Source organism: Megalops cyprinoides, chromosome 8 (genome assembly GCF_013368585.1).
Source record: "Megalops cyprinoides isolate fMegCyp1 chromosome 8, fMegCyp1.pri, whole genome shotgun sequence".
Lineage (NCBI taxonomy): Eukaryota > Metazoa > Chordata > Actinopteri > Elopiformes > Megalopidae > Megalops > Megalops cyprinoides.
Window position 1 is genome coordinate 11050629 of NC_050590.1, and position 122712 is coordinate 11173340.

The window sequence follows — 122712 nt, forward strand, 5'->3', positions numbered from 1 at the left end:
TTCCTTCGTGAGCAAACAGACGCAAGCTGTCCTTCCGTGACTTTCCAGAAGCAAAGATACACACCCTACACATAGATAAGTAAGTAAATATGGCAAGTTGTGTTTCAGGACACACGTGCCTTATTCTTTTCAACACAGGGCTAATCCATGATCTCCATCCCTGCAGACAAACCCACTTTGTAGAATTAAAATTCTTTATTGAGATTTAAAGTTCACAATAGAGGATGAAGCTTTAGAATGAGTTGCACCAGTTACCCACGCGGCACACACACATTTACACACACATGTACACCACACACAGCTCACACACACACACACACATCCTCAGCCATGTGTATGTGAGACACAAACATCCATTACAGGAAACACACTACTCCTGGTGGGTTCCAAACAGGCATAAATATTGGAAAATCTAATGACTTTGTGAACCTTCGATGGGTCTCGCCCACCCTCATCCCTCCCACCTCCTGCTAGGCATGTGTGTCTAATTCTCGCTCGGATTCCAGAAATCCAATTTGTAAAGTACTGAAATATTCATTTCAAACAGAGAAATAGATATTGACACTGGCGGCAGAAGGGAGGTTTCGGCAACCAGGATAGGTGCTGAGGCCTGACCTGCCTACGTCATCAACCTGCAATCGAGAAAGCACAGGCTCACTGGGAGGAAAGCAGGCCTCAGATTTGATTGAACAGTAGTCCTTCATACTGATAATTCAATTACTACATTATCAGCTTGGTGAATTGTAATTTCGGTTGAATTTTTTCTCTTTAACCTGATTGAAAGTCCCAGGTTTGACAAATATCTGTCTGACCAATGTGCATTTCATTGAAAAGTGTACCAATACAAAGAGAGTCAGAAAACTCATTTCCCCTCAAAATGACCCCCTCTCCCACAAAATGAAAAAAATGAATTGTGGTAATTTAGTGTCTGACATTGTCTCAGGAAGCCATGCTTCAGCACAGCACCAGGTTCATCATTGCACTTTGAACATTTATAAGGCACTCAAACACCAGGCTAGACAAGATTTAGTTCAGAAAATGATTTTCAAAATCCTTTTTATTAAAATATCATTGGCAATGATATTTTAAATTTTACATTGTTTATTGAGTCTACCATTCTAATTTTATTTCCTTCAGTGTTGTAAAAACACAAATCAGGAATTAAGAGAATGTAATACGACAGAGGTATGTTGACCAACTAAGTATCAGTGTAACAGATTTGCGCTTGTTATTTGGGCATGTTGTGTCTCTAAGGACCTTCATTCTAGCATTTTGCTTTTTTCTTTTTTTTTCAGAGAACATCTTTGTTTTCAAATGCATTTGATTTATTCAGCAGCCAGCAATTATTATTCCACTCAACGCTAGTGGCTGTGATTATTAGGCATAGGTGTGATACAACTACCTCCCAAATGTCCCCTCTCTTTATCAGAGTGTTAAGTACCCTTCACGGTTGCTCCCTAATTAATAACACCATTCCCAAACAATGAAACGGCTGTCACAGTGCTGTGGACCCCAGCAAGGTTAGCGCTGAGTGATTTGTCAGTTCCACATTGTGGAGGTGAATGACAATTTTCTCTTCTCTCTTCTGGTCTCCTTTCTGCTCTCATTCTCTCTCTCTTTTGCTCTTGCTCTCTCTCTCCCAAATATAGAGAGGAGCAAGGTTAATTAGACAGAAGGGCAGAGAGGTGGGCACTTGGTAATAGAAAGGAGGTAAGCATCAACCAATGGTCCAATTAATTTTAAGCAGAGCTTCAAGGTATCCACCGGACACTAGTCCTGATCCGCTCAAGGTTGGTGTAGGGGGAGGTGTTGCAGTTACATGCCAACTGAGGCAACTCCATTAAAATATTCTCCTTCAATAAAAAGTCTACAATTACAATAGATTGGAATGTTGACAGTGTATTTAATAGGAATGCCTGAAGAAAAAGTCTCAATGAAATCTGTCACTCCACATATCAAACAATGTCAAGGCTGTTTCTATTAGTCACGTATCTGGAGTGACTCTGACCTCTGTTGGGGAATTTGCCTTGAAGTGGACCCCTGACAGCCTGCCATTGAGAAGGCTACAAGAGACATGGAGGAGGACAATGAAAAAGGAAATGTGAGACAATGGCTGGAACTGGTGAGACCTGAAACAGACAGCTTGAACCACACAGAATTTGTAGTTTCTTGTGGCCTTTTATTATATATGCACTAATGCAACAAAGAGAATCCAGAAGCACACCAATGCTTAAGAGCAATCATCTCTACCATGCAAATGTAGACTTTAGAACTGGCTTCAAATTCTGTTGTTCTGTTGGCTTTTTACTTTGCTAACAGGAATGGAGTCAGACATTTTTCATGTAAAAAGTAAACTTATGTTAAAAAAATCAGAATATGAAATTAAGTAATTTGTGAATTAAATCTGAATTAACTCCTAATTGTTACCCCCACATGTACCTCTAATGCCACCAGAATATTTGCAGTGTGTTGCTTCAGTGGTACAAAGTATTAGCATCCGTGGCATTGTGCTACAGCTTCCTTTCCTTTTACGCCATACACTTGCCATCCAACAGGACACTCATTGGGACACCCCAGAAGAAAAACACCAGGAATATACAGCAGCACTACTCCTTATGCCTGTCTCTTCTGACAGACCAGTGATATTTAGCATCAGCAGTATGTACAGATGTGTTCCTCTATCTTTTTTTCATTAGTATAGCTCAAGAAGGACAGGTCAATCACCCCAGCACAGTGATAAACTATTAGAATCTGAAGCATGTGTGTACAGTGAGATGTGAATTTAGATTTGTTTCTCAGTGCTGAGACTGGATGTTTAGTGTATGATAAACTTTGCTCTTGTATTATAGATACGAATCCCGGTTGCACCTACTTACATATATTTGAAAATTCTCTTTATTTTCTTTTTCAGACTTCCCAGATTACAAGAGGCCAATATCTGCATAGCCAAGGCAAAATCACCACTAAATATAAGGCAAACTCAGATATTAAATGCACTTTTATTAGAACCTGACCATAATATAGAACTCCAGAAAAGAAAATAAGTAAAAATACTCATTTCACAAAGTTCACACATCAGAATAATAAAAACTTACCACAAATCAAAATTCATTTTCTTGCTCTACCTCCAGTATACTCTATGGAAGCCAACGTGTGTGAAAGAACAGATTGTGTTGAACTAGATGTGTGGGCTCTTGGTGAAGCAAGGCTGTCCGTGACTCATCATCGCTTCAAACAACACATGGTTGAGCCTGCTGAGTTTCCAGTGAAACAAAAATAGGCTAAAATATTAGCGGAATTTTAACAGAATGTTGCCATAAAAATGCATGGACATTATGTTAAGTAAAAACAGCTTTGTTTTACTTTGCCTAAAGCTGCCATCAATCAGAGTTTAGCTCACTGGCTGTGTCACTATACAACAATACCTAATAGGTGATCACAAGGAAAGCTGAGAGTGTATTCAACCTATAAAGTATGTCCTTGAATTTGAACAACACATTTATGCAAGTCTTACATTTTTCATAGTTCTCCCATATAGGGGTTCAGCAGTTATTATCAGTTACTCAGAAGCAAGGATAAAGCACCAGTGAGGTTAAAGTGACTGCTACACAGATTCACCTCCCTTTGAGCAGTTGACATTGAGAATGTAATCATATAAAATTGATGTACAGTATTTTTGCAGAGGCGTTAATGAAGACTGAGTGAGTGAGTGTGGATACCAGTGACCTAGTGGGATGTGCCTCCAGCACAGGCCTGGAGTACTGCAGGAGTAGCAGAGTGCATGCAGCCTGGCTGCCTTCACCTGATGCCCAGCTTCACAGCCTTGCTGGAAGAAGTACGACTACGCAGGACATCCGCTGACCTCACCTGGCTGCCGCTTCTAGCAGAGACTATAGGAGACTGGAATTAATTTATAATTCTCGTGACTGAATCAATTATACAGATTGTAATGTAATGAGAAAGAGATCATTAATATCCCACATATTAAAGACCATTACTGGAATACTTAAAAAAGGAAAGGAATGCCTTGGTAACAGGACTGGTGAAAAGGGTGGGAAAAAAATAAAATCTGTCATAAACAAATGAATTTAAATAAATACATAAATAAAAACTAACATGTATATAGAGTTTCACAATTTCATCTGCTTAGTGACTCCTTGGCCATAGCACCATATCAAACATGTCTTGTCTTCATTGGTTACTTTACTTTTTTTAGTAAAAAAATCTGCAGAAGCAAATACTCCGTGATGCAAACAAATCACCCTGAGCAAATAAAAACATAACATGTTAATAATAAAAAAGAGAGCAGAATGTATATACCAATCTCTATTTTAATGAGTTCAATGTAAATTTGTGGATTTGCTTGGCAAGTACTGTCACATACATGCATACATACATATGTATGTATGTATGCGAAAACCTACATTTACCCACACATATGTGGGGGTGGTGGGAGGGGGTGCAAGTCTAAAAAGATTCTTAGAGGTTTCAGCTGACACATCAAAATTCTCTCATTTGTCAGCTGTTTATCCATGTTTACTGTGAGCTCTTTTTGGGAAACAAATGCGATGGTTCTTATTCATTGAAACCACAGAAGACTTCATAGAATTGTCCTTCATCAGAAGTGATTGTATAGATAGATAGATAGATAGATAGATAGAAGGACATGCAATATGTGCTTGTGGTTGACAGAAATCAGCACAGAAGGTTGACAGAAATCAGCACCATGGTCAGCAACACACAGCAGCAACAACCTGCAGCAGCGTGATTGTGCCCAATCGAAATGCAGCTGAACTCGAAGGGATATCTTCTCAGATTAAATTCCTGAAACATCGACGTGTATTGCATATTTGAGTGTGTACTTTTATAGAAAGACGGTAAATTTCTCCCCTTATCTCTTAGAAGTCAAAAACGTACATGCGACTTTAAATGTTCTCGCATCTTGTACGTCGCTCTGGATAAGAGCGCCTTTAAAAATGACAAAATGCAATGTTATGTAATGTATATTTAAACGTACTTGAGCTTACTACGGGGATTATTTTTATTGTTCTTCCTAAATTTTGAAGACAGAGTAAATTCGTGCAGGTGCAGTAGTACCAGATACAAAGACATTGAATTTTGCTGTCCGTGAACCAGAGCATTTTCTCCCAGATTCCAAAATGCTCCACGCTCTCCCTTTACACAATGTTTTGGTTCACACTCCGCCCCTTGAACCTCAGATCGTCGTGTTGTCTGATTGGTTAAGCTACGCTTATTATGCAAATCGGCTGTGGGGTCTAGTCGGGAGCCCATGGGCCTACGTCATAACACAGAGTGGCAGCTGACACAGGAAGAAACATTGAGAAAGGAAAGAGTAATGAAAACACATAAACGATAAATAAGGCATAAACAAAACAAGGGACAGCGAAAGGGAGGGAGGGAGCGAGCAACACATAAAGACTGATAGCGTCAGAGAGACTAGAACGAAGAGGTAGAGAGAACGAGGAAGCGGAGTGTGCTTGATGCTTCAGATTTAAGGAGAAAGGAGAGAGAGTGAGTGAGTGAGTGAGTGAGAGAGAGGGTGGGAAGGAGGGAGAGAGAGAAAGCAGCCGGCCAAGTGAAGAAAGATGGCTACAGTCACGGCGAACGGAGTGCAGCAAGAGAATGGATTCAGCACCACGAACAGCGCCGGCAGGATGAACGGACTCACTCTCGGACAGAACACCATTCCCATGAAAGACCACGACGCCATCAAGCTGTTTATCGGACAGATACCTAGAAATCTGGAGGAGAAGGACCTGAAACCCTTGTTTGAGGAATTCGGGAAGATATACGAACTCACAGTGCTAAAAGACAGGTTTACGGGAATGCATAAAGGTTGGTATAGTTACTGAATTACTATTTTCCTTCCATGTAATCTGTTACAAAATCTGTTCTATAGAAATAATTTAAAGTGAAGCTTTTCTTCATTAAGCTTAGGGTGGGGGTTGGGACAAGAGGGGACCCTCCAAAAAAAGCACTGTCACTCAAGTACAATCAAATGAAATTGTATACAGTCAACGATTCTCTTCTCTCTTCTTTCTCTCTCTCTCTCTCTCGCTCTTCTGTATGTTGTGTCCTTGTGCGCGCGGGTGTGGGCGTGCGATTTTGTCTTAAAGCACAGCATTTATTTGTTTACACAGGTTTTACCAATTACGTTCCAAGACCTGACTAGAGATGCGCGGTGATCAATAAACAATAATCTGCGAGCGCTATAAGTAGACCATGGACGAAGTGCATCACTTATTTGCTTTGCTGAACCCCTTTGTCTAAAAAGTGGAATTCTCGAGTCATGCTTTCCGGTGCTTTTAAGTTGTTCACTGGTTGAAGTAGGAGAACCAGTACACATGAAGTTCAGTATTGGACAATAGTGATTAATGATAAAGTCAGTTTGACAGTGGTGATTTACAGTGGAGAGTAGTCCAATACAAGCGTTTTAACAATTTACTAAGATGTTAAAATAGCTATTTTCGTTACCACGTAAACTATTTACCATGGCCTTATGAATCGGAAGATATTAAATTAAGAGAGGTTTTCACGCTCCTCACCATGAGTACGTGTCTAACCTACACCCTCAAAGAACAAGTCAAGCAGACGCGCTTATTTCGTTCAAGTTAGCGCGAAATAAAATACAAACGTAATAAATGACCTTGACAGAATTGTGTAATTAATTATGACGTTATTTCAACTGAACTCATCGTGTATATGTGCTAAAGTTTTGCATGCAACCTGAGGAATCAAAAAGTAGATTGCTTTCACTTAAAGAGAGAGATCAACCGGTGTACATCCCTGTTATTATAAAATGAGATTACGGATAATTTTACATCTGTTAATGGCATTTTAACAGGTCTGATGTTCTAAACACAAATGCTTTTCATAATAACGATTAAATTGACGGTATCCCATAGCAAAGGTTCATTCAGAAAATGTTTCTAAGGGACAAAACAGACGATGTTCATTTTTAACAATTAAACAGACGGATCTGATTGAAGTTATGCATGACAACACTGTGTTTAAGAGCCAGTACATGTACTGCTAAACAGTAGGATGGTGACAATGGAAACTGATCTTTCTTATCCAAGTAACTGCATCCCCTCCCATCGTCAAATGCCACATACACGTTGGTAGGCATAAAAGGGTGACTTACTTTAAGAGCAGTCGGCAGCAATGAAGGTAGAAGGTGAGTTGTTATATTCGAGAATTAGCAGTATGTGAACCGCGAAAACACGACGAACTAAGTAACTAAATAAAACTGAGACAAAGGTATTTTGACTTCACTGGGCCTTTAAGGTCTTGCATAAAAAAATAACTTACAGCTACTTGTACAAACTTCTCTCTGTGCTTTGTGTAATGCAAATTAATTTTCACCGGAGCTGCGTTTGATATTTAAGTGTTAAGTATTATTTGGACTAACAACATCTGCTCATTCACTTATCTAAAGCATTTCTTCGAACCTTGTTCATTTGGCACACTCTATATAGAATTGTATAGAATACATTGACATATTCGTTATTTTAGTGAACATTTACGTATCTTTTAGTGTGAATATAGCTAGCTAATTCTTGGCATATGCTACATTATTGAGGGAAACTTCCCGGTAATTATATAGAATTTAGAAATAACAGTGCCCGTTATGATCAATACACACATGCGTTTAGTTTCGTCATGCGACAGTAAGCTTAGCGTGCCCGAAATATTTCGTATTTCACAATAACACATCTTGTTCTTCTGACAGACACTTCTGTCTTTTGACTGGTGGGTGGAACATTTCCGCTGTCAGAATGCTCCAGCTTGCGATCCCTCTGCATCCTTTAAGTTTACGGCTAGATGGGACCAGCTACATACAGGCATCGCAATCGGTATTTTGTAGGATCACTAACAACAGGTTTTTTTTCCTTCAGAGTTCAAATGCAAATAATTTGAAGATAAAAAATTAATATTTGGAAGAACAGCTATATTGCCTTACATGTTGTATTTGGACATACCAACATTTTAAGTCGCGTAAGAGCTGTTACTTCAGCGAGCCCGAGGTCCATTTCCAGTCCCTCTGCTTCAATGGATTTGATTGTGTGAACTGTGAAACCGTGGTAACACCAAATTGGTTTGAGGTCAGAAAGAGTTTGATTTTAAATTAATGTAAAGATGGATTATTACATTAACCAATCCTCTTGACATGACACGGATGCATTGAAGGGTACATTGACCACTTTTATTAATGTATTTAATCATATCACTAATGACAATACAATATTTGAAATGTGACGTGTGTAATGAGGAAATAGTCTTTTCAGCACCTCCAATATTTGATACATAGGTTAATGTTGATTATTTAGGTGAGATATAAAAGTGATGTTTAATTTGAATTACCAGGTGAAGAAACTTCTGTAACATAAACGCTATGAACGCATATTACACTGAGATTTCAGTGTGTAATACCGGTCTTACTTTTCTAACCAGTCCGGCATCACATAGCCTATTTCCTGCATGACAAACCAAACCACACAATTTATACAGGCGCTTCACCTGCCCAGAATCAGCAAATTCCAACCGGCTTCCACCGTAAATCAGCAACCTTTTCCCGTTGCAACTGACAATAAATGCCAATCCACCGCGAAATACGTCGTAGGAGTCGAAGGCTTCCTTACAGTGGTACAGTGGTTACGGTTAGCTCACGGATACAGGTTGCAGAAACGACATGTCCGGCTTGCTGACTGATTTAATGCAGAGATTAAAGCAGTTGGCTTTCATTAATGACTTCAGCTAGTCTGTGTGGGACCGAAGGCAGAAGTCATCATGACACGGAGTCGCAGGATTAGGGTGTCCAGGTCATTGCGCTACAGAGCATCGTGACCTCACCTGGAGGTGTGAGCGTGCAGCCTGTTTTGAGCATTACATCCGAAATTGTTCTAACAGACCTGTTTCTTTTACGACTGTTAAATGTTGTTGTTATGCTTCTTTTAAGTCTATTGGAGACATTCCCGACAATCCTTGAACTCCGGTGTCCTGACTGATGTTTATTTCTAGGTGACTCCTTTTCCACAGTTTCCAAAAAGAAGACCTGCTACTTTTCTGCTGTGTGGATGCATAACAAATGATTTCATACCTCTCCTCTACCTGACTTTTACTATATGATCGATGTGTGTGTGTGTGTGAGAGAGAGAGAGAGAGAGAGAAAGAGAGAGAGTTGAAACAGAAATATATGCTGAGATTAAATAAACTGCAGTTTGTGTCAGAGGCAAGTCAGTATTTGAAATGCTTTATTCAAATTTTTATAGTAAGAGTTTATCCTTTTAAATGTTTTATTGATTCCCGGTGCTATACAGTACGTAGGTCTACATCCAGATACACATGCACAGTAAAAATGTAATAAATCCTAATGTTATGATTACAGTCTCTGATTTATAAGGTAACTCTAACCAAAATTTCATAAATAAATTATCATCCAGATATCAATTGCGTAATGACGGAAGTGCCGTAATTACAGTTTAATTCGATATCGCTCTTATTTTAGCGTAAATTTTGGGTATAGTGTATTACCAGATTTCTGGACCCGCCGTTTTTTGTATTCATTCATTTGTTTTTACCATTCATAAGATTACAGAGAGCGTTTCATGCTTAGAATTAATCCGCTAGGCACATTTATTAGTTTGTAGCATAGGCCGAATCAGATGCTCGGTTTACGGCCTGAGGCCACCCGGCAACATGTGCTCTGATGATCAGTGTTTACGCCTCTACGGACGCTGCAGGATCAAGCGAGTGCATCAATCACCCCAAGTAAGGTAGTAAGTGAAATGACGGTGAATTTCAGCAACCGTAACTGCTGTTTTCACTGCTGATCATGGTTTATCTTTGGTTTTCCATGGTTTCTGATGTGAGTTTCCACAGGTCCGTACTGGGAGGGAAAAACAACAAAGGTTGACTAACTGCAATTAATGGTTATAGGTTACTGTCCTACGTTTATGTGCTTACGCCGCCCTGTTCAAAAAACTAAAACGTAAATGTTCAGCGGTCAGTAACAACAAAAAGTCCATACCCCTTTCCGCTGTTTGTCACACCGTCTGCGTCCTCCAGGAAAAAGTGGCCTCTATACACCACGTTTTTACATATCATTTGCACGATACGCAAACCCTGCCAATGTGCCCCATTTTTATTTACAATTAAGAGATTGATCAATTAAGAAATGTATATTTTCATGACATTATAATTTTGCTTTTTTTTTGCCTTTGCGATGGACAGAATTGCACCGTGAATTCACAGATGTCAAGTGTTTCGTCAGTGGATTGAGAATGTAATTTCTTTTTTAAAGTTTTTATATTTACGATTTTCTTTTATAATTTCCAAAATTTGCCATACGAATACGCACCACCTTTCCCCCTGTACGTACTTAACGTTCAGTTTCCCCCGGAGGAAACATTTTGGTGTTACACCATCATGACGAAACAAGTCGTAGCTGAACTTAAAGATAATTACAGACAGATGACTATTTCCTCTCAAAGCTGTTTTTGTAAACTTCCACTCACACTTACTTAGGTAGGAAATACATAGGAAAGTGAGGGAAGAACGGAGTAAAGGGGCAAAGGCCGCACTGCTCTGGGTTCAGGGGGTGGCTGGAGGCAAGGATGTCAGCCAGCCTTAGTCTTAATTATTTCCATGTGCGCTATATTTGCATAATCATGCCAGACGTCATCTTGGAAAAACAGAAGCGGTGTAGACACGCTGGCTGTCAGCAGGAGTCAGAGTCAGATCTGTTGGGTGGAGGAGTATTTCGGACAGTTACTGGTCATTCCTTCACCTTCAGAAAGGTAGGCCTAGACCTGTGTGAACTCCTCTTGACACACTTGACATGAGACAATACATTCTCTGATAAGATACATTTCGCAAAATGGAATTCACTGTAGGAACTTTTTACGAAACGATATTCCCCCGAGAATTAATATTGATAAGAAAATACGCATGTAACATTCATGAACAAGTTTTCCATTCTTTATCTTTCTTTTCCAAAGATATCAAACCCCTAGCCATGCCAATATTCATGGCGTGCTGTATGGCTTTCATAAAACGAATCCAACTGGCTGTCTTAGAGCCCACATAAAAGAGAGATGAAATTGTTACATGAAACCGTCAGTGAAAGTAGTTCTTAGCTTGTTGCGATATTTATACAGTAGTAACATCACTAATATTAGATTGGTGCTGCTGAATTCGCTAACTAGCCTGCGGACCAGCTAGCTGACAAGCTATCTCTTGAGGCGTCTTTATTCCACAGAAACACTAACGTTAGGCCTATCCTGCAGGATTTACCTGTCAACAAAAACTCCCTGTTTCTTAACGGAGATGGTAAATGCTTCCACTTACAGTAGCTTAACTCAGTACCTTGTGTTGTGGAATGGATACATTTAAATATTTACGTTTGCCAATAGCAATGATACTATATCGATGCAAGAAAATGTACACGTGGTAAATCGGTGAATGATGTCACATCTGAAATGTAGACTGACCAATAGGAACAATGGATTGGGACTGACTAATCGTTTTACAAAGTACTTCTCTGACAGCGCTCCTGAAGACTAATGAACAGAGTAAAGTAAGTAAGAATTTCACTGCCACGATATTTTGGTGAAAAAGAGTAAATTGCATGTTATCATGGCCACAAAACATTTAGACGATTTCGCCAGATTAAAAATGACTGTACTGTTTCATTCCTAACGCACCCATTTGCAGGCACACGTAAACACACCTTTGTATGTATCTTCCTACAGCAAGCAAAGACAAACTGATCAACAACATTACAGGATACAAGCCAGGTTTTAAGACAAACATTACCAATGACATTGTTTTTAGGGATGGTAAATTTAGCATTTCCCAGCATGTTCAATGCTCTGGGTCACATGGCTGAGAGGTGGGGCTCAGGAAAAAGTGACAGTGATTGGCCGGTATCTGTCTCAGTTAGAAAGCAACAGGTGGTGGCTGACCTCTGCTCCTTAGCCCAAGAGACAGTGTTTGAGAGAGGCTGCCTTCTGTCCTAAGTTATAGTGCCTGAAAACCACTGGTGCCACTGTCCCTCTCTCTCTTAATGATTGTAAATATGAAACCGGGAGGGAAAAAATATCCTCGGATCTAATTTCGCTTATTTGTGATGACCCAAGTTCCTGAAATCCATTTTGGTTTGTTTCAGCAAAATAGTCAAATATGACAAGCCATGTTGTCACAATTACTAAGGTAAAGCCTGATGAGGGAACTGTAGAAAAAAAAATGCAATGATTGGAAGAGGAAATGTGAATTTGAATGTTATGTTTAAGCATGTCTGGTTGCCTGGCTCTTTGGTAACAATGACTTAAACAGCTCTTAATTAAATGTCATTAAAAATCTTTTTACTGCTGCCTTCTGAAAAGCATCATCAATAGCCCAGCTGTCAATGGCACTGTTCACTGTCTCTCCCACTGAATGATTTCATGTGTGAATGCAGCCTCTTGGATATGAAAGCATGCATAAAGCCTTTTAACGGTCCTGTGAGTGGGCTTACTGTCCTCTTTCCCAGGCTTGACACTCCTGTGTAGTTTGGCCACTTTGGACCCTTTCAGGTCAGCGAAATTGTAATGGTGCTGTGTGCCACATTCACATGCACTTTTACAATGCTACTATAAAGCACATCGATTTATGCAGAATTGTTGCACTGTAATTAATGTCAGAATGATGGAATTTTATTCTCAGCTAACAACAACTTTGCAGTCCAAGTAAAACATTCCAATAATGGGGCTTGTACAATAAAATCATTTTATAGGCATCCCTTGCACTGATTTTGCTCATATTAGTTTGGTTAGAGGACACAAGCAAAAAAAAAAAAAAGTCTAGATCCATTTTATTGAAGACATGATCTCTGTGTTCTCGTCTCCAAAACCATGTTTTTGATCTGTCTTGCTAAGACGATTTACAGGGGTTACGGAGGTGATTGAAGGTTAGTAAAGATGCTCTGTTGGCAGAGTGTGTGTGCAGGTCTTGGGCAAATGGGTGCTGTGTATGTGCACTTCCTATCCCATCAGGGAAGGTTTGGCAGCAGGTGTGACAGGCAGTAATTGGAAAGTATGCCACAAATTGGGGGAAAAAAAAACTCTCATGAGAGGGGTCCTCTCTGTCAACTTGCCCAAGCGTGTAACAGAAAAGCCACCCAGGGTTTTAATGAAAGCTGTCATAATGTTGCTAGCGCCAGAATTTGCAATGTGTATTCCCATGAAGTTGTGATTTCTTAGAATGGTCTTATGAGACATGAAATGTCATGCTTAGGGAGCCCATCACTACATATTCAGCATTGTAGGCTCACAAATGTGCACAGACTTTTGCAGTTAAAACAGACTCTTTAGAAATAGGCTCAGGCTGATTTGTGTACACACACATATATTTAGTGCTCTGTAGCCCCTCCCTGTGAGTATTGCAATGAAGTAAAGCCTCTCTCCATCTGTCCTCTGTGTGCTTGCCTGCCTTCGCAGGATGTGCCTTTCTAACATACTGTGCCAGAGAGTCAGCACTGAAGGCCCAGAGTGCCCTGCACGAACAGAAGACACTGCCGGGGGTAAGTGCCCCTTTCCTCTCATCGCTTTCGGCCCCCTGCTGGGGGTAAGTGCCCACTTTGTTGCAACACTTTCACCCCCCCCCCCCCCCCCCCCCCCCCCGCGAGGGAGAGAGTGCCTGCTTTCCCCTCCCTGCTGTCACTTTGTGGGCACCCTCGGTAGAGCTAATGCACGTTCCTCTGCTTATCCTGACAAATCCTGAACGAGAATGAGAGAGACAGACTGTATGTGCGTACGTGTGTGTGTTGGGGGGAACTATTGTGGGTTAATCAGCTATTTGCAGTGCAGTAGATCCCCTGGGTAATTTATTGTACATCACACACAAGACTGTATTGCGCTGATATAGTATCTCCAAGGTTCTGTCTCATGATTTCCACAGTAGTGTTACTACGTACAGTAGTAATTGTCAAGAGCATTCAGTTGTCGTCTTGCATTTGCAGAAGACATTTTCATTTCTTTCACTGGTTTCTATTAAAAAGCAGGATAATGTAATTTATGCTTCCTGCAAGAATATCCCTGGCTGTATCACAAAGTAAGGGGCTGTGATATTGAAACCAGCCCACCTTATCAGCAGCAACATTGAGCAAAGCTCACGTGCTTCATTCAATACAGGTGTATCTTTCAGGCCCTGCACTTAGATAAGGCTATGACTGGGAAACCAAAATTAATTCTTGTCCCTTGCATGTTGTGTGTGTGTGTGTGTGTGTGTTTAAACAACCTTACAGATTCTGTACATTCTCAGCACATTGTCCTAGATATTCTAAATTATTCTAAATAAATATGCATGACATGCCATGATTTGCAGACATTATATCATGCACAGTATAGTGTATAGTGTAGCCTGGGCTTCTGTCACTGTCTTTTATATGCAACCTTGTTTTGGAATTGCCAGTTGTATGCTAGGCTCATCTCACCATGACAGCCTCTGCACTTGTGCAGCAGCCTTAAGCAAGACAGTTGTGATCCTCCAATGCACCTGCAGGCACCCAACTGCCATTTTTCACACTATAAGTCACACAGTGCAGTGGAGTGGGTGCTGACTGGCACTGATCCACTGACATCACCCAGACAAACTCACAGGCCTCCTGAATACAGGGCTGCCTAAGAGCAATGAGTCGAGAAAGTCCTTGCCGACCTTTGGCCCTGGCTGTGTTAAAACGAAGTATACCCTGCATATGTGCTCATAATACAACCATGTAGTGTTTTCCTGTCAAGTGGCTCAGTCACTAAATGAGCTAGCCCAGGTTAGTACTCAGTTGAGAGACCTCCTTGGAGAACTAGTTTTCTGCTGGTAGCAGAATTTATAGTCAGTATTCCTTCTGACTGAAGAAGAAAACCGAATCACAGTGTTGTGATGGGGACATTGCGCTATAGGAGACCCAGTCTTTTTGATGAGTTATCAAACTGAGATTTTGGCTGTCATAAAAGATCCCATGGCCCTTAAAGAGTAGTGGATCTACTGTTGCCCTAGTTCAATTCTTAGGCTCTTTAAATCTGCCCATAAGTAGTTATTAATTGGCTAAATAAATTCCTGCTTATCCTTATTAGCTGGTCCTCCCCATCACCCTTTGAAAACAAGAGGTTGTATTTCAAGAGCCTTTTTCTGAAAGGCAATTGTGTAATGTGTATAGAAAAACAGACAGGCCAGGTGCTGTGTGGGCACAGCAACTTTGAACAGGTCCTGGATCTTTTATAAAGGGAATTACTGAGGGTGCTGGAAGAACGATGAAAGCTACCCAGTTCTTTGTCTTTTTCAAAGCAAAATGTTTCCATCTTTGGAGAGAGCATGCTCCTAAAGGAGTGGAGCTAATTTGAGAGAGGAAACTTCGTGAAGAGAACTCATGTACTGATCTAGAAGCCTACTGATGGAAAAGCCCATTTCATGCCCAGTCTTCTTTCACTTCTGAATTGATTTATTATTCCCACCTATATCTTGAATTTTATTTGCTTCCCATTACCACCATGCACACACATTTCCAAGGGGCAATGCCGCTTGATATCCTGTTTTAGGATTTCTAAAAAAGTGATAGACTACATGATGAAAATTTACATTCACTATCATTTGCTCTCCCATTTGTTTAAACTGAAAGGTACACAATGATACTTTACAATAATTCACTCTGCCAGTTATTTTAAGATACTGTAATGTATTTCCTGTGCGGTCTGGACAGTAAATCTTAATGTAATCTGAAACTGTGCCTCCTTTTATGAAGTACTTAAAATGCTTACTCTTAGTGTTTACCTTCAGCACATTACAAATAACAGCAGGAATTCTGTTTCCAAGGAAGGGAATATGTGAGGTTAAGACATTCCTTTCACAGTTTTCACAATCGGTCTCATTAATGCAATCTCTGAATATCTTTCAAGACCTTCACTTCTGTGTTTGCCACATTGACAAAATGGTAGTTTGAAGCTCGGTCTCATCTTTGAATAAAAACTCCTCTCTTTCACTGAATACAGAAAATCATGTGCTACTCTGGCCACTTAGTTTCTTGGGTGAGAATGTAAGTGACTTGCTAATTGGTGCTGCACAAACCCAAAAGCCAATTAAGGTCCTAAAAAAGCCAAACATGTCTCTCAGTCTTTCTCTGTCTCTTTTCCCCCTCACTGGGATTCACAGTCTCTCCCCTTTTCCTCTTTCTCACTCACACTCAGAGTTTCTTCTTGCTGATGCCTGTGTTGAGGTGCTGCCACAGCCTCACACTTGTCATTTCATCAGCAGTGTGTGGTGTCTGAGGAGAGATGGAGATTTTTTTTTTTTTTTTTACATCCGTCTGAGTTGTTTCAGTAGCACCTGGCCACTTTATTAATAATGAGTCAGCCAAGCAGAGCCATCAGCATTAACTGGCAAAGAAAAAGTTCCTGACACCCGAGTTTTGCAACTTTTTCCAGAACTCTTTTGCTTTTTCGTGCAGCCAATCTTTTGTGTGCAAGTCTGAAGTTAATGTACTATGCAGTGTGTTATACAAACATGGAGCAATGTTATGTTGTTCAATGACAGTTCTTCACAAAATTGACACATTCTCCGTTTCTTTGGATTGAGAATGTTTCTGATACGGGAGCTCATTTTTGGGGATGTTGCTGAGGAGTGAGACAGCCTTCAGGTTTTCACTTTCCCTGTTTATGTGGTTTGTGAAAGCCTGGGCAACCCACTGTAAGTATAAAATCACCTTGAAGAGTGAGGTTTTCTCCTCCTGTATTTTCTCTTGTTTGGTTTCCATCATCATCATCATCATCATTTTATTTTAATCTCATTGTATAATTTTCTCCTTCTTCTTTTTCTTTGTTGTTTTCTTTTTCTTTGTACTGTAGTTGTTGCAAAGAAAATGTTTAATTGATATTTAGTCCTTGGAAAGAGCTGGCCCCAGTCCTCATTTGGATTCTGGGCCTGGAGTTTGCAGCCGTGCATCGCAGCACCTTATCAATGAGGGCTCAAGGAGCCCCCATCTGCGAGGGCCACTCAATGAGAGCGACCGCCAGGCTTAAACTAATTACTGAAACAATACAGGGCCATGCAATTCTTTAAAGGAGAAATTACATTCTGTTGCTGGTCAATTTGTCCTCCACGCAAGATTTGTCAAACTTCAGTGCCCACGAGCAATTCTTATTATGAGAAAGGAGGCCAGAGTCAGGATGCAGGGAGTTCTTATGGCTCTTATTTCTGCTCACCACCATAAATTACATCTTTATCATTCTCCTTTTCTGTGTTTTAAAAAGGGAAAAATAACTCTTATTCTTTCTTATTCTTTGAAATCGTCACAATTTCATCAGACACTGCAGAACAGGGTCATGTGTGCTCATTAATTAAATAACAGTAAGGGACGTACTTTATGTCCTGGGATTGTTCTGCTGTGTACCTGTGACTTACTTTGTTGTAAATTGCATAATGGAAGGTATTTAAGTTGTTTAAGTGTTTCATTATTGCTTTTCCACTGAGACATGCATTCCCTGGCTGTTGGTGGATTGAAAGAATCCTCCAACACGGGCAGCGATCTCTTTGAAAACGTGGCCCCAAAGGGAGGGCTTTATCTGCTCAGACAGGTCACCCTTCATACACCCGGTGCATCAAGCTACAGAATCCAGACAAGGCTTTGCACCGCCCAAAGGCAAATGTGAGACAGAAGAGCATATTGCCTTGATGGCACAATGGACTGTATCTGTGAGTGGTTGTGACCAAGCTTCAACTTCCTGCACACTGTCAGTGTGGAGCTCAAGGAGCACTAGTGTGTGTGTGTGTGTGTGTGTGTGTGTGTGTGTGTGTGTGTGTGTGTGTGTGTGTGTGCATGCACATGAGTGTTTGGGTGTGTGGTTGTGGTACATGCTGAAGCTGTATCCCACAACAGTTACCATCTGTCTGTGCCACGCTATACCTCACTCCCACCTAAACCCCCTTTGAGCAGGTACTTGCAAAACACTTGAAAAATGCAATCTCAATGAAAGATCCCTAAGTGCTGATTTTCCTTTATTCATTTAAATTAACACAGCTTGGTGTCTGACACAGAGCATATTTTGGAAGTGAAGAGGAAATTAAACGAAGGTGCTGAAGTGAGAATGAAAACTTGATGTTGCTACTACTGGTGTAGTCTTCCTCTTTCTATGTGGTGAAGGTAGAGGTGGTGGTGGTGGTCAGGAGGGGAGTAGTTCAGTTTTGATGACCTTGTGTTGGGGGTCACGTTAAGAGAGGGCTCTCTATCCTTCCCTGTATTGCTCACCCTTTTTGTGTTTGTCAGGTGGAACCTAAGACAGTTGTTGAATGGATCCTTGGCCTAATCTACCTGTCTATCTGCCTGTAATGGGCCAGAACTGGTAAATGTGACAACAGGATTTGCAGCATTGCTGCCTCAGTGGAATGGCTGAAGATGGCACATCGGGACAGTGACCTTGGAGGTAAATGTGTCAGGGATGGGTGCAACAACCCCCCCCACTCAAGAGCCCTGACAGAGAATCACTGTGTTTCCTGTTTCTCTCTGGGGTGCTAGAATCTGCTTCCTCCTGTGTCACTCAGGGTTGTTAAAGTCTGCTTCTGATTCTCAGCACACTCAATCACCAAAGATATCAAGCCAATCTGTCTGTATTTGTTCAAAGGAGAAGAAAAAGAAAACATGACACAGCTGACACTGCGTGAGTGCTGCAACCCACTACAGAGCAGAGCACCCAGACTCTCCAAACAGGCCAGCTAATCACATACAGACAGGTGTAAACTCCTTCCCAATTCTGAAATAATCTCTGCACACTGCGCCACCCCCCATCTCTCTTTCTGTCACTCTCTGGGAACTGGGGATATTTTGGGGTTCAATGGAACCAATATTTCAAGCAGGATTCATTTGAAGGTCTTCAACTATAACAGACAGAGAGTGGTTGGCACATTAAATTTAGAAGAGGCCTAAATGAATGAGTCATCATAGATGGCTGTGATGTGATTGACTGTGGAGTTTTATATCTAAAATGACCAGGACAACCAGTGCCCAAACCTTTATCCTGCATCTCTTATCATAAATCAAGTTGTGTTTTGAAAGGGTGATCATGCAGTTGCTTAGCCTGGGCTTTTAAATGGATCACAGATGAGAATCAGTAGAGGTGGAATTTCAGAAGTCCCTCCACTGAAGAAGACCCGCAGCTGGCAGGGGTATAAGGTGTTCTCAGAGCTAGAGCAGGCCTGACAGCACTGTTTGTGTGTGTGTGTGATTGGCGCGGGAATTGTGTCATTGTCAAGAGCAGGAGCTCTTGTTCGCTCTAAGCTAAAACAGCGGGAAGCCACGAGACCTATGTACACCTGTATTTACCTGATTTGCTGTCTCCTCTGAAGCTCCTTGCTGCATTTCAATCAGGCTGGAACCATCCCTTCCACTGGCTATGGAAGTTTTTTTTTTTTATCCACACAGACCAGCATGGAAGCACCCTGTCATTTTCCTCTGTTCCCACACTAAGACCGGGCTGCTGCACCTTTCCCTGTGTTTAGAGATTTAACGGGAATGTGAGCTACTGTTGCCATCACATTTCCCTGGCATTGTTTCATGAAATATGCAAAGTCATGACAGTCCCATTTGCCTCAGGAGTTTAGAGGGCATGTACGTGTACGGCAGAGAGACAGGGGAGGCATGCAGTGTACTTTTTCAAGCAAACCTTGCATATTCTGGTGACAGTCTTGCTTTCTTAGGTGTGATGTCCTCAGGGGGGGGTGTTGGATAAATGTGTATTTGTTTGTTCATGAACGTGTGTCTGCTTGTGTGTGTGTGTGTGTGTGTGTGTGTGTGTGAGAGAGAGAGGGAGAGAGAGAGAGCATGTGAGCACCTGTGCACATGAGTGTGTGTCTCTGTGTGTGTGTGTGTGTGTGTGTGTGTGGTGTTCAGTGGAGCCTAAGTATGTGTAGGGGACATGTGGGATAGGGCACCTTCCACAGCTGCATCGCTACTGCGGCCCCACAAACACATCCCCCCCCCCCCCCCCAAAGCCTCCAGCCTCCCCCACCCTCACTGCTAATGAGATAGAGTGGAGCAGAGAGCAGGCTCCTGTCACCCACCAAGAGGAGCGTTAAAAGGAGAGGGAGGAGGAAAGGAGGCGGGAGAGAGGGCAGAGGGCAGACAGACTTTGGCATAGGCTGTTCTGCAGTGCATTTCCATGATCTGGCCACCGCACTGGCATGACAGCAAGGTGACAGAAATAGCACCACAGTGAGGGCTTCATTTCCTGCTTATATCTGCATCCCTCACATTGTCTGATTTTGACTGAAGTTGACTCTGTTTATATATAGTACATCACCAAAATTAAATGTTATTTTAAAGACTCATCTCTATTCAGCATGTGTAATAGATGAACACGTCTCTCTTATGCTATCATCTTGACGATTGTGCAGTCTGCACTCATTTTTACTGATAAAGTGCTGTATGTCTGTATAAACACCGTATTTAAGGTAGTATCATGAAGGTATACGCTCCCTTACTCTCACCGCCAGCCCAAGAGCAGTGGAGGGAGTGGGGAACAGTGCAGAGCCATTGGTGAATAAAGTTTGTGTCAGCTCTCATATTTAAACACTTATTAAATCAGGCAAAAAGGAAAGAAACTGCCCCTCCATACCCTATAAAGTGCCCCTGGCTGGCTGGGTAAAGCAGGCCATATTGCACAGCCAGCCTTGTGGAAACTAACACCATACCGTACTGTTTTTGCTGGCTGAAGAAGGAGCTAATATACAGCCCTTCAGAGCTCCTCCGAAGTTTGTTTGTTTATTTATTTATTTGAAACAATAAAAGTTTTTTTGCTTATTTCTTCTTTTAAAGGCAGGGGTATTCTTTTCTGCTTTTTTCCCTCTAATTCCATTTCCCATTCTTCTTCTCACATGTAAAATCACCCTCAATTCACTTTTTATTTTTCTTCACCTTGCCCATTGCATTACCCAGGCTATGCTGATCTCTCCTTTATACTCAAATACCTTATTTTTCAGGGATGCTCTTGTCAGTCCTACTTTAAGCTCTTTTATAAAAGAATGCAGTTTACTTTAGAAAAACCTCTCAAGGTATCATGCTGTTCGTTCTTGGATGTACCTCATTAAATTATTCTGTTTCACCCACGTATCCATGTCTGTCTTTATTTTTTTCTCTCTCCTTTAGCTATGCCTCTTTAATGTGTTCCCTTTATTTTTCTTTTCATCTTATTTTTTTTTTACTTTTCTCATTTTGCTCTCTTGCTTTCAAAGACAGCCACTCTTTTCTTCCCTTAGAATCATGCCATTTTCTCTTTCTCAGTCTCCTGTGACTCCCCCTTCTCCCCACTCATTCCTCATCAATCCTTTATTGGGCTTCCTTTTTTTCCTGTCAGAGAAAAGAGGGATTTTTTTTGCTTTAATTGCACACACCTTCCCCTGTAAATAAAAGCCTTTTTGTTCTCATTATATGTCCCTTTGAAATCAAACAAATTTACTACAGTTTTTCGGGTTCCACAGCCTAGATAAAATGAGCCCTCTTGACCCCCCAAGCCCATACCTCCCCTCTCCCCCCTTTCCTCTGTTCCCACCTTTCTGCAGGTTCAGTGTGTCTCCCTCAGTAAATCCAAACCCAAATCCTACTTAAACCCACATCAGCAGCTGTCCTTCAAACTCCATTATCTACAATTACTTCAACATTGGAGATTCAGGGAGCACCTGCCCTCACATAAAAGCCCTATCGCCAAAAACATTAAACCTACCCGATGGGATTTTTTTTTTTTTTTTTTACTCTTGCAGCAGTCTATGCACCTGCCCTCTCAGGTGGGTTCGTGAACTGAATGTTGGCAGTGTGGCGTAGCGAGGACGATTAGAGTTGCCACTACGCTCAGCTGCCTGCTCATGTTGGCGGAGGGTAGTGTATTTTTGGGGATGGGGACAGAGCTATTTGCTAGGTTGATGTTAAGGTAGCGTCACTTTCCTGTCCCAGATTATTACTCTGGCAGCAGAATTTCTGCTTTAAGCTATGATGCTCACAAGAGCGAGTAGAAAATTGAACAGCCAAATGTTCTGTGTCACATCTTCAAGCTGTGCTTCTTGAGGTAGTGGAAAAACTAGGAAGTTTGTTCTAGTAAGTTGGATTTTGAAAGCTTGTAACAACTTTAAGGTGACAGTGGGACATTAAGTCAGAAATACAAAGTGCAGAGCAGTTTTGTCATGGACACAGCGGGGAAACTCAGATATTTTTAGATAAGTAAGATAACCCACCAGGGAACCCTTGTAACTGACACTGCATATTTTTGTGTGTGTGTGTGTTTTAGTAACGTTTTTTCCTTCTTTTGGAGTCACCAATTATGCTACATTAAGCTTGCCTTTCCGCAACACCCATGCTCGTGCAGGAGCACCGGAGTGCAACAAATGCAGTCCTCCAGTACGCTGGCATACTGCCAGTGGCTTTTTTTTCAGACACACAGTTCCTCAGTGCTCCATAGTGGGTAAAACGGCAACTGGAGGCATCTCCACTTATGTCATTCAAGCCCCTCTAAGATGCCTCATGAAGTGCTAGAGGGTGATATGGCAGTGAGACCAGCATAGCCCAGCCTAACCCAGTGGGACTGAAGCCGTTTGTGAGCTCTAGGGCTCGGCTTGTGCTAAGAACCAGTGCCTTTGCTGAGTGAACCAATCTTCACTGAGCCTTTGCGTACAGGGTTAAATGGTAAATGGTAAATGGACTGCATTTTATATAGCGCTTTTCTACTCATTTGAGTACTCAAAGCGCTTTACAGTTATATGCCTCACATCTACCTACCAGTGGCAGAGGCTGCTATACAGGCTTACCACCTGGCCACTGGGAGCTGTTGGGGGTTCAGTGTCTTGCTCAAGGACACTTCGACACTCTGCCAGGATGAGCCAGATTCGAACCAGGGACCTTTGAATCCCCAGGCGGCTGCTCTATCTCCTGAGCCAGGGTTGAATCCTTTTGTTCATTTGACTTTCCTATACTTTATTATTGCAGTCACTTCATATATTGTGTGTTGTGGCTTGGTGCAGCCTCTCTCGAGAGGAGCAGTTAGGGACCTGTGAAATCCGACACCTTTGTTTGCCCAAGTGCCACGTGCCCGTGTGTGGAGCAGTGTGACCCTGCTGTGCCACTGCCCGTACCCACAGGGCTGGGTACGGCAGAGCGAACAGGTGAGCCAGAGTGACGGGTGTGGTGGTGGCTGATCTGTGCTGATTGACAAGGTTGGGAGATAAGGAAGTGTGGAGGGGGAATGTGAGCAGAGCTGCAGAGAGAGATAAGACCGAGATTAGTGTCCCTCAAAGAGAGCTGAAGAAAGGTTTAGGGAGGAGAATGAGAGAGAATGAGAGAGATTTTAGTTAGACAACAAATTACTCTGAATTTTCTCAAATTACTCTTTATGTCTGTCTTGTAGTTTGTTTCTCAAAGTTTCCATTAGTCAAGCGCAGAACAGACACCATAATATTTCTGTAATTTCAGTTAATCAAGTTGAAGGAGGAAGGGAAAAGGAAAGAGAAGAAAAGAAACAGGGAAGGAAAGGACAGAGGGAATTATATATGGGTGGGTGTGTTTGCCTTTTAGCAGAAACTCTTAACCTGGAGTGAGTCAATGTATATACTGAGGCAGATGAAAATTATTATAGATAGAGAAATCATGCACAACACAACTGTAACAGTGCTTTTTGTACACACTGTTATACGCACAAGGGGCATAATGAAAGGGATGACATATGATGAGCCAAATACTAAAGTACCACTGTGTAACAGCCAACATAAATTGTACCGGTAATCAGGACCCTGATGTGTGAAGGATGTGAATGCTGGGTGAGAGGAGAGGGATGGACGCAGGGGTGTAGTCTGAAGAGGTAGGTACCTTTTCAGTCTGTAGTGGAAGATGGTGTTACTGGGACCAACTTGGGATGGATGAAGGAACTTAGATGAGCTGTGATTGGGATGTGCCTCTTCGCAGTGAAGGAGCAGCTAAGAAAGAGGTTTCAAGTGCAAGAGTTCTGATGAGGGTGTAGGGTTTGATAATAGTCTGTGAGCAAATGGGAACCAGCTCTCTTGCTGCCTGTAGGCCCACACCAGAGTTTTGAATTTTTCAAGCCATGACAGGTAGCCCATGGAACAAAGTGAACAGTGGTGAAATATGTTGTTTTCATAAATATTGTTATAAGTTATAGATATGTAGAGACACAATTTTCCAGCATTCTATTCATTTGTGGAGAGTATTTGTAGAATGGCACTTTATAGGAGGTATATGTGTTGGCCAACTCTGGAAAAAATTTTAACTGACTTTACACCACTAAAGAAGCACATTAGTAAATAATGTGGTCTAATGTGCACCAGCTGTATGTTAAAGAGTGTGACTGTGTGTCTAACAATGTGGCTGAGAGTACGTATGCTGGTATCTATTCCATCAATGCTTGGGGCAAAATTTCCTGTGAGCAGTGCGTGTGTGCAGTGTATGTACATGAGATAGATTGTATGTGACTGTATGTGTATGTTTGTGCTTTCAGATGAGTAGCAGTATGAGTGTATACTGTTTGTATGTGTGAGTTTATTTGTGTATACACATGTGTTATTTTTTGTTTTTATGTGTGTGTACATGTTAATGTGTGTTTGTCAGTGCGTGTTGGCATGTTAGTATCTCATTGTGTGGGGCTGGGAGGACCGCCGATCAGCGTGACTGCCCAAGCAGCCATGGTTTCCACGGTAACCACGCAGCACTTGCTGCGGGGGGGTGGGGGGGGGCATATTTACACAGCCCTGATAGAGGCTCTGATGATAATGGTGCAGGGAGATGATTAGGTCTTCAGGGCCCGTGGCCACTGTCCTGGCCTTTCCCAGCCAGAATCCATAGCCACTGTCACTGAGCCTTGTTAGAGAAGGGGGATTGGGGGGAGGGGGGTTATCAAGAAGCATGGAACATGAGCAGGCACTAGTTTCATTACCGCAATTGGGGTCTGCTTTCAGCTGCCTGAATTCTCCTGCTTATGAGAAACTTCAAAGCCGGGGTGCTTTTCCTGAAATCGAGCAAACAAGCCACAAGCTGTTGGTGTTCTGACAGGGGGCTGTCCCAGTAGACTGAGCCTTTTCTCACTGCATTTCCCTTTAATGGGAAAGAAAACCCAAAGCCGGCGAGCTAGCAGGGAGGAATACCACAGCGAGCAGCTCACACTGAGGCAGATAAGCTCTTAAAGGGTTTCTAAAAGAGTTTTCAGGACTTCTTTGCCATTCATCTGTAGTTATACCTGTTCATCCTAAATTTTGAAGGCTTTGCAGGAATACAGGAACAGGGATGCTGGGATCCAACAGACACTGGAAATTGCATTTTCAGTTTTAATTGGAGAGGTGGGAAATGAATAAATATTATTCTGCTTTTTGCTACTTGGTGCTCCTTAAAATGACTTCATGTCAGTGAGATCAATGTCACATCAATCCAACCACAATGTCTGGAATTCTATAGTGCTGAGGTTTTCAACCTTTTTGGGGCTAAGGCACATCAAAGGTCAAACCAGAACGTCAAGGCACACAAACTTAAAGCTGGTTATCGATTATGAAGAATGTCACACACATAACACGCTGGGCTCCTCAAAATTCCACGGCACACTTCACTTTGTCTCACAGCACACCAGTGTGCCGTTGAGAGCCACTGCCGTAGTGTATCCACTGTACTGACCCACTCCTTGAGACTATGCTAATGGCATAAGGCCATTAAGTCTGCCAACACACAATGCTTAAATGAAGTGGGGGAAAAAACGTCGAAAAAAACATTGAAACCACAAAATGTGAGTGATTTGTCTTTGTCCTCCTTCATCGACGTTGTCACAGCAATTTTTTTATTCAAACTCAGCCCATGGATTGCTGATTCTAACCCATGCCATTGTTTTCCAGCTGTGTGTAAACAATGTTTACTGTCATAAGATTGATTATGACAACAGCTCTTCCTGTTTTCATTAACATTAAAAAGCAACTAACTCACCTGCTTTATGAAAAAAATTGCTTGCTCTAAGGCAAGAAGAAATGGAGAAGCTCCTAGCTCCCATGATGCAGATGATGTGTAATAAGGTTTGTGACCCGAGTAGGTGAGGTCACCAGCTCAGACTCATTATAGTTAAATGAGGTGCTACACAATGATGACAGCATTTCTGAATAATCTCCCACATATCTCCATGTCTGTGATGCATATATACAGGTATATACACACACAGGGTGTGTCCCAAATCAAACATTGGCATACGAAGTAGTATGCTTATGTTTGCACTGCCGTCTAAAATGTTCCCACCTGATAGTATGGATAGTGTAGTGTGCTCGAAATTATAAGGATGCCATGTTGGAATCGCTGCAAAAAGAAGTGTGCATTGGCTGTGCACCATCCAGGAAGTGTTTCACAATTCCCATCCCAAAATTCATTGCAAAGCAAAAGGCCACACATGCACGCTCACACGTGCAACTCAGACACACACATGCATACAGACAGACACATACATGCATTCACACAAGCATGTGCATGTACTCATATACACACACACTCACACACACGCACATACACACATACTCACAGAAGGACTGATGAGTCACACTGTTGGGGTTTGGCCAGTGATCTCCAGGAAGGATGTGTCATAAGGAAATTAAACTTTAATAGATGAAAGGAGGGCTGCATAACTAACTCTAGATGCATGATTGCTTCCTTTAAAGTCAATAGAGTGAAGGTCCATTGGATATATCTGTGTGTGTAAATACAATAATAAAACTAAATGTATTGTTCAGTCAATATTGTTATCCTGCTGAAAAAAATATAGTTGAGGTAATTCTCCTTTGATCAAATAAAAAAAGGAATAATAAAAATTTCATTTAGAATGTTATATAACTATGATAAGGAGTCATTATTTGATAAGAATAAACTGCCTGGGGTGTTTGCTGAAGCTACACAGAGTAAATATTTTAGTCAGAAACTAGAAATACGCTGTTTAAAAGGTGAAGATTTATTGTGCTGTGAATGATGACCTACTGTATCTATTCTATTCAATATGCAAAAAATTACATTTGGCTGTATTATGTTAACATTGTATTTTAGGTTGTATTTTAGAGTGCCACTGAATATTGATTAAGCTTTGATATCATGCTTGCATGGTCTTTGTCTATGGTGTGTGTGTGTGTGTGCTTGTCTGTGTGTGTCTGTGTGTGCGAGTGTGTGTGCGTGTTCAGGACAGACTGTATGTTTTCATAGCTGTTCTTCCAGGGGTCATTCAGGGCCGAAGGGGAGGTTGATGTCATAATACCTGTTAAGCACAATGCATGCGGATGCTCAGCCCAGAGACGGCAGGACGAGACTAACGAGGATGTATGGCTCCTTCAGGATCCATCGGCAGACATTTTTCACCTTTTTCCCTCTGTGCCCTCTCTCGCCACACCCCTCCTCCCCTGGTGTCTCAGAAAGCTGAGCTTCTTCAAAGCATTGCCATTACATCTCTATTATTGTGTTCTCTGAAGCTGACAGATTACCACCACCGTGTAGTGAATCCTAACTATTCTTCCCCTTACCATCTGTAACTGGAGTGAAGCCTTTATATGGATTTTCAGCGCATCATAAGCAATCTCTCACTATCTCTAGGTTATTCATACCCACCATGGCTCCAATTGCTTAAGAATGATACACACATTAGTATAATTATGTTTCTTTCCATTGTTGATTAATTAAGAGATACTTGCATAGCGTTTTGTCACGTTCTTGACCCTTGTTTGACCCAATCTTAATAAAGATTTTCAGGAACAAGCAGGCTGGCAAATTACTGTAGGAGCAAACTGATGGAATAACATATTATCTGGGGATTTTGAACATGTAATCAGAGTTTCATGAAATTTAAAACTCGATATAGATAATTAAAGGCACAGATCCAACAGCATCCTGCTTTAAGGCCAATATCAGGAGTGTTTGAATTTACCAGAATTTTAAAGCATTGCGTTTCTTAACATTTCAAACACTTGCTTCATTTTTGACATTATGTGTTGTTTCTGGAGAAGATTCAGTCAAGCATCAAAGTCCATCAGCACCTACCTATTGGTACTTAGTCTTAATACAGAATCCATTTTCCAAGTAAACCTAACTATCTTTGCAGACTGACCTGTGAATTAGCTTTGTCTGTTTTCTGCCCCCTTATACTCTCAGTGCTGACTATGGAGCCTGTCTGAGTATGACTATGTGTGTGTTGTGTGTGTGTGTGTTTATTCTGTGCTTGCTTGTCTGTGGCTGGACTGCATTATTAGTGAATGACATTAATTTTGAGAGGTCAGGTGAGAGGGTCTTGCAGTGCAGATTGGTGCTGCAGGAACCAGAGAGGTAGAGAGGACTGTGTGGAAGCAAAAGTGACCCCATGGCTGAGCTGCTCAGTCATGGACTTGGTGATACTGACAGTAAAGTAGACGGCAGGGGTCAGAGATCAACATGTTGCATTATTTTTGTGTGTATTCACTGATGTTATGTTTGAATTTAATTTCTGAATCAAATTTTCCCCTTTGAAATCTCTTCATTAAGCATGTTAAAGGAAATTAATTAATGAATTGAGTATAATGATCTGTCTACAGTACCACTACCACTGTCTGTTGCTAAGGACCATAATACACTGCCATTAAAAATGTGAAAAACTAATTAATCCTCATGTCAGCAAGACTGTATCAGGCCTCAGGGCCTTTCACAGGAGATCTCCTTAACCTTATATCCATGTTTTGACCAGGCACTCAGGAAGGGAAGCCACTGAAAGGCAGCACTGGTGATCTACCGGCCCATACAGACTGATAGTGGTGGGGCTTCATTCATATCGGGGCTTTATTCACCACACAGAAAAACAAAACCATGACAGAACACAGCCTGTGGAGTGGTGTGGTATTTAGTCTTTTGTGTCTGCTCTGTGGATCGAAGCCACCAGTGCGTAAATGTATTGATTATCCATCGACATGGCAGTGCCTGAGGTGTGAAAACAATTTACTGTAATCCTTTTTTTAATTTTTTTTAAAGAAAAACAATTTCTTTATTTAAATCCATTTTTTTTTTACTCTTCCAATTCTCACCGGAGTGAATTTTACCGGTGTTAGAGGAAAGAGCTCTGCCCTTGAGCTACATGGAGGCTGGTGCCCTCGAGGTCTGATCGTAATTAAAGGGCAACAGAGAAATTAAACAAGCACTGAAGGGGTGAGCCTTGAAACAGCAGCGTGAGTGCACGCTGTTCATGTCTGTGCTGCGAAGCAGCGTTCGCTGTGCCGCCACAGCGAGGCCTGCTTCTTTGGATAGCCCTGACCCGGACCATCCACAATAAGAGGCCCTCAGCACACAGCCTCCCCCTAAGGGTGAGGAATGCCATATCTCTCCGCTCATCCAGACCTGCCACTGCAACACCATTGCGCATGCATGTGAATGATGGGGATCTGGCTCCTCTGACACCTGTCACTTTGCTCACTACAGAACCCAAATGAGAACAATGAAAAGGAATGGATGCTCTAATACAACACCCTCAGTCCCAGGCTCCAGAGTGGTTTGGTCAGCAAGGCACTCATCTTGAATGCAGACTGAGTCGCGTGGTGTGGGTTTTAAACCAGCCCTGTCGTCTGCTGACGATTACCAGAAGCCCACATGGACAGATAAAATTGTCTCCATTCCTTTGAGGATAGGGGTCTGTAGATTGTACATCTATACTTTTCCATACAGGGTTGCATAAACAGGGAAAGCTTAAAAACGCCCATTGTGACTTTTTGTTAAGGTTATTTGAAGTTGCATGTTTTGAACTGTGGATGTATATAAGCAAGGCTACATACCTCACTGTAGGACATGAGGTTGTGTGTCAGAATCCTGCACAATGCTCCATCCACTGCAGGGGTCGAGGTCTGGTAGCAGATTAGAGAAATCCTAAAATATATCCATTCAACAGAATTACAACTTAATCCACAGGCAACAGTTTTCATAAATGCTGATATTTCCCACCATCTGAAACATTACAGCAAACCTTCAGACAAGACACCAGAAAGGAGCTTAGAAATGTTCTTTCAGCCCTATGATGTGCCCATCCCCCTGAGTGCCAGGGGCATCAGAGAGATGAGCTTGGAGCGGGCAGACATGGGGGGATACCCAGCAGAACGGGTCTGTGTTGTGCAACAGGGAGATGAAGTGAAGCTGTCGGGGGTGGCTGGAGACCAGAGTGTGATGCATGTCTGGAGCCTAACTCTCCCATCCCCCTACACCTCTGGCAGGGCTTTCTCCCCTCCCTGCCCCTCATTCCTACTGACAGTAATTTGACAGCCCTGCGGTTGACGGATTTGAAGGCGACAGAGTGAGAGATCGTTGGGCTGGGGACGACGGGCAGCTGCTGGCTGGCTTTGAGGCCAGCAGCGTGGCCAAGGAGTAATGACTCGGACGGGGGTGGACAGGGAGATAGAGGTGGCTGTCAGTACCCCTTTGGGAACGGACATGGTTTTAGAACCTCGGGTGCTGTGTGTCTACAGGTCTGTGATTGTCACCCTGCCCTGTCACATGGGTTACAAGGCTCTTATTAATGCACCGTGGCCTTTGTACCCGCAGTGGGTGATCACAGTGGCAGGAGATAGACAGCACTATGCATCATTTCATTGGATAAAAAGTTACCTTTAAATACATCCCAGTATCAAAACCAAAAAAGGGCAACATATTTGCGTTCCTCTGACTTGTGAATTGTCGACAGAATCAGAGATAGTGTCGAAAGACTAGACTAGTTTATTTACAAACATGGAAGTAGGAGCAGCTTGCTGGATCAGGGTTTCGGGGCTCCACACAAGAGTTTCAGACAGGCTTATGTAAGCAGCAGACACAGTAAGGTGGCCTCTTGCTGGCACCTGATTGGTCTCTCAGCATGGATTCTAGATATCAGGACACACATCTACACTGCAGGCTCCCTGAGATTCTCTCCTCATCTCACAAGCACTGCACACAGGACGGGGGTGTTATTGACAATTCAGAGAAAGAGGCTTAGGTTGGGTTTTGTACATTTAAATGGGTTTTATTCAAATGAAGCCTAGTGTCTACTGGGTAGTGCCCACCTCCTCCTCCTCACGAAGGAGGGAGCCGGGTTCTCATGCTCTTCTCAGGCCAGCGGTGGTGGGAACACCACTGTGCTGGAGGAGATCACAGCAGGGTTTATGTGAAATCTATTCCCAGTTGCACCCTTGTGGGATGACCATGGTGCAAGCCTCAGTGCCCCTTTAAGCTGGAACACTTGCAGCTCCAGGTTAGACTGGAAAAACGTGCTTTATCCAGGGACTGGGTGATCCCCGGAGAGAGCCTGCTGTGTGTCCAAGCTCGCATCTGCTCCCATTTCCTCTGGTGTCTCCTGATGAACAGCAGAGTGTCAGCTGAGGTTAACTCGGAGTAATTGGGGTGCTGGTGCGAGGTGAACATTTCCCTGAGAATCCACCCATGTGGAATTACTCCAGCCTTCCTCAATGTGTTCTGGCAGCCAATAGGTTTGGAGCAGAGGACAGGTGGATGGCATGATCCTGTAATCACAGAGTCCTTTCACAATTCTTGCTCTCTGTTCAGTATGGAATCAGGGAGTGTTCAGTGATAAACCCTTAATGAGGCGTATGCCCTTGCAGCTGCATAGTGCAAATTCTGCTGAGTCACACACCTCTCCAACTAAACTGCAGCTGAGGTGTGCAAATTCAACAGATTCACACACCTGTTCAGCTGAACCCCAGCTGCACTGTGCAAATTCTGCTGATTCACACACCTCTCCAGCTGAACTCTAGCTGAACTCCAACTGAACTCCAGCTCAGCTGTGCAAATTCTGCTGATTCACACACATCTCCAGCTAAACTCCAGCTGAACTGTGCAAATTCAGCAGATCACATACCTCTCTAGCTAAAGTGCAACTGCATAGTGCAAAGTCTGCTGATTCACGCACCTCCCCAGCTGAACTGCACAGCATTACTCCTCCATTCATAAATTTTCATCCCCCTGTAATGTAATAATAAGAAAAAAAATCATATTTGGAGAGAGAAGAAAATGTTGAATCACACATTGAGTTTTATTCTTTGGAGGGAAACAAGCAGGTATGCTGACATTCTTTCTCAGGACTTTGCAGTTCCCCAAGATATGTGAAGTACATCAAAGGGAAGAGAACTAGGAACCTGTGGCAGTTTCCTTTCTGTGTTTTCTCATGGCAGAGAGAGAACCCACAGAGTTCAGGACCCTGCCACGAGGGTAAGCTGCTCCTGAAACCTTTGCATTGAGAAAGAGGGATACGTTTAACTGCCAGACAGTCAATGAAAGTGTGTGACCTTTAAATGGCTAGATGTGGGTCTGACTCCTAAGTCTGTAGGTGCAACAGCAAAAAAACAGATACGGGCTAAGATAGAAGGACAGATGTGCAGAATGACAGAGACAGAAAGAACAGGAGAGAAATGCAGGGTGCCTGTGGGAGACAGCAAGAAAAAGAGAACACTCTGTCGCTTGCTACACCACTCTCTTTGATGAGGCTCTGATCTGTTATTTGAGTCGGGGAGCCAAAGGCCATGTTGCAGGCTGTTAGTATTTCTCTTCTCCAAGAGCCAGGAGTACCAGCAGTGTCCCTTCACCTTGCAGAAAAATGCCTCTGACCTCACTGCCACTCTCAAAGCTGTGCCTTCTGCCCAATACTTGGGTAACTCGGTCCATTATCCCTTAGAGGTTTGGGATAACATCTTTATTGAGCCCATTTCTGAGGGAATGAGTTGCAGTCATTATTGCACACCAGTTCTCAAGATTAACACTTCTGCCCCTATCAGAGGTAAAATGTGCATCATTTTGTCACCAAAAGAGTTGAATGTGTTCCTCATTCAAGAAAAATTAACAAATTAGCCAGCAGATTAAGTCAGTTAGTTTTTTTCTGTCTTTTTCTGTGACTAATGCCTTTTATAAATAGTAGCCATTTGTTTTATTTCATTCTGTAACATGAAACATGTGAAATACTGGTTAGAGGACTGAACTTAGGTATTACGTATTAAGACTATTTCAGGTTCCAAGTGTGGTCCACTGCTATTGCTGTTGTATGCTTTTCTATCCTTAATCAAGGTACCTTACTAGAATTGTAATCCAACTGTGTTCATGTGTAGCCAATGCTGTATATAAGTGGATAAATTTGTTTTGTTACCTCAGTCTAGACTTCCTGGAGAAGAGGCAACGTTCAGACAGAACTCTTCTTCTGAGTAGCCTTTGAAGCTATGATTGGGAGGGGTCATGGGAACATTTAACAGATGTAGGTCAGGTGGTCAAATGGACTCTGTGCATGAGTCTCATTAGGACTGTCTTTTAATCTGTAGAAATAATTCATTCCTCTGCCCTGTCCTCTTTCAACAAAATAGATTTCATGTAATATGAAAGCACTTCATTTTTAGTGCATTTTATTTCTGTGTGGGGTGCTTCAGCAGTGAGAGGAGGCATGGCTCAAAAAAGGACATTTTAAAAGGGACAGTAAATTGGTACAGTATTTGAGCTTGTGTGTGCATGCACGCATGAACGTGTGCGGATGGAAATGAAGGTTTGAGGTTCTCATATCACAGCAGATCCCCCCGTGTGTTTTCCCCTCTTTTCTAAAAGGCATAACTCATATCTGTTGTGGGTTTCATTTCCACATAATTGAATTCTGGCCCTTCCCCATCTGTGGGGGGGGGGGGGGGGGGGGGGATTTGGTTAAGCTGAAAGCCCTCCTTGACTGCCGCTCCTTCTGCGCAGATTGGGTTACAGCTGCTGTTGAGGTAAAAAAAGAGCCTGGGCCAGTCTCCGTGGATATCTACTCTAATTACCGTGTTTATTGGAAATTAAATGTATACCATCTAATGAAACCCGGCAAATATTACCTCCAATGCAATGTCATTAATTCTGGCCCATCTCGCATCTCCCGTGCGAGGGAGAGAGAGGGGAAAGAGGATCCGCACATTAGCATAAATATGAATTTTAGTCATCTGGAAAGCACTTGAATGAAGAAGAAAATAATGAAAAATTTGTCTTTTCATTTCTGGATTGCAATAGATAAAATTGTGGTGCAGGATGGAGAGAGAAAAGGAGAGAGAGGGAGGGGGGGATTGGCATGGTGAGGGGGATTTGTGGCACCCCTTAATAACAGGGTGGGGGACAGCAAGATGATTCAGATGGTTTTGTTGTGTTGTCATGTGCAAGGCTTGAGAGAGCACCCTGAACATAGAGTTGGCCCCACTGGTCCAGGCAGGATGACACTCACATGTCGTAATTACCCAGAATTTTGCTGGAAGTTAGCAGGGCCAGTAGAACCAGCGCTCAGCTGTTGGTTCCAGTCCTTTTCACTCACATATAAAAAGCACTCAATGCGCTTTGTTTTGCTTGTGATTTTCATTTTTTTTTATACCTGTAAAGAACACATTTTCTGAAGTATCCTTGATGTGGTCGTGTTTGTATTGATGCAGAAAGATAATCATCCGCCCAGTGCGTGGACTACTGAACCTTATGGTGTGTCATTATCCTACGCAGTGAGTAAGACTCCTTTTGTGTAGAGAGGGAGATAAAAGGAACTATATAATGACATGTCGTGTTCTTAACACTGTTGTGTTTTTTTTTCTCTCTCTCCCTTGGCAATATGAATTCCAAACAAAACAAAAGTGCTTTTAGCACTCACCCATATCCATTTGCAGTAATGATCTTTCTTGTCCAAGTGTTCCTCACCCTCCACGCAATCTGAGATAATACCAGCAGAATCTCAAAGCAGATCGCATTAGCAAGCTACGCCACTTATCCCTCTTGAGTTCAGCTCCTTGTTTGAAAATGCCCGTGTTCCAGATTTTTTTCCCCTTTGTTTTCTGTACTCCTTTTTTTTGCAAGGGGCCATGTTTTTGAATATGTCTCTGAGACACAATGGAGAACAAATGAGAAAGGAAATAAAAACACAGTGAAGGAGCATCGTTTTGCTCCACACCCCATCTCCCCAGTGGAGAGCCCCCTTGGGGGCCTACCAAGCACCCCAGCACTCTGCTGCCAGTGGACACATAAACTCAGGAGACTTCACAGCTGTGCTAAAATCTGGAGGGACTTGTGAAGAGTATCATTATAAACCAGGCAGATCCTCTGCAAATTCCTTTTTTTTGTTTGGATAGTAAGAGGTGGTATTGTTTAAAGCAGACTCCACAAAATTACATACAGGGGTTGAATAGCATAGACTGTTGTTTCAGCTTTGACTTTAAGAGCTGGTGTGTCTTTTTTCCTGCTGTGAACTTATTCTCAGCATCTTGCTAATTAATAACACTCTAATTTACATGAAAGTTAGTTACAGTGTGGACCCTGTTCCTGAGTGTGTGGGTACAATTTGGACTGTGTACAGCTGCAGTTCTGAATGAAAACACATTTATCAACAGTTCCACAATTAGACTCAACATATTACATGGTTGTGGCAGTCAGTTTGAAGTAATAATTGGGTTCACAAGACATGGGATGCAGGATCATTTATGAGACTGGGATTTACAGTATTGTGAATATGTAAATTATATGTATATGTTTGAAAACTGAAATTTGTACAACATCTCAAAACACATTTCTTAGAAAGTGGTGAAGCCACCACATTCAAGTCTCACATACAAGTCTGCCTGTCTCCAGGGGAATGATTTGACACTGATTTGTTCTGTTTGATGAAATCATCTTCTGATTGATAGTTGTGGCACAGGGAATTCTTAAAAAGGAGCATTAGAATGCCGTGGGGCAAAAAGGCATCCCGATTAATTCACTGTAGCATGTTTCCTGTCAGTCCCGAGTGAAAGCTCAGCTAATAAGCAAAGTAAGCTTTGTGTTATGGTAGATCTGGCAAGGGTGACAAGAGGCGTGTCACGGAGTGGTCCATGATCCTGAAATGCCTCTGCCGCTCAGTTCATCTCTTTTGTCTGGACCCAACCTGACAGATCATATCTGGTGTGGGCAGAGTTTGCATGACTGAAGACACAAATTGTTTTTTTGGAGGCCTTGGGTGATTAAATTTGTTATTGATGCCCACCACCCATCTCAAGTAAAGTGTCATTTGACAGTATGCCCTGGCCCCCATCTAGCTGACCTTGAATCCTGCTTTCATAGATGCATAGTCATCCCCTCTTACTAGTCCTTTAAGGCCCTCTGTATTACTTATTCCTGTGCCATCAAACAGCATCATTCCCTGTGGTGTGTTTTGCTATTTTGCCAGTCCACAAGACTGTGTGTCATTTCACAATTTCCTGTCACCAGGAGCCCCGTAAAACAGAGGCCTGGCAACTCCTAAAATATGAATGAACTATACCTTTCCGTCTCTCTTCCAAAACTGGTATAAACATCCTACTCTTGGATTTGATTTCAGGCCTGTGATAGTGGTTTTATTGAGGCTGTTTTTTTTTTTTATTGTGGTGGTTGGCGAGGGGAGGGGGACTGAGGAAACCCTGTGTGTAGAGCTTGATCACAGACTCGCAGGTGACCTTTTCCAAAACGATTACATAAACCTCTGCCTTTTCACAGTAGGGCACTCCCAACCCACTGAGGGAAATGGCACTCTGTATTTTCCCTATGCAGTTAGACCCCCCCCCCCCCCCCCCCCCCCCCAACACACACACACACCCAGCTGCTGAGGACATCAGTGGATGTGTTTTCTGTGTCTCCATTATGCCTCCTCCCATCCCCACCAGGGCAGTGGAAGGTGTGCATTAAGGGGCACAGTTGTGAGATTTGATGCTCTTCTCTGAGCTCCTCGGCTATAAATCGTGGCTCCATTGACTATCCGCAGTATAAGATCACGGGGGGTGAACTGACACTTTGAAACAGGCGCAGCTGGCTGCCTCTGAGTGAGTCACTGATAGGGGTTTTATTTCAGCTTCCATTTCACTCACTGCCGGATTTACATCACTCCTGTAAAATCATCTACCATCATGGCTGCATTAGTATAACATGCAAGGTTAAGGCTAATGAAGTAATCCACTATTCGGTGTGAACTGCCAGGTGGCCCAGACCCACGAAAGGCTGTTGATATTGAGTAAGGAATGGAATTCAACATTTCTTTTCAAATTATATTTGTTGTTTCGTATGCTAAACTTATTAAATAAATGAGCAGTAGTGTTGCACAGTAAGGACTAGGACTTGTAACTGAAAGGTTGCTGGTTCGATTTCCCTGCTGGGGCACTGCTGTTGTAACCTTGGGCATGGTACTTCACCCACAATTGCCTCATTGAATATCCAGCTGTATAAATGGGTAACATGTAAAAAATGTGACCTATGTAGGTCACTCTGGATGAGAGCATCTGCTAAATGCCAGTAATGTAAGGTAAATAGAACTGTGTCTACATTGCATGAGAGAATCCCCCTAATTCTAAAAAGACTAATTGAGAGTGCCATCAGACATTCTGCATTTCCCTTTGAATGCCAGATCTTTCCTTCTGTGTCAAACTTTGGGAAATAAAAATTCATTAGAAACCTGTTAGTCTCTAGTTTTGCTCCTGCAAGTTCATTTGACAACATTGTAGTACATTATTTATGTCATCCTCAGTGTTGAGTATTTGATGGGAAAAATCTGATCAAGCAATCAATAGGTATTTATATATTGTCATACTTCGATATTAGTTAGGGGCAGATGTGCCACATTTTAGTTAACCAAGCACACCAGGAACAAACTTTTGTGTAAAGGTCATGTAAAGGCAAAGTTGTCACAAACAACCCTATTACAGTGCGTTAAGTGACAGCACATTGCCCATGAGCGAAGCAGCTATGACGTGGAAGTCCTTGATGTGCTGCAGTGTCTGACATTCTAAATCGTTTTTTATGTTACTTCAGTGAGCATCAGAGCCTCCCAGGTTCATTACAGCATGGCATTCTACAACATTTTGTTTGTGGAGTTAAAGTAAGGACTGTGTTGCATGTGAATCTTTTGTGAGAGAAATGTGTGTAGTTTTCCTTGGGGCACCATCACTAGTCTGCAATCCACTGTACTCCCAGCTGTGAGAAAAGCACACTCTTTACACACGGGTTACAATAATATGCCAGTGTTGCAGATAGCTCTTGAGTGACTAGGCTTGGGTATCGTTTGGGTTTTTTCCGATACCAGTGCTAAAGCGATACTTTTAATACTGTACCGGTGCCTAAATGGTGCCTGAACCGATACTTAAAAAAAAGCACAAAACAACAGTCAATGACATTAAAGAACAGCTTTTTTATTGCTAAGGCAAATTTGAACTTGAAATTGAACATTATATTAACCCTTTCACATGTAACTTATTTTTATGCTAAGTATTGCGCGTGTTACATTACATGGTTCATTATGTTTTCATTACCGTTATTAAGCTTCTCATAGTTTTCAGGTAGTATTTGCTATATTTTTAAACCTTAAATCACTGTTTCCTCAAAGCTAAAATTAGCTAGAATTTTTCCAATCTAGTGTTCTGATCGCACCGGTTTTAGCATATGTGCTAAATGGCTAATCACACTGGTGTGACCGTACGCACGAAAGGGTTAACTGTTAGCAGTTTAAAGTATACTTAAATATATAAATATAAATAAATACAAAACGCAAAAAATTTACATAACAAATTCACATAATAAATAAAACCTTACCCAACTACAATAATTTAGCACTAAATAACAGTTACAGTACTGTAACGTCCGTTTCGGAACACCAGAGGGCAAATATTTCAATCGACAACTCAGGGCAGGCATTTAAGTGGCACCAAAATGAGGGACTGAAATCTAAGTTGATATTTGGTCCGGTAGATACCGGTCGTAAAGGTACCGGGTTCCGGTACCCAACCCTGGCTAAGCTAGCCTGGAGACTACTCCTTTAAGACCTCACTAGATGAAAGTAAATGTGATTTTCTTTAAGTCTTTTTCTTCAGTGACTTTCACAGGCAGTTTAAGTGGCCTGCTGGCATCAAAACAGGTTCGACTTTAAAGGTCAATTCAGCCAGATGGCCAAAATGAATGAATAAATTGTTGAAGAATTCAGGGAAATATAATTGCCCATAACCATAATGTGCAGCATCCATCAAACAAGCTGAACAGCAGTGACAAAGAACAACATTTGTACACCCTTATTAACCCTGCAGAGGGACTCAGAGGGATACTTAAGCACCTGCTTTAGAGTCAGTTAAATACAGCCCTGGAAGAGATGAATCAATGGCATCTTAATGGTTTAGCAATCAGCTGCCATTTAGGTTAATAGGCTTTCTGGAGAGCAGAGCCAGCTAATGTGTGATTTGGAAGACCAGGCTCCAGCTTTGAACCAGCACAGTCATGTGCAACCTGTTCAGTCAAGGGCTGTGAAGTCTTTGGAGTTTTTTTTTTTTTTTCTTCATTGTGTTTGTTGTTGCATAGTATTTTAACTTATCTTTTTGTGTAAAGCTCCCAGCTCCTGGACAACCTCATGGAAGTCTAGGGTGAGAACCCTCTTGTGAGGATGCTGTTATTTCTATAAAGCCATCTTAAAAAGTGAATGCTGCTGTTCAGAAATGTGTTGGTTGGTACAAATCAGTCAGGAGAGCTGTTAGTTTAGAGAAGACAAAAGCTGTCCCAGCATGTGTTACTGTGCTTAAATGGGCTCTGGTGTGCCTCAGTGCCAGGTGGGACACTCTCATATCCCTAAGCAAAGTGTTTTACATCATTTCGTCTAGGAAGAATCCAACTTTATAATTACATTAAAAAATCTTTAAAAAAATGTCCCCCTGGTTAAGAATGTCTGCTCACTGTACAGATGACAATTATAGACTTGATTTATATGTAAATCACTGCTTATCTTGCTTGTTAGATTTAGAGCCGTATACCTGTCCACCTTCCCTTTTATCCCTTTCCAGACATGCCTCTTATTTCTTTTACCGCTCTCCTTTTCTCTCTGTCCACGAGACAACACTCAACACTCTCAGGCTGTGACATTTCCGTTTCCCTGGAGATGGAGTGTGCCTGGCTGTTGCCATGGAAACTCCCGCACTTTAAGGCGCACAGTGTGCCGCCCCCCCCCCCCCCCCCCCACCCCCCACCTCCTCCCGTTAAAGCCCACGAGCTGCTGGGAAGATAGGTGGGGGGAGGAGGACTAGACGATAGGGACTGAGGAGGGCAAGCACACCTGCTGGCTTTCTGTTAATTGCTTATTTCTCACTAACTCTTTTGCCCCCATATTTGGGGGAACTTTAAGTTCCTTTACTTACTCTCCTCTCTCTCTGCCTCTTTTTCTCTGCCTCTCCAAAGTGTTTTCAGAATGATAGTCTGTCACTGTCAATGACAATGACAGGTATCTTTGTTTTAACAATCTCAGGTTGTTTCCTACCTCTCTACTCTGCCATCTGAAATCAGAGATGTTGAAGTATGTCTTGTTTTATTTTATTCTTAAATGGAGGTACCACAGTCTCCTTATGATTTGATGAGGCACAATATTTTGGGTGCTTCTGCAAGCGTTCATCTCAGTGCTGTCTCCAAGCTTCATTTTTAAGTATTTGGATCATTCTAACTACAAAATAAGTTAATAAACTCAGCGTGTTTTGTATTTAGCCAAATATAAAAAGTAACACTTGCAGATGTGCTACACATTATTAGGTAAAAACTGAAGATTAATTCATGCCCTATGTTTCACCTTGCACTTTTTTATGCTTCTTTCATTTATCCCCATTCCCAAAGACTTGTTGTTGAAATGACTGTATGCTTTCTCTTCAATTAGTCATCCCTCAGGGACTGACTCTTATTTCTGTCTGGGAAAGAGCCATCTTGCACCTCAGGGTTAGCCCAGATACCCTGGATAGAGCTAGTGCACATATTATGATACTTGGAAGTTGCTTGTGAGTGAACTATGAGTTGACAGGACACATTTTATGATGGGGTAACTGTAACATTTGAAATTGTGAAATCATACTGTTTTTCACCACCTTGGGACTTTACAGTGATTTCAGAGCTATATGGTGGTGCCCACTGTTCACTGATGGAGCCCTATACAGTATATCATATACTACTTATTTCTTCTCATCTTGAATCTGTTTTTCATTGTGGTAGCTTGTGTGGATGGGTTAAAAAAACCCTCATACAGTTAATTTCAAAAATTGTTTTCTAAGTATATGTTTTGCTCCTCACATTTACTAGCAGAGGATTTCCACAATGTGTTAAAATAAGTTCATTTGAAATTCATTTGTGGTTGTGTAAACAACTGCACAGCAATCACAATCTCATACAAACACAAGAACGCACGTTGCCTTTGGTCTCTTTGGACTGAAAAACCTTATGGTACATGTAGTGTACTGGAGGCTCTGTGATTTGCTAAAAATCTAAAGGAATTAAAACATCCCTGTAAAAATGTAGCCACATAGCTTATTTTTAACATCACCACCTACACTTGCTATGAGGGCTCATATCAATATGTTAAAATGACCAGATTATAGCCTGGAGTCTAAAATCACATATGCACTCACTTCTATTTAATTCCCTAGACAGGAGAAATGTGCAATATATCAGTTTGGTGATTTGATCATCCTATAAATTGTAGGTCAAGAAAGAACTTGACTAATACATTTGTTTTACCATTTCCTGTTGCTTTAACACATTTCTCCCCTAAATCTAAATGTACATTTTTTCACTACTTTGCGCTGTGGTTCTGTAGAAAACATCAAGGGCTTACAGAAAGTGGCTTTTTTTTGTTATTCTTTTTTTAGGGGGAGGGACACATATTCTGTAATTGTTGAAGAATTATCTTTAATTTTGTCTTGGCAGTCTCTTACTGCACCTGAAGTTCTGCTGTAAAAAGGAACTGGAAAAATATCAAGTCTACCTGATATTCAGTTGCAGCTCAGGGGGTGCACAGTAGAGTGATTATCATCACTCTTAGGCTATGACACTCCACACATATTCCAAATAGTAAATAGAGGTATTAATTCAGCATTTAAGAACCAGAGTTCTCTCCTAGAATTGCGATTACGCCTTTGACTTATTGACAATTTCGTCTGTGTTCTGAGCACTCAAATTATCTGTTATCTTAACCATTGAGGAAAGACAATATGTCCATCATTGCAATCTTTCAGAAAGCTTGAAAGTCCTGACCGAGCCATCAATACTTTAACCACTGTCTATATTGTAAGTCACTTTGTTCAGACAACTCACTGAAATAATACAAAATGACCACCAGCCGGCTGAATAGAATTCTGTATTTAATATACCAATACTATGCATTTGGGCAATACGGCTGTTTTTCTTTGCCCATATAGTGTTATTCTGCAGACATTTAAAGGCTGCAGAATAACAACAGCTATCAGATCACGACCACCAGCAAACCAGCAAGTTAAAAAAAAACAACAACAGATTTATTGGCCTAAGTTGGCTTTTTAGAAATGTACAGGGCAGTTTATCGATACCAGATCCATTCTGACCTGAACAAACATCATGTCTGAACAACTTGTTCCAAAGCACCACACAGACACTAGACTCTAAAAAAAGGTTGTTCAACACACAGACACACACACGCACACACACCCTGGCCCCCATGCCTCCCTGCCTCCGTGCCTTCTAACTGAACCTGAAGTAATCCTTCTGAGTAGCATCGTCAGGCTGTTTCTGGATTTGAAATGTGCAACTCGGAGCTAAACAATGTGGCCCATGCTTGGAGCTGAGGAGATTGAGTTCTTTTCACCACCGAATATGACATACCTCTCGCTGTGGGAATTATTCTGACTACGCCCCCTCTTTGATCTCTCTCCAGAGAAGCGGACGACTTTTTTTTCTGCTACAGTAGTACTATTTCCATATTGTAAATGCAGAGGCACTACTCTGTGTTCAGTGAGTGTCAAACTCATTTCAAATTGAACTTAGCCCTGAATCACTTATCCCTGGGGGTGAAAGTTGAAGATTTCGGCCCATTTGGAAGTTGGAGGGAAGCTCTTATGAAGATAACAGCCTTATCATCTTTGCAGAAAGTGAGGGGAAACATTTAAATGGATCCTCCTGAGGTTATCATGACATTGATTAATAATAACTGAATATCTTCAAACTGTATGAGCAAAGATCTCAAAAGTAAGAATCAAAGTGAATAAAAGGTTTTCTATATTAACGATAGAAATGTATTTTGTGTAAATTCTAATTAAGAGCATTGCTAAAGGGTAGAGTGATGGAAAATGGAAATAAAACCAGAAATCTTCATGTTACCAGTTCCTCAATAATTGTGTCGTACAGCTGCCCCAGTTATGGTATATAGTGTGAAAGCATGTACTTCTACTGACTTCATGGGCAAAATTCCCAATGATCGATAGCCAGCATGATAAATGGCAGCAATGCAAGGTGAATGGACATGGACTGTTTGAAGAAGATAAACCATTGTTCAAGGCAGAAAACAGTCCCACCTGTCTCAGTTAACAGAGCGAGCATGTACGTGTTTACCATTATGAGAATGATGTGCTTCTCATCTTGTTGCAGTTCGCTTCATAGTGAATAGTGTTTCAAAGCCATGTAACACAGGAAAATGTCTATTCATGAGCACTGAATGGTCTGTCAACCATCTCCCTCCTCTACAACACTCCAGCCCACCTGTCAGATGTCCATGGCGGCTAAATTACTCCAGGTCCCATGGACATCAGCATTGCCACTGCACCACTGCACCTTGATGTAGTTTAGCCTGCCTGCCCCATACTTCTCCTCAGATCAGTCTGCTGTGACTTTTGTCATCGCAAGAGTGATCGTGGGTGTCCGGGTGACAGATGCGACCTCATCCCTTCTTTATCCACCTCCAGCATCCGCCCCCTACCCCCCCACCCGCCTGATTCTTCCCCTTCTTATCCTTGCCAGGTCTGCCCCCCCCGGCGCACGCCTGACTGTCCTGTTCAGGTGCTGTGACGGATGAAATGGAATGATTCACTGGGGGGATGATTTTTCGCAGGTTCCATTGAGTGCAGCGCTCGGGAAATACCGACAGCATTCCTGCCATGCCCTTTAATACACACTGATGGGTCTCTCAGACGCCACTCCCACACACAACACAACACAGCTCCATTGGAGATGCAAATGCGTACCATTTCCTACTGTATACGCGTATTTGCATTACAATATTCACATTCCTCACTTTGTTCAGCATAGTTACATCTCTCCCATTGTCCCTCTACTGCTCTGGAGACATCTTCAGTCCGCATCTTTCCTCTTTTTAGTTTATTTGCAGATACCTCGCCTAATTAGAGCTTGTTTGTATGGACCCCATCACAAACAGTAACATTAACCTTAATGTTAATGAGTGAAGTAATGGCTCGATGATTTCATTTCATATTCTGCTGTTATTACTTCATTAGTATCTCAGTGGATGCATGACCTTTCCGTGGCTTTAGATGCTGAAGCGTAAAGGTTTGTCTGCTATTCTGTTCTTGCAGCCTCAGAAATAGGACGCACACAGAGGTCTGGGGTCTGACAGCCCAATCAGACCGACCGCACGCTGCAGTGAGCCATGGGAGTCAACACATTCATCCATGCTTTACCAATATTTCATAGCAGGGATTACACCCCTGCCTCCTCTCCCCTCCCCTCGGATTCTTTTTTTTTTTAAAAAGACACGCGGCAGAGAGAGAGCAAGAAGCCATCAGCACCTGTCAGCAGCGCTCCTTAGATTCACTTTCGATGTCATGCTGCCCATCAGCCTAATTGTCCCCCAATTTATATATTTATTTGGCCTTATTTTGACAATAATAGCACTCATCAGTTACCATAATGCACCTGGCATGCCTCAGAGGTCCTGGGAGGGCGCGGGGTGGGGAGGGGGGCAGGGGGGTCTGGAGAAATAGCTGCACTCCAATTAGTTGTCATCATGTAGCAGCGGCCGCAGGAGGGAGCTGGGCCCGCACACAGCGTGAGCCGTGTCATCTGCCTAATGGCTCGTGTCCCCGGTGAGGGATGTGGCCAGGGTCAGCTGACGGACGGCAGCAGAGGCACAAGCTCCTACCGTCACGCCTGCCTCCTCACTGACGAATCCCGCCCTGGCATCTGGGTGCATCTTAATACACAGAGCATTTTCCCCCTCCTGCCGCCCTCTGTCACCCCGTAAGCAGACTTTCATCCTAGCAGTGGGCGTCTCTGAGGATGACAGACATCTATGGATTGTTTCCCATAGAGAGTATGGTGTGAGCAAGATTGGTCTCTTTAGATTGGCATATTGGTGCTGTGTACACTGGTGTTGAGACAGGACATGAAAATCCAACTGTCAATAATAAAGTTACTGGAATACCACTGATAATTGCACGACTCCTAATAAGAGTATATGCGAAACGCACGCGTTTTGCAGGTCTGATGCAAGACAGTGCAACAGTGGCCACAGCTCAATACCTGCCAGCTGTTTTTATGCCTCTGCAGTAAAACTGTAGGCACAAGTTTAAAGAACTCCTGAAACAATTCACAGGGAGGTTTCATTGTTGGGTTTTCAAATTTTCCCTCGGTGAACACTCCGAACAGCTGTTGTACTCCATCATAAATGAAATCGTGTAGTCTGCGCTAGAAGTTCCCCCACCACCCAGCTCTTTCGAACCCAAACTTTTTTTTTTTTTTTTATTGCCTGGATTTCTCCTTGGGTTGATTTAAAATGTTTCTGAGAACAAATTTAAAGACTCCACAGGTTACAATTGTGAGTGGTATTTATTTATTTTATCTATCTGAAGGATCGAGAAAATCCATCTGTGAATTAAAAATTGAATCCCCCCCTGAACAGAGGTGATATGATGGGAGTGTGCTCTGTATACCCAGGCCTAAGCTGTGACTGCGGATCCTTGTGTTTGGCTGTAACACCGTGCTTATTGTCACAGTGCCGTTCTGATCAGTCACAAGGATGGAAAGTAATGTACTGCTTTCGAAAAAGATTCGTACAAGACTGGGCATGGGGGACAGGACCAGGATATCTTGGTCCAGCTCACAGTCCCATTGTGAAAGGAAGGACATGCTGGGTAAGTTGTTTACCCAGAGTGTGCCACGCTTCATGTGTGTTTGACAAAACCATGTGTGTCTATGTATATGAGAGTGTAACAGTAACCATGCATCTAGCTATGTTTGTGAATATGAGACTGTTTGAAGAGTATACGGGATGGCACCTCCAACAAATGTGCCACATGACATCAGTGTGAATGACATTGGCAGTTGGCCGATCCATATTTGTAGCATGACACTCCTGTCTGCGTTGAAGGGTGGGGACATTTGGCAGACTAAAGAGGGCCTGAATTGGCCCTGATGTGACAGCAGGCCCAGGGCTCAGGGAGCCAATGACATCCCCTCTATCAATCTCCCAGGGTGAGGCAGAAAGCCCCACCATGAAGGAAACTGACCTTTAGGTTATTTAATTAGGACAATTGGATTATATAATGGCCTGCAGCACACAATGAAACGCTGGCAATAATCTCCCATGAACAAGTTTTCTGGTGCTGATGACCATGTCTGACAGTCCTCCTAATGCTCAGCTTGTGTTGTACTGCCTATACTTGCATATTATGGCATGTACTAACCAGGATTTTTTTTATAATTTAGCATATGGTAAATTGCACTGCTGATTGGGAGAATGATCGTGTTTGAGCTGAATAGTTATTGCAGTCACCAATAAAATAAATCTTACTGTGCGGGCCAGTCTGCTCCAGATGCTGAGTGGCCTGATCAGGTTGAGAGGAGAGGGAACATGGATCGTACATGACGTGGAGAAAGGTGTATCCCTTTTCCACTATGGAGCTGGAACCTGGCTGGTTATGGTTTTAATTAAGCCTCCTGGTGGCTTTCCATTATCGTTTTTGTGGTCCTGACCCATGTTAGCTCTGTTAGCTCTGCCACGGGTGTTACCGCTGCTGGCCTACTTACAGGTGGGCTGTAGGCGGACCTGGCAAGCTGTAGAACTACACTGCTTCTGTCAGAAATGGTGATACAAACTGAAGAGATAAACACAGAAGGTAGAAAGGAGCACAGTGCCATCACAGATCACAGAAAACATCAGCAGTAGGCGAGAGAAATCAGGTGTATTAATTTAGTTGTCTTGGGTTGTAGATGTTGCTCAGGCAGTCATCTCAATCTGAGCAGATGCCAGCATGTGGTGTAGCACTTCTTGCAGGTGATGCTATGGAAATGTCATCATGCCATACCAGGTCAGCTGGAATCCAGCTCATACTAGTCTGTTTCCAGTGCTTGAGTGGAAAACTGTTACTCTGTTCCACTGTTGGGTTTGTATTTTTATTTGCTGTGTATTGAACTCCCCCCCCCCCCCCCCCCCCCACCCACACACACACACACACACACACACACACACACACACACACACACACACGTACACACACACACGCACACACACTCACTCACACCCCCCCCCTTCCTCTCTCTCTCTCTCTCTCTCTCTCTCTCTCACCTTGTCATGTTTGCCTGTTCCTGTCTCCTTCACATCCTCCTCTGCCTCCTCATTTGCTCTGCCTAGGGAATAATTATATCAATGTATGCCTCTTTGGAAGCAAGGTCGACAACACATAGAAATACATACACGGTCATGCATACACACATTCACACACCTACTCTCTGTCTCTGTCTCTCACATTTGCTCTCTCTCTCTCCCTCTCTCTCTCTCTCTCTCTCTCTCTCTCTCTCTCTCTCTCTCTCCCGCACTCTCTCTCTCTCTCTCTCTCTCTCTCTCTCTCTCTCTCTCTCTCTCTCTCTCTCTCACGTACACACACAAACAAAGATGTTCCAGTGGTCAAGTGCTGTTTGAGTAGAGGCCAGATCTCCACTTTGAATTACTTGTTAATATATTAAGTAGGGCATGAGAGCAGGCCATGTTCTGATGTGTTGTAACACTGACGCGTTTAAGTGCTGATTAAAGAGACTCCAGAGACAGTAAGTAAATAAATATATTCTGCATGTTGTAGAGAGACCCGTCAGACCCTTTCCTGGAGTAAGCTGCTGGTGCATTAGTGATTGCTTGGTTTTCAGCTCATTTAGATGAAGATTAACTTTACAGCATATTCATTAACAGAAGGTGTTTAGCAATCTGGACTATGAAAAAAGAATTACAATTTTGTCATGTCTTTGTGGAAACTAATTTGCATTTCTAAGCAAAGACAAAACTGCTTAAAAGTGAACTCACATGTAATTATAGTTTAAGAGTCAGCCTGTGAGTTTTTGGTGAAGGGTAATCTGTTTTTATTAAGTCTTAATAGTAGTCTTATTAAGACTTCAGTAAAAAACATGCCAAGCTATGACAGCAGGTTGAGAGGTCAACTATGGTACTGGCTGATGGTGCAAAGGAAAGAGGGCATTAATGCATATAATTACAACTGGAATTTAAGATCACTCCAGGCCCAGTGGTTCTGGGGGAATAGGAGTAGGGTCTACTAACTGTCTAGTGAATGCTTTTTGCATCTCTCCTGACCTTTTATTCCTTGTTTAAAAATGCGTTACATTAAGGTCCTCACTGGTGAACAGACAAGCGCAGGACCACATTTAGAAGTGTGATAAAACATGCAGACCAGTCAGAACATACATATGGAGTGTGTGTGCAGTTTATAACCCACCTTAAAGCAAAGAGCCTACTTACTTCAAGGGTACAAACTGCTCAGCTCTGAGGCCAACATGGCAGTGTCCTGACTCTGTCCCTGTTCTTGGCACACCCACTGTGTTCCCAGCAGGGCTTTCGGCAAGAGTGCAGGGTGAAGGCTGAGAGAGGAAAGTCACGATGCTAAAGTAAAAAGCAGAATTTTTAAAAGTGATGAAGACGATGATAAATGTCCCTCAGACACACACACACACACACACACACACACACTCACAGCAAGATAAAGAGGAGAACTGGCAATTAAGACTCCAGTTCATGGTTTCCTCCTTATGACAAACTTTGCTTTTCATTGTTGTGTTTGTATTTTTGCTTGTTTGTTTTTACAGTTCTCAGAAATTCATAGAAGCAGGCCCATTAAAATGTTCTGTTTGCCACCAATTTGCATTTCATTGAACCCTTTATCTGAAGGTCAAAACGGCCCATCATTTTCCGTAACTGAAAACAACTGCAACATTGGATTGGGGTGACCTTTGGGGAGGGAACTGGATTTCTCTTGTTACACTGTGTGCGTCAAAACCACCTTCCCCTTGTCTTGTTCCATGCTAGTTTGCCTTTGCTGGAATATATTCCAGGGACATGCTCATGGTGGATTAAGTGTTAATTAGCCTCGGTGTGTGCAAGCTCGTTCCATCTGGCTCAGACAGAAGTTCTGGTGGATGACTAAACCCTAATCTGAGCCACCACCAGTCTTTCAGCAACTCCATACTGGAAAAGAAATGGTGCTGCTTTTGGCTGACCTGAGACACGCACAGTGTGTTATGCTGAATTCAGGAGAACTCCTGAAGGCACACAGTGGTAACATACACTTCTGCAGGGAATGGGAGAGGGGAGAGTTAAAATGATGATACCCTTAGGGCAGTAATACAGAGGGATGTTGTGGTATGAATTTTACTGGCTGTGGAAGCTAGTGGCCTGAAGGCTCATCATCCAGATATTCCAAAATACATAGGCCATTCAGAAACAGTATGTATTACAAGCCTATACACGTACTTGCTTTCACAGAAATGCATTGCTGGAAGGTGGTATACAGTGGGCCAGTTATTTTAGTAGTGGTGTATCTTGCCTGTTCAGTCTGCTCTACCATTATGATTCTTTCTCTAGTTTTCCTCTGGTCTTACTCTGAGTGTTCTCGTTTTCACAGCTGGCTTTCCTCCAGAATCATTGGCCTGGTACACAAGGGTCCACGGTTTCCTTTTCGTTTGACCTGTTCTTTGTTCTCCACACTGATAAGACGTCAGAGTCTCTGCCCCCACTGTTTTTGTTCGATGGGCACAAAGGGTGAGCGATACACCACATGGTGTGACTGAAGGGAATGCAAAGAGACTTTAGATTTTAGTGGTCCTCCACCTGAATGGGAGTGGAGCTGAAAAGAACATCAGTGCCAGTCAGAGGAGCACAGCATTCAGGAGGTCGAAGAGCTCTGTTCCACAGGAATGCAAACACAGCAGAATCCCAAGGGGAGGGGGAGGCGGGGGCTCCCCAGCACATATACTGTTGGTTTATATTTCCATCAACCTACTCCCTGTGGCCCTTAGCTTAGCTTTGACTGGCCTGTCTCGCTTATCTGGCATAGATATTTTACTGCAACAGCTGAAGTACAGCACTCTGTTTGAAGCATACAGAAGTCGCATCCCAAAAGTCTAGTGTCCCAAAAACCGAAACATACTGTTGTCCTGTCCTCACCCCAGAAGTGTGTTTGGTGAAGCTGTGTTATAGGGAACATGTAGTCACTATGCGTTCTCTCACTTCTCACATGTAAAAGAATGTCTCGCAAACACCACTCAGACACATTCCATGGCAAACATTATCTCTTATTTTCAATGGATTCATACACACCACATTTTCAATTCGAGCTTTCCTCTCTTTGTTGAGGATTTCTGTAATTCATGTTTCTCTGTCATCAGTATTAGTATTTCAATTCTGGAATTTATTTGGAGGCAGGGTATAAAAAGTTATGCAAAAAGTAAGTAGTGGATTTTTTTTTCCAGTAATGTTTATCCTTTTATATAACTGTGAGCCATTTCTATTCAGAGCACTACTGCATCTCAGATGTGCATTTCCATACCACTAAGGTCAACTCCACTCATTTAAAAAAACAGAATGTATACAGAGCGCCGGGTCCGCGGATCGGCCCACCCCACACTGCCAGCGCAGAGGCGTGATTTATTGTCTCCTCTTCGTTACCAGAAAACTCTGACCCTGTCCTGCCGGCGGGGCATCTGCGGCAGGGAGATACTTAATCTCAGCGGACAGCTGCTGTATGAATGCATTTGCACAGCGCGGGTAGAGGGAGCCGCTGTCCTGTGTGGGCCTGCACCACCGCAGCCCGCACCAGCCGCTAACAGCTACGCTTATGCAAACGCTCTCTCAAACAGGCCAATTTGTGGAAGATTCTATAAGGTACCTAGGTGTCCTGTGGGGCTCTTTGGAAAGGGTTGGAGGTTACAATCTAAGTAGCAAACACCTCCATCGTGATTCCATAACTGACTCCAGAGAGAGAACAGTGGTGTTTGTTCAAGGATGAGGCCCATTACAATGATAAAAGCACATTTTTTTATTATATTAAATGCTGAGTGTTATGCCTAGGGAAACCGTATTGTAATAGTGCATGAGCGAAATGTATTGATTCTCTTGAGTAAATGTGTAGGTTTTAGGGTGTTTTGACTTGACAATATCAACTGTCTACTCTGGCCTAATCCTGGTTTTGAGGTGACACCCCCTTAAGGTCCTGTTGCACCGCTTGATAAGATTACATTGGTCAAGCAAGAATCCTTCAGACAGACAAAGTGGGCACTCACTTCTGTTAGTTCATTGGAGGTTTATAAGTGAAAATATCTGCTGTCTGTGTGATTACCATGACCCTCATTTCTTCAGTAAAGGTTAAAAAGTTATTATATTTGCAAGGCTCATCTTTGGGGATGGTTTGATTGCCAAGTCAGATGACATGATTAAACAATTTACAGTTGAAAAACCCCCATATGCAGATGCAGGACAATTTTAAATCAAACTGAACATGTATTCTCAAATTTTATTCATGTATTCTTTGTCCCCATTGTCCCAGCAGTCAAAGCCGCAGTCGTCTCCAGATGACATGTGAAACCGATTCGTAATGGAATTAGAGACAAACCAATGAAGCAGGTCATTCCCAGCCATTGCCAAACCCACATTACAGCCTGAGGCCTTAGGGGGAGGATTGCATGTGTTTGCTTTATTCATTTTTTTTTTTTTTTTGGTTGAGGTTACAGAGAGCATATACCGCTTCTCTTCCACAGCATGACTTGAGATCTTTATCTTGACTATAATCTTTCAGATGTTTTCAACTGGAAAAAAACTGATCCGAATTGCAAGGCGTATGCTACAAGTGATCACTGGGTTTTTTTTTTTTTTCGGAGAGTTTTTCCTCTGAAAGCAGGAGCTGTCATGTTCAGGAGCCCCATAGTCAGAGAATGACTAAGAACAGAGTAGGTTAACGTCACACAGTGGCACAGCCCATATGACAAGAGGCCTGAGGGCTGCGCTGTTAACCTAATGGTCACCGAGTGTCCTCTGTGACACTGGGTAACACGAAGTTCACAAGGTAAAAAGAAAACTCTTACTTCATTCAAAATTTAAACTGGATAACACAGTTAAGGTATATTACTGTATATACTGATGTGCAGCCACCCTACTCCAGGGTGATCTAAATTGGTTACATTTGATCCATTTGTATAGCTTGATATTTACTTTTATATGCTATATATATGTATTTATACACTCAAGGAAATGACAGCAGAGCCCCTTTCAGAATTTGAACACAAGATCCTACATTAGTAAGTAAGTATGTCCCAAATCACCTTAGTGCTGCAAGAAGGATCTTACCCATACCAAACTACAAAAATCAGACATGTAAAAAATGAGATACAAAGTATGTGAATAATAGAGTTGATCTGTCATCACAGCAAATACTGGGCTGAGGTGGTGGTGGCAGTTTGGCTCCCATCACGGAGGGAGTTTGGCTATCCATAACTGCTGGAACACACAAGAATATTCATATGTATATAAGAATATATAAATGTAATTTTGTTAAACAACTTTACATGCACTGCGGTAAATGTATGTTAATAGAAAGAACAAAAAAAGAAAAAAAAAACAGAACAAAAAAAGCAGCATTTGCTGTGTACCGCAGAAAGAAATAAAATCATCCTGGGAGCTTTGTGTAATCCTTATCTCTGTATAAATATCTAGTGTTAACTGCAGGGCTTTAGTTTGTTTTCCCATTCTAAAAGCAAGCAGGGACAAAGCCATGTATTATTCATCCAGGTTGTGTATTCGTGGAATGGGTTAGTAGAGCAGATGTGGAGATTTATTAACTCTTACGAGGATGTGCTTCATGTGAGATTGGAAAGCAGAGGTGGGGAAGAGGTAATAATATGGTCTTCCCATCTGTGTGGATGAGTGAGATGGATTCATTTTGAGGTAGACTCGCAGATCTCACACAGGCTAAGGTTTAAGCCTTGTCTCACACAGGCTAAGGTTTAAGCCTGGTTAGATCCCATCTAACCAGTATGGATGTTGTGCCTTTGTCCTTAACGTTTCACACTGTGATTAAGTATTATTTTATTATGATAAGCCAACTACAACAAGTTGTCAACCTCTCATGTTCATATACTTTGTGAGTATTAACATTCATATATCTTAAATTCACACATAAAATGAATGCAAAAGGAGATGAAAACCAATTTTCAGAGGCAGAGCTTAGTATATTCCAGTTCTTTCAGATTCAGGGTATTTTAAACCTGTACAGATCAACAAAGGGAAATGCTCATATATTGACCATCTATCCCTATAATAAGTATTTAAAAATATGTTCAGATACATTTTCACATCTGTAGCCTTTAAAGTCTTTTGTGAAATTATTTTTTCCCAATTCAGTGATCATTTCCATGTTCTTAGAAATGATTTGACGCCATTAGCCTGGTTTGTTGTGTTTGGAGCAGGGCTGCAGTATCTCACTCAGTAGGCAAGTAGTGGGCAATCTATAAGATTGTGGAGGCCAAAAGCATTTATTCTCATTTATTATTAGTTGTGGTAGTAGTAGCGGTAGCAGCAGTAATTCGGAGACAGGGTTGCATTTGAAGGTACTTTGCAAGAAAAAAACTTCACCTATATTCAAACAAAAATGTTTATATTTTATATGATTAGAAGGATAATTTATATGATAAGGATAATTCATGCATCTGTCATTATTAACAAGTACTCAGTGAAGCAACCTCTACTTTACTCACTGATTTGTAAAAAAAAAAAAAGAACACAGAGCAATGTCACCCAGCTACCCATTTGCCTTTACAAAGCATATAGAGTATATTGTAGATGAGGGATTGGCAAACTTAATCTCATTTGAATGAGGTTTTAGAAAGTCACTAATGTCCCCAGTTCTAACAAATGACAGATTGCTCTAGATTCTACAATGTATTGTTTGGAGGTTCAGAACACCTTTTGACAAGAGGTTGCTGACAGACATCCTATTGGTGATGGTCTTTGATTTGTGCTCCCAATTTTCAATGTAGTACAGCCAAGCAGTAGCATGCTAGCTTTGCTAGATAGCCAAGTTCCTGATTTGTACTGTCACAAAGCTGGAGCACACAAATAGAAAAGACAGGGATTGTGCTTGGTGTTACTGTACCTTTGACATTTCAGACCAAAGCTAAAAAATAAATCATTGTGCACTCTAAGTTGCTGCTAGCCATGCCACCATCAAGCAAGTGCACTAGGAAGGTTTACTGGAGACCAGGCACCACAAGAGAATCTGTCGGGAGATAATGCACATATTGCATTCTGTTTCAAGTGACACAAATCTCTTGTAATAATACCATAATGGATGTATTATTTATTTTTCTCACAATTTGGTAAAAAGTCTAGTACACATAGTGTTCCAGAATACACGCTGTTGTTGAGTGAAGTTGTGCTTTTACAAAAATGAAAAAGAAGGTCAGTTGGTTCAGTCTCTGGTGTGCTGGAGATCCTCAAACAAGGACAGATAGTTGTTGGCATTGAAATATCGAGTGCAGTAGTTGAATTGAGGAGACTTTTCAACAATAAAGCTTTTTTAGGTGGGCAGGGGGTGGGGGGGTGCAGTAAATGATCATGTGTTTTCCTTTTGAACAAGAATTCTGTTAGTCCCCAGGTGTGACTGAAAATAAGCTCTGGAAGTGTTTGTTCCAGTTTCCATTAAATGGATTTTTGTAAAAGACTGCCAGCAAAGCCTTTTCCCCTCTGTTGCCCAGCAGGGAGGTGGGTAGCCCTGAGGTGTAATTGCACCTTAAACATACTACATCCGGCTCTAGCCTGCATTGGGGAAACGCAACACATTTGGCTCACCAGAGGGAGGGAGCTTGGTGAAATGAGACATCAGAAGCATTTTGCACCCAGGCAAGTGCTGATAGGCAGACAGGTATAAAAATATGTTAAATTAAATTGTTTCTTTATAATAAGTCTGTTGGAATGGCAGATACAGTTAGAACGAAAAAGAGAAGGGAATATAGGCTGATTGCATGTTGTAAAGCACACTAGTTGTCTTTGTCAGGTGTCGGTTTGGATGCAAGGTGGTATGTTTAATTACTCCTAGAATAATTAACAAAATGAGAATTTGCACAGTGCTGTCTACCTTGTATCACACACACATACTGTACACACACACATGCATACACATACACACACTTTCCCCAGGGTCCATTTTCCTGTATTTGTCTAGGGAATAAAAAAAAAATCCAGCCAACAAATGACTGTCACTGAATTATTGTGGCAGCCCCGTTTTCAGGAATTTATGTTTACATTATGAAGATGTGCTGCTGCACAATGCTCCAATAAATAGCTGTCACGGAATTACCATGACATTACCATTTTCAGGAATTTATGTTTACATTATGAAGAGATGCAACAGCACAATGCACCACAGCAACAAATAGCATTTACATTTGCTTTGGGTGGTGAGGGTAGGAAAGATTTTTCATCATTTGTCTGCCCCCTGTAGTGTCGGGGGGCTCTGACCTGCGGTAGTGCCCTGTCAGTTTGTTAATGGGAACTCTGTTCTCAGCCGTCTGAATGAACCATCTGCCTCAGATCAATGGGATGCCCGCAAACATCCCAAAAAAAATAAGCACAAACCATAATCAGACACACAGAATGAGGAGGCATCAAAAACATGTACAGAAGACAGTGGTGATTTTGTAATAATGTCCTACTCGCCTTGTAACAGTGGGGAAAATTAAGATTTAACATGTATGCAGTTAGATTTTAGATTCTAAGGCCATCCCATCCCGATCTGCGTCTAGTGGCGCTGTGTGCTCCAGACATAAGCATATTGTATGTGGAGAAGCGGCAGTGCTAAACTTCAGAGAAACACCCAGAGCCAACAGTCCATCCACAGCACACATAGAACTGCAACTGCCAATCAAAGCTGCCTCAGGCTCTGCCACTGACTTGCATGCATAAATTAGCATTCATTTGCATAAAAAGCCCACTGGCTTTACATCCTTACTTGGCTCCCCCACTGAATGACATTTCCTCTCTCTGTCTATGTTGTTCTCTCTCTCTAAGAGCTGATAAGAATTGAAGAATAAGGGGGTCTGCTCTTCATGTGCAAGGTGCTTCTTGTTAGAAGGAGGGTCACATGAGGTAGATGTAGTGCAGGTGTAATTAAATAAATAAAATGTAAATTAAAGATCTATACTTTCAGCATGATCCAAAGGCAGACATAGGGGACTGTGTTGCATATAGATGTGCTTTGGTACCCATATAATGTATAGATCACTATACACCACATATATAACAAAACCAACCAATGATGCAAACCAAGCCTAAATCATTCAGCATAGTGTAACTGATATTTTATTATTTTCCATTTGGTTTTGAAAATTGAATGTATTTGTTTGATTACTGTTCCGTCTCCTTCCTGAATGTCTCCACTGTTTGACATAACAGCAGTTAGAGCTATACTTGAGCATGAATTTTCTTTTTGGTCATGACTAAACGATGGTAAACTAAGAAATCACACTGTCCTTCCATGGCCTACTCACTCATCTGGCTTTCACACACTATAATAACCACAGTAATTGATTGCACTTCCATTTGCACTCTGTGTATGAATCCTGGGGGCTCAAATGAAACCTGAGAAACTCAGAGGCATTCAATTGCTAGACCCCCCCCCCCTCAAGGAAGTGGAGTTGCAATCAAATTCTATAGTGAATATGGTCTGGGCAGGAGGTGTCAATGTTACATTTGCAACCCTGTGAGAAAGCCATCAAAAAGACACCAAAGCCTCTGGTCTGACTACATATAGCAAAATTAGAGCCAGCAAGGAAAGACAAGGCAATGGCCAAGTACTGCAGTAAACCCAAGGATACAAAGCTCACCAGGGTGGCACTCCTTGGAGTAATACGGCAATCTCTCCTTGTTATTAATATGGGGGAGAGAAAAGTAATTGACAATGCGTTGTCAACAAGCAGGCATTGTGAAGAAGTGAAGTGATTTAATTAAGGCGTGAGAGGAATGTCAGAGGAAACCTTCTGTATGTATTTGTATGTAGGGCAGCAAATAAATTGCTTTTATCCAGTGTGAAACCAAATAAAATTCTTCCAGTTTCACAGCAAAATAATACATCAGAAGGCTGAAGGCCAACAGTTCAATGCCAAATGTGAAAAAGCGTTCATTCACTCACACACTTGTTTGAACTCCACCAAGGCAATGACTGCCTTTGTTTTACTACTGATGTAGGAATAAATGTTCTGTGCCCTCTTTTGTTATGTGCTATTGGTATACAAAAATATGTATGTATGTATTTATTTAATTATTTACACCTGGGAACCATTGGAGTTCCAGTACATTACAGAACTGGAACTCCAATAGTTCCCAGGTATGCTGTCAGTTAATACGCTGTGTCAGGGCTTTAATAATGTAGCCTTATTATTTTGATGTCCACACTGCAAGTTGATTGGCAGAGTGAGTCAGGTGTCTGCTTAGAATACCTGGTAAATCACTTTTCAAGAAGACAGTGTTAGAAATGCAGCATAGCTGCCAAATCTCTGAATAGAGTTCATTCAAGGGCAGCCAATGATTCAAGGTCAAACAACCCACTTTTTCAAAATATTAGCTTTCCAGGTACTAAGGAAAATAAATTGAAATATGTTTCTTGTGGAAGCCCTTTAAAATGATATGCCACCGTAATGCATTGCTTTGAAAGTATGCAACCGCACTGCTTATTGGGAGCAGAGTAGAATCTGTTCAATAGATAGTTTGCATTACAGCATCTGCCATTCTGTCAAAAAAAAAAACAGTCAACAGTTAGTATGTGAGCAGTAGGGTTTTGGGGAACAGTTAATATTATTTTTTTTCTGTGTAAAACATCAATATGAAGAGGGCAACTTCCCTCAAGCTTCCAGGGAAGACAAAAAAGAACACAGGATCAGGAGACCCTCTGGCCCCAGTGTGAGTTTGGGGAGGCAGTAATTGGAAAGCCTCTTGTCCTCAGACTCTTTTACAAGCAGGGCATGCACGCCTAATGAAGATTTGTGTGGCTTTCTTCTTTTTTTACTTTTTTTCATGTTACACAATTCTACTAATACATTATTGAAGCTGCACCTTTGTCTCAAAAGCAGGACTTGCCTGCTGATGAGTTCCAGGTTAGTTGCAGTGCCTGGGCACACAGGTAGCAGGATACCGGGGGATAATGAACTGGAGATGGGAGGGGGCGGCATTACTGGGGCCTGGAGATTCATTGAACTCTAATTAGCATTTGCATTTCCATTCTTTTTTAGGGATGTGTGTGTGTGTGTTTGTGTGTGTTTGCACGCACGTGTGTGTGTGTGTGTGTGTGTGTGTGTGCGTGTGTGCGCTTTAATCTTCTCCTCCCAGCATGCATTGTCCTTGCAAGTAGATTGTCAGTGGATGTGTAGCACGGCAGTCTAATCCAGCATAGTGATGGAGGAGCTCAGCATTCCCTGTCTCGCCTCTGGTAAAGATGTTTGACCTTACATCCGTAGAGCTATGCCACTAGGCCACAATAGGGGCTTCGGGGAAGGGTCCATTTTCTCTCCCTGACAGTGATTAACCCACTCTACTGGTCTGAGTGGCTGGCAGAGTGCTATGTCCCCAATGCCGCTCTCATGGAGAGATGCTACCCAGTTCTACAGAGTTGCAGGAGTTTTAGGTCATATCCTGGCCCTGCTTGTTCCAGCTGTCCAATGGGAACAGCCATTTTGGCTCATTTTAAGTCTTTTCTGTTGGAGTTTTTCAAATAATGTATAGTAGAAAGCTAGGCGGTATTCAGAGAGCGGTATTGTAACCACATTAGCCCTCAAAGTGGGTAGAGGGTGTGTGGGTTTTGTAATACAGGTTAAGAAAAAGCCATGTGTGTGAAATAAAGAAAATGTACTGTCTTATTTTTTGCTGATGAAAGATTAAATCCAATGCTGCAGCCATTGAGAAAGAACGGGGGGGTTCTTCTGAGGTCAGGGTAGAGCTCATTATGAGAATTAATTATGCCAGCGGTGGGCTATTGTTGTTGACTAGTCTAAATGAAAGATTAATGAAAGTGTATGCGCGTAATTGATGGACAGGGAATATTTTAATGAAGCAGAGCAGGGAGGTGGGTCGGGGGGTTGGGGCTGTGGGCAGAGCCGTGGAGCCCTTAGCGTCACCATGCTGCCCCCAGAGGGGATGAGTGGCAGCACGCCCAGGAGCACCTTATCACCGTGCCACACTCAGCAAGCCTCCCCCCGCCAGTCCTAATTAACTGTCACTCCAGGTAGGCTGAGTCGCTGCAGCACCAAACTGCCTTTTCAATTACACCCTGCATCCCCTCAACATGTTCACCGGACACAGGTCGTCTCTCACTGACCGTTCCTGCTGACTGTCACTCATGCGAGCGGGTTGGGTAGAGTGAATTCCTATCTCCGGTTGGCGGGAACACAACACCAAAATATGTAGAGAAATACAAAAAACTTATCTTATACTCTTGTGCAAAAGCAGCTTACACCTCCTGCAGTTTGGGAGTAAAATGATTTCAGAACTACGCGTTTTCTCGTTTATTATGTTAGGTTGGAACCTCTTGCATCTGTGCAAGTCTGACACCGCCTTCTCTCCTGTCCTTAAGGAGGTGTCTAAATCCCTGCTGTCTTCCCTGGCTGAAAGTGATTTCTCCCACTTGCTGAAAGGCCCCAGTGATCACCCATTAATGCCCTAATCTAGGCATGAACCAGGTCTGCCTGAGCCCCAGCTCAGAGAACAGACCAGACAAGGCCTGACCTCTGCCCTACTGATTCTTCTTTCTGGTTCAGGGGGGAGAGAGACAATGTCATGTGAGAAGAGAGAGGTTACCTTGACGTAAGGATGAGCTGGCATTACTCCAGAGTAATGGCTTTTTTGTCAGCCTTCCATAGTATTATATAGTATTTTGGCAGCATTTTACATGCTTTTTCCTTCTATACTGGTCTCCAACTTGAGTCCTGGTGAGCTCCCACCCAGTTTGTTTTACATGCTACCCAAAATTGCCTGTTTGTGGATGAGCGGGGCCATTTGTTATCTATGTACAATTATACCAGTCAGTTTTTGAGGGTGATTGGCGTTGCATTGGTATTGAGGCGTTGCTCTCCAAATTAGGGTGTGTTGCTTTCCCCGACACACAGTGTGTATTTATCTAAGATTGGCCTAGATACATAAAAAAATAATGCTACACTGGTAAGTGGAAGTGGTTCACTGTATGAAGTTTATTTTGGGCATAGCAAGGATAAAACATTAAGTACCCTCATTGACTTATCTTTTATTCTGAGGAATTTAATGTGCACTGAATTAGCTTGGTAAATCACAATATCTTGTTGACCGAAACCATAAGAGACCAGACACTCATTTTTTTACTGAAATGATTTGCCAAGGTTGTGATGTAGGTGGTGAGACAGATGTGGTGAGATTTGTATTATTCACAGTTTGCAGCAATTAAAAAAAGAATAAAACTAATTACATTTTAATTGAGAATCAGTAAACAGCAAATAGGGCAGCTATTTATGAAAATGTTCATCAGGATTTAATGGAATATCTTCAGAATCTATTAATGTAAATGCAACAATATCTATACAATCAATATTTGGAGGATTTTTTTTTACTTGAAAGGCTAAATTGAATCTTATGGTGTGTTTTTGAAATTTTCATTCCCACCTCTAATATTTACTCTTATTGTTGATGTGAATTAAATTCTCCTCATTCTTCTGGCATGCTGATTGATAATGGAGAGTTCTGTTCCAGTGCTGTAAGCTCCTGTCCATTATTAAGAAGTTCACTCATTCATCTTCCTAAATCATAGTATTTTACCAATTTTAGCAAAATTTATATTGCTGTATATTTATCAGTCAGACTGATGTGATCATTTATAGAAATATAGCTCAAGCATTAACAGCTAGAACCTCAACACTGAGAAAATTTTGCACATTTCCAAGGAGATGGACCACAATGGCTAAAAAAAAAACCCTCTAGCTCTTTATTCATTGCAGTGTGCACCTTAATTAAAAGCTGAAGGACAATTAAACAATGTCAATTAGCACTTGAAAAAAAGGAGAGTAGACACTGTGCTTAGCAACGTAGCTTAGATAAAACACGATACTGTAAATTTGTATGTGCGTATGTTATCTTCACACACTTTTTAGTTTAATGAGCTATTATGCCTGGTTTCTTGCAATTTAAAAGGAATATTTGTGTGCGGGCTCTGAGAATATATTTGATGTCATTTTAATACCTTTGATGTCCGCTAAGCCATTCAGGCCAAAGTTGCAGTCATGTCTCTTCAGAGCAGACTGTACTGTGTCGCTGGCACCAATTTCTAACACAGCAGAAGGTGTCAGGGCAAGTCCATGTCATGTCTCCCCAGCTGTGGACCACACACTACCCACAGTTCCTGAACCAAACCTGCCTTATCTGTGTGGCTCACTTGCCCTCACGTCTCATGTTCATTTTCTCAGTTGTTGTTCGAAAGTGACCAAAGTCATCATCAGCGTGAACGTGGGCTGGGCAGTAACTCAGTCATTTGCTGCGGCTGGAAGGAGGAATTTTCTTTCATTATCCCTCATTCTTCTAATTGTGCTTTCATCTGGTTGGTTTTCAGCTTGTTCTCGGAGATATTTGTTTGTGTTCTTTGAGTATAATAGATGCCCTGGGTGTTACGGCTAATTTGATCATTAACAAAATAGCTCTATGCAATTGCCAAGTCCCAAGTTCTCATTTAGCACTCACATCCATAGCTGAAAGGCACCATGACTCCCTGAGGCAAACAGCAACAGTCACCCGCAGAACTTTTATAGCCAATAGACATTTTGAAATTATGGCGCACTGTGGGTCCTTTTTGTAAATGGAACAGTGAAAGAAGGGAAGTTTAACATCTGTAGTGCTCTTTCACAAGCACATGATGTCCTGTGCTTTTTGACCTCTTTCTTCCTCCCTGAATACTCGAATACCTGTCATGCCCTGCATTGGCCCAGGAAACGGCACTTCACAGAATGACTAATTTGTTAGTTCCGTTGCTGTGTCTCGATTATTAACACCCACACCACCTACACCGCCCCCAGCCCCATTACACCCCCCCCCCCCCCACCCCCCAAAGTCCCCTCTTCTGTAGGAACAAATGTGGCCATAAACTTAATGTAGTGCAGCGGCCACTCGCTGCAGTGATCTATATGACGATCTGTCTGCAGCTGGGGGAGAGCGAGCAGAGGCTTTATGGAGCAGAAGATAACAGGACGACAAGATTCTTCATCCGCCCTTGCTGTCCGACTTTCTCCCTGCCTTCTTCCCCCGCCCCCTGCCTGCCACAGATGGAGACCTGCTGGGCAGCCTGTAAAAATAGGAGCGAGGAGGCATTGCGAGTACACACCGACGCAACTCGGCTCAGCTGTTAGGCCTGCCCTCCAGAGGGCCGCCGAACCAACGGCAGTTTACAAGGAAAAATAAGTGTGAAAAACTTTGTTCACAAGGGAATCTATCGCTAGGTAATTATGGCATGAGAGACAGTATAGATAGGCAAAGACCTAAAATGTACACAAAAATAAAGTTCGGCTTCTTGTTAGCAGTTTAAGGGAAGTGCTGTACGATGTGTTTTATTTTTCTTTTGTAATCTTTTCATAGGATGCACTTTTCATAGGAAATGCAGCTAAAAATATTCTGCTCCCCTCCCCTGCCAAGCGGGCTGGTAGTGCCCCACTCATTCCCAAGGCAGAGTCCTGCAGCAACAGATAGACGTGATCTCTTTAGTCCGTGCAACACCAAGAGAAGACGGGGGTGGTCACTCCGAGTCTCACTGCAGCAGCTGTAGAATGGTTAATGAATACGTATGAAAATTTGTGACACCTCCTGTTAAACTGTATTCAGAACTGTAGAACAAAAAAATAGATTTAAAATTGCTCTGTGTGGCTTGTGGGTTGTTCTAGCTTTCCCATGTGTGTGGAACCCTGCCCAGATGATGCTGCAAAGTGGAGCCCTCATACCTTGAGCTGCGGTGATAACTGCAAGACGAGGACAGCGTTAATTGAGCTTAATAGCCTTTAAATAGCATCAATAACCTGTGCAATTTTCTTGATGGACGAGAAGGATTTGGCATGCTTTTTGCAGTGTTTTGTGTGTCTGACCTGGAGCCTTGTTTTGAAAAATGAATTTTTAACCTGTATTTATCCATTGTCTTTTTTTGTAAAACTAACTCTGTTGAATGTATTTGACCTGTGCACAGTGTCATTAACTATAGTCAGGCTGCTGATCTTTTTTTTTTAATAAAAAATGAATAACAACTTAAAAACCATGAAAAAGCTATTAGCTGGAAGACAATACACTCCTCTTCAGTACAGTGGTGCCCATCTGTGGGTGACCCCTAATAAAACAGTCTTACTTAAAGACTTAAATTTTTTGCAGGCGAAGTTTGACTAGAACAAAAAGTTGTTCATAGAAATGAGAGCATTTTGTTCTTGAGAAAATTTCATATGAAAATTGTCGCTACAGAATAAAATCATTTTTCAGCATGTCATCCCTGTCTCTTACAGTATAGACAGATTCACAATTGCAATTTGGAATGTATGTTGATTATAATCCAAATAATAAGTTTATTTGTGTTATATCTTATATGTTTGTTAATTTAAAATTGAGTAATGTGTTTATGTATTTGCGAGGGTCATTTTGTTCACATACAAATTTGACGGTTGTGCAATTTTGTAATAATGGCAAAAAAACACATGCTTGCATCTGGGATATGTGTGGTCTTGAGCAGTCGAGAAATTTGTTTGTACGTAAGAATAAATTAGTGGATTTCATCAATTTGTTCTTATTTGTATGTTCATCCAGTTGATAGTACACGTGTTGTAGGCACAAAATTGTTTGTACGCATGAACAGTGAGCTGTCTGGAGGCCAGAACTGTGCTTGTTTCCTTGTTCCCAAACGGTTGTGATTAATATGCTCGTTGGCAGAGGTACAGGCCTTTTCCACAGTGCAGTGTTTCTCATTTTCTGTGACCAGACTGAAGGTATCTTACAGCATAAAAAAAGAGTTAAAAATGTAGATTGACACTTAATTTATTGGCATTTTAGGAGAAACAGCAAAATCTACACAAATAACTGAAAGCAGAGGGGAGAGTATCAGTGAGACTGGTCAGAACTTCTTTTTTTATCATGGATGCCTTGGCTGACAGGCTAGTTTGTCAGAATTGACCAACTCTTTCAGATGTTATGGTGGGGCTGGGTTTGGAAGCCAAGAGGTGAGAAACAGATGTAGCAAGGGAATCATTTCAGCCTGAGGTCGTGTGAATCTACAGAGTGGTTAGACTCCGCTCTGTTGCTGAATCTGTAGCTGCCTCTGCACAATGAAATGCCTACCTGTGGCTGGAAAGGCCTGTCTGCCAGTCAGTTTCACTGCGTCTCTCAGCCCATGGGGGGGGGTGCAGCTCTGTCGCTCCCGGCCTCTGTGATTAATTCATATAATTAACTTTGTCTCGATCTGCTGGCTAATCTCACGCTCAGTGAAGGAGGATTCAAATGTCACTTGAAGCCACCTGATGTTTGCGTCTCTGTGTGCATGTGTGTGTTTTTATATGTGTATGTGAGTGAGTATGTGTTTCTGTGTGAGGTGGGAGCTTGGGGAAGTAATTGTGTGGCCTAAATTTGCACATGTGAATGAACATTAGGTCTTAAAAGAAAAGCTTCACATTTCTTACATCCTTCATTTTTTATTATATATATATATATATATATATATATATATATATATGTTTCTTTGCAGAATGTTTTCATGCATGGAGAGAAATAAAATCTTCAAAAGCGAATGAAGAAAACAAAACATCTAATACAAGCAGTGAGGATGGTGAACAACCTGTCCTGGGGACAGGGCCAGGGCAGTCCAGGGGACAGTGACAGGACAGTCCAGGGAGTGAGATCTACCCAGGTGTGGACAAGGCCAGGGAGCATCATGCCACAGCCATTGTCAAATTGTGAAGACAGTAGACAGTAGGGAGAAGGAGAGGAATGGTTAAAATCAGTATGGCTTCTCATTTTAAAACCTCAGAAAGAAAGAATGTGCCCGTTTATTTGATAATGGCCCATAGGCTAACAGACTGTCTACATGGGAGCTGCCCTCATTGACTTGGTTGCCTGGCAACTGCCGGTGTATTAAGCAGTCTCTAATGAGTCCTGTTGTTGCACCAGCTTGTAGGCCACTGAAGGGCTGCGATTCCTTGTGAAAAATCACTGGTCATTACAACCAGAGGTTCTGGACTGTCCAGTCACAGGACAAGAACACTTTGACCCCATCCCAAATCTCATCAAACATACCTCTTAAAACTTTCCAAATGACCAGCTCCCACTATTCGTCTAGGAACAATATTCCACTCCACAGCCACCATGGCCAATGTATCTACACTCCTTGGTATCCTAAATGTTCATTTTTCCCATCAAAAGCCAAGCAAAAACTGAACTCCTTCAGCTCAGTTTTTCCCATTGCTCAGACACTCCTCAGGCATTCCTGTTTAAAACTCAATCAGTCGATCTTATTTTGACAAAGGAATTGTGACAAAGAGCTGGACAGATTTAAAAGCATAATAGTACTAACAGGGAATGGCAGGATCAATGCTGTCAGTTGTGTTGCAGAACATATGCATAAAACTCAAATACTGTTGTGTTATGAAAATAATGCAAATGGAGAGGATTTGTTTTCCCATTCAGAAGAATAGCAACTTTACCTCACATGAACCTGTGTGCCAACAGTAAAATTGTTTTTTTTTTTTTTTGTTTTTTTTTCACTCAGCTCCCTGAAGGCCTACGATATATTTGTCTCTCTGCCTCATGGGCTGTTTGCATACAAGTGTCAGATGGGATCAGGGTGTCAGCTTATGTCACACTGTGTAGCTCCCTTGCCCGTGTCACAGTGTTCCTTGGCGGACCATGTGTTCCATTCCGTGCATGCATGTCTACATGTCCATCTTGTGTCTATATTTATCCTTGGTTTGGACCATTGTCAGCTGCTGTCCGGAGACAGAGGGATGCAGTAGAAAATTAACAAAGGGGAAACAGAGGAAGCTAAATTGATCTCAGTGCATCTTGAAACACTCACGGCACCTTTCTCAAAGGACAGAAAGTGAAATTTGTCAGTGCTTTGTCAGTGCTTAATGGCTGTGTCTTCAGTGGAGGTCATTTTTAATTAATGGATTTAAAAGGTTATTAAGGTTATGCTAAGATGAATTTAAACCCGGGGAAATGTTTTGAGTGGGCACATGAAGCTTTTATAGATCCTCTTTGCAAGGGGCATCAAGTGGTTTGTATGTAGCACATCCAACTTACAAGGTTTTCATTTAAATTTTTTTTCTGACTTAAAATTAATGTCAGCTTCTATTTAGATACGCATGAACAGCTTTGGGTGCTGTTTGATATCTAGCTCTCTCTCTATTTCAACATATGAAAAAGATGTTGTGAATCCTTGCCTCTCTTGGATGATAGGGAAAAAAATATCTGTCTGCTACCCAATCAGTGAATCAGTCCTGATATTTGGTGTTGCTTCACTGAAAACTGGAGTTACGGCTTTATTAATTGCATTAAGTGACTCGAGTATGGATGTTTATTTGTGTATTTTATACTCATAGTCTCAGCCCACAAGCTCAGAAATCATTAAACGAACTGTCAATCAGCATGTTCAGGAAAGTGCACTACTTCATGGGTGTTCAAGATCAAGTATTAACATGAGTTTTCTCCCCTTCCCTTAGATGAATCGGCCAATCCAGGTGAAGCCAGCTGACAGTGAAGGGCGAGGAGGTAATTAACTTTCATTCTGGTCTCTTTAATTCACACCCACTTCAATATCCCAGCCTCAGAAGGAGACACAAAAGGAGTGTATAGAGGGACTAAGGATGCACAGTGGCTCATGACATTGGTCACTTCTTTTCATTTGAGCCCAGTCCCCCCTGTGCAAGGACAGAGTTTAATTCACTTTCACTTTGACACAAGGAAGAAAAAAGTAAGACACATTGACCCCACCTCCGCTGTCATCTTTTTACAGAAGTGAAAGTGGACATCTCTCACCCCAATTCCCAAAAGACCCTGTAATTAAATGTCCACACATTTCAAAAATGCTTCCAATATGAAGAAAAGGGGATGTTGTTGGACATTGTGTTAATGCACATATGTCTTCCATGCTCCAGAAGAGTGTGGGAGATACAAGTACACAGGTGGTAAAAGCCTGTGTCAGAATTAAGTGGAGCGTGGAAAATACGATGGAGGCTAAAGTTAAAATTGAAGGATGTAGTCTGGATCTCTCCTGCGATGCAACCATCCTCCCTTCTCCTCTCCCCTCCTCCACGAAAGTGTTGCCCTGTGGTGATTTACACCAACAGGTTAGGTTCTGCCGGCCCACTTTCTCACCACACAAATCCCATTTAGATCCTATTTTTGTCACGGCGCCGCTTTAATTAATGGCCATCTAAAAACAGGCAAAGTCTGACCGACAAGGCTTGGGCGGGAGCCAGTCTGCGTTCTATGGAGACAAATTGGACTGAGGGCTTTAGAGAGAAGGATGGATGGGCTCCGCTATCAATTACTACTCCTTCTCTGGAGGAGTGTTGGGGGGGGATGAAATACAGACTGCTCTTGGCTCAATGCAGGGCTTTGCTGCCTGGGTCTGCTTGAGGGAGAAACTTTCTACTTTGGACTATGGTGCAAAAAAAAAAAAAATGGCAGGGGTGCTGAATGAAATAAGACCATGCAAGACGAGGCCTGAGCAGAGATATCGAGCATTAATAGCGACAGGCAGTCAGAGGCTGGATGGGGAGATAAAGCAATGCTGTTGCTGATAACTGGAAATGAGATTTAGCAGGACGTCCTCAGGTTGAAATAAAACTGGCAATCGGTACACCAGATCTGTCGCCCTCAGGATTGCGAAGGATTTGTCCGCAAGCATCTCAACTGACAGGGCCTCAGAGAGGGGGCCGGGTGCCGAGGCGATGATTCCCAACACATCTTAATGCCGGCCACTTCCAAATGGTGCGTGCTGGATCCACTGGGAATGGCAGCTGAGGGGAGCCTCAGTGGGGCGGTGGCCATTTGCGCCTCTGCAGTTGGGGCACGTTCATCAAATCAGAGACATCAGCAATTGCCTGTCACAGGGATTCACAGGGGCGTCTCGTTTACATGCCATTGTGGGACATTAGTGGCCATTATCAAGTTTCAGCGGAGCTCACCACTCGATCTTCCACGGAGAGTTGTCTTTCTCTTACAGAATGGAAATACTGTGTATCAGCTGCAAAAACAGACTGCTTCACACAGCAATGCTGTCACTGTCATGTAATCTATCAGTACTGGAAAGCACCCTTTTTAAGACGACTGTTTTCATTTTTTTCTGGACTGTCCAAAGTATCCGATGGATTGGTGCAGTGTAGGATAGTGGTAAGGAGCAGGACTCATAACAGAAAGGTTGTTGGTTGGTTTCCACGCTGGGGCACTGCTGCTGTACCCTTGGGCAAGGTACTTAACCCACAATTGCCTCAGTAAGTATCCAGCTGTATAAATGGATAACATAAAAAATGAAAATAATAAAAAAGAAAAAAAGTAACCAATGTAAGTAAGAGCTTCTGCTAAATGCCAGTAATGTAATGTAATGAGTAGATTCCTAATACTTGTGTCATTTCATTAGCCCTGCTGTCTGTGCAAGTCTGAGTTTCTCCTCTTTGGTATTTCTCACTGTGTGGACTGCGAAGCCTTTCCTACTGTCTGTCAAGATTCCAATTCCTGATTCTGATGACAAGACATTTAGTAACTCTCTGGATGACCTGTAACTGAGAACTGCAGTTAAAACTCAGCATTTGCCTTAATCCAGGATTTGTCTGAGTAAGAGCTGTCCCTTTGGTTGACTTCTTGCCTGTAACCCATCTGAAAAAGAAAGAGGAAGACAGAGAAAGGGAAAGAGAAGTAGATAGAGGATCTGGATCTAAGAGTTAACAGAGTGGCTTTTGAAGGACCTGAGGGAATCTCAGCGATAAAGGGGAACAGAGATTCCGTCTTCTCCACCTGCCAAGATGCTTCACCTCTGACCTTGTCCGCCATGCCTCTGCCAAGAAAAGATCACACCTGATAATCAGTGATTGTGCTGAGATAACAGCCATCTCCAATCTGTTTGTGTACCCCTTCCTGGATCCTCTCACTGGAGCCTGTGCAAAGTATGGAATACATCCAATTACTCAGAAGGTAAGAAGAGATGCCAGGTGGGTCGCGGACCCCGTTCTCTTTCATTAGCTGTGACAACAAAGGTTCTCTTGCATCCAAAGCCTGGAGATTCTGCTTGGGGCTTCAGAACCCCTGCAGGAGTATCTCTTGTTTTTTTTTTTTCTCTGTGCCCAAGTTCATCCTTTCTGCATTCATAAGGATCTGAATGGAATGGGGTGGGGGGAGGAGCGGTGGTAGTGAAAGGTTAGACTGACAGGGCTTCACACTCTTTTGTGTGCTGCTGTTACGCCTAACCCAGCAGGTAGGAACAGTGAAGTCCGCTGGGTGCTTCTGGACTCAAAGGCCGTGGGAGGCGTTTCTGTCAGCATCTGGCACATGCAGAACACCGCAGGCCACTGAACATGCAAATTAACAAAAAGGAGCTCTCTCTGCCTCCAGTCAGGAACATGCATAACTTTTAAAACCGACCAATGTCTTCATCTACAGAGTCGCAGTCTCTATAGAAAACTGCACTGTGTGAACTAAAACTAGACAGTAATAGCCCCAGTGTTCTTGGGAAGATTAAACTACCCGGCAAAAATTTAGTGTAATTGCACTGTGTTACAATAAAAAGAGAATATGCCCAAAATGTAAAATAGTGGACTTTAAATGACAAGAAACAGTTTGACCCAGTTTTCAGTTTACAGTACAGTCTTTTGCTGTCATGCAGCAAGGCTGTATGCTTTCTGTTGAATCAAAGGGAATATATGACACATCACACTGTATGAGTAATTCATTGAAAACAGTGAATCTGAATCTCATTATCTGAAGTGATAGTGTCAGTTTGGTATTTTTATTTGCTTTTAATTATTTATTTATTGCTCAATTAGCAAGAATGGTTGGAAGATGTTTGGCAGGTTTAAAATATAACCCATTAGAAATGAATTTTAAATACAACTGGTGAGTGCTGTGTCTAAATCAGTATTCTCAAGGCAGAGTACAAATTTATGTGAGGAATGATATTCTTAAAGTTTTGTCCCAGCTTGAATAGTTATTCAATACCACAACCTTGATGTGGTGCTTTGAAAGCAAAATGATGTTTGAATTGATAGATATATACGGTCAATGAAGACACATACTAATCAAGTGTTGGACTTGAAACAGATTGTTGGGAGAGCTGTCGGTTGCAATCAAAAATAAACATACGAAAGCAAACATACGAAAGAAAAATTGATTGGAAAAAAATATAATTTAAAGAAAAAAAATTAATGACATGTGGGGGGAGGGGATTGGAATCATTACAAGAATAAGTTATGGTCCAGCTCCAATTCAGTTTGGACGTAGCTAGAGACTGACACTGGCTTATTTCCCAGACAGCTTCTCCTGTCTCCTGTCAGAAAATAAATACTGTCATCTTGCAGGTGCAGGTATCTGAGGCAGGGAGAACTGGGGTGGAGGGGAATATTGTCTGTGTTATGAGACAGATACCTCTTTCTCACTCTCATAGACTTATTCTTCATGTAAAACTGTTGTGTCAGATATACGATACTGGGGAAAATACATTGACTAGATAGGCTGGTGTTGAGTTAAATTTTGTGACTATGAGCAAAAAGTCACAATTTTGTTAAAATAAGGAGTAGTAGGTCAATTTTAAAAGGATGAGAAAGTCATCGTTTTTTATTCTTGTCTTGACTGAGGTCATTGGGTTAGCTAGGTAGTCACAGCCTATTTAATTTAAGTGTGTAATGGGAATGCCCAGGTAGTCCCACCTCCTTGATGTGAAGGTGTGATTCTGTTTTAACTCAGTATTCATTGATGTAAAAGAACTCTCACTCTGCTCAGGGCTAAAGATCTCTTTATTCACAGTGTGCATTAGAGGTCATTTATTCATATTCAAAAATGTACTTTAAAGTGTATGAATGGCAGAGTGAGGGGCCGATTGTCAAGAGGAGAAAATTCATAAATTCAATAACCACTACTCCCAAGAAAGGGGCCAAATAGGCAAATTAAGTGCCACACGTATTCTGGCAAATATTTACAGGTGTAAAGGGGTTGCTATGGACACAAATGTGCTAATTTCAGACCTGAGGTCAGATGATGAAATGATAACGTTTACAGTTTCAGTTATGACTGACCCAGAAAAATGTTGAAAAGGGCATTTTTCAATTCCTTTTTGGTCTTGCCTATATGCTGTGTATTTTGTCTGGAAATGCATTGAAAGCTTCCACACTCATAGCTGGCTAATTGTGCCACACAGAGCAACCGCTATGGCTCATAATATATACTGTGAGGTAGATGTCTCTTTATCAAAACTAGAATCGAAACATACCAAAGGGCATAACAGCCGCTATATACATGTAGGAGGATTCGTTTCAGCTTGTCACCGTGATGGCACCAGAAATGGCATGTTTTCTTGAGTTTTACAGGTATGAGTCATTGAATAAAAATGCAATGTACTACTTAGAATGGAAAATTAATAATCAAAGAGTTTTATGTAATAATATTTGTGGTGGGGATTCCCAACACCATCATTACGAGGATGAAAGGACACTTGCACAAAACCGCCTGAGAAAAAAAAAATACAATATTCCACAGGTGCAGTTGCAGCAACATACCACACCACTATACAAGCATGGTTATAAGAGAAAATTAGATGTAAAGTAAAAGTGAGAAAAACAAATCAAACGAAGTACATGTGAGTTTAGAAAAGGGAGTCGGAAAGCATTCTGCAGTTTTGCTCTTGAGTGGGAGGCTATCACACAGTGTGGGTGTGTAGCGTGCAGTGGCTCTGTCACCTACCCAATGCAGACAAGGAAGAGGAGCAGTCAGCAAGCCAGGATCACAGAGCTGTAAGGAGCAGCAGGGCGTTATCTTGTTACCAGCAAAAGAAAATTACAGCATCCATGGTAGTGTGAAGCCGGAGAATTATGGTTTCTGTCTTAGTCTGCTGCAAATGAGAGGAAAAACCATACACACCAGTCCAAGAAAAAAAAACTGAGAAACCAGGCAAATACATCACCTATTTAATTAACAGGAACTGACATTTGGGTCGTTAGTCATTATCATGGTTTTTTTCTGCTTTCCCTTATTTGACCTCAGTTTTACTGCTTCCTGTCACTCATTGACAGTTCGTGTCGATACTGCAGATGACCCAGTGCTACAGCAGGTGTTAGGTTGTGTGCACGCAGACACCTGGCCTACACAGTTAGGTGGGACCCCCACCACAGACCTCGACTTGGGTGACAGCAGCATCTCATTCATTGAACACCCTGGGCCTTGCGGTCTCTTGTGACAAGAGAAGATAAACACTAATGAACAAGATGAAAAATAGCCTCATTTGCAACACTGACACATGAAGCGTGACTAAATGGCCATCAAGGAGGTAAAAAATCTTTTAAGCAAAGAGTACCTGCCTCAGCTGCACAGTCAGTCATTCAGGAATGTGGGCACTAATGTTGAGATTTGTATGGGTGGTCAGTTGTGTTGAAGGGGAGGGTTGGTATGGACCTTATATTTGGAACCTTTCTGAAAGAGAACAGGGTGGGCCTCTTGCACAGCCCGGGAAGGAGGCCCTGGTTTTATTTTTAGTGTGTAACAGGAGACAAGTGGAACAGCTGCATGTAATGGGTTTGGCAGGTACAGGAGGTGTCACATCTGTTGAGACCCAGGTGATGCTCTCCCTCCCACTCTCCCTGCTCTATTCCCCCTCTCACAGTCAAATGACTCACAGCAAAGATCTGCGATGTCATTTCTAATAAACTCTTCTTCCCCTTCTTGCCACGTTACATCAATTCTGGAGGAAGGTTCATGCTGGTAGTCATTTTATTCCACAACTGTCTTGAATGGGGAATAAATAATGTAGGAGGAGAGGACAGATGTTGAAATTAATGAGAAAATTCCTTGCTCCTGACTAAGGAGATGGTTGGGTTTGTCAGCACACGAGTCCAGTCACCCTTGCCCCCCTTGACCTGATCAGATTGCCTGTTTTAGATGATCGACGAGGAGTTCCCAGGTGCTCATCACAGTAATCCCACCAGTGACCACAGTGCTTGTTTGTGCTGTTCTTTCTGCCCTTTTCTCTCTAGAAGACAGGAAGCTGTTTGTGGGGATGCTGGGAAAGCAGCAGAGCGAGGAGGACGTGCGGCGGCTGTTCGAGACCTTCGGCCAGATCGAGGAGTGCACCATCCTGAGAGGGCCTGATGGGGCCAGTAAGGGTCAGCGCCAACACCCACGCCTCCATCCTTTCCTCCCTCTCCCTATCACTCCGTCCTCTCCTCCATCTTTACCTTGCAACCATCCAGCCCATCTAACTCCATCCATTTTCTTTCCCTCAATCCCTCCCTCCAAGGACCTCTCTCCAAATCCTGCACTCCCTAATCTGCTTGCCCCTTCGCTGGGTTTCTCCCCAGACAAAACACAGGGAGCACAAACTCTGTGGTGTGAATCACCAGCACTGTAGAAATTAATCACGTGTTTCCCCACTGCTGGTCCTCCCACTCTCCTTTCATCCTCTCTTAGATTGTCAGGATGGCCGAGTGGTCTAAGGCGCCAGACTCAAGGTTTCATACCTTCCTCTAAATCCACAATTTCGTTGCACCCCCACCGTGCAATGACAATAAAGTCTATTCTGATTCTGAAAGGCATGTGAAATTACATTGATCCTCCAAAATTTCAATTCTCCTGCATATTTTTACATAAGAACATTTGGATTATTTACATTGCAACTATGATGGTGGTATACTGATCATGCATAGGACCTGGGAAGAGTTTGCCTGGGAATGTGGTCGGTATAAAATTAGTGTATGGACTCTGGCTGTTAGGGTTTGTTGTTTTATTTTAGAGAGTACTCCATGTACCCTGCCCAGCCGATTCTATGTTCTCACATAGGCACATTTAGTCTTATTTTTCATGATTTAATTTCTAGAGTTAAATGTGTGTTTGCATCTGAGCGAGTGATGCGTGGGATGGTGGGGGAGGTGTGGTAACACATACTTCCACAAATATGTGCTAAAAAAAGAAAGAAAATCGGCAAACACAGAGAATGTACTGAGCAGAGCCACGTGCCTAGCATGTGTACATCTCTTTTATTTTTGATTCGTGTCTCTGTTATTGCTTTGCACTGCCTGCAGCGTTACTCCTGCTCCCAGGCTTGGTCCTGTGGTCAGGCACTGATGGACTGATGATAAAATGAAATAAGCTAAATACTGTTGTGTCAAATGGAAGCATTCTCTCTCTCTCTCTCTCTCTCTCTCTCTCTCTCTCTCTCTCTCTCTCTCTCTCTCTCTCTCTCTCTGTCTCTCCCTCAGTTTCTCACTGACACTCTGCCATTCACCGTGACCCCTCCACACTGAACCACATCACACAAACAGTGATACTCTGCTACCATTATATTTGTGGCAACATTTGTTGATGTGTTTCTATAATTCTGTTATCCACAGAGTCAACAGTTGTTTCACATTGTGGGTTACAAAAGGTCAGGCAGTGGCTCATAGCCAATTAAACAATGCTATTACATCATTTCACTTTGTTCATTCAAGATATGGATTGTTTATGAACAATGTTATTGACATTAGTGAGGTAATTCAGTTCATTCCTTCAATACTGGTAATTCATAAAAATTCAAGATTAAACTGGTTTTATTTATGTCATAAATTGTACTTGTCCATCCATGTCTTACTTCTGTTCTTTTGTGTTGGAAGTCACTGTGAGTAAGAGTGTCTGCCAAATCAATGTAATGTCATGTCTCTGAACCCTTTCAAGTTTCTTCCAATCATTGTACTGCATGAAGGCAATCTTCATTTATTCTCCCCCAAGTCTGCATCACTAAGTGCAACACTTTCAGCTCAAGCTGTACTGAGTGATGAACCTTTAAGAATGATAGAGAGATGGGTTTTTATTCCAATAATAAAGTTGTGTTCAGTAGTAAATGTCATGCTTTCAGTCAGCTGGGGTTCATATGAAGTCCATTCATGGGAATTCAAAGAGGCAGTACAGAGCCTCCGGGTTAAAAGTAATATGTAACCCTGCACAATAATGTATGATTCTCCTGCACATACTGGTGTTGTTAGAGCACCTATCCAGAGTCCCTGAACTTTTCCTTTTTTTTAGGTCAAACTAAGACAGTATTACATAAAACTGTCTTTTTGGAAGGACATTTTCAGAGCAAAACTGCCTTTACAGTAGGTTTGTGGCTAGGGGGATCAATGGTTAATCACTATGAATCTTGTTAGATATTTCATTCTTAAGTAGCAAGTTTTGACAAAGTTCAGGCTAGGAGAGGCAGGACGTCAAGCTTCAGAACTGACTTCCCTTTGCTATTTCACACTATTTCATCTACAGAGGTTAAACTGCGTTTTGCTTTCAAGCAGAGATGTGCATTACAATGGCAGGCCGACGCCAGCTGCTTCTCAGCTGGAGGAAAACTGACTGTTTGCTTCTGAGCAGTGGGTAGCACACGATAAATGAATGAAAGTAAGGAGAAAAGGGGAAATCAAACATCTGTGTGCACCTTATTTTCTCCTTCGTCAACATTCTCTAGAGCCCTAACAGCAGACCAGATAGCAAACATTCCATGGAATCTTTTCTTCTCAGACCAAGGCTTCTTTGTTTTCGGTTTTCTGCACTTTTATTATAATTGCCATTCCAGGGTTTTCTTTAAATAAGAGACATTACTCAGGGGAAGGCAGGGGAGATTACAAAATTTGATGTGTAAAAAAGTCATCAAAACAGTACTGTCTGGACCTTCATCTTTTGGAAGAAAATACATTTTGATCAATTTTTGGGGGGGGTTGGTGTTCCAAAAGCTCGATCAACACTAAGAAGTGTTGAAGCAGCCTTTGGATGTCCCGTTAGCTATTAAAATTAAGTTGATTCAACATTTTGGTATGTTCTGGAAGTGAATGATATTTAAATGAAAACGAACGTATAGCTAGTTGATGGCTTTCACAGACCATCAGTCTACAGAGCTCAGTGAATAATTTTCGAAGAACCCCATATCCCCATATACACTTGCCCTGTTTTAGAGCATCATGCTGTGCAGATTCTGTGCGATTTCACTGGTCTGTAAATCATTTGGATGGCTCATCCCATTCACTGTGCCCACTATATCAGCTGATCCACATTTCTTAAAGCTCAGTGAATCTGTGCTCTATCTGCACAGCATGTTCACAGCGTGAGGCTTATTGCCCCTAGTCCTTAAATAGTTCTCAATGATAAAATAAATGTCAGGTCTTCTCTTACACTTGTTTAAACAAATGTGTGACTGAAAAAGGGCTTTTTTTTTCAACACTGTGACATCAGAGAATAATATTCATTTTTGAGTGATACATACAAATATATATATATATATATATATATATATTTGGCCAGTAAGCATGTGAAGTCAACCCTGTAAATTAAAATATTTTAAATATGCTTCTGGGGAACTCATAGAACACCTTTAATGTAAGTGCTTTTGAACAAAAGAATTTATACATTTTTAGAGGATTAATATGAGTAGTTATATAAAAAAAAATTATATATAATTTGGTGAAGCTTCAGACCTAGTGACTCCATTTTAATGCATAATGAATGAAGAACTTTGCATATTATGAGTATAATTTCAGACACATAATATGTGTGGATTTACATATGGAGACACATTTTATCATTCTATATTTGCTATGCATTATTAAATATTTGGTGCCAAGACTTTGTTCCAGTATCATACTGTGTGAATAGTAAGCAGATTAATAATCACTGAAAAGGCTGAAAGTGAATGCTTTGGGTTATATTCCCTGAAGTTGGAAGGGTTAGCAGATGAACAAAAGGCAGTACGCGTGGCACGCTTAATGCATTCAGTACAATTACAGTGATTTATTCACAGTTGCTGCACTCAAAACAGAAATGTCAGAATTAATTACCAAAATGGACTAAATTAAAACAGTGGTAATGAATGTTTCTTCCTTTTTCAAGGCTAGATCCCTGATTGCTGGTCTCTCCTTCTCTTTTTTGTTTTTTTTTGTGTTGTGTGCAGGATGTGCTTTTGTCAAGTTCTCCAGCCATGCGGAAGCACAGGCGGCCATCAACACTCTGCACGGCGGGCAAACCATGCCGGTGAGTGCCAACGCCTACCTTTCCTCTGCAAACAGGACAGAGCAGCGCACAGAGGAATGGTGTTAATTAGGGCTGCACGATATAGCGGTCGCGATATATCGAATAGCTGTTTTTAGCGCAATAACAGCTATCCCCGGTATGTGGTGTTCTTGTATTTTTCCCCTTTAGTCATGCCTGATGCGGGAGCACATCTCCGAAGTTCAGCCAAATGCTTCCGGGACAGAAAAATATCACTTGTATCTATATGTTGGTTGTAGCTATTAGCTTTGAAAAACACATAGCATATGTTTTCACTCTATCTTTGAAGCCATGTGTTTCTATCTACCACATGGAAGCAGCATAGTGTTTGCTATGATATCAACATTGAATAGATAAGAGTGGCGTTTTTCCCCCGGAAGCATTTCACATGGCCTCAGAAAACTGGAGGTCTGCTCCTGCATCAGGTATGACTAAAGGGAAAAAAATACAGGAAGAAACCTAACGCCACATGCCGGGGAGAGCTGTTATTGCGCTAAAAATAGCTATTTGATATATCGCAACAGCTGTATTGTGCAGCCCTAGTGTTAATTCTATTTGTGCCATGCCAAATCCCTGTGTTTAACAAGGAGGGGAAACATCATTGTTTGAGAAACTGGCCCCAACAGGGTTTATCTGCTGGATCTGTTAATATGATGGGACAGGACATAACATAGCAAGCATTATCCATCCAAGCAGCCTAATGTTTTATTAAAGCAAAGTAGGTTAAGTACCTTGCACAAGGGTACTGAAAGAAAAGACCAATCATTTGAGAATACACCCTGAAACTGTGGTTAATGAGCCCTGTTCTCAAACTCTTACTCCACACTGCTGTTCTGGATGATTACTTAAACCAAGAGTTTAGACGGAATGAAAATCAGGACTGGCTTTTGTGAAACAGAGACACGCACAGACACACACACGCACGCACACATACATACACACACTGACCCTGATATGGAGCAGTCCAGTCCAGTGGATGGGTAGATCAACGCAGCATACAGAGTTTCAGACAGACATGTTGAAAACCTGCCAATACATACAATACTGCATCTGTATCTCAATCTATATTTTTGCACCCATTTTCATTACACTGGAGTCCAACTCTGAATGAGATTAATAGACATAATGCCAGTTAGCACTCTTTCAACAATGGCTTGCTGGCAGGAGTTATCCACTTACTTTAGATAATATGTGTCTCCAACCAGCTGCAGTGTATGGATACTCTCAGCAGAAAGTGTTCAGCACTAATAGTCACTCTGGAGAATTTTCTAGTGCTGGCATACACCAATACACATGAATGATATGCACAAATAATTCATGTAATTCTTGCAAGGACTTTGATGATATAACAGGAGTGAGGAATGTACGAAATATGAATGGAATATGTGTCAGCTTCTTGAATTCAGTTGTTGATAACTGCACCAGGAGTCGAAAATGCCTGTCGTAAATATGATCAACTGTGAACATGTTCTTGTGGTAATTTTTTTGAATTAATGACAAATGTAATAGGAAGTATGACTTAAAAGGCAAGAGTGGTTCACAGACAGCACCAAGCAAATTGCGCAGCTCATTTTATTTGTCACCGACATAACCTGATGTGCTCAAATGTGGCCGCAATGTGAGTGTAAGAGGGACTCCTACTATCAGGATAAAAGCTGTCCAGTGATCATATCATGTCATGTAAACTTTGTTCAATGAACATAATTGCTTTTCTTTTTTTAAAATATTATTCAAAGAATATAATTTAAAACCATTTTATAAAATACTCTGAAATGCATTAAAATAATCATTTAATCATGCAGACATGAACTACACACTAATATAATCAAATTCAGTAATGTTTCACCTTCATAATTATCCATATAAAATGCAAAATGTAGATATTTATTTAATTATTATCAAGAGTATGCTGCCATTTGTGTGATATATTGGCCAAGCTGTGTTTATGAAGAGAAAAATTGTTGAATTAGTTGCTTACTTGATAGCTAGCGAGTATTGTTTTCTTGCTGTGTTGGTGTTGATGATGGTAATAGCCAAACGTGGAGTGCAGTGTCATGGTGTTCTAAGATAGAATGTGATGATGAATGACGGCAATGTGATGACGAATGTGAGCATGATTTGGGAGTCTGGGGACTTGCTAGAGCTGAGAAGACGAAGTTTCGAAGTACCACAACTTTAGTGCCCCAGTGGTAAACAGACTGAAAGAGCTCAAATCTGCTCTGTCACAACTGAGTTCTGGGAGACAAATGAGAAAGCAAGATTATTTCAGCGACATTAAGATCTTGATCAATAATAACAGAATTGACCAAGACTTCCTGGCAATGCTGATGTCTCTTGTGTGTATGTGTGTGTGTGTGTGTGTGTGTGTGTGTGTGTGTGTGTGTGCGCGCGTGCGCGTGTGCACGCATGCATGCACGTTGTTGATGTGTTATTTGTGAGTGTGTGTAGTAGAAAGTCAACACACTGCACTCAGGGAATAGTATGTTGATGGAAGGAGTATCCTTTTAACCCCCAATATGGGAGACTGCAGTCATAATGAGCTGATTTTCTCCCAGGTTGCTGGTGGTGGGGAGCAGTGGTTTAAAGAGGTGGCTCTGAACACCACTGGGAAAAGAGATGGCAGTGGAATTCATTGTACAGCCTTGTCATGCTACATTTAATGAATTTCTTCACTTATTGGGTTTTCACCCCAGTCTCCTGAATTTTCTAATCCTTTGATATAGATGAAATACCACACACAAAGGGTGGAAAAATTCCTTTAGTATGAAAAGCATGCACAATAATATAGAATGATTTTTTAATAACACACATTTAAGTATAGTTATATGCTGGCATAATGAAGAAGAATCCCATGGGTTGTGCTTTAACTATTATGTTTCCACCTGCTTTGTGTAATATGTTTCTACTAACAGCGGAAATACATTAGAATCTCTGAGAAAAAGGTAATTTTATACAACTGACTTTTAGAGAGGTGTGGTAATAGCGTGTCAGTAGGTTGAATATATCACATTCAATATATGGTGTTGATGGTGAGCTAGTTTAAAAAAAACGTCCCTTGCTGTAGATGCTTGGTGAGCGCACTTACTTGTTCACTTTCATAACACTCACCAAAATGATTATGAGTAATGAGGAAATACAGTCCCATAGCACTTTACATGACATTTCAATGCTTTCAAAACAGTTTACAAGGAAGGGAGAGTGACTCCACTCAACCACCGTGGGGCGCCAAAATAATGACAAGCTTGATAAGACAGAACCTGTCCAGTTAACTCATACAAAAAAAAAAAAGGGTATGATGCACTATCCCTTTGGGCATATTTGAGCTATCTACTTAGATGTGTTGCGCTGTTTCACCAGACTCAATTCAACACAGACCACCCCAGTGTGTTCAAGTTAAGTAGGGGCCTGAATGAAAATCTTTGAGCAGTTATTATGATCATACAATCTACAGTTTGGGCATGTGTATTCTTACTGCTTTTGGAGCTAAACTTTTTATAAATCGCCCAAAAGTCTCAGATCCTGACCCATCAGAACCCTACATCATGGCAAAATAAGGTGTCAGTAGTCAGTAGAGACATTTAGATAGTTTGTATTCAATTATATTCATTCGTCTTCATTTACATGATTACTCTTAGCATGAACATATGCGCATTTTCATGTGCTCAGTGATTTGCGGCTCAGGTGCCTGGCTTGCAACTTTCCACCATGAATATCAAAATATATTGTTAAGCAAAAGTCACTGATACAAAAATGAAACTTTTGCAATGGAGAGCTGTTTGAGTACATATTATATACTTTAAAGTGCCTGAATTATTGATTGATGGAAAAAACATGTTATCACCTGGACAGTGACTTTGTATTGATTTGTGAAGTTTACATTATAATGACAGCGAGAAAAGGCATAGGCACACTTATGACGCATCATTTTGATTCATACTTGGAAGATAACTGGATTGGAACAAATTCTGTATAGTGCAATTACACAAGGACATGAAAACAGTGCTTTGTTTCCTATGTCCTAGGGATTTACAGACTGAGTATGGTCTAATATTTACCTTTATGGCTTTATTTTGAGGGTAAAATTATTTGTTAAAAGCTCTGAAAGGACAGGTATGCTCCCAGCAGGAACAAAGTGATGCATTTCCATTTACCTCTTAGCACATTATGTACTTTATGTTGCATTGGCATTCCCTCTTTATTCCTGGTTTGAATTATCAGAGATGCACTTGAATAAAAGCATAGCAAAGGTTCATTAGTGCTGATGTCTATCTAATGCAGCAGTTTCTTTTGTAATACTTTTTTCTCTGTTCCGTGCAAAATCCAATATATAAGCTTTTCATAATCCAAGTATGTTTTTGGAAAATTAAATTATTTTTTGAGCCTCTGACTGATCTCTCTGTTGCGTCTGCCAAATGCAAGGACTCCCTGATGCACCCTATCAGATTTAGGGAATGAATTTGCTGCAGAGACAGAAGTCAAGCTGTTGTTGGTTATTACTGTTTTGTCTTGTTATATTTCATGGCAGGAGAGAAGGGTGTCTGTGCTCTGTATCCAGACCAGTGTTTTTCTTACACCTTGTACATTCAGTACATAAGATCATTTACACAAGAACCAAGCTGCATTTTGTCTAACAGCACGGTCTCTGTCACTCCCTTCCCTCGCCTGCTGCCCCCTCTCTGAGGGACGAGCAGTCACGGCTCTGTGAACAAAGACTGCCCGAGGCTCTCTGAGTCCTGTTCCTGGAATATCTTCTTTGAAGATATTAAATAAATTAGATAAATATATAAATAAATACATGGATACCTAAAACAGAGATTGAATGTGATCTAAAGGCCAGCTATTCTTCTGAGGGAAATGTTGGGCTGCTCAGCGGTGACCTCATTAAATCCGACAGCCTTGTCCCTCCATCGGCGCCCTGAAAGTTAAGAAAGAAGAGGAAAAGGTCAGGAATTTGAATAAAATAAAATTACAAAAGGACAAATCTGTGTAGCAATAAAGTGCTGCACTGAAATATTGCTTAGGCTAATTGAAATGGGATCTTCAGAACAACCCCAAACATATCCCACATAGTGCTGTAGATTGGGCTGACCTTACACTGACAGAATCCGCTATGAAATGCATCTACAGGGCACATTATGAAGCCCAGCCACCCATTCTGTCAGAACACTCATCTGCATTACAGGAGAAAACTTTAAATTAGGTTCCAGGGCATCAATAACTTATCCAAGCAGACAGCTTGCACTCACATTTACAAAACATGAAGCATTTAAACAGAAAACCTTTCAGGCTTGTTAAAAATGTAAGAGTTTCTTGGGAATGGTTCCAGCCCATTGGTATTGACTCTTTGAAGGTTACCATGTCTTCACAAAAATATCACAGACTGGTCAGCCTGATTTTTCTCTGTATTTCATAGAAGTTCCTTGTGCACCAACACTCTCAGCTTTAAATTGTAAATGCTGTTGAAGTGAGCTTCAGATCGAAACTGGAAATTATTCCCAATGCCTTCTGGCAGGTTCTGCTCAAAAGATGGACCTATGACGCATACAGGAGACAAGAAAGTCCAGGTCAAGAGAAAACATTCATAGTCAGACAAGTAATTAAGTGTTGGCTGTCCCCTTGACAGTGTCTGAGATCTGAGATCTGAGAACCTTTGCTTTATTGGCCAAAAAAGAGAAGGCTATGTGCTCTACGAAGGACAAAGTCTTAATTAAGGATCAGCATTACTTACATTGGTGAAAAGTTGTACATCATTATCATTTCCCTTTTGAAAATATACCTTTTCATGTGCTCTTTGTTCAGCTCTTTCAAACAGCTGAATTGCACGCACAGTCAGGAGCACAGGCATCAATACAGCACCATATCACCCAAAAGGTGACAAACCAGTAATCAATGCTGGGGTGCGTACACAAGAGGGGGCTATTAGCAGGAATTATTGCAGTGTTCCATTCTCTGAAGCACTGCTATTGATTTGGTGTGAGCTCAGGTTTATGTCAGCATAACCCGCATGAAAATGAATGCGCTCATGAAGAGTGGCAAAAGAGTCAATTGCTTTTTTTTCAGTTCTTTTAGTTAGGTTGCCCCGGGATTACATCAATTCACTTTTCTGGCCAGCCACTGTTTAACTTTAACTTCCTCACAATGTGGGAGCATTGAGCTTCAGTTGCCTCTCCTGCATTAAAGCTAACACATCAGTCTTGGGTGCCCCCAGCTCTGTCCAACAGGCAGAGTGGCCAGTGTGGAGCAGCAGTGTAGCATAGTAGTAAGGACTCGTAACAGAAAGGTTGCAGGTTTGATTCTCAAATGGGGCGCTGCTGTTGGGCAAAGTACTTAACCCAGAATTGTCTCAGTAACTATCCAGCTGCATAAATGGATAACATGTAGAAATTGAAATCTATGCAAGTTGCTCTGGATAAGAGTGGCTGCTAATTGCCAATAATGTAATGCAATGTGTGGCATTCTTCTGCATTGCCAGGGGGCCTCGTCCAGCCTGGTGGTGAAGTTTGCGGATACAGACAAGGAGCGGACCCTGCGAAGAATGCACCAGATGGCCGGTCAGCTTGGGATCTTTAGCCCCATGACCATCCAGTTTGGAGCCTATGGAGCCTACACCCACACCGTAAGAGTCGTCGGTAGTTAAATGGAGAAACCACAACCTGAAAGTTGTTTGTTCAAATCCCAGATTGCATATTACAACCATTAATCAAGTTGTTTTTTTCATTTGCTCCAGTAAAAATCTGTCTGGGTTGCTGAATGCTTCAGATGTCAGATTGGATGGTCCTTCTGGATTAGGCTGTCTGTTAAGCAAATGAAAAGTGTCACATAATTCGCATACATACACCAAAATAGATTCAAGCTCATCTCATTCAATTTACTTATTAACATGTAAAACAGAATATGAAATTAAACAGTAAAGAAAATTGGATTATTTATTAGCATTAGTACTGTGGACTACCAATATGCATCCTGTCAAAGTAGCGCTCCTTTATGTGTCACTTTGCTAAGCGGCTTGGCATTAATGAGCAGAAGGCTAATAAGCTCCATAAATCAGAGCCCTTGGGAGGCAAATACAGTATTTTTAGTGTAAACACGACTAGGGAAAGCAAACAAAACTTTTAATGTGAACACGTCCTCATCTTCCTGCTGTTTCCCTGTCTCTGTATCCACAATCCAACAGCAAATGATGCAACAGCAAGCAGCACTTATGGCCGCCACCCAGGGCTCCTACCTTAACCCCATGGCAGCCATTGCAGCTGCACAGATGCAGCAAATGGCAACTTTCAATGTCAACGGTCTAGTGGCGGCTCCGATGACACCCTCCTCAGGTAGGCAAACGTCATGTGGCTTGAATTGTGAAAACCACTTCTCCAGCGTATGCAAAGAAGACATGAACAATTTATGAACTATATGGGGCCGCCATGTAGGATAGTGGTAAGGTGCAGGGCTCATAACCAAAAGGTTGCTGGTTCAATTCCCCACAGTGGGGTACTGCTGCTGTACACTTGGGCAAGGTGCTTAGCCCACAATTGCCTCAGTATATATACAGCTGTATAAATGGATAATATTGTATATGACTGTACGTAAGTCTCTCTGGATAAGAGCATCTGCCTAAATGACAAAAATGTAATGTATATGTAGGGAAGGCATAGGGAGCAATACTTGTGAATGACTCTGATTAAGGAGTGCTCTGCCGGTTGCTGGCTGTGGATCTTCTGTACTGCAGCCATGGGCCAACCTCCTGAGCTGGAAGCTCAGATGTGTCAGCAAATGCCCACAGCTCCAAATGCTGACGTGAGCCAACAAACAGACAGACAAAAGGAAACCGAAAGCAAGATGCAGGATTTTCGGCTCAAGCACGAGAGGCAGCCACTCCAGTTGGAAGTACCTGCATGTGTGCCTGCAGCCAGATGAAAGCTCAACACCTGTTGATCCTCCCTTTTCCAGTGTGAACCAATAAGCCCCAGGGGATGCCATGTCGCTGCTTATAAATTGGAAGGCAGAAAAAATGGGCTGTTTACCTCGGAGGAACATAGCAGCAAGGGGTGACATTGTTTGTGTGAGAAAGGCACACCTGCGATGGGTGTGGGGAATAGGAGAAGTGTTATCCTGTGTCCTCCCTCACTGGCAACCCAAGCGTACATCCAACAAGTTATTTCTGGGTGTTCTCTGATTGCTTGTTACCAAGAACTGAGCTGATTGGATGACTTTGCAGGAAAAGTCCTTATCCGAGCAAAGACACAAAAGATTTGTGAAAGATGAGCTGGGACCCAAATTTAGCTTGTTTCCCTGGCTTTCATTATAAAAGGGTAGAAGCTTCCTGCATTAGCTACTGCTGTCTGAATATGGCAAACACGAACAGATTAAATAGAGTAGCTCAATACTTCTTCCAGCATTGTAATCCATAAAAGCACATTCTTGTTAAGGTAATGCCTATCAAATTTAATCCGGTGTGACTTAAATGCCCTTCACAGGAAAAAAAGTAATAATCTTTTATCAAGAAGAGGCTTTGACAAGGTGACAAACCTAATATGACTGGAGGGATCAGAAGTCACTAATAGACAGATGGGACTGATCCCTTGTGTCCAATTAAAATAGTTTTGCAATCAAAGGTAGGCCAGATGTGAATTATCTTCTCCTTGCTCGAAAGTATGGGTTTCCAAACAAGGGGTACGTGGAATATTCCCTGGGATACTTTGAATAAATTGTGTTTTGGCAGATTTAATTCAAACTTTATTGCTCATTCGTTTCTCTGTAAATAGTGTATTCATTAATTTCCTGTTGAGGGTTAAGACGAGATATAAATTATGTTTTTTTCTTTGTTTATATTTTGCATTTTCAGGCACGAGTACACCCCCGGGTATCAGTGCCACTGCTGTGCCTAGCATAGCCACACCAATTGGGGTGAATGGATTCAGTGCCCTCCCACCCCAAAGCAATGGTCAGCCGGCCTCTGAACCTATCTACACAAATGGAATTCACCCCTACCCAGGTGATCATCAGCTTATCAGTGATGTCATATAGCCATACGGGTGTCCAGTTCATTTTGTGTTATATAGTTAATGGCCACAAAAATATACTGCAGCCTCAGGTGAACATCTGCAGCAAAATCTAACAAAGTCTGTAGTGTACCAGTTCTTCATGTTTTTCTCTGTGTCAGCAAGTTGTAGCTTAATAACTGACTGCATCTTGCAAGTCACTCTGAATAAGCATCTGCCAAATGAATAATTGTGAACGTATGATGCAGGACAGTTGATGTGATAATAATCTACAAAGTGGTTTATTTGGCATTTCTTAATACTTGATATAGATATCTGCTGTCTGGACTTCTTTTGTACATTTTTAACAGCAAAACATGACAGCATCACTTCACAATGTGAGCTCATCCTGATTTTGTTTGGTGTAATGTTTTACATGTTTTCAATTTCTCTCTCTGTCTCGCTCTCTTTCTCTGTCTCCCTCTCTCTCCCACACTACCTCCCTCTGCAGCACAAAGTCCCACAGTGGCTGACCCTCTCCAGCAGGCTTATGCTGGTGTGCAGCATTACGCAGGTCTCCTTCGCCTCCCTCCACTTCACCTCCCATTTTCAAGTCATGTGTTCCTCTTCGCTCCACCTGCTCCTGTTCCTTTCACTTCACCTCCCCTTGTTCACTTCACCTGCTCCTGTGGACTTCACTTTATCTCCTTCTGCACGGCGGCATTCTGACAGGCAGTAGACACGTGTCCTAACAAATATTGAACAGGGAAGTTAACTGCAAGATGACAGAACAAGATTCAAAATAATTGTTATAGGTGCACCCGTGCCATCCTGCCCTCTTCATTTCAATGCCCACAATAGTTTGCCATTTCCTCATTGATTAAGTACTTTCTGGGCAACCGTTCGGGACAACTCGCATTACTTTTTATGTGACAGGTGATAACCCCTGACTTAGAGATTGTTGTAGAGTAGGTCCTCATTATACTTGTGTGATTGGGAATATGTTCATTTTCATCGTTCCTGTGGTTGTGTGCATGCAGGTCTGAATGTGAGCATGTGAATGTGTGTAAAGAGCTTTTCGAAAACTGGGTTTATACAGGTATGCCACACCAGCCCTTGAGGCTCACAGGGTTTGCTGTTCTTGTTGAACCTCACAAAATAAATGAAGTCTTGTAGTATTGGACAGGAAGTCCCCTCACCTGTTGTGCCAGGTGTAAATCACCTATGTAAATCACATATGGATCAATAGCCAATTTTAAAACCTGCATGACTTTGGTTCTCCAAATCTGGATTTGCCCATCAGTACCTTAAACTTTAATCTGTTTTTATTTGGTTTGCTTGTTTGGTAAGAGGAAAAAAGTAGCATGACTCTAAATAGGTTGCTACATCCAGCTGATGTTAAATATGGGAGAGTAAACGCGAGATTCTTTTTTCATTCTTCCTTGCTACAGCAGCCTACCCCGCCGCCTATGCGCCAATCAGCCAAGTGTTTCCACAGCAACCAGCCATTATTCCCCAGCAACAGAGAGAAGGTAAGACAGGCCCCTCCCATCCCAGACAAAAGGTGATAATTGCAGTGTTCCATTCTGAGGTACTGCATATTAAATTAGCAGGAAAGATAACAGATAGGTTTTGTGGGTTCTTGTGCATAATGTACTTTCTTTCACTTCTTCATTCTATGTTTTTTCAAGTGCTCAGTGCGCAGAGGTACATAAGTATTGAATACACCTACTAAGATCTACAGTACGTGAACCTCAAATGAAATGAAGGATTCAGAATTTGCTCATAAAGTTCCCTGTTTTCCATATAAACCAACTTTATAGTTATTAACACACAATTCAGTTTCACAAGGTATGCATTGCCTTCCATGGACATTTTGCCCAGATTTTTTACTGGATCATTGAGACAACAAAGTTACTTATGCGTCCACAGGGCTCCATTTCACGTCTGTCCATAATTTGCATCTACACAAATTCCATCCTCTAGCAGAATGTAATTTCCTTCCAGTTCCCGTTGTAAGAGGATCCCCATGTGTTATGTTAAAAAGCAAGAAAGCTGAAAAAAGCATTTGGGAACTGCCCTAAAGACACAGAAATTAGGACAAATATTTCTCATGTCTTCTCGAGCACAGTCTTTTGTGATTCCTCCCACCTGATCCCTGTTTTGTTTTCCAGGACCAGAAGGCTGCAACCTGTTTATTTACCACCTACCACAGGAGTTTGGAGACACTGAGCTCATGCAAATGTTTCTGCCTTTTGGCAACGTCATCTCTGCCAAAGTCTTTGTGGATCGGGCAACCAATCAGAGCAAATGTTTTGGTAAGTCAATAACTCCCTGTGAAACAATTCAAGCGAGTTAAAGTGCAAGCTGACAAGACTGTCTGTTGTTGGGTTTGGAAATCCCTGCGTGTTTCCGCTTTATTTCCCCACAGTTACCTCTTTTGCTTCACATAATCAATTTGAAATGAAGGTCTTAATCTTTTGTGTCACAAGTGACTGAGCAGGACGGTGCAGGTGAGGGCCTGGCAGACTCACTGCCAAGGGGATTGCTCTCATTTCCAAGCAAGACTCATCAGCAGATGTTTCTGACACAGGGAACTCTAAACCTCAGTTTATGTGTGCTCCTTCCTATAGCTAGTCTCTGGAAGGACGCACAGAAGTGCTTGTGGACTTCCACCCAGAAATGGGGTGATGGATCATTTGACAACACCACCGTTAAATGCCCAGGGGTTTTTTTTTAGATTAGGCAGTAGAACTGCAAAGTAGTTTAAAATTACTGTCTAGCTGTGGGACTTTACATTTCATAAAGGACACATTCAGTTATGATAAAAAAAACATTTTTGGGTACATTACAGTGACTCAGAGTTTCTCTTTGAATTTATGGCTTCCTTAGATTTGCCAGTCTTATGAACCCATGTGTCTCCATCAACAATTTCAAAACTGTCATCTCATTTATCTTGCGAAATCAAGGTTTGAAAGGCCAGGGAAGCGCAAAAGAGGAAGAATGAAGTAAGCTTTTAGGGGCTGTGGTATTAAAGTTCTTTTGTTTAGTACTGGCAGTCATGGTCCCTATACCTGAATGTAATGGTTAGCTTTACTTTTTATTTATTTGCCATACCGAGCTTGTGAATGAAAGTTTCTAATGGAATGAATATCCTGCCCATCAACAACATAGGTCTCCTGCAGAATCAAAAGATACCACCTCACAATATTTTTGAATGATAGCACCTTTCTCAGTTTATCATATTGAACCAAGTGTAAAATTGAGAGTTTTATATATGTGTATATGTGTTCATTCTGCTAAGCTCCGCTAAGAATATTTAGTATTCAAATCATGCTTCCAGATCAAACCACTCCTGTTCTTTAAGATCCATCACTAAACATGCATTATACAAATTCTCAGGAGTACATTCGGAAGACAGATGAAAAAGCATAAGGACTGATATTCCTTATTGCAGAACATAGACACACCCTCTAGATAACCTGGAATTTTTGTGTCTCTCATTTACCTGTTCGCATTTCTGAAAATGTGTACCTCGTGTCTAAAATGTATCCTTGGCTTTTTATTGATGATTTCAGAATTTGAGAGGAGAAACCCTCAGAGACACTTTAAACATTAATAAGGGAATAACATTTTGAAAGCCAGTTTGGGGATTTTTTTGGATGCAATGATATTTTAATCTTCTATTTATTCACTCTGTATTGGCATTTGTCATCTGCAGCAAGTGGAATGAAATAGAGAAAAATTGATTTCTGTCAGGGACTTTGTAAGGCTCTTCTCAGTTATATAAAGCATTGCACAGACATAGATACTGGTAGAATAACCCACTTCGCTTCAAAATCAACATATTTTTTGCTCGAATTTAATCAAAGTAGAACTAGCACAAGGTTCCAGTTCTTGCCATTTTCTGCTTAATCATTACCATTGTGGTAGCTGTCAGTCTAGTGAAATGAGGCCAACACTCAGATTCAGAGAAATTTTCCTACCAGTGCCATTAAGAACATAACCACATGTTTTGAAGTCTGGTTCCTTTGTTCCAGACAGACTTAAGTTCAGACTTGAATCAGATTTGCTGTATATATGCTGTAGACTTTAAAGTATTTAACAATGTCTGTTCTTCTATGTAATGCTGTTTAGTTGATGTAAGCATGGAATATGCACAAGGACAGCACCACGCTTGGCAGAGCTTGTACTGGTGGGTCTTAATTTATAAGCAGGACATTTCTTATAGCATATTGACCATGCTAACCATGTTTTCAACTCAACATAAATCTACCCATACCTACACTACTCACCAGAAAATTAACACTGAAATGAAAATTGAAAAGATTCACTATTATGTTGCTACAACCTGTATTGGAAGCTGTAGGAGCAAACAGTTACGTAGCCTGCTTGCTAATTACTGAAATCCTCAAACGTCATCCTGCTCAAGCTCTAAAGCAAATTATCTAAATGGCCGTTCATAAAAAGAAAGGAGATTTAGGCACACAACTAGCCAGATGTATCCTGTGAACCTATTTAGACCAAGAAAGACCTAGAAAAATAACATTTATACTCAGGCAAAGGTTTATCTGAACATGAAACAAACATGAAGCTACCTAGCCACATAGCTAATTTCATTGTACATATGTAAAAAAAGCCAAGGATAGATTTTAGACATGGGGTACACATTTTCATAAACAAAACACTATACAAACAATGGATTAATACTGGAAACAGAAATGCAAACAGGTAAATGAGAGACACAAAAATTCCAGGTAATCTAGAGGGTGATGATGTTTTGCAATAAGGAATATCAGTCCTTATGCTTGTTCATCTGTCTTCCGAATGTTTTTTTTTTCTTCCATATCTTGCTTACTAGCTATAGTAGTATTTATCTGTCAGAGGTCATGTGATAAACAAGTGGGATATACAAACCAAAGCAATGAAACACCATTTAACCACATTGCTTACGTAGCTCTTACCTAATAATTTTGGGATGGAACATTAACAGCATTCTATGTTTGAATCGATTCACTTGCTCAAAAAAAATCCAAAATTAAAATGATTAAATCAATCTCAAGAATAATGTTAGACTGAGCAGTCATGTAAGTAGTGAATGTAACTGAGACTTGCTGTCTAGCTATCCAACTGGCTAATGGAAATCTTCAGCTAATCAGGATGAGATTGGTATCCTTAGGTTTACATTTTACCGCATGTTGCCATCAATACAATCAGTGTCACAGAGTTATGAATCTGAGCAAATTTTAAATTTCAGATACTGACACATCATCCCAGTTTCCAAAAATAAACATTGTGCAAAAATTGAGAAAATTATTTCTGCTTTTATTTATTTTTTATAATTAAAAACATATTGAACGACCTTGAAAACCTTTAAAATCAACAGAATTAAAAAAAAAATACTTAATTGACTTGGAGGGCAAAGCGAGTCCAGATCAAAGAAACAGAGTTTGAGCAAAATTAAAGTTGTCCCTACCTGTTTCTATTTCTTCCTGTCATTTTTCTTCCCAACAATAACCTCTCGGAGGCCAATGTAAATGTAAGGGGGAAATTTATTTAAGCTGAATCTGAGAGGGCTTGGAGCCGTTTGACAGACTCTTGGTTGCCTGGTTTGTTTAAAGGGTTTGTAAAAGCACGAGCCTTATCTCTCCAGAGTTGACAAAAGCTTGCCCTGTCCCCCCAAATTAAATTGGACCCATAGCGGCGTGATCAAATCAGCTAGCAAGCGGAAAATTCGAGCCGTCAATCACAGAGGTGTCTGATAAGACTGGGCAGGAGCCGCGGTGTGGAAAACTCTGGCCTCATTCCGCCTTGATACTCAGGTAATAACTCAGAATGTGCAGCATGGAGACTGCAGCCCCACCTTATAGTGCCCTCACCTGGCCCAATGGGAAAAAAAATTTAAGCCCATGCACCTGCACATCTGACCCTAACACACACACGTCTCCAGTGTGAATTACCTTTTAATATTTTCTTTTGTACATACACACACACACACACACACACACACACACACACACGCACACACACACCCACAAACATACATGGGTTCTAATTGGAAGTTGTCTGTTATCAGCATACTAAGAGTTTGCACTAAGTATGTTGTCCATCTCTTTCTTCAGCTCTTTTTTGCTATGTCTCTTATTCTTGACTTGTTGTGTGTCTCTCTCTATCTTTCTTGCAGGCTTTGTCAGCTTTGACAACCCATCTAGTGCCCAGGCTGCTATCCAGGCCATGAATGGCTTTCAGATAGGCATGAAGAGGCTGAAGGTACAACTCAAGCGGCCAAAGGATGCCAACAGACCTTACTGACCCCTCTGTCATCTTCAGCAGGTAAGAATGCACCCAGGGTCCCAAAGAGGAAAAGAACAGGTGGACTGCCAGCACACATCTGCTGCTCTGGTCAGAGGGGGCACAAAAAAGTCACATGGTTATTCCTTTTAGTCAGACACAGGACTGCACAAATCATCAACACTCTGGAATATTGACAGTACTGAGTGCTATAAAATTGTAATGGGGGAAATTAAGCCCAGTTAAATTGAGCTATAGCATTTTTGCTCCTCCTGTCTCTTCAGTGGCAGTGATAAAGGTACATAATCATCATCATGTTATGATATTGCTTCTCCACCAATGGGTTCTAGTATGGAAGCTTTCACCATGAAGTAGGAAAACCGGTCATGTGCTTTTTATGAAACAAACTTTCCATTTAATAAAATTTTGCATGAAAAGGTTAGTCATCCCTCTGACAATGAACAATAACCACAGGCACATAATAGTTTTGGATTAATTATGCCAGTCATAATTTTAATTGAAAGACAACCTGAAAAAAATAAATGACTTGAAAATACTTGGAAAATGGTTATAAAAGTATTTCCTTCTGGAGTTGCAATTGAAAAATGCATTAGAAGAGTTCAGGATATGTGAGTCAATATAATGCACTCAGCACAGGGCAAATAGCAATCATTTACTCAGGAAAAAAGCACATAAAAAATGCACTGATTATTGTGTCTTAGCCTGCTATTGCACTTCCCAACTATCTTTTAGCCACTCAAGTCTTTACAAAGACCTCCATGTCTGAGAGTCTCCCTCACTGTGAGTGTCCATTCCATTCTTTCTCCAGTCCAGTCCTCTCTGTTGTTTTCTTTAAATGTCTGTTTTTGTCATCTAATCTTTTTAATCAAGTCTTCAAAAATCTAAATCAAGCACTCTAATTTTTTTTTTTTTTTTTTTGAAAAAAAAAAAAAAAAAACACCTAACAAAGATTTAGTTTCCCTACTAGAATGCAGGATATAAAGACCCTAAGCAGGTGAGATGCCTATGTCATAAGTACTGGACATACCTTGAGCACAATGGCTGCCTTTGTGGCAAAATATCTTGTAGTACCTCTTAAATATGTTTTAAAGTTCTAATTAACTTAACTTATTTCTTCAAACTGTTTTTGAAAGTTAATGTCATGTGAACTCTGCAGTACTTCCGGACACATCTGAGAAAGTCCCTTGGTTCTCAGGCCTAATTAACAGCTCATTGACTTTTGAAAAACACCATGAGTTTAGACTCTTTGCGCAGCTGGACCTTGCTTCAGGACTGTATAGAGGCCAGATGATGACTAGTACTCTTAAAACTGACTATTTACAGGTCTCCTATAGCTATATTGCTGTCAGAAGTCCCTCTGTGCTTTCCTCTTTTATACCATAAATGATCTACATCTGTTAGCCCTCACTTTAAATAGCCACGTGCGATTTTAGACAAGAGACAGGAAACATGGAGTGTGTGATTTTCTGAGAAATGTGTTTTTTGCTGAAGTCATGAAACCTTGTGAAATATACGTTTTAAATATCAATAGCCTTTCAGCAGCCTTCCCAGGATATCCCATTTCCATTTCCATTAAAATAGTAATTTGTTAAATACAAGCCAAATGTTTAAATTTTAAATCTGGGATTAATGATAGCAATTTACTACTATACACAAAGCTCTTGTGTAAGGAGACCTGAAAATATTCACTGATTTGAGCCATGCCTTTGTTATCTCCATCAAATTGAAAAGAAAAAAAAAAACTCTGGCCTCTTATTTTGAGCTTTGTAAAAAAAAAAATATTTTGTTTCCTTTTCCCATTGAATCATTTAAACAGCAGTAACCAGCTTCATTTAATTTGCCAGCCCAAGCAAGGTGAGAGGCTGGGACAAATGGGGAAGGGGTAAAACTATATTTAAAACACAAAGAAAAAAATTCCACCGCATCTTTTCTTCTTTTGCACCCAACCAACCTGCAAACCAGGCAGGGCCAATCATAGCTCAAGATGGCCTTCCTGTTGTCTAGCCACGCTACGAGTCATGGGGGACAAACTCCCAGACCTGTAAGTTGAACCCATGGTGTCATTTTATTTTGGATGACGTCATGTGGCAGGACTGTGACTGCGTTGCATGACGTGGCGTCGATTCGTTTCTATATATCTATATTTATATATTTCTTACGTATTTATATATTTTTGCCACTTTGTGAAGTGCAGTTGATTAATGCCTTATCAATAGTTGATAGCTGTTTAAGTACATCTGAAGTGCTGATTGATTGGTTGATCATGATCGGACGTGAATTTTGACCCTTTTTTGCTGTTGTAACGTGACTTTGTGTGTTTTTATTTTTGTGGACTTCAATGTGTATGGATATTTTGTATTTTGTATTTCTATATGGGCACCAACAGTTCTTTTCAATTATTTATGATTTTGTACTAATGTTATTATTTGTATAAGGAGCTGATGCCCGCTTTTCTTATCTCAAGACTTTGACTCTTTGCAAAAGGGGACCTTTTTCAGTGTTTTATTTTTTTTAAATAATGAGTTTGCAGATGACTCTGATTACAGATGGTGCAGCCTTAGGCTCCAGTAGTAGACAATCAAGCTTCATGTATTCGTGCGCAATATTAATGCAAATATTTGTAGTCCAATTCTACATGCAATTAATCTGGATTTAAAAAAAATTCCTGTGATTATTTTGTTTGCCCAACAGGAATATTCATTCCAATTTATTTGTGGAGATAGTCACCAATTACACTGTGACTGCAGGCTTTTCAGACAGTCTCAGCAGATCCACATAGCAATGGAACTCCAGTAAAATGTCAGCAATAATAGACCAGTGCCCACAGTTAAAGGCCAGCGTTTGCTTTTAGTTTGCTGCAGAATTTGAAATACTCTTTAGTATGCTGGTCTGTTACCCTCTGAATACTGTGTTTGTGGGTTAAGAATATGCTTAGAAAGAGAAGCACAATCATTTGCTTTACATGATTTTATTAGTATGACACATTAACTTACAAACATGGCAATGTACGGAAACTCATTCATATGAATGAAACAATCTCTGGGATTAATTTTCTTGACTAGAAACTCGCATAGAAAGGCTATGGCCATTGATCTCTCCGTACATGTGGACTGATCTGTAAATAGGAGTATCCAGAAAAGTGTGCTTTCCTCAAACACACCATTTGCTCCTGATTTGGATTGTAATGAAAAAGGTCCTTTTTCATGCAAGTTACTTTCATTTATTTATTTTTTGTTCCAACGGGCCAACCCTGATAAGACTATGTGATTCTCATTGAACTCTTTATCCCCATTTCCCAAAAGTGCCCTGAAAGCCAGCCCCTCGGGTTATTACAGTGAGCATGGGGCGGGGGGGGGGGGGGGGGGGGGGTTGCTTTGGACTATCAAAACGGCACCAGTCTCTCCGGGTTCGCCTGTCTCTCCTATGCCTCTCTTGTATTGGTCTCTCTCATAGATCTACTGCAGGTGTGTGCTGGAATACTTGCAATAAGCATGCTCCTTCAACATGACTCAGCATGCCCCACTGGAAAAATCAGTCTATACCCATATGAAATGAACATATATGTGGTGGAAAATATACATTTTCTTTTTCTGTGAAAATGATATCCCATCTGGAAAAAAAAATTTGATATATTTTTTGTTTTTTGTTCAGTTGCTTTTCCTTAAAAAAAGTTCATCCTAAAAACACTGAAAATGAATATTTGAAGCTGATTGCTTTTAAAGCGACTGTGTTTTTTAATCTTTTATTTCTATGGTAGATACCAGCTTTTGTAAATGTGAATATGTTTGGTGTGTGTAAAAATGGGACCACCTTGTAATCATGTTGGTTAGAGTGAAGGCCTTTTGTGGTCAAGCTTGCTTTTTAAGCATAAAATAAATTAGTATCACATCTCCCATTGTTAAAATGTCTGTGATATCAAAGAAGAGTAACAGTTATTTCCTGTAGATCTGTTCCCTGGTGAAAGTCAGAAAACTTTGTGTCTATATTATGAAATTGATAAATTATGAATTATATGTCTTGCATGCACTGTATTTAGGCCCAGTGAGTTGATTCATGAGCTCAGTAAGTGTACTTGTATATGTATGTGTGAAATCATCATTTAAGGGTGTATAGTCAGATAGTTAGGGTTAGGGTTAGGTACAATAAGTCACTACGCTGACGTATACTAAAACATCAAGATAAGTATGAATGTAGCAATAATTTAATAAATATTTAATGTTCCTTTCATAAATGAAATGTGAGTGTGCCTATAGTGTCTTAATGTTGGATCACCTTTCATGGTCCCCAGTAGCCAATAGCCTGTAAAACTGCCTGTGACTATCATTGCATCATGATTATTTTTATTATTCAAATTGCTGATATTATTTTTATCCACCTCCTGTACCTACCTTTGTCTTAATTGTCCCTCCTGCATCCTCTGTTTATCTTGCAGATGCATCAGAAACAAACACTAAAAACAGGAATGCTAGTAGGAAGGTTCACATTTGTCTTTAAAACCAAGAAATACAATACAGTCGCTTTAAATGACCCCTGTGTGAATTTGTATATCCAATACTTTTAAGCATACATGTCTGTTCCATATGGTTAACCACACCCCAGTACATTCATTTGCTGGATTTAATTTACATACTTAATTTGATTCTATTTTTCTTTGACTTGTTTCTGTCTGGTCGCTTTGTGTGTTCACCAGGAGCCTGTCTGTTGTCTGTGACTGTGAGGAGCTAATTGTAGCTGTTCCCTCTCTTTCAGGATGAAGGGCCACGAAATCTTATTTCCACAAGTGCAGTATAAGTACAAAGACTTCTTGCTCTGCTACATATCATGAAAGAAGAACGGTCCCTTGATTACTCGGGAATGTAACTGAAAGATTTGGTGACCGAGGAAAGGAACCAGGAGATCTTTTTCTCTCAACTTTTTTTTACACCATCTGTTTTTGCTTTTCTTTGGCATTAATGGAGGAGTATTTTGCTGATACCATGTTTTTGCTGCTGTTGGGAAAATAGAAAGCATTTATGGATGCATTATGCTCAAAGCATGCATGCCAACACAGGTATACAAGAACACACTCACACACACACACACGCACACATTCAAAGACATACAGTACACACGGAAACACACACACCAGCCTGCTGGCTTTTTGTTTTTGTGCCTACACAAGTGTTTTGAGATCCTTGGGTGCAGGGTTGACCATGTAATCTTTGAAGGAAATGGACAATGAAGAGAATCAAGGATTATCTACACACATCATTCCTTAGAATATAGGGACCAAAAGACTAAATGCTTTTTAAAAGAAAATACAGAAAGAAAAAGTCTTACCTTGTAGCTGCAAGTATTACAGTTAGTTACATAATTCATTATATCACTGTCCAGTGGCCTAAGTATGGATAAAAGTAAAAGAAAACAGAATTACAAAAAAGAAAAAAGTTTTTTTTTTAAGGGTGAAAATAATTTGTTCTGGTAGATATTTACTGTACCAGGTATCTTAGAGAGGTAGATTAGAAAAGTAGATTAGCAATTTTCTGGTGTCTTTTTCTTTAAAGAAAATATTTAAGTCTTGTGAAACAAAGATGAACAAGAGAAAAAGTATATCTTTTTGCAGTCCTAGTGAACATTTAGTTCAGGACATTAAAGTTCGGCCACTGGATTTTGTCATTAACATAATGAACATTTCACCACAAGTATATGTCAACTACAATGGAGAAGGAAGAGAAAAGAAAGACTAAAAACCCCTTAGTATGCCCATTTAGGGCAGGGTGCAGATTTTAATTTTATATATTTTTTTGGTGTCCTACAAGCCTATGTGTTCAAGTGACAATCTACTGAAAAGAACAAGCGAAATGGACAAGGCATTTTGTGTGTAGTTTTATTTTTTGTACTACAACAGGGAGCATGGTGTCATTTTAATTTCTCATTTAAAAGCAAAAAAAAAATCTGGAAAGGAGTTAATGGACATAATACTGAGAATAGTGTGAGAGTGGATGTGACAGTTAAATTGCCAAAAGAGCTTGTTGGCCATAATGATGTTTCTGAAACTCTTGGCCGAGAAAAATGGAAGCAGTGAACGGGCTCAGAAAAGGCAAGGACATTCTGGGACCAGACCGTAAATGCCACCATATATGTTTGAGAGATCAGTGCTTGTCTCTTCTTAGATAACATCCAGATCTTGGTGTAAACAGGGCAATGTCTTGTCATCTGACAAAAAAGCAAAACCTGACTGTCAGGGGAAAAAAACAAGGCAAAAGCCAAACTGTGTCTCTCCACAGAGTGTACAATCAAAGCTTTTGAAACTAGTTTAGTGCTGATGCTATGTTATGTAAATGACAGTATGTAAAAAGACCCTGATCCATTTCCTTTATGTTTTATATAATGAGCCTTTGGAAAATCTTGCATCATAGTACTCTGCAGATTTAATCCCAGCATCCAGTAAAGTGTATCAAGGCCATTCCAAAGCTAGAAAATAGCTCTAGGGTAGAAACTATGTCTAACCTGCCATCCACCTAATGGAGAATCCCGTCCAAAGCAGGCAATCAGTAAAATGTTTCAGTTAAATTTTTGTCTGTAAACCTGAGGAACATTGACTTTTGCCATTTATTACGGATGGATCCTCTCAGGTAACAAACTGCATCAAGTGTTGGTGAAAGAAAGCAACCACTCTCTCAATTTGGAAATATGACAAAACAATTGGTCCCCTCACAAGTTCTCTGCTGAACACTGCTGACCATCTACTCAGACGGTCAGGTCAGGTCAACTGCTGGGAAAAAAAAAAAAAATCCATAAAAGTGCAAGATAATGTGCATTTGAGTCAGGTAAAGTTATGGATGAGGGGGGAGGAAGTGGAGCAGACGTCAACACCCAAAAACAAGCTGATCTCTGACCACCAAAGCCAGCTATAGGTCTGACCTTTATTGCTTGAAGTGGAAAGCAATGGAAATCCAACCAGGGACCAAATCTAAACTACAGGAAGCCCAGCATCTCAGTCACTGCATATGTCCAGTGTCTGTGATTTGACCAGTACAGATTTATAAAGTAGCCAATGAATATATATTAGGTATCCTCTGCCTTCTGCTCAGATATCAGCTGCTTACCTCTGAAACTGTATCCCCAAAGAGGAACAGACACATTCCCAGCCATTGTGGCACTGAAGGCTCCCCATCCAAACATTATTATGGGCCCACATAAATAAATGTGCTTAATGAAAAGGTGGTGGCACTTTTTCTCCTAAATTTTTTTTTGAAATGTTATTAATATGTGCATATAGAGTAGAATATATGTATGTGTTATATTTTGAATCTGGAAACTTCACTTCAATTTTCCAGTCCCTCTCTGTGTGAGCCATTAAATAAGCTCAGACGATTTCTCTGTGTGCAGTCCCCTACCCTGTAGACCTCTGCATTGCCGGTTTGGAACAGTGCATCAAATTTTATTGAGCTTAGGAAGAAGATGAGGTGGAAGGCCAAGGTTCCTAATGTTGATCGAGGAAGAAAAGTTAGAAAGTTAGAAGAATGTAATATGTACGGTCATAAATATGCAGTCTCTCACTGACTGAAAGCACCTAGCATTGCAGTTCCACCAGCAGCTGAGGGGTTTCTGCCGTTATGATTCTACACTCTTACATTCATGCTATGTAAAACCCCATCTGTAAATTTTTTTATTCTGCCCTAGTAAAGACAAACTTGACCACTGGCACATAATATTGGAAATATAGTGTTGAAGAAAAGCTAAAAAAACATTGAAAAAGAGTAGTTGTTTTAAAAGAAAGGGAAGTATTCACAAAACAATGCAAATGTTCTGTACTTCACCTACTTCAGCCTTCACACAGAAATTCAAAGTTATCTCATAAGAGGGCTTTATTTAAAGTCATAAATTCAAGGAAAGGATAGTTGATTATATGGATTTGTGTGAAATATGCATTCCTTTGGTATTTTGTGCTGTATACAGTAAACTGACCAATAAGAAATCCTTTCATGAGCTTTGAAACTTTGAATTTTTGTGGTCTCTAAAGCACCTGTTACAAGCCGAGGCTCCCATGTGTCTGCCCCTTGCTACTTCTATGGATTTTGAATTTTGATATCTCAGAAAAAGTATGCCACCTTCACATTGGCGCAGAGTAGACTCAGAGCTAAGTTCAGTGAGTGTTGCTTACAATGCACTCCCACCTGCAGTGGACTTTCTACTACACCAGGGAGCTGAGAATTACACTCGGAGACTAAATTATATCCATATCTAAACAGAGAGCTCTTTCAGTGAAGACATTCTTATTATACTTCAATCCCAGAGGAGGATACTATTGTGAAGAGAAGTATGATGTAGGCATGAACCAGATTCTGACAGAACTGGTATTGGAATTGTACTTTAATCATTTCTTATTATTAGTTCAGTTGTGTGTTTCTTTCGAATTTTGGAAAGCATACAGTAGCTGTCTCTCAGGTTCTGCTTTCAGGGTATCTGTTTTTGCCTTTCCCTCATTCGAGACAGTGTTTCTCTCCATCTGTATTAGTTAGCCATACACCCTTCTGCTCATGAAGGTAACAACATGGGGTGGAATTACTTACTCAGCAAAATGGTTTATCCAGCCTTTACTGCAAATAACGGATGAGTGTTAAAATTCCAGCAGATTGTGGCACAAACTTCAGGTCCCTGTAACTGTGTCTTGTGAAACATGTAGATGTTCATGACATCATGTAATACCGTTACATGATGTCATACAAAGTCATGAAGCCTGTCATTGCTAAGAGGGCATATAGCGAATCTGAAGGTATGTTTCTTGTCTACACAGGTTTTAAGGGAGGGGCAAGGGACCAGTTTTCCACATGACATAGTTGTGAATAAAGTATTTTTTGAAAGTGGTAGGCAACTGTGTCAGCTCCAGAAACTGTAGTAGTCAAACATGAATGTTGGGGTGGATGTAACTGCTCTTTGACCAGACAATGAAGGTGATTCATGAAGACTAATTAGCCTGATGTCTTGTATTTCTCTATGGAAATGTTGGATAGCACTGTTGATCCTGCCTTCATTTCACATTTTCAAAGCCCTTGGACAGGTAAACATAATATACTCTTACTTGCCACAAGAGTAGGTATTCAAGTATTTTTACATGTATGTTCAAAACTCCTGCCTTTCAAAATGCACTATAGCTAACTATATAATCCAAGGCTGTCTTGTAAAAGGATCAGAACAAGACCTGCAGTCTTGTGTGGGTGGCCACATGTATGGCAGTGACTTCACCTCTTTTCTGTAGAGAATGACAAAGAGAAAGCAGCAAGAGAAAGAGTAAAATGTATTTCTGGTAGTCTGGTATTTTTTGGTTGCTTGATAAAGGCTTTAGGAGGAAGGAATAAACTGAGAAGGAATCAAGTACAGATGTGTGCCACGGGAATCATTCACTGAAATATATAGTATTTCTGCCATTGGCCGACAGACCACTTGTTATTACAAAGTGTTATACCACTTGTTATTACAAAAATGAATTGTGATTTGCACACATCTCATGATGGTCTGTTCATATGCACATTTTATGAGCGTGTGAGCTCCAAGATTTAGACTGATTAAATAACAAAATGAATGGTGAAGGAACTGCTGGATCGTCCATTAAAAACTTCCACTTCTTGGATGTGGAATGTGTTCCTTAAAACTGCACAAAGAAATAGTCAGCAAAAGGACATGATATAAATGGCAGAAAGAAGAGAACTAATTAAATATTGGACAAGAAGAGTGAATGCCTCCCATATAATAGTTGTTTAAGAACAAAGTTTCAGTCTTTTTTGTCAGCATATTAGCAGGCATGTGGGAATCTGTCCAAAACCAAATCATCTGTTGTACATTAATGGTATGTGTAGAAGTGGGATAATTGCCTGAGAGGAAGTGGGGGTGGGTGCTAACTGAAACTCCACAAAATCACTCAGGTACTCAGGGTATTGGGCACAATGATGTCATGATTAGTGGTGACTTTCAGAGCCTTACCTGTTAGCATCATCAGTACGGTACAGGGTTTTGAGCAGCCACCCACAGATTGGGTGTGGTTCTATCCAGGCTTGACCGAGATTACCTTGGTCTTGAGTAATGTGCCCTGTGTTGATTGGATCATGTTAAAAACTAAATGGACTTCTATAATAAAACCATTTGTCATACTAAAATACAATCATGATAAACAAAGGAGCTGATATTCAAATCCAAGTGTTCATGGCGAATATGTTTTTTTTAAATATATTTATTAGACACAAAACACAGGCAGGTTGTAAATACTGTAAAGAGAGCTATCCTGATGTTCCCAGCTTTGTAGAACATACAGTGATGTCCATTTAAAATGTATTCACCAAAAACAAAGGCATTTATAGTTAGAGTGTAGCCATTTCTTTCTCTTTACTCTTGGTTTTTATCACAGTAGATGCACAACAGTTTAAAACAAGAGGCTATACATCTAGACTAATATACTATTGATTAGTCAAGAATTAGAAGCGGTTCATTAATTAGGTTTTTTGTTTACACTGACAGATTGTGACATTTCTGAATGCTAAAGGATTTCCCTCTGTAAGTAGTAACTGGATTAGATCTGTCTGAACTGACTGAGTCAATAGGTACATCCTGAAAGACAAGACATTGAGAGATAAGTTAGATCTGTCTTTTCAGTCCTGAGAACTGGGTGTTGGTAGCATGGCAACAATGGAAATGGAACGCCGCAGTGACTCAATGTCAACACAGCCCATTTAACCACGTCAGGGGTGGGGTTTGAAAACTAGTGACTTTGAAAGGTATATTATATGAAACAACATCCAGGTGTGTCATTTTTACATGATACAGAGATGAAATACCAGGCGGGGAAAGTGCAAGCTAGCTCTGGGACCTGGATCTATTAATGATATACGCCATGACAAACATGCAAATCCTCTGTAAGCCTGTCTCTTCCTGCCTGCTGCTGCTTTCCATGTAACTCCAACTTCTCTTCTTGTGCATATGAACAGTAATATATCATATTTTTAAATTCTGTTATTAGCCATCTTCATAGACTGTACAAATCATGTTTAAAAAGGAAATAAATAGTTAATATGTAATATTTCACTGAGTTTACAGAAACTATGAAATAATTTATCAGAAAACATTAGTGCAGATAATTATTTTATTTCCTGTACATTAATGGACTACTGTTGCAATTATTCTTTTTTTATATCAGTTTTCTTTATTCTTTTTGATATATTTTTTTTGTTTTTCATCTACCAAAGCTGGAATGGGCCCACTTGATCCCGATGTTTATTCAGATATGCTTTGATGACAGAAATTTATAAAAGAAATTTGCAGTGCATTCCTGATCAATCCCTGTGTATTTCATGTGTAAGAGATTTTACATTCAAAATGTAGACAGCAAGCTTTTAGATTAGAAATATGGGGAAAATGAGAGGTAGTACTCTATGAAAAAACAATACAACAAAAAAGTGTATCAGGATAGGAGGATAAAGATGAATCCACAGCACAATTCAATTCAATTAAGACAAAGAAATATGCTGAAAATGAGTGTGGGTTCAAATGAGATCTCTCATTCAGGGTTTTTTGTTGTACATGAAAATGGTTGACAGCTTCAACATGGATTTTTAGTCGTGTGTATGCTTTGAAACCTAAGAACTCTGATCATTGTCTGAAAGTCATGTGTTCTCTTTTGTTTGATTGGACTGAAAGGACCATGAATATTCTCTCCTTTTTCATCAGCACAGTCTGAAACATAGTGAATTTTGACTCCATGTATTATTAACTTAATATTTTTCAATAATTGTGTTTCTTCATTTACATGTTATGGTCACTGTGTGTTTTTTTTTTCATCTGCCTCAAGAGACAGCGTGCCAATAACAAAGAAATCTGTCTCACTGACATGGTCATTTTCCAATCAGCTTGTCTTCTGGAAACTCAACACAGTTAGCAGGAAGACAGCCTTAAACAAAGATCATTGTCTCTAAAAATGCTGCCAATAGAAGCTTGTAAGATTAAATCCAATGATGCCAATGCCTATTTATCAGCGTGTGTCCACACTTGCTCTTACACATGTTCTAAGCTCCCTTAGGCACTGTTCAGGGTGAGAGATGTCACAATACTGCTTTCTAATTGCTCAGAGTATGAGCCTTTACCTCAGTCTCCCTTCCGGTATGGAGTGGGTCACATTATGTCATTTTCACTTGTTTAAGGACCAAATCTGAACACATTGAAGTGATGTTGCATGCATGCATGCACTCATAGAAAGGCAGTCTGAACACATTAAATCACTTGAGGCAACATATTCCCAGCTTCACTTTATACTTACTTATTAGTTTTATCTATCTTTGATTTTTTTTCTCAGCCAAATATAAAGCTGTCATATTCTATGGAATGGTTTATTTATCTATTTATGAATTAATTTATGAACTTTTTAGTTTATTTACACAAATATATGCCCTTCTAAATATGTATTTCTTGGGGGGAAAAAAGTTTTTATGTTTATTTTCTGGAAACAGAGCTGTAATTTGAAATAGTGATGGTAAGGGCCTATTTTTTCCTGATCTGGAGGGATTTCTCCTGTAGTGCTCCTGAACTCTGTAGTTCTCTAATTCATTATATTCTGCTTAGACTAAAATAAAGCACAGTCCTGTAGAACATGGAGTGAGTGTGATCATTTATTCTTTTACATTTTATGGTTTCGTTTACAGGTAGAACAGGGCTTTCCACGCATGCAGGGCGTTTGCAAGCCGTCATTCTGAGCAGATGCATATGGTGCTACCCGCTGAGTCTTACCCATTGTGCCCTGGTACACTTGTGGAAAAGATGGACAGTACACCCAAGGTGCAAGAATCACATTCATCCAGGAAAATGTGATTCTAGTTAGTGACTGATTGTGAAACGTAGAAGTTAAACACATACACAGTTAAACACATACAGCACATACTTATGTTTTACATAAACAGAGCTTTATGCCGAATGATTTATCTTAATTGAGCCTCATGTTAATTATTTCTGCTTATCTTTGTGGCAATTGGCGCTGTAGGCTACAAAGCGTCGCCTCATTCGTATGTGCCTTGCTGGTTCACATTATTTATGTGGAATATTTTGGTTGACTTTTAGGCTACTGTAAGACTCAAGGAGCCAGCATCTATCATCAGTAGAAAGTCTTTCCCTTTCCTGCCATGTTGACAACTGAACAAGCTTTTTTCAACAGAATAATTCATGTGCTAGGTGCTTCGATGATTAGAGTGAGATACAAGATTCACTGGATTCAAATTAAACAAGGCTGTATTTCACTTGTGCTCCATTGCACTTAATTCAGTATTGTATTGCATCTTATGAGGGAGCACAGAGTGGTTATTACAAGTACAGTATTTAAAAAACATTAGAATAGGGGTGATTCAGCTCCAATGTTTTTATGCAGTTGATTCTTATGCACAGTTAGTGCAGTGTCCAAAAATATGGTTTCATGCAGTGTGATTGATAATCTGTTGAAAAGTAACTTTTGTTATAATTAATAAATAATATAATATAATATAGAATTTTGTATATAGAATTATATATTATGTATTGAATTTTACTTTTAGGTTGACTTAATGCTGGATTTCTTAACACTGAACTCTCATTATGACACAATGATTCCTTGGGGGAATGTTGATGGCAAACGGTCTTTCTGACTTTGTTAAGGAATCTTATTGCTAATCTAAGGTGACACAGTTCATATATTCTAGCTGAAAAGGATTGAGAAGTGTCTCTCCCCTATGGGCTTGCAGAATTCCTACGTATGCCAAACATTTTGTCTGATCCCACCACAAATCCTCCAGGTATTGTGTGTCAGGTCAAAGTCAAGTGTAAAGATGAAACAATACAATAAAAAGATGAGTAAGCCCTGACATTGTTATTGCTTTATAGGCTATGATGATCCCATTTGTATGTCAATGAAATTAAACACTTCTACATATATACAATGTCTTTTGACCCTTTATTTATAGAGATCTGTTTAAGACATGCCACTGTATGAATGAAGGCATTAACACTGGTTAAGGAGCAGGACTTGTAACCGAAAGGTTGCCGGTTCGATCCCCGCTGGGACACTGCTGCTGTACCCTTGGGCAAGGTACTTAACCCACAATTGCCTCAGTAAATATCCAGCTGTAAAAGTCAAAGTCAAAGTCAACTTTATTGTCAATTCTCCAATATGCACAGGACATACGAAGGATTGAAATTGCGTTTCTCTCAGGCCCACGGTGACAATACAACAGTTCGACATAACACAATGAAGACACTGAGAGACAAGAACAGGAATTGCTACAAATTGCTAAACGGATAACATTGTAAAGAACGGTAACCTATGTAAGTCGCTTTGGATAAAAGCGTCTGCTAAATGAATAAATGTAAATGTAAAGAACTGTAAACTATGTAAGTCGCTTTGGATAAAAGCGTCTGCTAAATGAATAAATGTAAATGTAAATGTAAACACTGCTCGAATCTGAATACCAAATCGGCAAAGATGATTCGTAGAAACTTATTTAAAATGGGGAATCAAACACATAAAAATTAGGTTGATATTGGGAGGGGAATGAAATACATGTTTATTAAATTTATTTTAAAAAAGCATTGTAGAAGTATTGTGCTTTTTTCAGTCCACCTCTGAGTTGTCCCAGTAGAACCAGACCCAGGGAAGCTGCAGAATCTTGTAAGAACAGGGCATAAGTGACAAAAATCTGTAAAGATGAAGACAGCAAAGAAATTTATGAGGCTACACCCTGCTTTTTAGGTAAGCAGTGGATTTCAAGGTAGTGTGCATACTTTAGGCAGCAGCTCTCACCACTTCTGACATCTACTTTTAACGAGTTAACACTGAAAAGAGAATAACCTCAGCACAGGAGTGGTGGGAAATTGCTAGCATTTTGCCATCATTTTGAGAGCACAAGAGTTGCCTTTCAATTAGACCCATGGTTCAATAACCTCTCAGAAGATCAATACAGTATCACTGTTATTACATGTGGTATCTAGGGGAGGGTAGGTCTATGAGGGACATGTGGACCATGATATTATAGAAAGCAGTGGAAATGGCTATCTTCAGCCCCAAGTATATAGAAATCACCCAAGTGTGTTTTTGTTTTGTTTAAGGGCACAGAAGAGTGGAGTGTATTGTCATACCTCCTGCAATAAGTGTTACTGTGTAAAGAGAAATGCATGCCATGTACTAGGATTAAAACTGTCTATTAATATTAAAAGAGTTTTAAATATTGCTTTAATAGAAAATGAATTTTCATAACAGTAAACTTAAAAGTCATTAAACTTGAAATTAAGGACTAAAATATAACAAGACAGCATATGTAAAAAAAACACTGCAAATAGCAAACTGATACATAATGATGGCAAAAATTCATTATGCATATTTTCTTTTAATGCAATTCATTAAAAGAAATTCTAGAAGGACAAATGGATGTTAAGTTCTACTCTCTCCTGCAGAGCTTCCCTAACCCATTTCTTTTAAAGATGCTTATTTACCCATGTGCTACGGACCATGACTAGCTCTAAAATGTTCAGTATTTATTAATATTGCATTAATATTACACTTAATTCTATCAGATCTGAAGGCTATAAAGAAAACAATCTGATCTCATGAAAAAAGTAGTCAGATTCTGAAGTTTGTCCATGCAAGAAAAATGTCTTGTGTCGGACGTTTATCTTACATGTAGGTGTTCATAACTCACCAGCAGAGGCACTAATGAGCTCACTCCACACTGACTCATTCCTGAACTGAACCTGATTGAAGTATAGCTAGAGTTGATTGTTGTTACTGATCTCCTTAAGGAGATCACATTCTAGCTGCAGTGTTGTAAACCCAAGCTTTCTTTACTTAAATGTGTCACATTACAGGCTGCAAAAAAAGAGAATGGATGTTTTTCATTTTAAGGGGTTGGAAGGAGGTGGGACACTCATCAGGAGTAACTGAACTGTTTTGAAGCATTTCATCTGACTTCAAAGTCTTTCATTTTTATTAATAAAATAAACCATGGCAAATATATTTTTGTGACTTGTATAGTGGTGTACATCTGTTTCTGTAAACACCAACCTTAAGATGTTAAAAGCAAAGCAAAGTGAAAACAAAATTTCTTTAGATGAGTTATTTACAGAGATGCACCAGCCTCTAGTTGCTGTCTTTTTTAACTGAAGCTATAATTTATCACATTACATAATATGTAATTTATAATTTAAAGGGAAAGCACTTGTATAAACCCTTTTGGAATTTTTACCTCTAACTCCACTGCCCCATCTATGCACATCCTTATTACTTTTTATAATTCCTTAAACAAATCAAACCGATCAAACCATGTGAATTTCTGTATAAGATTTAACCTGGGTCTGAACTCCATTGTTGGGATAGTACAGAATGCTGAGGAAAGGTTCCTGTAAAAAATCAATGTGAAGGGAAGCCTACATAGCTGTACTTAGTGGGGTTGTGTATGTTGTTGTTCATGGGTCTTACTGCAATATGATAACAAGCTTCAAACAGCAATTGCCCAGTGTGGTACTCTACACTATTCTAAGGTAATTTAAATATATGGCATGATTATTACCAGACAATATATATGCATTCCATTTTAAAATGCATTAAAAGGGGGGGGGGGGGGGGGGGGGGGGGGGGGGGGTTCAAAAACTATTTTAATCATATATTTGAACTTTGTGCTGCTGTTGTCCAGGGTCTCTGACAACTATAGCAGTAGACTGCATCATAATGTGATGGTATGCTTTCCACACTCCAGATCCCCTCAAAGTGCACAAGACCCATGAGACACTGGGGCAAAGAAGAAACTAAACAGAGACAACTGATAGGCCCTTGAACATTAGGTAGAGTAACCATCAAGGGAGAGGTGAAAGAAGTCGCAGACCAGATACTAGTGCTTTTATACTGCTGTGCTCTTTTTGCGCTGCTACTCGGATGAGGTGTAAGCTGACGTGTGCACTTCATGATAATAAAACTCTTGTTACTGTGTCTACCATGAGAGCATGAGCATAAAAGAAGACATTAGTAGCAAATGTAGACCCATCATATCTTTGACCTAATTGTCCATTGCACTGCAACAGATGTGAAGCCGGCCACCCCTCTGTTCAAACGTGCTGTTGAACTGAGAGTCGTAAGCTTCATAAACAGGCTTGTTTATTTGTGTGCTTTTGTTTTTTAGAAGATTACATTTGATATTATTTATGAGAATATTAGCATAGAGTTCTATACTTGAGGTCCTCTTTGATATATTTACACTTCCCAGTGCCTCCCTTCTCCCTGGGAATTCATACATATGTCCTTGATATTTCTGGAAGAGTGTCCTCTAGTGGTAGCCACTAGGCAGTGCCATGGCAGCAGCCACTACTGGTATGACCCTAGAATGACAGATATTGACAGTGATGGTCACTAGAGGTCAAATCAATGCGATTCCCATGTCTATAAAACATTTTACAGTACCATATGATCATGAGGACAGTGTATGAAGTAGAACTTGTTTGTATCCACAGCGGATGTAGAGATATAGACATGATTTGGAACTCTGGCATGAAGCTCAGGAAAACATCAGCAACAGGTTCTTTCCCAGTTTGTAAAACTTTACCTCAAAACTTCTTGCTCTCCCTATAGGTTTGTAGTACCATGTTTCCTCATGTCAAAGACCATATAATTCTGATTAGTTGGAAAAGTAATTAATCTATTTTCATTTTGTCCCCAACACAAGCATATTTCTGAAGTGTTCGGTAAGACAAAGGGCACTGATTTTCAATTGCCTCCTCTCAATCTCTTTGCTCAAAGCACACAAATTTGAATATAACTAAAGATTCAAAACAAAACGGAAATCCAAGGCTGACCTGGATGAGTAAAGCAAGCTTGTGAATTTACTCCCATCATGCATTACAAAAGCTTAATCAATATCTAATCAAAGGAGAAATACAGCAAGCCACGTCTTACAGAACCCTTTGTTGTCAAAGGTGAGGTTTCCAAGGCAACAGGACAGGTGTAGAAAGCTCAGACTGTGGAGGTATTGACTGAAATTAAGAAGTATTGATGAGACTGGAGGATAGCAAGAATGAAAGGGAAGGGAAATAAAAGGTTGGGTGCAATGTGAGGAGAAGGTAAAAGAAGGTTGAGGGGACACACATGCACACAGTAATCTCCCGTCTCATTTTTCTTGTCAATGTGCATTAAAAAAAATCTATGAATCTATGCAGCGCTGTGGGTGAGATTAGACAAATGTGCCTTTCTTTCACACACTTTATATAAATATACTTGCTGCATTCACTGTGTCCTTTGAGTATGCATCTCATATTCCACCCCGACAGTGGGTCTGAAGCAGTTTGTTCAAAACACCCATAATGTGTTTGTACACTGAAGTGCCCCTTGGGTCCCCGAGCCAGAATGAATACGTGCAAATGTGAAAGAACCTTAAACTCAGGTGGTTCTCTTTACCCTGGTGGAATTGACCAGGAACTTAACCACTTTCGGTGACATTAATGGCAGGTGATTTCTTCCCCCTCAGAGAATGCACAAAGCATGCATTTTCAGATCATTACCTTGTCGTCCGCGCAGAAGCTGATGCAAGCCATGGAGCTGTAGCTTTGCAGCTCAGGGCTTAATCGCTTAATACAAAACTCTTCAATCTCATTCAAGTAAACCACAGACTTTGCATTCAAACTCCAGCTTGCCCTTTAAATACAAGATTTGTTAGTTGGGGCTTCATTGCCTTGCCAATTGTCTTCCTCTTTACCTCTAAAAATGTCATCATCAGCACCCAGTTCCATTTTCATGAGGTTGTAAATTGCTTTCTATAATAAGTATGGAAAGAAATATACACGCATGCTACTAAACAGATGCACACACACACTTGAAAAAAAAAAACTCGTCTTGGTCTTCTTCACCTTTGCAACAATGCATAAATTATGACTGAAAGTAGGGGGATAAATATATTTAAACCACTGTTTGTCCATTTTAGCTTGATCACTAATTGCCTCATTATTCTCTTACAGTGATAGTGACTCTGCCAAAGAGAGAATTATTTGACCATTCAGAACTAAATTGATCTATTTTATAGAGACTCTATCTATAAAACTTCTTCTACAGTCTTTTGTAATATTTAATATTTCCACATTTCTTCTGAATTTATTGTATTAGATAGAATAGTTTTCATTAATATAAAATGAAATTTATAGCAAAAATTCAGTTCAATTCAACTAAAAAATATTATTGTCTACACCACAGGGATATAATTTTCTTTGACAGGAGGCTCAGTAAAACAATTAAAAAACATTCACTTACAAGGACATACATACATACATTAAAAACACAGAGGTCAGGGTTCAAAAAGAGCAGCAAAAACTGGGACTTAAAAGTTCAAAATGCCCATTTGCTTCATATTTCAATATCCTCATCTCTTTTCAGCTTAATTTAAGAGGCAGCTTAACTACAGCAACACTATACTAAAGAGAGTGAGTATACTAAAGAGAGTGAGAACAAAGGTTAGGGCGGTAAAGAATAAATCAGACGTTAGGAAGCAAGAAAGTGACACCCAAGTACATCTGAGACAACAACACTTTAAAAAAGAATCTTCTACTTTCACTGGATTGATTTAAGAAATTTCACTCTGGAAATAGCCCTGTGGTAACAAATTGAATGCTATTAAATGTTAACACAGCTGGAGATATTTTAGCCAAATACCGAATATTATTATTAAATATACCAAAATGTTGCTTTCAAAGGGGGGTCCAGTGGTGTTTTTTCATGATGCTTTACATAAAGAATGCTAGCTGCAAGCTAGTGAATTTCACAGAGCTGGTGGATGTAAACAGAGTGTATCCCTGTGTGTGTTTTTGAATTAATGATATATTATTATAATAATATATAACATATCATTAATTCAAAAACACACACAGGGATGCACTCTGTCATAACATTAATATTATGGTATATTATATATTAATATTATTAATATTATTATAATATATTATTATTATATAATATTATTATTAATATATTAATAATATAAATGGGAAGCTTTATTTTGACAGCATTTTGGCAGCATTTATGTATGTATTGTGATACTGCTCATGACACTTTTCACATACTGCATTAAACCTGAATCAAACTCCTGAATTGTCACTGCTGTATTCAAGAGTCCAGCTGATCATGTATTCAGTTCAGATCCCTCAAACTATTTATATATATATATATATATATATATATATATATATATATATATATATATAATATTTTGCAATTGAAGATTTTGAATTGACCTAGAAAATATTTGTGTTCATCATCAGTACATAACGTGTTGATAAAGTCATAGGGGATACATTGTTCTGTATTGTGCAGTTTTAAGATACAGGCTGGAGATAACACATCAGTAATGCACAAGTGTGCACAGAATTAGATACAGAATTGGCTTTTGCCTCTGATTCTGTTTTGACCTACAAAGCCATACACAGGTGTAAAACAGTCCACTGATTGCTTTATAGGTCAAACTCTGCTGTTCTACCACTGGCCTTTGCAGAACTTTGTGATGAAATCCATGTTGGTATTTTTTGGGTCACTATGAATGCTTTCAACTTTGACACATGATCATTTTTTTCATAAGCATACAGTACCAGTCAAAAGTTTGGACACAACTTTTATTCTTCATTTTTACTGTTTTTCACATTTTAGAATAATAGCAGACATCAAAAATATGAAATAACACAAGTGGAATTATGCAGTGACCAAGAAACGCTAAACAAATCAATCTTATATTTCAGATTGATCAAAATGGACAAAAATATGTTTAAGCTATTATTTTGTTCTGGAAAAAAATTCCTGCATAGGCATCAACTTCACTATTTATATTTGCCTAAGAAACAAAAACAAAAAAAAAGTCTTGAGAACAAAATGTCTTTGAATGCATGTTTCCTATTGTCTTAATCAGACGTGTCCAAACATTTGACTGGTACTGTACATTCAGCAGCTGTTTTAGTCTCTGAATGTTCTTGCTGTAACCGCACACCCACACACACACACACACACACACACACACACACACACACACACACACACACACACACACACACACACACTTAGTTCCTCTGTCTTATTTTCCACTGAAATATCCTGACAGGGCAGATCTTGTTGATACAGGGAACAGAGAGATGAGACAAAGGGGACATTCCCATCAAAAAGAACTCAAGCATTCCACTGTCACTGCTACACTTCCAAGAGCCAAACAGCAGTTTGTTCTCTCGTTGTGTCAGTGCGGATATGTTTTTATCTTTTAAATACCTGCATGTTTCCATCTGACAAAATGTGCCTGCCGCTTTAAAGGCAGAAAACTGATAAAGAACAACGAAAAATAAATTGCTCAGGTATTGATCCTTTTTTCCTGAGCTTTTTTCCTATAAGTGAGTTACAGTCTTCAGCAGCAAAAATCATTTGAAATGCAAATCTTCAGAACATATCCAGGGTGACACCCTGCACGCTCTTATCTATACTTAGTTCTGGGTTTTCACTTGAGCAATCCAGGTACAATACCTTGCTGAAGGGTACAATAGAAGCGTCTAGTCACATTGGGATCACAGGGAGTAATGATCAATGTACAGGTCATGGAAAGCCTGTCATCAATCGGTCATGTGTTTCTGTACTCAAAATGGGATGCTCAATGTTTTTTCTTTGCCTGGGGTTCACATTTTTTTACAGCTTTTTCAAAGATTGAAAGGCTGACTGTTACGTCCCTGTGTGTGTTTTGCCTGTGCTTTGCCTTGTTCTGTTCCTTTGTGCTTCTCTGTTATGTTTCAGGACGTCCTGTGGGCGAATGGCGCCTAATTGCTTGCTCCTCCCGCACACGCGTGATTGGAGTTCCGCCCTATAAAAAGGGCGTAGTTATGCATTGTCGGGGGCCACGCCACGTTGGAGCCACGCCTTGCCACAGTTGTTGTCACAGCCGTGTTCACTAAACTCAGAGTGAGTCTGAGATGACTTCCTGAGACGCGAGTTCTGTTTTCCGGGAGCAATGCCTTGTATTTAATTGACTTGCTCAAAGCCCACATTGTGTGTGGATTTATTAGCTTTATATTTCATTTGTATAATAAATACTTTAAAATATACCGAGCCTTGTCTCGCCATTATTTTTTTTGTTGGTAGTGCCATCTCACCCCTTTTGTTCACGCTCCTGACCCTAGACAGGGGCGTGACACTGACTAATTATTAAATAATATACCACTAAGACAATCCTCCACATTGACATCAACCAACTTCTGGTAAGTTGCACAAAATAACTGTATCATATCCTTAAAATGTAAAATAATTATAAATAATATTAGAGGGCTAAGTCTATGTTGACAAAATTGCACTCCTTCATGCTTATACACTTTGTGATTTATAAAATTTATTTTCATTATCAGCACCTTTCTATCCTGGTTCCAGAACACAACCTAGCAACACAACCTTGGCAACCTGTACAGCGACAGAGGAGAAGAACATGCTTATTAACCTGTTGCTATGACTACAGTGAGAAGCAATAACTCACGAGAAGTTTAACCCCTCCCTGGCAGTGAAAAACAGTCATGTCAGGCAACACAGAGAACTATTTAAAATGAATCCCCAGGCAGAATCAAAGGTAAAGCTGTTAAATTGTCATTTTTTTCCATGAAGCACAAGCAATGCAAACAAATTAATGTTGTGTTCCTCTATTTAAAGTCAGTACAGATTCCATTTCAGTTTTTAAGACATAAGAAACTCAGCACAGTGACTAATGCTTTCTTCATGCAACGTGAGGGGAATGAGCAAACCAATCTGAGCTGATGTTATTTCAGCAAAATCAATGCATTTTTCAACAGCTGCAATTATGTCCAACGCATCAATTCATCAGGAGATTTGCATGAGGTCATTTTGGTGGCACCAGCTACTGATGGATTTTCATTACATTTCAATTATGAATTGAAATCAATTAGGGAAATTATTCTAACCCAAATGTGGGATTTTCCCTACCTTTCCCTTGTTGATACACATAAGAAAAGAAGAAGAATACACTTTGTAATGGATGACTCTATTTTTCAAGCCATATTTAGGCAGTTTTGTTGTTAAATTCATGTGATAATTACACTGTTTGGTGCACACACAAAAACCAATGTTTTCTGACCTATACAGAAAACCTACACAGTAGAGCTCTTTTTTGAGATTCCTACAGAAATAGCCACAATGGCCCTGACATCTGATTCATTACAATCATTTACTTCCATGGCATGTAACCTCATTTATTCATATGTAATCATGTAATCATGTAAATTGTACATAATCTCCTACAGCCAAAAAATGAATGCCAAAACATGGATCATTTCCACTTTCTTACTTGTGTTCACTTTCGCGTCAGTCTTAATTTCCCTGCTGCATTACACCACTGAAAATGTTCTGTTATTCATGTATTGCACCCTCATATTCAGCCAATTGTACAATTCATATGTTGGTTATAGCCAACTACAAGGCACTTTCTGCCTTTGGCAGATAATAGATGACAGCCATCTTAGCAGTGTTAGCTAGTTAGCTAACTTAAGTCCCAACCAAAAGATAAATAACAATGCTAGTATAGCAATATTATTCCCATGGATCAAAAATAAACATTTTTAAAATGTATTTCCTGACACTTTTTCACAATTTAACAAAATGATCTTGTATGCCAATACACAACAGGTACTAGGGTCAAAAGGTAGGCCGCAACATCCCAGTCCAGTTGTAACCTACTCTCTCTGTTGCTAACCAGCCAAGGTGGAAAGAAGGGAGTTAAAGAAGGAAATTAGATTGTTATTGTACTATAGAAGCTAACTAGATAGCAATCTCATTTTCAGTCAATTAATCAGCTCCTTATTTAGCTAGATTGCTAGCTGTAGAACAATCGTGTATGCAGCAACCTTAATTATAGTGAGCAAGGATGTACTCCATCCCTGTCCTGATATGCAAAGATTCAGAATTTCTATACTGTGAAGTGAATACACCATGACTGAAAACCCTCATTGAACAATATTGCCAGCATTCTCCTCTACTACACGACATCAATGCATATGCACGGTTTAATTCTAACCCATGACATGATGATATTTGTACATAAACACTCTCCGTGTACATTGACACCAGATTCTGAGAAAATGTTCTATTCTTATTTTTTGTATGTCTGATTATTTTGTGTATCAAAATAGGTCTGCCAGTAAAGTTATTGATATTATATATTGATATTGATATCAAAATGACATATCATTATGCACAAAGTAAATGAGGCCCTTAAAAGTATTTAAGAAAAACAGTGAGTTTTGGACATTAGGTTACTATTATATTCTCTGCAGAAAAGAGTGAAGAGTTGCAGAAACTTTCTCCTGATATGTGTGTATGATTATACTGACCCCTAGTGGTCAGACAAGCAGAAGAGCGTTCAGAGGAATCTCAGACAGTACACATTATTGACAGAAGTCCATTGAATGGATTGACAACATATTGATCTTTATAGCAGGAAACCTCATCCTATAGTCTGGACCAGGTTGTCAGCATCTTGTTATTTGATTCACAAAGGGGATGTCGACTCACAGGTGTCAGTGGTTTAGAGTCCTTATGAGACTGGATTTAAACACACCATTCTGTCAGAATCAAACATTCAGAAACTTTGCCTTGGGGGAGCTTTGCAGAACTAGCATGCTGTAGCTTTCTAGGAAGACTCCTGTCAAAGCCATTTTGATCTTTGCTGCAGCTGCTTTGAGTCACATAGGATGCAGGGTCCTGGGCCGTCCAGAGGATGTATTGGATGCCTTTGTGTTCGAAGGGCCTGTCATGACTACAGCCTTTCAATCATTGCTTATTAATTACTGTCCCTTCTATTCCAACAGAATATTCTGTGGGGGCCCAGTGAAGTGACATTGTTTGGCTTTATTTAGATTCTCCCTGCCTTTGCTCTGCTGTCACTGTGATTCACAGAGTGAAGGGAATTCATGCTTCGCTCAGACAGGCCTTTGTGATGAACATATGGCTGTTGTGTGCTTCATAAAATAAAGCTGGGGTGCTTTTTTCATCACACTTGCTTTTTCCCAAACTTTCTCTCCCTCAGGCTCTTTTTTACATCATCATTATTTTCTTTTTTAAGTGCTCCTTCTTCCCTGTCGTTACCAACAACTCTGCAGGCTCCCGTGCAGTTATTCTGGATAGCGGGGTCTATATCATGGCAACGCACCTAGCAACCCCTCTCGTAACCATGGATTAGAACCTGTTGCTAAGGGCCTCACAGAGATAGGGGATTGATTTAAAAAGCAATGAAGTGAATATTTCTGAAGTGATAATAAATTCTACTCTGTGAATCACACTGCATATTCATTCATTCCAATACCATTCATAAATTTGCCAACTTATCATGTGATTGCTTGATATTCCCTAATTTATTTTTACACTTACCAAGGATGTGTACTCAGTATTTTAATAACTGACCTCTTAAACTCTGGTCCTTTCTATAATGACACATTGAATCACATTGTAATAAAGTAACACTGTAATTTTAAAATTCCCCCTCTGTCCTTGAATACCTTGATTATTTAAAGCAAAGTAAGCATGCTCTGATGAAATGCCTTTTTCATGATCTGGTGCATGACAGGATGACGTGGCAGCAAGTCAAGAACAGGACAAAGAAAAAGGAGAAAATAAACAGATAGCCTGTAAATAAGCTTTAATTGAGTCTCTTGACAGGTAATTCCAGGAACAGCAGGACCATAGAAGGGCATTAGGAAGCCAATTTTAGGAAACTCCATACCCTTGACAGTAGAAGGAAAGCACCTGCTGACCTCAAAAAACAAGCCCATTCAGACATGCGCACTCTGTAAAGAGCCCTTCTGCTGACAGAGCCCAATAGCAAATCCTTGTTTTTTTTTCATTTCATTTCCCTCATGTCACATATAAAGTCATGTGTTGTGTGACAAAGGGAGAGGAAGAAGGTGTCATTTGGATTTGTTTACCTCTGTTTTACACATTTTACAAGCAGCATGGTCTGGTTTTGCATCTGAAAGTTCATTGTTCTGTTGAGGTGCTTGATATTCATTATTAGGTGTCTGTGCCTTATTGATTGTCAAAAAAAAATCTTAAGTTAAAATGAGCACTTTAGGCCTTTTATGCTGTCAGTTCTCTTTGTCCACAATTATGAAGGCAAATTGCACTTGTCACATAAATATAAATGGCAGGAAGATCACGAGTAGCAAACTAAATAACATTCTGGTCTCAATCTCCCGAATATATCTGTCCTCTGCTCTCACATTACCCTCTTCTTCCAATGGCTCCTTTCTGTATACATCTGTATTCTCCCTTTATTTGTCCCTTACACACATTCACTCATCTCTCACTTAGTCTCCATTTGTCTTATTTTCTGATCATTCTTTTATCTAGGCAACACAGCCCTGCTCACTATTCAAGTCTCCATCACTCCTTGATGATTCTCCATCATCACTTGATGCACTCACAGCATGAAGAGCCTGACACTCTCAATAGTGGTTAAGCCAGTGGCTTTGAGGGCCTGTGATTGCCCTGCTCTAGTCCTGTCCTCATCCCCCGGCTCTAGAATCCTCATCCATTCCATTCTACATTGGAGCCTCCCTCAGGCCCCTGGTCTCTGTAATGTGGTTGGAATGACCACTGTAACACACTGGCTCATTCTGTAACTTCAGCAGAGCTACAGTTTTTAATGTTCATAAAGAAAACATTACATTTTCAGTACAGTACATCTTTTTTTCTTAATTATAAAACAGTTTCAATGAGTGAATAATATTTGCTTTTGTTTGTTTGCATTCCTGTTTTAAATTTGCTTTGTTTTTTTTTTTTTTTTCAACAAAACCTTGTGAAGCCAAATGCTGTTTGTACTGATTTTTGCAATGAATTAAATAGGAGGCCAATTTTGTGATGTTGTATTTTGAACAGTTCAGGATATTAAATTTTAAAATGGATTTGAAGTAGACACTGAACTAATCAATTCCAAACATCTCATGCTATACTATACTATTCCATACTATATATTACTATACTATCCTATACTATACTAAATAGATGCATGTCCAGTTTAACTGAACTTTTTAGTGCTTTTGTCACTTAAAGACTCCATAACTATGTTCCACAAGATGGCACCACAGACTGCATTCCCTACCCACCCTGAGCGACTGCCCATAAAGGCAGCTGTGTCAGCTGTGTAGATACAAAGGATCCATCTTAAGTACATGTGCCAGAATAAGAGGTCTAGATCAGTATTCTTATTTTACAATAAAATCCACATCTGACAAGAGCAAGGACCAGCCACAGAGAAAATGATATTCCAACAGGAACAGGTGCAGGTTTATGGCATTGCCTACATTTGAATGATTTTGAAGGCATATATAAAATGCATATGAGACACATGATCCACAGAAACCCCAGCCTCACAATGATTAATTTTCCAACTTGACAAAATTATGCAAATCTTTCTGTATGGTAACAACAGATTTATAATTCACATTGAAAGTTTTTTTCTTGACACTAAATTGCATTGTAAGAGCCCCCTAACAAGTGCAACAGCAGCCACATCTCCGTCCCAGAAAGAAATGTGGAGTGGGTCACCCCCCATTGATAGCCAGTCTCCAGGCACCCCATCTTAGTAGGAATGACTCCATTTTCCAGAGACAAATCATAACCCAGAATAAACAAAGATCAAAATGGCCAATTCATGGCTCATTGTAATTCAGGTCAGGGAGGTCTTATTAGTTAGCAGGGGACGATGAAATCTCTGGGGTGCGTATTGTTTTTTTTTTTTTTGGAAAGAAGACAAAGATGTGCAATTAAAGAGTGGAGTTGAAACACTGGATGAATGGAACATAGTGAGGGGAGGACTAGCCAAGCATCTCATTAATCAATTATGCTGACAGACAGCACTGGAATGGGTGGATAATGTTTGGCACTAATGATTCAGCTGTGTGTTTTCGAAAAAAAAAAAAAAAAGTAGGTTCTAATTTAATGTCTTACGGAAACAGGAACACCTTCAGCAGGCAGTGGAGTGCAACTGAACACGGAGCTGGAAGACGCAACTCTGGTAGGCTGCCAGTGGTTGTGTTTTAGGGCAACAAGTTGAGCGGATGCCAGGAAAATTCATTGACGTTTATGGATTGGCTGATGTTGTGGTAACTTTAAATGACACGTGCCACCCAGGCATTTTAAACATTGGAGAATAAATATAAATAAAATAAAAATAAAAAAATAAATCTGTCTAGAATGTAATATTTTTCACAACAATCTAAAATATGAACACTGAGAGGGCTGAGGTTGTGAGTCATGCTGTAAATATTCAGTACAGATTCAGAGATCAATATGAAATGTGGATGGGCAAATTTAGCCGTTCCAGTTAATTGGATGAACCATCCAGATGACTTACAGGTCAGTCAGTCTCCTCATTATCAGTGCAGCATGATGCCCTGAAATAAAGCCTGAAGTTTTACATTGGGCAGGGTGTTTTGTGCGGTGAGCTGTGGTGTGAATTGTGGTGAATTGTGGGTATTGTGCCAGGCTGCTCCTGAGTGCAGTGGAACTCAGTGAGACAGACTCCTGTGCTGTCTGCTGGGTGGACAGGCCTCCACCACTCTTATTTGATTAGAATAATTCATGCTAATTACCTCCTTACCATGCACAGGAGTGTCAGTCTGCATCTCATCCAGTCCCTCTAGTCTCAGTAGGGAACAGCTCACAGCTGCTGGCTGTCACTAAGACACTTCAACATAAACAGCCCAGAGAGAAGTATCCTAAACATGGGTGGTAAATTAAAACCAGTGCAAAGGTTTCATTTCATCTTATTTAAAAATAGTAGATCAATGTTTTTTTAGTACTATCATTCACAGTTTTTCAAACTGATTTGCGTGTATGTGAATGTATGTGTATGTTTTCAGACCGTAGTTCCATTTAGTCCCAGGCTATTTGCACAGTACAAGTATGTTGGGAATGTGTGTGTGTGTGTGTGTGTGTGTGTGCGTGCTTGCATGCGTGTGTGTGTGTGTGTGTCTTCTGTCCCAGCATTATTTGCACTCAGTACCCTGCAGCGAAACTCCAGTGAGGCAGAAATACAGTGTTTTAACAGTGTACTTCCTCCATATGAGTCCCACAGCTGGCCCCTCCGTCCCAGTCCCCAGAGTCTCTCTGTAACCCCCCCCCCCACCCCCACAATATCTGTCTTTGTAAACTCTTATACTTTCTCTCTCTTTAATCTCCACTCTCTTTCTGTTAACCTCCCTTTCTCTCTCTCTCTCTCTCTCTCTGTCTCTCTGTCTTTTAGGAAACTGTCCACTACTCTCGAACACAGAAGGAGCATTTCACACATTTTAATATCCGTGTAGCTGACACCCTTGTCCAGAGCGATTTCCAATTTACACTGATTTAGAAATTACAGTGTAGAATACAAATAACATACAATTATCAAAAAAAAAAAAAAACACAGCCATCTTATCTGATTAAAACACATATCCCTATATTTTAACCCCAGTATAAATCAAATTCATTCAAACTTATTGTTTGCCATCTGTTCAGCTCAAAAATGGCCAGCAAATGTATTTCAGGTCAGCTGAATTAGGGTAGAACAGAGTATTTAGTATGTAGAGGTAAATGGAAAGTATTATTATGGTATAGTGGTATAGAATAGGGCTGTTGCAGTCTGTTATGACCCCATTCATGGCCAGCAAGGCAGTCTGGCTGGTGAGCAGTCATCTCCAGTGGCATAGTATGACAAACAAGCATGATTCACAGGCAGACTGTTCTCTTCCATCATGCAGCGTGTGTTCTTCCATCCACCTCCAGGCCACTGCTGTGCGTGTTTGTTTTGTTTTCTTTTGGTGAAATAGAAAATAATGATTCAAAAAACACTTTTAAAGCATTTTCAAATAACACAGCCCAAGTGAAAGGCAGTTTAAAATACAACAGCAGGAAAAGAAAAAAAAATCCCCCCATCCTCCCAAAAGATTCCTAGGTGGTGAATGCTGTTGCACCCTTGGGCAAGGGATTATAATTACCTTAGAAAATATTCAACAGTCAAAAGCCAAGGCTCAGTCTGGACTGTAGGGAGAGATGTGCCCAAGGAAGCGATTTTTTC

General features: G+C 40.7%; 1 protein-coding gene across 3 annotated transcripts; it reads left to right on the plus strand.

Annotated features, from left to right (window-relative positions):
- Nucleotides 1-5324: 5324 nt before the first annotated feature.
- LOC118781709 (CUGBP Elav-like family member 4) lies at nucleotides 5325-97882 on the plus strand. Of its 3 annotated transcripts, none has more exons than XM_036534706.1 (13): nucleotides 5325-5856; nucleotides 13500-13582; nucleotides 66797-66845; nucleotides 73313-73441; nucleotides 77242-77321; nucleotides 83812-83955; nucleotides 84514-84661; nucleotides 86176-86325; nucleotides 86823-86885; nucleotides 87763-87843; nucleotides 88486-88629; nucleotides 92496-92644; nucleotides 97373-97882. In XM_036534706.1, exons 1-12 carry the CDS (start codon nucleotides 5607-5609, stop codon nucleotides 92621-92623), a joined length of 1449 nt encoding a protein of 482 aa, XP_036390599.1. In that variant the 5' UTR covers nucleotides 5325-5606; the 3' UTR covers nucleotides 92624-92644; nucleotides 97373-97882. The 3 variants fall into 3 exon arrangements, with proteins under 3 accessions (XP_036390599.1, XP_036390601.1, XP_036390600.1); XM_036534708.1 differs by having other exon boundaries at nucleotides 73316-73441; XM_036534707.1 differs by lacking the exon at nucleotides 97373-97882 and adding an exon at nucleotides 94586-94634.
- The last annotated feature ends 24830 nt before the right edge of the window (nucleotides 97883-122712 follow it).

Excerpts from the sequence above, each read along its gene's own strand:
- LOC118781709 (XM_036534706.1), top strand. The coding sequence starts at position 5,607 with ATGGCTACAGTCACGGCGAACGGAGTGCAGCAAGAGAATGGATTCAGC. Across the intron at positions 83,956-84,513 it reads ATGGAGCCTACACCCACACC|CAAATGATGCAACAGCAAGC; the intron begins GTAAGAGTCGTC and ends ACAATCCAACAG. Across the intron at positions 86,886-87,762 it reads TGGTGTGCAGCATTACGCAG|CAGCCTACCCCGCCGCCTAT; the intron begins GTCTCCTTCGCC and ends TCCTTGCTACAG.